Below are 144,179 nucleotides of genomic sequence, written 5' to 3'. Positions count from 1 at the left end.
AATTGCAAAAATGTGCATATGAGGTTAACACATGCATAAAAAATGAATATGTTAGGGAAAATGAAATGCAAAGTGGCACTATATTAGGAGAAATTGCTGGCAAAACTATGCACTTTAGTCAGAAATGCTTACCAAATAGGTGTACTTGGAGAAAATTTGCACTCATAAATGGAAGAATGTTCATGAGGAATCTTTTTTTTAAAGGCAAGTTGTTGCAGGATTGTGGAGAACTGAATTTAAGATTGGAAAAAAATGATAAAAGTGGCAGATTCTTCCATACCTACTAGTGAGTAATCCCTGGTTTGTTGAAGTCTGTGTGTGGACAAAGGACAGCTAGGAAGAAGGAAGAAGTCAGAGAGATCCATTGATTCATTAAAATGCCTCAGCTTAGAGAAATCACTATGTACAAACTACTTTAGCTAACTCCAGTGTAAGAGGTCTCATGTTCAGATTTCCCCTATGGCATGGCTTGGTTTAATTTTGACTTTGGCCTGTACTTGTTACACAGTAAGTCTAGGTTGTCTTATTGTAATATAGAAGTTAAAAGGTAAAGGGACCCCTGACCATTAGGTCCAGTCCTGACCGACTCTGAGGTTGCGGTGCTCATCTCGCTTTATTGGCCGAGGGAGCCGGCATACAGCTTGTGGCCAGCATGACTAAGTCGCTTCTAGCAAACCAGAGCAGCGCACGGAAACACCGTTTACCTTCCCGCCGGAGCAGTACCTATTTCTCTACCTGTACTTTGACGTGCTTTCGAACTGCTAGGTTGGCAGGAGCGGGGACTAAGCAACGGGAGCTCACCCCATCGCGGGGATTCAAACTGCCGACCTTCTGATCGGCAAGTCCTAGGCTCTGTGGTTTAATGCACGGCGCCACCCGCGTCCCTAATATAGAAGTTACAGTGTGCTTATTGAATCGTTTTCGCCTTGCTTGAATTTATTGGTATGATTTGTATCAAGGGTCACATTCACAGAGAGATACAATTTCCAGAGTTCCCTGGGATGAGGGATGGACTTTTAAACTATTTGTGGAATTGTAGCTCTGGGAGGGAAACAGGGGTCGCCTAACAACTCGCAGTACCCATAACAAACCACCGGTCCCAGAATTTTTAGCTAAAGCCATTAATGTTCAAAGTGTATCATAGTGCTTTGAATGCATGGCATGGATATTGACCCAACTCTCCTCCACCCCCAAAAAAGAGTTGTATCCATCTACATTCCACTCAGAACAGACCCACTGAAATTAATGAACCTAAGTGGGCGCTCATTAACATCAATAGGTCTACTCTGAGTAGGAACAGCATTGGATGCAACCCATTGTCAAGTATTTTGATAATCATGTGATATTTATTGTGAGCTATGTTCAGCACAGAAAAGCAGAATTTCACTAAACTAACTAGTATGTCATTTCTTATTGATGCTTTTATTTATGGGCCATACTTTCCTGTCAGCTCACGCAATGCAGGCAGCAGTAATAAGGACATATCCCAACGAAATCAGCATGGGCTGTGAGGATGTGTCAGAGGGTGAGGATTCTGCCCCTGAGGTGACAAGGAACACACATCGAAATGAAAACCATGTAAGAAAATATTGAGTTGAGAGTTCACTTCCAATATATTACATCTCCCTGTACAGCTTTTCCAGACACCTCTTTCCTGTCAGCAGAGAAAGTAACAGGAGCAGGCCTAGTGATGCACAAGGGCATATTCGCAACCCTAAACACTGTCATTGTTTCTAGGTCATACTGGAATGCACACGGAAAGTAATGTATTCAAAACAGGAGGAGATAAGTCAGATAAGCTCCTGAACAATTTTTTGCTACCTAGGCTAAAGATAACCATACCTTTTCTTACTCACTCATGTTGAAAATTAGCAGTAAGGCTGTCAGACAAAAGACCTCGAGCTTGCCAAGTCAAGTAGTATTACTTGTACTCTGAGGGATTATTCAATAGCTGGTGTCCCGGGGGTGGGGAGAGTATCTCCAAATTGCCCGTGATAGAAGGTACAGCTAAAAAGCTGGAAAAGATTGCCAAGAGATGTCATGCTGTTTCAGATCTAAATTTCTGGCGGTAAGTACAAGGTCATTCTGCAGGAATGTTGGACCCAAGTAAGCATCAGTCAAGGCATTTCAAGATGTCTCACTCAATTTTCGGAAGCCGCGATGCGTTGCACAGATAATTACTTTCCTTTTCCCATGACTAAACATGAATAACAGAAAGTTAAAGGTGCAGTTCCGTGTGGTGTCATGATTTCCAGTTATGGTGCACGTGTATCAGATGCTGCCCTTTAACATGACAGAGAAAGCTGATAAAATCAGGTGAGTAGGTACAAAAAGGAATCTACCTGAATATAGGGAGGGGGGGAATTTTGGTTCTGTTCACATTTTAATGGAAGCCTAATTCTTCCTTCCCAATGCAATGTGTGAACCAAAAGGCGGCTACCCTACTAAATTAAAACTAATGATGCAGTTATCCAAACAAATGGTGTCCAAAGTTGCATACATTGGGGGAAAGTAAGCATAGATTGTGGGACACGGGTGGCTCTGTGGTCTAAACCACAGAGCTTTGGGCTTGCCAATCAGAAGGTCGACGGTTCGAATCCCCGCGACGGGGTGAGCTCCTGTTGCTCGGTCTCTGCTCCTGTCACCTAGCAGTTCAAAAGCACGTCAAAGTGCAAGGAGATAAATAGATACTGCTCCAGCAGGAAGGATAAATGGTGTTTCCGTGCGCTGCTCTGGCTTGCCAGAAGTGGCTTAGACATGCTGGCCACATGACCCAGAAGCTGTCTGCAGACAAACGCCGGCTCCCTCTGCCTATAGAGTGAGATGAGCGTGCAACCCCAGAGTTGTCCGCAACTGGACCTAATGGTCAGGGCTACCTTTACATTTACCTTTAAGCATAGATTGCAGGAAGTTTAAATATAAAATGCATTGCATTGGGGGGGATAGCTACCAAAAATGTGTATGTATTTTCAGTAAAATTGCTCGGGGGGGAGGAGGTGTACATTGCTGAATTTATTTTGTCTTTTCCATTTGGAAAGCTTTACAGGCTCTGGCAGATTGCATGAACAAGACCAATAGTAGATCCAATGGTCGAGAAGGCAGTTTCTGCACATGCTGTAGAGGAAAATGAGGGGCCAATGGGGCTCGTCAACCTGGGAAGGTAGTTCATCTAGGGAAGCTTTTAATGTTTGATGGACTACTGTATTTTAATATTTTTTTAGAAGCCACCCAGAGTGGCTGGGGAAACCCAGCCAAATGGGTGGGGTATAAATAATAAATTATTGTTAGTATTAGTATTATTATTAGTATATCTAGGAGAATGAAAACTCTGATCCTAAACCTTTGCTGTGGGACATCTTCAGAGGAAGGAAAGGCTAAGGAGTAAATCCTACACAAATCTGGAGTGTAGTCCCTAAAAAGGTTGGAGGGTGCCTTGTACACTTCCTTCTGGAATTCCTGCAGCCAAGCTGGTGCCAAATGTATTGCTCTGCTTTCCTTTGGACCACATCAGTGAGGCTGAGAGGGGAGTCTTATCTTCTGAGAGACAGTGTCGTGTAGTGGTTAAGAGCGGTGGACTTGTAATCTGGTGAACCGGGTTCACTTCCCCGCTCCTCCACATGCAGCTGCTGGGTGACCTTGGGGTAGTCATAGTCTGAAGTCTCTCAGCCCCATTCACCTCACAGAGTGTTTGTTATGGGTGAGGAAGGGAAAGGAGATTGTTAGCCACTTTGAGACTCCTTAGGTCCAGGACCCTCATACACACTAGGTTTGCACCCCAGGGAGGTGCTGCTTAACACAGTGGTTTGACTTCATCCCCAGAGGTGCACTCGGTTGTCTCTCGAGAAAGAAAGATGCCAGCAATGCCAACATGGTTTTAACTGTTTTTATATTTCTTACATTATTTGTTTTAACCTGTTCTGGGTCCTTACAGTGAAGGGCAAGTAAGAAATCTTATAATTAAATAAAGATATGGGGAGAAATTCAGACTAAAATGCTAACAATTTTCCATGATGACTTTAAAAAAAAAAAAGATTACAAGTTGATTAAAAAATGGGTTGAAATCTACTCAAGTTTGGGTAAATGAGAAAATGGGAGAAACCAACTATGACTGATTCATCTATCCCTACCTGAAAATCTGTAAGGATGCCCCCTATGTTTCTTATAAGGGATCTGCAAGGGTTGGGTGAGCAAAACAGTCTCTGAAGCAACCTGAGATTCCAACCCTCCAAGAATTGCACAGGCAAGACTTTTGGGCCTCAACATTGTTTGACCATAGGAATATTTCTGCCCTTTAAGATTTGGAAGCAAGACACTGTTAGTGGTTAACTCTCTCTTCCTCAAACGATTCAGGTGTTTTGATTCCAGTTAGGATTATCATACAAGGTTATGGGGTGCTGAGGAGGCACTAACTTTTTATCATTCTCATCACCCATGGCTGGGTGAGGAACTGAATTTTCTGTACTTCTGGAAACTTCCTGCACACTTTCGAATTTTATTTCCAATGGTTCTTTAAATTTCAGTGTGTTTCCCCAGTTGAAATGGAGCTTTAACATCAAAATACGCTGGGCAAGAGACTTAAATGGGTGATATTCTCACAAAGCTAGAAAGGCAGAAACAATAGAATTTTTACAGACTTGTATACATTCCAGGTTTTTGCTTTTCCAGCTGTTTGACTTTCCCACCTTCAGTTTCAAAAGCTTCTGGATGTTTCCCATATATAAGTGTTTGTTTGGACCCCCTAAAAGCAAAGATATATTGTTTACTGCAGAAACATGCCAGCGCAGCAAAATATCCAGCTAAAGTTCAGTAACAAAACACACACCCCTTTCTCATTATACAATGTGTCATAAAGTTTTGTTTCAGCTGAAAAGAAAATGCCCTTTTAGTCTTACTGCTGTCATCTCTATCACCACACACTTGAGTAACAAGTCTCTAGAGCAGTACACCATGAATTGTGGCTAATAACCTCCTCCCCAGCCCAAAAAAAGTTTGGGAAATTTATTGTTTCTCACAGGTAAATAATCTTTCAAATGTATCCATTCCTCTATCATAGCTAAGTGAAATGAAAATTCACCTTATGATAATTTTGTGTGTTTGAAAAGTAACTTGACAATCTACCCTAGAATTATTGCTCATACATCTTGAAAATAATTTGGGGGTGGGACAAGGGATGCTTCTCCCATAGGGCAGAATGATCAAGGTTGCAGCATCTAGGATATTCATTTTAAAAAATAAAAAATAAATAAAAAATGGGAGGGGGGAAGAGGAGTAAGAGGTCACATCACAAGTTTACAAAATTATGCATGGCATGGATAAAGTAGATAGAAAATAGTTTTACTTCCTGTCTCCTTAACACTAGCACTTGTGGACATCAAATAATGTTGGAAGATTCAGGACAGATCAAATTTTTTTCTTCTTAATGTAACACATTGTTAAACTATGGAACTCACTTCTGCAGGAGGCAGTGATGGCCACCAATTTGGATGGCTCTAAAAGAATTATTATTATTATTTGTACCCCACTTATCTGACTGGGTTGCCCCAGCCACTCTGGGCAGCTTCCAGCATATACAAAAAAAATGCATACAGAACTGCCTTCAGACGTCTTCTAAAGGTTGTATAGTTACTTATCTCCTTGACATCTGATGGAAGGGCATTCCACAACGTGGGCACCACTACTGAGAAAGCCCTCTGCCTGGTTCTGTATAACTTCACTTCTCACAATGAGGGAACCACCAGAAGGCAATCGGAGCTAGATCTCAGAAACAGACAAATTCATGAAAGACCAGACTATCAGTGGCTTATTTAACAGAGAGAGAGAGAGAGAGAGAGAGAGAGAGAGAGAGAGAGAGAGAGAATGATACTTGACTAGATGGCCATTGGCCACATCCAACAGCCACTTCAGACAGCAAATTGTGGGTACTATGAAAGGGCAGCAAGATGTTAATTATTTAATTTATTTCTGTATTGTTCTTTTTTTACTGCCAGTAAGGGAGGAGAGGTGTTTGTGGCCTCCAAATGACAAATTAACCTGTCTTATCTTAGGTATTATGTATTTTAAAACAGGGGCAGGGGGTCCTATTTGCTGCTGTGCCTGAAATGGCAAAATGTATTGGGTCAACTCTGAGGAGGAGAGGTGGAGAGATGAATGAATGCACTTTATGTCATGGTATTGATCCATCAGTCAGCATCACAAAGGCCCAACACTACCATAGTAATAACTCTCTGTAGAATACACTTCATCACTGAGAGAACTTATAAAGTTGAATTAATGGTTTGGCAAAGTGTGGGATTTCCTAATTGCTAAAAAGATTATGCACCAAATTAAAGTTAGCACAGGGTGAGCTAAAAGAAACATCTTCCTGGCTACCTTTGGTCTGTCATTCACGAGTATGCCAAAGATCCTGATAATCAGCAGGAAATATATATAAACTGTATACTCAATTATATTCAAGTCTTATATTTTCAGTCCTTGATTTCGTTTTGCAAATGTTTATCATGCTGTGCCTTATTTATTGCTAATCCGCAGTTAGCCTTACTTCACATATATGACACTGATATATTTTCACTTATCACAACTATTGGAAGGTGTCACTGTGTTTATTTTGCATATGCATTCATTCTAATTAACAGGTCATTATACCCCTATTCAGGCATTCTTTAAATAACATGGGAGTGAAGAATGTCCAAAAATGGTTTATCTGTACTTCTTTCTGACTTCCAACACTCAGTTCTCTCGAACCATGTATCTGTTAGAGAGGTTGCTGCAAGATCTTTTATCTGTAGAAAGACAAAGCTTTCCACCCCAAGAATGAGTTTCAAAGCTTTACTGAAATATTTCTTAAAGCTTCTTAAATTCTTAAACATTTACAAAACCAAAATACAAAGTAACACATCGCTCTCAAGTAGCACGCAATGCGGCTCAGTGCTTTAAGTCCAAAAATTCTGATCCCACAGGGAGATCCTGAAAAGCAACCCTTTTCCCTGTTGCGCTTTGAGGCCCACAAGCCCTTCCCCAGTAAATAATTCCACACTGACACGTAATTTTGGTTTAAGTCAATGGGTAAAATTTAGGCCACAACTTTATCGATTACAGCAAAGTGAGTGGTATTGGCTTAGGCATTGGCAACAGACTATAACTGACTTCTACCTCTCAGGCAGGTAATCTGGAAGGGTAAACACCAGACAAGGGAGCAACATCGATGAAAATCAACCAAAGCTCACCCCGGGGTTCCTGTGGTCCTGGCATGGTCCTAGCCCCTCAAGCAGACTTCGGACGAGATCCAGGACCCCCAGATTCCTTTACCAGAATACCCTATTTCTGGAGGGGCAGGTGATGGCCACACCTGCCCTCCCACACACATCACTAAGCCAATGCATAACCGCCAAACCTTACAAAAGTTGTGACGATTGCTAAGGGGGTAGGTGAAAACCAAGTGGCCACTGCCAATTTGCCAAATGGAAAAAATTCCTACCTGGCCCCTGTTCCAAAACAGGCCACCAACCAACATCCGAAGCAAGGCCAAAGCAGCAGCCTACAAATAGGGAGGGAGGGCAGGTGTTCGGCAGTGTTAAGCAAGTGCCTCGGCCACATCACGCTGCCGCTTTTAAGGTCCCCCAGTCACGCAACCCACATGGGATTGGCTCAAACAGCCTGGCATGACTTTGGGACCTTGTTGGCAAGGTACCAACTATGCCCACCACCCAGCAACCAACAGGGGGGTGGCTCAGGGCCCCCGAGCACAACCAGGAACCTGGGTAAGGAGGATCCCATTTGTGCTTAGTTGGCAATCTTCCAGTTCTTCTTCCTACTTGGCTCCATCATGAACACAGAGAAGTTGACTTCTCAAGTTTCAACTTTCTGCTGATGAGAGTGGCTCAGGTTTACCATATTTGCTAAAGTTAAAGCTCCTGCCTAATGTGAACTTCTCTTTACAGTGTTTCCAAATACAGTACGTTCAAACGTGGCATTTTATGAACATTAAACTTATGGGTTGTTTTTTTACAATATCTGCATCTGATAGTTCTACTTTGTGCATATGATAAGCTACACTCTCGTCCACAAACATTTATGGGAGCAGAAGTCTTTAAGATGCCACAAGACTTTTTGTGTGTCCTTTACTGCAGTATAGTAACATGACCAGCCCTCCAGGAAACTATATAGTCTGGTAATAGGTTATCTGGCAACATTTTTATTGTCTGACAACATTGTTTTGCATATCCATATGTAGTTAATTACGTCATTCTAATGACGTAAGTGTTAATTACGTCATTCTAATTCCACTTATGTTAAGAGGATTACTTGGGAGGTAATCTTGGTGGTTGCCATTTTTGACATCATGAGGAATTTGTGACTAAAAAAGTTTCTTATAATGTAGCTCCAGCATGTTTCATTGCCACCAACATCCTGAAATTTGCCTCAGGCACCCATAATTAGCTGAAATTGCCTTCACCTTTGAGGCCTGCAAATGGAGCCATGAAAGAGGGACATTTTTAGCATTACCCATCCCTGTTTTCAAGTTAGGAACTGCCACATCACTATTGCAATTATCCTTTGTCCACATCTGTCTTATTACTAACTAAACTTCTTTTTCATGTTTCTGCTTTCATAACTTTTCAGAAAAGCAATGTAGCAATTGCCATATCAGAAGATTCTAATTGCTTGCTATTTACAGGAGTGATTACCTTTTGTATTATGGAAGGTATAATACAAGTGCTAAACATGATCAGCAAGACATCTCAGCGTGAGCTTTATTTCTGATTTTAGCTTTGTAGAATGAAATTAATTATTGTCAAAAGTGAAAGTCTTCTGTTGCAGTGATTGACTATGTGTGAATTCATTCCACTCTCCCCGGAGTACAGTATTAATTTCCTTTTAATCTCAACTACTTCTATAGCAATTTGACAATCTCCAGTCATAAAACTAGGTGGATACTTGGTGAAAGTGCAATTTCAATTTTCCTGTCTTTCTTGTTTTTGTTTTCTTTTGTTCACAGAATTGCTTCCTACTCAATAAGTAGCTCTTAAAAGATTGATTTGGAAAGAGGCGATGCAAAAGGAAAGACTGAGAATGCTTGACAGTATCACCTTTCTAAACATTGTTTTTAATTAAAGCATCTTTGCGACAGGGGCTTTGCAACAAAATTAGGAATGGGCCAAAATGGAGTATCTTCTCAGGAGCATTTTTGGCAGCATTCAAAAGTGCCTCATAGTAACCCAAGACAATAGTTATCATGTAGTGAACACAAGGTATCTCTATTCTTCCCAAGGTTTGAAGTCTTTGCAATAGGTGAGGTTCTCCAAAATGTTGCCCATGGATTAGCAAAAAGCTCTTGATTATTTTTGTTAAAGCATAACAACAGAAATTCTTAATTAATAATAAATAAATAAATAAAAGCTTCATTAATGTTTATTAAAAACAACAACCGTACATTACTTTGCTTTAACAAAAACAAACAAACAGAAATTATACCCATGCAAGCTCCTCTTAAGTTCTTTCTAGGCAGCCTTGCGTTGTAGGGCCAGTGTAAACTTGCAAAGGTTTTTTGTTTTTTGTTTTGTTTTTTAAGTACAGTGGTACCTCGGGTTACATACACTTCAGGTTACATATGCTTCATGTTACATACTCCATTAACCCAGAAATAGTGCTTCAGCTTAAGAACTTTGCTTCAGGATAAGAACAGAAATCCTGCTCCGGCAGCGCGGTGGCAGCAGGAGGCCCCATTAGCTAAAGTGGTGCTTCAGGTTAAGAACAGTTTCAGGTTAAGAACAGACCTCCGGAACAAATTAAGTACTTAAGCCGAGGTACCACTGTACAACCAAGGATACACAGCATTCAACAATCTATCAATTAGTTTAAGGTAGGAAACAGCAAGAGATAGTCCTTTTCTCCCCCTTCATAATGGATTATGGAGAAAGGCAAATTCCTTTTACTTCCCTCACAACAATCACCTAGACCTATTTGTCTGAAATTTGTGTATGTGATTAAGCCATTCTGGAGGGGTTCCTTTGCATGAAAATTTAATCTACTTGGGCAAAAAGTGGGGGGACTTTTTTATATTCACCATTATAGTGAATGGGGAACACAGAGCTTTGGGGTTTTTTTTTTAAGGAGTGGCTCAGAATCTAAACTGAAGATTGAAGCAGAGAATGAGTGAGAAACAAGGGAATTATTATTTAATGTAGTGATACAAATAGAAGCTGAATTTTGGGGCCTGTGCACATTCCTAGTGTGTATGTGGATTTTAGGGATAACAGCAGAGCAGATTAACTATCATACATTTTTGAGAGCTTCTGGAGCAGAATTGAGGATTTCGTTCTCCTCAAACTGTCAGATTAATTATAGTTTCTCAGAAGCTCAGAAATTATTGCAAACTAAGTCTGATTCAACAAAATGATTTGACTTTGGAATGGTGCTGCTTAAATCCCTACAGTAATATGTAGGACTAGTGGGTTAGAATTGCAATTTAGGTGAATCATTATTGGACGTAGAACGAAGTCATTGGAATTACTCAACAGGTAGTGAGTTAAATGCAGAACACTCTGTAAAATCAAAGTTTGCTATAGGGAAGGGATGGGGAAACAGGGTGGGCGGGCAAAAGTGGGTGGCACGACCAAAGTATAAGTTGCATTTGCATGGTAGACTTGTTTTTACACATGAGTATATATACTCATGTGTAAAAACAAGTCTATAAGGACTCAGGTGGCACTGTGGGTTAAACCACACAGCCTAGGACTTGCCGATCAGAAGGTTGGTGGTTCGAATCCCCGTGACGGGGTGAGCTCCCGTTGCTCGGTCCCTGCTCCTGCCAACCTAGCAGTTCGAAAGCATGTCAAAGTGCAAGTAGATAAATAGGTACCACTCCGGCGGGAAGGTAAAAGGCGTTTCTGTGCGCTGCTCTGGTTCGCCAGAAGCTGTTTAGTCATGCTGGCCACATGACCCAGAAGCTGTCTGCGGACAAACGCCAGCTCCCTTGGCCAATAAAGCGAGGTGAGTGCCGCAACCCCAGAGTCGGTCATGACTGAACCTAATGGTCAGGGGTCCCTTTACCTTTTATATGAATATATAACCCTCTGAATTCCTCATCAAGATAAGCAGCAGGTGTTAATCAGAGTTCAAGGAAACATTCCAGTCAGACAAAAACAGTGCAAAATAGGACCGGTGATGTGTTGCTTGAGGAGATGGGTGCATAACCTGAGGAGAGTTATGAGGGCCTTATAGAGAGTCATAGAGGGCAACCTTCAGCCCCAGGACCTAATGTTCCCCACCATTGATGTGGTGTTTAGTGACTCCCCCCAGCCACAAGTTGCCCAGACTGAGGAAATGTAGGAAGTCTTGGAGCTAACTAACAGGCTTTGGCATCACTATTTCCAAGGATCCTGGCCTGTCATTTCGGCATCCTTCTTCTCACTTATACAGGTAATTGGTCCCTGACTCATAAGGTTCCTATTTCAAGACCTGCAGCATTTGATACAACTGACCACCCTTCCCAGCTCAAACCCAGTCAGCATGGTTATTGCCTGGGAATAAAGGGAGCTGTAGCCCAAAACATCTAGAGGGCATCAAGTTGAGTAAAGCAGCTAATTTCTTGGTGCAATGGTTAGTGCAACTAAACCATTCTGCTTCAGTTGTGAGGAGATTGGTACCCTTAGCCTGTTTTAATATCTCTGTAATGGTAACCTGGGATGCAGGTGGCGCTGTGGGTTAAACCACAGAGCCTAGGACTTGCTGATCAGAAGGTCGGCGGTTTGAATCCCTGCGACGGGGTGAGCTCCCGTTGCTCGGTCCCTGCTCCTGCCAACCTAGCAGTTCGAAAGCACTTCAGAGTGCAAGTAGATAAATAGGTACCGCCCCAGCGGGAAGGTAAACGGTGTTTCCGTGCGTAGCTCTGGTTCGCCAGAAGCAGCTTAGTCATGCTAGCCACATGACCCGAAAGCTGTATGCCGGCTCCCTCGGCCAATAAAGCAAGATGAGCGCCGCAACCCCAGAGTCGGTTACGACTGGACCTAATGGTCAGGGGACACTTTACCTTTAATGATAACCTATTCACACATGCAAGTTATCTTTTTCTTCCGGCCACATTCACACCATGCATTTAAAGCACATGACTTCCCCCTAAGAAGCATGGGAACTGTAGTCCACTCCTCACAGAACTAGGAATTCCAGAAGCCTTAACAATCAACATTTCCCATGATTCTTGGGGGGAAGCTATGTGCTTTTGAAGGTGTAGATGTGACCTATGTTGACCTATGTTGCATTTATCAAGTGATGAGCGTATGTGTGTGGACAAACTTATTATTAAAATAAAATGTGAGCTATTTTACACATTATACCATGGGTAGGCAAACTAAGGCCCGGGGGCCGGATCTGTCCCATTCGCCTTCTAAATCTGGCCTGTGGACAGTCTGGGAATCAGCGTATTTTTATATAAGTAGAATGTGTCCTTTTACTTAAAATGCATCTCTGGGTTATTTGTGGGGCATAGGAATTCGTTCTTTTCCCCCCTTCAAAATATAGTCCAGCCCCCACAAGGTCTGAGGGACATTGGACCGGCCCCCTGCTGAAAAAGTTTGCTGACCCCTACATACTGAATGAAGTATTAGACTGAGGTGCCACTTCAGACTGCAGGTAGGGGAGACATATTTGTAAATGCTGCCCCCCCCCCAAAAAAAAGAAAAAGAAAAACCCAACATGTAGTGAACTATCACGTGGTCTAAGCCAAACCTTACCCTTTAATGCCATGTTGACAGCTTTATATAAGGGGTGTATGATACCTCCACTGGAAGGACAGATCCTGAAGCTGAGGCTCCAATACTTTGGCCACCTCACGAGAAGAGAAGACTCCTTGGAAAAGACCCTGATGTTGGGAAAGATTGAGGGCACAAGGAGAAGGGGACGACAGAGGACGAGATGGTTGGATAGGGTTCTCGAAGCTACCAACAAGAGTTTGAACAAACTGTGGAAGACAGGAGTGCCTGGCGTGCTCTGGTCCATGGGGTCACGAAGAGTCGGACATGACTAAACGATTAAACAACAAAATGATACCTCCTCTGCAGTCTGAAACAGTATAATCCAGAAATCTACGCCTTCATTTTGTTGCACTGTTTAGATCAGCTCTCACCACCTTATTTGCAATGATTATAATTTTCTAAGACAGAACTCCTGAAAACACTTGCTATGATTTAACTTCCATTGATCATGGTGAGACATATTTTTGAGCAAAGAATAGTGCAGCTCATAACTTAATTCCAAATGCGCATTCCAAAGAAACATTAACCTGCAGAGTGACATATATTTTATTTTTGAATACAAAAACTCATATGCTTTAGTTAAGACCTCAGTTAATTACACCTTAATCTCTTCATTTACTGTATGTTTAACTTAGTTTTGTGAAGCTAGTTGTTGAATCATTTATCATTTATGGAATAAAAATAAATCTGTCTAATCACAGTTATATCAAACAAGCAATTCATCAATTAATAAAGCCTATCATACCTTCACCATAGTAGGGCAATTATGAATATAAAATACATAATTCATAGCAGGATAACAATGCCTGTGACGATATCTGGAAGCCAAATTTTAATGCCTGTCTGCAGACTTTCACAAAGTGGCTGCATTTTACATCCCAACCAAACAGTTTCTACAATGCCATTAACATGCCCCTTTGTATTATTTGTAAGCATATTAAACCAGCGAGTTTTTGTTTCTCTTTCCTTGAATTGAACTTTATTATTCTGTTCAAGAACAAGACATCTATCTGCTTTGGCAGAAAAGTGACTGTTTCCCCATCAGTAAAGATTAACTGGGATTAACATTAGGCATGTATAGTTTAATAGTTTCTGTTCACATCAAGCACTTTAGAAGATTAAAAGAGCCACTAATGTATTTTCATGACACTTGTGTCTAGATGAAAATGTACTGGAAACTCAAAATGGTTGTGGATCTGGTGTGTAACCTTACAAGACATTGCAATACATGAAATGTGGAGAAAGCATATTATTTAGCACATGAAGTGGTAATTGCTAAGGGTTATGATAAATCTTTAAAAGACCTCAAACATTTTTTTAAAATATCACTCCTAATTATAACATGGAGTTTCTATTGACTTCTGTAACACAGGGTCTATGCTGGCAAAGACTTAGGGTTGGCCTAAGACATTTTTGCCCCTGATGCAGAAAATCCAAATATATTTCCCATGGAGGAAAAATGAAACGATAAAACAAATAGCTTACTGTTTGCTGCCTGCCATTAGCATCCCAAACCTGCCACCTGATTCTGATGCCCTCACAAAACTGCATACATATGCAGCAAGATAAATAGATATCACTCTTTTTCTCTAACTATTGAAGGTCTTTTTATTCTGGCAAGCTTTTATGAGGTAGGCTAAACTGCTGGCCCTGCCCTTTTGTAACTGTTTTATACTATTTTGATAAAACTGTAGTTTTCATAGGCTGTGTGTCAAGTGGTGTATTTAGAAGGGCATCCTATAAATGCTTTGCCAAATGAATAAATGAAATATCCATACCTCATGTTCATGGCATCTAGTCAGGTGAAAAAGAGCACCCAGCTTAGTCCTGTACAAAGAAAGAAAACCACTCAGCACTTTAATAGTCAGTACTATTCCTCTAATTGTTCCCATGTAGATAAGGAATCCAGTTGGGTGTAATATAGACTTCAGAAAGAGGCATGTTTCCAGCTCCCGTAAAATGATTGCTGGTTTTGACCTATAATGCCCTTAATGGCCCAGGACCACAGTGCCTCAAGGACCACCTTTCCCCATATGATGCAACCTGGACCCTGCCATCATCACCTGAGGTTCCTCTTCATCTGCCTCCTCCACAAGATGTCTGTGGATATTTTCTGCAGTGGCTCCCCATTTGTGGAATGTCCTCCCCAGAGAGGTTTGCCTGGTGTCTTCATTACATATCTTCAGGTGCTAGGTGAAAAACTTTCTCTTCAAGCAGGCATTCAGCTGATTAATATTCTATATCTTTTTTTACGTGTTTGTGGGAGGTGGGTTACTGGTTTGTTTTCGTTTTATAATGTAATTTATATTCTCATTTTGAATTTTTCTAATGTGAGCTGTCCTGGGACCTTTGGATGAAAGGCGGTACAGTGGTACCTCAGTTCTCTACCACCTCCATTGACAAACGTTTCAGAACCCAAACGCCGAAAACCCTAAATGCTTCCATTTTTGAACGTGCCTCGGAAGTCAAACAGCTTCCACTGCGTGTTTTTCAGTTTTCTCAATTGAATTTGCAGACAGCCCTTTGCGCCTCGGTTTTCAAAAAATTTGGAACTTGAACGGTCTTCTGGAACAGATTACATTCAAGAACCGAGGCACCACTGTATACAACTTTAATGAATAATAATAATAAATAATAATTTTTGATAGTTAATAGTGCACAGCTCATACTCTTAATGCATGGTTAAAACACATACATCTGCTATGTTGATGCCCTCAACCTTTTTAATAATAATTTTTATTCATTTTTAAACATATTATTTATCGTACATACCACAAAATTTCACATCTTATGCAATCTTTTTGGACTTCCATCAGCACCTCTGATGATCCCCCATTTTTATCATTTCTTCTGCATTTCTTAAATTCATATTTCCTTAAAGGGAGTGAAAGGCGGGATATCAAATCCAAACTCTTCTTCTTCTTCTTCTTTAATTATCTTAACTAACATCTTCCTTTTTATCCAATTATGCAATAATTCAAATTATTCACCTCACAAAACTTCTTGCAAACCTACAAATGTAATCTGGTCATCACAATTACTTTTCAAATAGTCCGTAAATTTACACCAATCTTCTGTGAATCTCTGGTCCTGCCGGTTTCGAATTCTCCCTGTTAATTTGTCTAATTCTGCATAGTCCATCAATTTCATCCTCCAATCGTCTTTCGTCGGTAATTCTTCTTGCTTCCAATTTTGTGCCAACAATATTCTTGCTGCCGTCATTGCATATAAAAACAGCTTACAATCTTTTCTATTTATATCATCTCCTACAATGCCCAGTAGAAATGCTTCTGGTTTCTTAATAAATGTATATTTCAACATTTTTTTCATCTCGTTATATATCATTTCCCAGAAGTTTTTCACCTTTTTACATTCCCACCACATATGATAAAATGTTCCCTCTTTTTCTTTACATTTCCAACATTTATTGCTTACCTTATACATTTTAGCCAGTTTAACAGGTGTAATATACCATCTATACATCATTTTCATCACATTTTATTTTAAAGCATTGCATGCAGTAAATTTTAAACCTTCCTTCCATAATTTTTCCCAATCGTTCAGCTGTATATTATACCCAATATCTTTAGTCCAGTGAATCATAACCGACTTTGTTGATGCCCTCATCCTAGACACTGTCACATAGATATGAAGTGCCCTTCCTATGGTGACTGAATGTTGACATCTGTCTATCTCGGGAGACAATGGAAGAGTGTTCCTTTGGGGGTGAAGTCAAACCTTTGGAGAGTTACAGCACCTTGATAGAATGTGGGGAGCTTATCAGTTGACAGAAAGCACTTATGCTTTATAGAATTAGGCTGCATTGATGGCAACCTATGCAGGCGAGGGGGTAATTTAATCAGCTTTACTGTTTTGTGCTTTCCAAAGAAGAATGGAAACTGATTTAGGATTTCTGTCTTCCTGTCAGCCATTCCTTGTCTTTCTTATTACTTCTTTTAAACAAATCCATGTGGATCCCTAGAGACAGATACACAGAACAGGCATGTGAGCTGAGAGTACAAGACATTTTCAGGCTTGCTTACATTACAGATTTCTTTTAAAAAACGAAAAATGAAATTCACAGATACCGAGTTTGGCAAATGTGCACAACATTCTGCTACATGAAATTCTGCAGAAGCTTATACCAAATAACTAACTAGATGTCACAATTCCCAAAGTATTGTGGAACAGAACTGCTTCTCATTACTCACCCTGATAAAAATCTTCTCCTGGAGAAGAAGGCCAAATGTGAACTTGGGAACCATTTAATGGCAACATAGTCTAGTTGTTCAGGGCATGGGAGAAAAAGTGAGAAACGAGGCTAAATAAAAGAAAAGGAATTGAGAATGATAGCTAATAACAGTAACAAGCTATTCATTTGCCCTGTTAAAATAAAACTCTTCATGTTCCACAGCTCCTCTAACAACAGGAGATGGGGGTGGGACAAATACCCCCTTGCCTCAACAATCATGTAAGTTCTGTAGATGTTCCTTGAGAGAAAAACAAGGCGGCAAATGTTCCTCTCCAATAAATCTTAGTTGCTCCCTTTTTGCAAACAAACAAAAACAAAGGGAAAATCACAACTCGGTGTCTCGCCTTCTTTGCCCCCCAGTTCCTTCTCACTCAATGTTTTATTGAAGGTGCTATTTTTAATGTTCAATTATTTCTGTGTGCTTTCACTTGGTTTTCTTGGGTTTTTTTATTGTGGAATGTCAGAGTAGAAATGGGGAAAAAATGCATACCTAGGAAGATCCTGCTGAATCAGGCGAACGGCAGATCCAATACAGCATCCTGTTGTCACAGTAGTCAGCCTGATGTGTATAGCAGGGATGTCCAACAGGTCGATTGAGATCTACTGTTAGATCCCTGTGAGGTTTTATTAGATCACGGTCGATCTCTGGCTCCCTTTCCTTAGCATTGCTAAAACTGCCACACCCCCTCTCCCTGCCCTACATTGTTGTATGATCTCTGTAAGGGAAGATGGAGCTTTCTCTGTGCTGCTGTTTTGACCTATAGCGATCTTTTTGTGAGTGACTTTACCCCTTTGTCCCTTGTTTTTAACCCCACCAAAAATGGAACTCCTTCTTTAAAAGCTTTTTTAAAAACCCCTAAAAAAACAGGGCTTTTCTCCTCCCTAAAAAAGCTCTTTGAGCTGAACTGCCCCCCCCCCCAAAAAAAACAGGGGTAGATCACTGCCAGTGTTTAATTCTGAAAGTAGATCGCAGTCTCTTGAGAGTTGGCCACCCCTGGTCTATAGGAAAACCCCCAAACAGAACCTGAGCAAAACAGCACCAACTGAAATGTAGTCAATCAACCCATTAGCTGCCAATGGGACAGAGGGGAGGTGCTTACCAGACCTCCCATGACTGGCGTAACTGTGGCTTAGCAGAAGAAGAAGAAGAAGAGTTTGGATTTGATATCCCGCCTTTTACTCCCCTTCAGGGGTCTCAAAGCGGCTAACAATCTCCTTTCCCTTCCTCCCCCACAACAAACACTCTGTGAGGTGAGTGGGGCTGAGAGACTTCAAAGAAGTGTGACTGGCCCAAGGTCACCCAGCAGCTGCATGTGGAGGAGCGGAGACGCGAACCCGGTTCCCTGGATTACGTGACTACCACTCTTAACCACTACACCACACTGGCTCTCAGAAGGGAGAAGAGTGAGGAATCCAGGAGTTTGGTGTGATGCAAACACACTGGTGGAGCCAATCTCGTGCTATCACAATTGCATCTGCAGTCTTAACCATTCTAGTTAGCTGCAGCGATGCTGATGACAGGAGGTCAATGCCAGCCCAGCAACTGCTACTGCAGTAAGAAATACAGCCTTCCCCTGAATTCTACCATGGGGATATCTGAGGAACATTTTGCCTGGAGGGAAATTGAAGGACCACTCGCCATCTATCTCTGGGTGTTCCAGGTGAACTGACAGATACCTCCTTTAACTTCCACCATGTGGTAATCTGAAGGCTATCTTGCCCTGAGAGAAGCAGAAAAGAGAAAATGAAATAATGGATTAGTGAGTTTCTCATTACCTAACTCTTGGTGTGCCATCTGAGATGACCCATCTCTTGCCAACTGCTACCACTGGCTACTCAAGAAAGCCTCTCCTCCTTCCGGAGGGGAGGTGTTGTGAGTGGGAGGCGATTCCCGCATCACGCAGGGGGCATCTGCCCCCTACCCCATTCACAAGGCTGGTGCGCCATACCCCGGTTGAGCACCCAATCAGGGGGCTTGGTGGGGCGTGGTTTGCTGCTCAAATGCAGCCGTGCCAGCCATTCTGCCCTTTGCATTCACCTTTTCGCATCGAGTCACCCACCCACCACTCCCTTAGGGCTTAGGGCTTAGCTTTTCTCTTGACCTTGCTATGGACCTATGGTTGGTCGCCCAGGTTGCCCAGGGGGCCTAGTAGGATTTTTTCCCAACTGGCAAATTGGCACCGGCCTTTTGGTTTTTTTCACGTACCTCGTAGCAATCGTCACAACTTTCTTGGTATTTGGCGGTTAGGCATTGGAATGTGTTGTTGGTGTGTGGAAGGGCAAGGTGTGGCCATCGCCTACCCCTTCAATTTTGGGAATTCCGTTAAAGGAATCCGGCGGTCATGGATCCTGTCCAATGCCTGTGTGGCAGGGGGCCATGGCCATGGCCATGACCCTCAGTGACATCAGGGGAGAGCTTATAGTTGTATTAGCATCAACAGGCTCCCCCGACTGGTGGTTAACCCTTGTTAGACTCACCCCTCCCTGAGGGGGTGGAGTCAAGCTCTGCTGTTTATCCAATCCCTAAGCCAATACCTCTCACATGCTGTAATCAATAAAGTTGTGGCCTTTTCTTGCCCATTAACCTTATACACTGTGTCCACATGTCTTTATTTCACCAAGCGGGGATCGGGCCCTCAAATCACAACTGTCTTGCCCTGTGGAAAGGAGAACCCTGGTTATTACTATTATTTTACTTCAGAGCTTACCTTTGCAGTTTTATTGCATAGTTCTACTATTGCTATCTGCCTAAAAAGTGATATATAAATATCTTAAACAAATAAATATTGTATGCTTGCATATATTAAAGTAAAAGTACATAGGTATTTGTTGATGTTGCAGTTTAAATATTGAGGCACTGGTGCACTTACAGTAAATGATACACAGACATATATATTGCAGAGTTCTTGTTTTTTAAAGTCCATACATAACTCCAGGCAGTAAGTGAAAGTGGTTTGGATTTACCATTTTGGAGTTTATGTATTTAGAAAGAATGGCTCAAAGTTCTAATGAGAGCAATCTGGAATTTTCCAGCCCAAACATTTCACACAGAGACAGACATTAAATTCATACCAAGTGTCATTGGTGACCAGGTGCAGTGATCAAATATTTAATCATCTCATCCTGGATGCTCTGTGGGAAATAATTTATGAGGTTCCATACATTTACAGAAATTACTTGTCAAATAACCACAGAGCAAACAAATAAATACACATTGAGTTCAGTTTATGGGTAATGAAAAGGACTACCCTGCGGAATGGTTCATTAGGTATGAGTTGTTTAATGGACTCCACAGAAAAATAAAGTGCAGTTCACCTTGTTGTTATTGTTGATGTTTAGTTTCCTATTGGCTACTCAGTCGACACATAGTTCAATGTCACAGATGTGTACATCAGGTCATTACTGGTGTTTTTCCTAATTTATAATTAACTGTTTGGAACTCTTCCAAGAAAAATTGTGATCCTTACCAGAACTCTTCTGCTTTCCATCCTAATCCCTCTAATGTTTCATCTAAGGAGGAACCTTCAGATTTGCTTCAGAATTCGCTTTAGGTTAGGCATGGGAATTGTGCTGACCTCCAGATGTTGCTAAATTCCAGCTCTTATCAGCCATGGCCAGAATGATCATAGATGATGGGAGATATAGTTCAACAATATCTGGAGATCACATGTTCCCAACCTCTGCTTTAAGTCAGCCCTACCTTTAAGCGCTGTGGCGCTTTGGGTTAAACCACAGAGTCTAGGGCTTGCTGATCAGAAGTTCGGCTGTTCGAATCCCTGCGAAAGGGTGAGCTCCCATTGCTTGGTCCCTGCTCCTGCCAACCTAGCAGTTCAAAAGCACGTCAAAGTGCAAATAGATAAATAGGTATCGCTCTGGTGGGAAGGTAAACGGCATTTCCGTGCGCTGCTCTGGTTCGCCAGAAGCGGCTTAATCATGCTGGCCACATGACCTGGAAGCTGTACGCCGGCTCCCTCGGCCAATAAAGTGAGATGAGCGCTGCAACCCCAGAATCATCCACAACTGGACCTAATGGTCAGGGGTCCCTTTACCTTTACCTTACCATTAAGCAAAATGAGGGAATCGCTTCAAGCAATGGATGCTGGGGGGCGGGGGGGTGCAGTGGCAGCAACTGTTTCTCCTGAACCTTCTGGCCATTCTCTTTGGTTGGAGGTCAGAGCTGTGTGTAGGGATTAGGATGCAATTAAATTTAGTTCACATTTAAAGGTGAATCCCCCTAATTCACACTTCCTGAAACAGTACACCAGTGATGGCCAAACCTGGCTCTCCAGCTGTTTTTGGACTACAATTCCCATCATCCCTGACCACTGGTCTTGTTAGCTAGGGATGATGGGAGTTGTAGTCCCAAAACAGCTGGATGGCCAAGTTTGGCCATCACTGCAGTACACGAACTGAAACACAGCTCTCCTTTTTTAAAAATGCACTTTTCTGAATTTTGCAACGAAGTTCTCAAGCCAAGCAATGTGTACAAAAATGCACATATTAGGCAAAAGTGCACTCTCTTAGGGGAAATTGCTTTGAAAAAATGTGAATATTTTCATTGCTGCCAACAAATACTATATTTTTTTTTTGCATGTGAATTTTTTTTTTTTGCATCTCATGTGAATCGGCAAGGGAAAGCAGTTGCTTTTCCAACCTTATTATGCATTTGTATATTGTATAAAATTAGAGAGGGAGAGAGAATACTGAAAATACCAAGTTCTATTTCTTCTCTAAGATATATAGATATAGATATATGGTTACTGTTTTTTCCCCATACCCTTGGAAGAATTTATATTTAGGCTTCTATGTAGTTGTACTAACTCGAAGGCCTCTGTGCAAAAGATGTGAGAAATCATAAATCTTACCTATGTCACTGCCTAGCCTTTTCCACCGAAAGGTCAGACATCCCCTGGAAGCTATTTCTTTTCTTTAAAAAAAGGAAAAAGGCAGGTCAAGGCTGCAGAGATTCTAAGAACAGCACCTTTTGCTGATATATCCTCCTTCAATTTCACTGCTGTCATTCTTTATTGGTCCTTTCCGCTGCATTCTGGGAGGCTGCTGGCTAGTGTTGATTCTAGCTGGTCCTATCATTAAAATGTAGCACCAGCAGGACAAAGTGAAACTGATAGCATAAAGGAATTGTTTCTGCTGTGCAGATGACATACCCAACTTAGATAAGCAAATAATGCCAGCAAAGGCTCCAGTCCAACAGAGCACAGGATGAGTAAATGGTTCCACAGCACACCTATCGTTCTGCATGAAAAGATGAAAACATACAGTTTGGCGATTTGCATAGGGATATCTTGGCTTGCTTTCTCAAAATAGCTTTAAAAGAAGAAAAAGGGGGTATTGTTTTACTAGCATTGTAACTTTTCAATATTTTGCGTGGAACAATACCAGCCCTGTCCACATGAAAATAAGCAGATGAGAATCCACTGCAGGATTTCCTCCCCCCTCAAGAAATGGATGTGTGCATGAACTGTGCTGCAATAGAATCTGAAATGCAGCTCCTGTGGTTCAGGTAATAAATAGAAGAATGTAGAAACAAGGCAAGAGGGATTAGATCACATAGATAGAGACATACCCACACATTCCTCCTGCTCCAGCCTTTGATGCTAACTTGTTTCTTACACTGTGATTCCACACCTGATGATAGCATTATTCTGGTTCTGGTGGCAAGAGTCAGGAAGCATGTGTTTGTGTAAAGTAAACATTAGGCCTGATAGGTGGGTAGATTTTGCTTGTAGGCTATGTAATCACTTAGCCAGATAATGGAAGATCTGTAGCTCTGTGGTACATCAGCAGCTTTGCATAATGCATTTTTTTATTTTTAACACAAGCCACCTTCAGGGTTGCAATACAGGATAGAGATCAATGACATTCAATTAATAAAAGTAACTGTCAGGGAGGAATGGTGGAGAGTGCCTCCCCAGCCTGACCCTTCCAGAGAAGACAAAGACAGTTAAGATTTACAACAGGGGTTTAGGGAGGTCACAGCTCAGAGGAAGATGAGGGGGAAAGTTGGGAAATAATGGGAGAGGAGGATGCGGAAGCACCGGGGTGGGGGGGGATAGCTGACGGACACAGTGTCTTTAGAAAGTATTCCAGAATCCCCTCTCCCAGAACCTGGCGAATCTTGAAAGTAGGAGAGCAAAGAGTTCAAAGACAGAGGGTACTTCTCAGCACCCGTAGGAGAGATGTTGAGCTTGACAAATGAGGAAGTAGAAGAGACAACAGGAGGGGGGGTTGGAGAGTCACTTGGGACAACAGCATTATCCAAGAGGCTGGGTTTTATAGCCTCTCTCTGTAAATATTGATTAAAAAGCGGACGGTAGGAACATTAATTGTATTTGTATGTTCCTGGACAACTGGCCGTGTGAGTCTCTGGCAGCAGGCTGAGAGTAACATTCAGAAATAAAAATCCAATCTGATATTTCTGCATTAGCCTTTTATATTGACCAGTATTTTCAGAGGAGTTAGTAGCTGAGTTCTTAGGAATTGTTTGGTGTCCCCCCCCCCCCTTCATGCCAACATAAAGAGAATGGGTCTGGGAAAGAATGTTTAATGTATTCATTGCACTCTCCAGCACTCAGATGTGGTTGCTTGGATACTATTCAGCTTTTGCAAAAGTTGCTTTTAACATATATTGAGGGTACTTAAACACTTGTACTATATCTTCCTGTCCAAAAATTAAAACTCAGGGATAAATTATGAAAATGTGCGAGGGCGGGGGAGAATATTACTGTTTCTCTTTTAGTTACCATTTAACATAATTTTTTTGTACATTTGGGGAATGATCCAGCCTCGTGTGGGAGGACCACTAAATGACCATTCACAATAGAACCTCTGATCTCTTCTTCAAATGTGTTGCGCATTGATAGCTGATAGATTGCATGACAAAATGGGAAGAGTGGGGCAAATGCTGAGCTTTATGCCAAAATCTGCATGTGTGAACATTCAGCCTGCACAAACATAAATCCTGGTGTGTGTTTGTGTGTGTGTTCATGTCTATTAGAGTTGTGCACCAGAACTGAATTGGCTAATTCAGGGAAATCTGAGTACCTGTCAAGTGAGGTTCCAATGTCCCCAGATCACTGTGAGTTGGGCTGAGCAGTCCAGAGTAATTTGAGGCTGTCAGGGGGCAGGGTGTGAGAAGCAGAGGCAAGTGTCGGTGAAAAGAAGGGAAAACTGTGAAAAGAAGGGGCATACCAGGCAGCTGCACCTTCACAGAATACGGCACCGTATTTTTCACTCTATAAGACGCACCAGACCATAAGATGCACCTAGTTTCTGGAGGAGGAAAACAAGAAAAAAAATATTCTGAATCCCAGAAGCCAGAACAGCAAGAGGGATCACTGCGCAGCGAAAGCAGCAATCCCTCTTGCTGTACCGGCTTCTGGGATAGCTGCGCAGCCTGCATTCGCTCCATAAGACGCACACACATTTCCCCTTACTTTTTAGGAGGGAAAAAGTGAGTCTTATAGAGCAAAAAATACAGTAGATGAACCAACACATAGAACTGAATCCTCCCATTTACCAGCTGGCCAGAGGGAGGATTTGATAATGTGTGGTGTCAGTGGTCCATCACTTATTTCCCAGCTGAAGAAGGCATGTAAAAACTATCAATGGGGCAGTGCAGCGGATGGTGTTGCCCCGATCACAACTGCAGCAGAGATAGCCGGGGCTCAACAAGGAGCAATCTGATGATTCCTGATGTATGATCACAGTAGCAGAGGAAGGTAGCAGGGCTTCAACTGAACAAGCTCACTTATGTTTAGCCATTCTAATGTTATTTACAGGTAAGCTGCTCTTATGAGCTTTTCCCTTCCTAGAAAGAGCCATTAAGGTATCAGTAGGGAGGAGGAGGGGGCATAGGGGGCAGGACTTGATTTCCTTCCGCCTGGTCTTCAATTCGAATTAGCCTGATCCTCTATTCCCTTTTCCCTTTCCTCTTCTATGAAGAAACCCTTTCTGGGACTGCACATTTAAATTCTTCCCTGGTCTCCTTGCTGGCCCTAGAAGGACCATCTTGGCCAGTTAGCCTTGGTGATCATTTGATGTCTACTGACTGGGTCACCCCCCAAATGAACCCTGAATTTTTGAATTTTATTGATATTGATGCTGCATTTTATGTTGTATTTAATGCTGTTTTTAAGTCACATTTTAATCAATGTCTTATATTTGCTGTTAGCCGTCCTGAGCCCGGTTTTTAAACCGGGAAGGGTGGGGTATAAATAAAAAAAATATATTATTATTATTTATTTATAGACAAATCCAAGAGTAAAGACAAGGCTGAAGCAACACAAGAAGCAAATTAAAAATAAACTTTTTCTAATAGATAAAAAATGAAGAGACACTAGAAGAAGCTGGGAGAGGGGGAAACAGAGAAGGAATAAAGAAATGGGGGGGGGGATACAGGCCTGGGCTGAGAAGACTGAAGAGAGACAAGTGGATTCTGTTTGGAGTGAAATCAGGAACCAACCTGTCTGAAGAGCAATAGGAGGGGCGATGACAAATTTGGGTACCTTCCATGCACCAAATGAACATCACTGTTGATTTTAGCAACACAAATTGCCTTCTACAGATGCAAGTCAAAACCATCTCTTTACAGGTGTACACTTCCCAGTCATCGAGCATACATGAGCTATATTTCAGCTTCTGTTTCTAATGCATTCCTCCTATTGCATTCCTTTCAGTGTCAAAGGTAAAGAAATAGGAAGGAAAGAAGAAAACCAGCCCTGTAACTGGGTATCTTTCTAATGCCGAACATATAGCTGGTTATAGATACATTGCCAAATCTGATAGCTGGCTGCACTCCAGATAAAATGAAACAGGACTACTTTATCAGGGGTGTCCTGATAGCAGTCACACACCAAAGATTGTGGAATTAATGGGAGGAGAGAAAAATAAAAGATTCCATCTTTGAGCTACACCACACAGCAGACCCTAGGGGGAGAAATGGTAGCTTATCTGTGTGAAAAGAAAACAGATCTGCTGCTTACTGAACAGAGTCAAAAATGCTCCCTGTGAAATATGAAATGGCTATAAATTTGTTGCTGAGAAGACCTCTCTCTCTCTCTTTCTTGCTAAGAGATATTTACCAACTTGGGTAAATGAGCTCAGACATGAAGTAGGGAATTAATAATACACGCTTGACACTTGTAGGGCTCACCCACTGCATCATAAAACACTTTGAAAAATTCTCAAGCAGAGTTTGAGCCACTGACAGAGGAGTGCTTTTCCATTTTGAAAATCCTTAACAAGCCCCGGGCAAAATCAGACTGATAAGGCTCAACCTGAGTCTGATGCCGAAACTACAAGAGAACGGAACAGCAATCTGCATGTTTTTTGTTTGATCTGTCGGGGAAGAATGACTTTGCAGTACAGCCTTAGAAGGTATTCTGTTGTCGCTGCTCACCTTGTGATAGTTACTGGGGTTTAGTGCTATGGATAGGGAGAGAAGAGCAATCATACTTGCTTTTTAAAGGAAACATGGTCTGGTGGCAGTCAAGCCCATTCACCTCCATGAAACATATGTCCTGTGGGTGGGCTGTGCAGATGGAAAACTAGCTCTGGCTGGCCAGGGCTATAAGGCCTGGAAGGGTTTGTGAGTTTACCTTGCTGTCTCCAAATGCGACCAATCCTACCTCTATCATTTCTGAACCTTGCTTTGAAACACTGCCAGTTGCCCATTAATGGAACTAGGAAAGAATGCTACTACCCACAGCCACAATTGGCCATGGTGTTGTGGGGTTTCTCTAGAGCCGTGGTTCCCAACATGGGGCACACGCCCCACAGGGGAGCAATTTGATCTTGGGGGGGGGGGAGGAATTGGAAGCTCGTTTAGACCAAGTTAATGGCCTTTAGGCTTCCTCCACATGAACAGGAGTTCACTTTTTGAATAATAAGAATTAGATGTCACGGGGGTGGGGTGGCATCAGGATTTTAGAGATGCTTAGGTGGGGCATGGCCAAAAAAGGTTGGGAACCACTGCTCTAGAGCAATGTTTACATGATGCATTTCTTTTTCCTACTGTCACTGCTTTGTGGCTGGATTCCTAAGCAGTTAAGGTGGCACCCAGATAATAATAACACAAAAAATAATTATTTGTATTCCGCCCATCTGACTGGAGTTCCCCAGCCACCCTGGGTGGCTTCCAACATCTCTAAAAACATAATAAAACATTAAACATTAAAAAGTTTCCCTATACAGGCTTGCCTTCAGATGTCTTCTAAATATTATATAGTTACTCATCTCTTTGACATCTGATGGGAGGGCGTTCCACAGGGTGGGCACCACTACCTGGTTCCCTGTAGCTGTAGATAAGAGGCCTTGGGAATGTTGCACTCTGACACTGTCAGTTTGCATTTCTTAGTGCAGAAAGTATTGATCTGATGTGTAGAGATCTTTCCTGTTCTGCTTATTTCAAGAGGGTTCTGGAAGGTACTCTGTGTGAAAGAAGCAAGCAGAAGGTTCATGATGTTTGGGCTATTCCTTCAGAGAAGCTGAGTACAGCTGGTTTGAACTGGTTCTAATATCTCTTCTGTCAAAGGTCAGAAGGAGCCTGGGTTTCACACTTTCTCGTTCTATCTCTTTTCCGTCTGGTGTGGTGTTCTGTATATAGTGTAAAGTTTTAGTCTTGTAAGTTTATGTTAAGTCTGCTGCAACTGGAATTCTTATGGACAGTGTCAATCCTGAATGTATTGGATTTGTGACTATTATGCTCATTTTCCTTCAGTAGCAGTAAAGCTTTGCTGGATGAAGTACAATTGCCTCTGGTCTATTTTGGGGAACTCTGCAACGTATTAACATGTTTAAGTTTTTCCTCCACACTTGCGACAGCCACCAGCCCCAGCTCACAGGGACTGGAGCCCCAAACACCCCAGGGATCCCTAGAATGGCCTCTGCTGAGGTGGTCAGGATTGTTGGAGGCAGAATTTGGCCCTCTAAACTCCTCTGCTGGGCCATAAGGATTATCCCCAGGCCATGCCCTCTACCCAGCCATGCCCTTTTCCACAAAAAAAGGTGCAGAAGGGAATGTGGCCTTTAGGCTAACAACAGTCTCCATTCCTGCTCTAGGATAAAGGGGCCCAACTTTCTTTGCCAGCCAAATCCATGGCTCACCAGCATCCTGAATGAATGTGCACTCCAAATGAATGTTACCATAAGTTCATTAATTCTGTTGTTGATTGTTAGGTGGTTTTGGGAAACTTTCATAGCATGCTATAACTTCTAATACCAGAAAGTGTAAAATTGCTGATTGCTTTATAGCGCAAAATCTTTTCAATTAATTTCCAAGGCATAGGGTTTTTAAAGTGCACATGAAAATAAATGAATTTACCTTGTAACATATTTTTATGTTCATTCCAGAGGACTTTGACTACATATTTAATTTTTAAAACACATAATAAAATGAATGATAGTCCTTAAGAGAGTGGATTTTGCAGCATAAATATTTTTATAGTTCATAAGAAATGAATGTGTATAAATATTTCATACATAAGACTTATAAAATCAATTTTGTTAAAGTCCCATTAAAGCATTAGAATTTATAATTCAGAAGATAGGATTGATCTAGTAAGCTTTCTCCAACCCAGCTGCCATCACATGCTTTAAAGGCTCAGTAATCCTACCTCGTTCCCTATTTGAAAATGCCCTTCTGCAACAAAACTTCTGTAACTGTTAGTGCATACTGCATTGACTTAAACATATTAGCCTTTAGTCAGCCTTTGCCACTCTGCCTGTTTCACCTAGAATGAGGAAAATGTCTATTAATGTTTGAGGTGCTGTGCAGAGTGTGAGCTTGTATACTCCATAGACCTCTGGGAGTTTAGGGCAACTTTCCATGGTCTGTGCACACACTCACATCTCCTTTGCAGGATCCCTGATAGTCTGAGGTTAGGCCACTACATCAGGGATAAATGACTGGCTTTGCCTTCACTGCGACAGTATCCTTAGCATCAGAGTTTTTAATTCTCCATTAGAATGGTACATCCTATGCATATTACTGTAACCCTTAAAGTGGTTTAAAAACTTTCTCAAGGCAAAACTTTAAAAATGTAGCATAAACACTGACAACTGGGAAACACTGGCCTGTGAACACTCCAACTGGAGAACAGCCCTTACCAAAGGTGTCATGGGCTTTGAAGATGCTCAAACTCAGGACAAAAGGGAGAAACATGCTCAGAGGAAGGCTGCTTGGCAAACCCTCACCATGATAAACTCCCATCTGGAAACCTATGTCCCCACTGTGGAAAGATGTGTGGATCCAGAATTGGACTCCACTGTCACTATTAAGACCGTGTTCATGGAAGACAATCTTACTCAGCTACGAGTGATCGCCGAAGAAGACGGTAATCCATGACAAGCACCCACACACAATCTTAATAGCCTACCAGAAGTCCCAGAACACTTGTGTGATGCCATCTCTCTTTATTTTATTAAATCCCTCCCTATTTTTTCTATGGAGTCTTTCGGCCAGCCCTCTAGTTCCCATGTCTTACTGATACTAAGCGCAACATATTACTTCCATGCTTACCCTTGCTTAAACTTCCCTCCCACCTCTCTTGTTCTTATGTGCTGATAGTAAGCTTCAAATGGCACAGACCTGTCCCCTTGCATTTTCTCAGTGGCACTGTATGCAACTCAGTCATATCAAAAGCCCTGTCAGACACCAATTGTAGGGTAACCCACAAGCTCTCTCGTTTTGCCCTAGCAGCAAGAGAAAACCCATGCAAGAGTTATTAAGGAGATTGCAGTCAACTGCTTTGGGTGTGCTCTTATTTAACCATTATATCTTTTAATAATAATAATAATAATAATAATAATAATAATAATAATAATAATAGTAATAATTTATTTATATCCCGCCCTCCCCAGCCGAAGCCAGGCTCAGAGCAGCTAACAACAGTAAAAATAACAGAGTTTACATAAAATCACAATCAATTAATTGAAACACATTCTAAAATCAATTCATCCTAAAATCAATTCAAAATCAATTTAATGGCAACCATTGGGCTAGAGTGCTATGAGGATTACAAAAGGAGGAGGTCAGACTGCGCCTTGGCCAAAGGCCTGGTGGAACAGCTCTGTCTTGCAGGCCTTGTGGAAAGATGTCAAGTCCCGCAGGGCCCTAGTGTCTTTTAAATTTTCCCCTTTCAATATGTAAATTCTATATCTGTTACATGTGATGTATGTTGTATTTTAAAGTTGTAGGTTTTATGTAAGATTCTAGGCTGCAACATAATTTTATGCAGTATTTTATACTGTTGGGTTTTGTACTGTACTTATTTATCTTATATGCAAATGGCCTCTGGTCTACTACTATTTCTACATATTCAAAGCAGACCCATTTAACTGAATGGAATTAGTGCATTGGTAAAGGTAAGGGACCCCTGGACGGCAAAGTTCAATCAAATTCAAATTTGGGGTGTGTAGCGTTGCCATATTTCAAAAAGTAAAAATCAGGACACCCCTGAGCTTTTTTTAGACAAACCCCAAAGTTGTTGGGCTTTTTTTCTACAAAATGCCAAAAAAACAAAAAAAACAACCCAGCATTTTTGATTGACTTGACTAAGATCCAGGACAAAGTGCCGCCTTTCAGAAATTACTCCTGGATGTCAATCCCACCTTTGAAATCCCAGTAATGTCTGGGAAAATCCTAAGGGTACGGCACTCATATCCACTTTTAGGTCAAGGGAGCTGGCTTTTGTCTGCAGACAGCTTTCCGGGTCATGGGGCCAGCATGACTAAACCACTTCTGTTGCATGGAGGACTGTGATGAATGCCAGAGCACACAGAAACACTGTTTACCTTCCCACCGCAATGGTGACTATTGGTATGCTTTTAAACAGCTGGTATGCTTTTAAACAGCTAGGTTGGCAGGAGCTGGGATAGAACAAACGGGGGCTCACCCCATCATGCGGATTTGAACTGCTGACCTTGCCATCAGCAAGCCCAAGAGGCTCAGTGGTTTAGACCACAACACCACGCTCGTCATGAATAACTTAAGTCAGGCATAGCCAGTTCAGTTCAGATATTATTGGACCATGACTCCCATTGGCATGGCCAATGGTCGACAATCCTTGAAGTTGCAGTCCAGCAATATCTGCAGGGCTCCACACTCCAAATCCATTGATTTCAGTGGGTCTACTCTAAGTATGACATAGTTGGATACTAGCCAAATAAATTACAATAACTTTCTTTCCTAGTGCAGGTCCTATACGGAGGGAGCATTTCCACAAAACAAGCCATGGGTTAACCAACCTATTACCTTCCCTTTCTTTGATACCTCCATGGCAGATCCCAGCAAAGCAGTGCAGAGGCAAGCAGTCAGAAAGAGTGACTTGCAATTGTGTAGGGGCACTTTAACATAAACTGATGGACACTTTACCTCTGTTGCATGACTGTGCTAGCTGGTGCTGTGTCCAATTACACCTGGAAACTGTGCTTTGGGTTTCAGAAGAGGAAGAACCAGAATGTGTCTATGAGATCCTCAAGCTGAATACCTGCAATTTAAATCTAAACACCTTTAGGTTGTCTCTTAATGAATGAAGCTTGTCGTCACACATTTAAAGGACAACAAAGATCAAAAGCTACCTGAAAAGCTGGGAAAGGTGTTACCTTTAGTGGTGATGTGTCACCTAGAGGAGGAACAGCAGACATGCCCTTCAGAATACTGGAGGTAATGAGCTCTCATTACCAAGAGGAGGGTAAGCAGGGGCCAAGGAGTTCAAATAGCCAGAGTGTCAATCAACATAAAGTCTATAATGAAAGTCTCTGAAGTGATGTTATATTTTGAAAGCATTATGCACAATCAATTGCAATTATCCCGTTGACTGCTGCTTTGCTTTATTTTTAAGAGCAGTGATGAATAGATAGATGCAACCTAACAAATAATCACATTTACATTTTAACCCTCCCAAGCATAACTAACCTCAACTCCAAAGGGAGGCGAAAGTGCATGAAATACCCTCCATTTTGTAAGCTTCATATTCAACAAATTCTCCTACAATATATATATATATATTTGGCCATGTCATGTTACAATACCCTGTCCTATTTTCTTTTCTGTATCATTAGAGGGTGTTAAGGTCAGTTATATCCCCATAAAGTGAATGAGGAAAATGAAACTGTGTCCATCCCAGCCATTAGAGCCTCAAGCTGTAATGCTAGGCACCCTTTCTGGTAAGAGACCCTATTAAACACTGTGGGGCTTACTCTGAAAGCACCCTTCATGTGAATACTGCATTGTGCAGCTAAAATGCACCATGTAACCTGCAGGAAGGAAGAAGAGAGCCAAGGAGGCAGGGAAATATGACATTAGGGCTTGTTCCAGGCAGACCATCTCCTCTCCATCACAATGCTAACAGACACACTCTGCCCTTTGAGAAGGAAGAAGGGAGTAGTAGTGGCAGGTGGAGACAACATCAGGGTCTGCTTCAGTTGGACTGTCTCGTCCACACCAACTTTACTTTTTATATAATTTATTGATTTTTTTAAATTTTATTTTAACATTGAAAGCTGCCTTGGGTGCCTTGACAGAAAGGGAGTATATGAATGCAATCAATCATCAATCAATCAATCAATCAATCAATCACAAGGTCACAACTAAAGAACACTTGGTCCACCTTAGACAGTAGAGAAAAGTCCTAAGTTAGAAGCCCTCTCGCTTTACAAACTAAACATCTCCCCTTCACTCCATGCTCCTTAGAGGTATGGAAGCCCCTGTATGTGTGCTCATCTTGAAGTGGAAAATTTAGGTCACAGAGTTGTAGCCTATGGGAGGACTGCATATCATTGCATTTTTGTCCCAGTTGCAAGAATGGCAGTTCTCAAGTGGCCTCCACCTTCTCATTATATTGGAGAGGTACTGGACAGGATCTATCTGCAATAGCTCCCATGCTCACACAGTAATGTTTGTAAAGGAAGGTATTTGTAGATCCAGTATTTGGAAGATTGAAGATACTTGTCCTGTGTTGAAGGAGATAAATGGAATTGGCAGGAGAAGAACCGGACCATAAAATAAGATTAATGTACTTACAGGTATTTCATAAAATAGCCTCGAAAAAAGGAAAACCCACCTTCAAGGAAGATTCAACAAACTGCTAGGACATTATTCCACTGAGCTGATCTGGTTATAAGTAGTTTACTGTATATCATGTCTTATCCAGGTCTAGTAAATGTATTTGGTGTCTAATGAGGTTGTGACAATTGGGAAAGTTAAGTGCATACTGCTAAAATAAAATGTGCTACTTCTTATTTTCTGTATTCAATTATCATGTGACAAAAACAATAATCTGTTGCAATTGCAGTGGTTGGTTGTCAACTGCATTCACTAGAAGTCAAAACATACTTGTAGAGACCAAATAAAATGCATCAAATGGCCATTTTGTTACAGGGCAGCAGCAATAGAAGGAAGAAGTCCTGGAAGAACAAAAAGAGGGGGCACAAAGAATTATGGGGGGAAATGGTCACCTAGTAATACTGGCCTGCATAATCTGTGACCCACCAGCCATACATGGCAGTCTACCAGGGGCTCAATTAATTGCTCTCGTTTTTCTGTGTGCCTCAGACTGCAAAAGGAGAAGGGATGCTTATCAGGCACCCGAGAATTTACAATACCCAGTGGCAGCCTGAAATTCATTTGGTGGGTCTATGAAGGCCTGCTATAATAGGAAGCAGAGGAAGCAGGAGAGTGGTTGTGGTAGGAACATAAAAAGACATCAGTTTTGGTTCTGCCCCATAATAATTGTATGCATTGCTGTTTCTGTTCCACTGCAATTCAGCTGCCAACAAAAAAAAAAGTTATTTGCACTATGACAAAATTTTACATAACTAATTATGTAATTAATTATGTTATCGTTACAATATTCCACACCATTTATTTCAATGCAAAAGTAATACAATGGAATTGATGCGGGGGTGATCAACTACATATCATTACATATTGTTTGAGGACTTAATGCTGCAAAAGCAAATACTGATTGTGTTAGCTGAATTTTTGTTCCTGACATTGGATGAAAAAGCAAACACTGGCAGGTTCCACTCCAGTGTCTACTCTTCCTGAATTCTCCAACAAATTCTTCAACTGCACTACACAATGGACTGGAAGTTCACCATCATGGCAACTTCTAGAATTCTCCACTGCTGGTGAGATCTGAGGCTGACCGCAACTTGGCCATGAGGGACAATGGTACAGTTCTTCCACTAGTGAATCCAATTTTTGCAAGCCCTTCTGGGGCACACCAAAGAACATAACACCTCCTGCTAGGATCCCTACAGTCACCAAAGCTGTCTCCAACTCCAGTCTTAGCAAAGCCTGATGTATTAGGCCACATGGTCTCCAAGGACATGAGAACTACACACTATTCCATGGAAGATCTACCACCTTCATTGAAGTATTAAAACAATGGGTTGTATACAGTTGGTGTCCCTCTGTCAACAGTAAGCTTTTAGATCTACTGGAGGCTTCTGTCAGTGGAATAGAGAGGAGGGCGATTCTGGACCACTTCCTTTCATCCCTGCAGTCCTCCAGGCCACACTAGTTGGATACAACCAATTATCACTTTGCTGCACAAAACCATTGTGATATTTTATTTTATTTATATACCAGCTATCATAAATTAACTGCTCCAGTGTTAAGGATTGTATCTATTATGGTGTGTATTTTTTCTCTCTCTCTCTATTAGAAATAGGTTGGGATTTTTATTTTAGAAAATGGTTTCTTCTTTTAGCTTAGGCATAATAATGAAGCTAGATAACAAGTTAGCCGAAAACATTTATTTAACCCCATTAGAAAGAACTGCTGCTGGCTGGCAGCCTGGAGACACTTCTCAGAACAGCTGTGGGATTTTTCTATAAACAATAAAATTAATTATATATAAGAAATGTGAATGATATTTTTCTCTTCTTTGGATTTTGTTTGTTCTGTAGTTTGCGGCTTCCTCTTCTGAAAATCTCCACTTTCTTGCTAATGTTGTTTAACTCCCTGCATGCCCTAGATTGCTGAGCAATTCAGTAACCTTTCATAGGAAGGATATAACAATAACAACAACAACATACAATGAGACAAAAATGGTGTATATGAATATGGCATTCTGAATCCTTAACCTTCTTTAAATCCCAATAACCAATTAGCCAATTATTGATATGACCCAGGTTGATCACCAGGGTTGAAACCACAACAGAAGAGCCCAGTGGATTGTCCATTGTCACCACTAACCCAACAGAGAGCAGTAAGATTCTTCAGTAAAGGCAAAGGGACCCCTGACCGTTAGGTCCAGTCACGGATGACTCTGGGGTTGCATGCTCATCTTGCTCTATAGGCCGAGGGAGCCGGCATTTGTCCGCATACAACTTCTGGGTCATGTGGTCAGCATGACTAAGCCACTTCTGACAAACCAGAGCAGCGCATGAAAACGCCGTTTACCTTCCCACCAGAGTGGTACCTATTTATCTACTTGTACTTTGAAGTGCTTTCAAACTCCTAGGTGGGCAGGAACTGGGACCAACGGGAGCTCACTCTGTCGCAGGGATTCAAACCGCCAACCTTCTGATCGGCAAGCCCTAGGCTCTGTGGTTTAGACCACAGCTCCACCAGCGTCCCTAAGATTCTGCAGTAGCTTGACTAAAAAAATGCAATGCAATGATGTGACATGAGCTACTATCTGCTATTCAGAATCCCCTTGGATCAAAGCACACTAACTGTGCTTTAAACAAGTGGTTTGAGTTCACTGAATTGCAGAGTTGCAAGGGACCATGAGTGTCAACTCGCAGTGAAATGCAAGAATCTTTTGCCCAACATGGCGCTTGAACCCACGACCCTGAGATTAAGAGCACATGACCCTTCTTCATGTGCTTCCTCCATGAGAGGTCTGGAGGGTGGCAGCACAAGAATGGGCCTTTTCTGGCTCTCCATCTGTGGAATGCTCTCTCCAGGGAGGTCCACCTGGTTCCTTCATAATACAGCTTTAGGCACCAGGCAAAAACGTTCCTCTTTAACCAGGTGTTTGGTTGATTTGATTGACATCATATACTCTTTTAAAATGGGGAGGGGGGTTCCTGGGTTGTTGTCATTGTTTTTATTTTGCTTATGTATTTTGTTGTTTTACATTCTGATTTTATCCTGTGAACCAGCCTAAGACCTGTGCGTATAGGGCGATATATCATTATTAAATAATAAGGATGCTCTACCAACTGAGCTATGCTATAGAAAACATGGTACCACAGTAAATTCGAATAAAAATTGCTTTAATTCTTAGCTTGCCATATTCATTTCCATAGTTTGGGGCTGCAGTGATAGTTAAGCCCAGAATCAACAGTTTCTCCTCTTTGGGCAGATGAAGAGCATGGATTTCACGGAGTCTCCACACAGGATTGCTTAAGGATTTCTAGATCCTGGTGAAACTGGCATAGTGGCCTAAACTGCATCATGATGTTGGCACTTGTGAAACAGAGGTTCACCCTGATTGTTCAGTGAGGAACAAGGGAGGTGAAGGATGCCATGAATGCAAAAAGGAACATTGGGACCTGGGATATAACAAAAGATCAAGCTCAAACATTTTAGGCATTTTCTATAATTTTCAGCCTGAACTTCTCATGTCCATGTGAATTTGATGTGTCATAATCCTGAAAAATGCATTCACAGTTGTAAGTGAAAAGCTAATCTGATTATTAATAAAAATAGATAATCTTGAACAGCAGTAATTATACTGTTTCAAGCATCCCTGTGTAGCTATCAGAAAATAATGAGCTTGTACTTGTAAATGTTCTCTCAACCCACAGAAGGATAATATTTCAGCTCCGTGTCCTGAAAGATAATGGCCTGACCTCCTCCATTGAAACTTGTGACCTCTATGGTACAAGGGACAATTCCCTTGTGTGATATATATATTGCATAGACTCACTCTTGTTGTAAGGCTGTCAGGAGATCTGATGCTGTTCACAGATGGTCACTGTGTGTGTCAGAGGAGGGTAGGCAACCAATGTCACATTCCCCTTCTTCTTTCCCTCATATTTTGCCTACAGATGCTGGGAAGAGGAAGGGAAATTCGACAGAGTGTTATCGTTTTGGGAACCAATAAAAAAACATAAGGGGGCCACCTACAAAGCTAGCTGAACTGTGTCTTTATATTTAATAGCCTGAATCAAGGAGAACACTAGTTGTGTGGAGGGATTTTACATACATATCTTGGTCTCCGCTCACATTACTGGCCAAACCCCACCCATCAGCAACCCCTCTCATGCTTCATCAAGCCCTCCTCACTCTCAAAACCACAACCACATTAGGCCAGGGATGAGGAACCTTTGAGGTTCACACCCCATGGACCAAATTTGGCAGGTGGGTGGGACAACCCACATGGCAGTCACATGATGTAATTATGAGGTGACATGATTGACAGATGAGTTGCCCCACTTACCTCTTCAGATATTGAAAGGGGGACTGCAGGAAGGATTGCAAAGCTTGCACTGTGCTGATTCTTTGAAACTTTGGCAATCCTCACCCTGTTTTTCCTTTGTGCTCTCCAATGTCAGATGCAAATAAGTGACAACCTGCACCAGCAGCCACTAGTACCCCTGAAAGTCGACAACCCTTTCTCCCGCCTCTATCTGGGCCCCACAAAAACCCTGTCTCCCCTTAGATATCATGGGAAGACACAAGATTTACCAACTATCAAAGAATGGCAAATGAAGATGATGGACTATATGGAACTTGCCGAAATGACTGGGAGACTCCGAGACCAGAGAGAAGAGATGGTGGAAGAAGACTGGAAGAAGTTTAAGGAATATTTGAAAAAAATATGTTAATATTTAAATCTTAGAACAGCATTGGAAGTGGATATAGGCTGTAGGGTTAGAAGTAGAAGACAGGGTATTTTAAAATAGTATTATTTGTAAGTGATAAAATGTGAAGTTATTTTAAGTATGATTAAAAAAAAAGATGGTTAGAAATTATGATATGTGTAAACTGCTAAAGATGAAGTAAAATGAAAATCACATAGGTGGGACTTGGGGAAGCCAATTTAACAATGTTTAGAAAAATAAGGATATGACAAGAATTTGTTTGTATTGTTTGTCTTTTCTGCCTGTGTTTTTTTATCTGTGTTATAAAATGAATTAAAAAAATAGAATAAAAGTTAGGTATCATGAAGTGTCCTACCTCCTCCCTTTAGAGCTTCTCACACAAGGAGGAGGGAGCAGTGGGAGGTGGCAGTGGAGAACAACCCAGGACAGACATAGAGGATCAGTCCCAACAGTCCCAACCAACTCCATCCTGTTGTCCCAACACCTTCTCTTTGCTTCTCTCCTCCTCACCCTCCACCTCTGAGGTGAAATGGCTTCATTGGTGAGGCAGGCAGGCAGGCAGCAGAAGAGCAAGACAGTTGCTGTGGAGCTGTCCTGGCCTATCATGACTGTTCCTCCACAGCTCACCTGGGCTGCCTCCTGACATCAAGTTGTGACACTGATGCAATGGCCAGGCAGCTCCCAGAAGGCTGCTGCCATGCTGTAGTGTACAGCACCATCTGTCAGTGGCCAAAAGAACTGCTGCATGATGACAACCTTAGATAGATATATTATGTATAGACAGGGACAAATCTCCTTCTGCCAAATACCACCTGCACAGGAGGCCTGGAGTGAGGTGGGGTGCATCAATGGCAAAGTTACACCATGTAGTTCTGTGGCTACCTCACACAGTTTTTGGGTGCCTGAGAAAAGCTCACCTACCCCACTTAATGATCAGTATACTTGCTTGTTTCAGCAGCAAAGTCACACTGAGAGCCAGTGTGGTGTAGTGGTTAAGAGCAGTAAACTCGTAATCTGGTGAACCGGGTTCACTTCCCTGCTCCTCCACATGCAGCTGCTGGGTGACCTTGGGCTAGTCACACTTCTTTTAAGTCTCTCAGCCCCACTCACCTCACAGAGTGTTTGCTGTGGGGGGAGGAAGGGAAGGAGAATGTTAGCCGCTTTGAGACTCCTTTGGGTAGTGATAAAGCGGGATATCCGATCCAAACTCCTCCTCCTCCTCCTCCTCTTCTTCTTCTTCTTCTACTTATTCTTCAAGAACCAGGTAGAATTACTTGTGGTTTTCTGTTTCTGATTTAAATAGTAATGCATAAGCAAAACAATCCTAAAAGGGATTGGGAGCCCAGGCACAGTTCTGTTCTCATTTTTGCTGGGCTGTGTGAGAATTGAACTGACCTGGAATCCAACGTCTCCATGGCCAGTCCTGACCTCCCATCTAAGCCCCTGTAACCTCCCCCCCATTCTAAGGACTTATGATAGCTACTGCTAACCAGAACACAAATAATGCTTGCTCTACTGTGCTTTCCAAGGAGCAGCAATGATCTCCCCACTCTTTACTGGCAGAGGTCAACAAACACAGATGCCCATTCAATGCTAACCCCTTCCAGCAGCAAAGATTACAGCCTTGGGTTCTTTTACTGGCCCAGCAGATATGAATACCAAATATGTTCTCTGCCCATATCTGTTGCCCCTCTTTTAGCATTTACCACTTCTGCACCCATCACTCCATGCTTGTGGTGGTCTATCAAAGGTAGAATCAGAATGCAACATAAGCATCACACATGACATTGCTGCAATTACCTCATGGGTGGGGGGAAAAGTGGTCATTATTGGTTGTCACAAAAATATTGCTGGAGGTGAATGATTGCAAAGTGATATTCTTTTGCTTCTTTGTAAGACGACTCTTTTTTCCCTCCAGTGAGCCACAGGCAGGAAATAATCTAAAAGAATAAATACGTTGTGCCAATATAAATTTCACCAAGCATTCTAAAATGTTGGAGTTCCCCTGTTCTGGTTCAGCTGCATTAAAAGAGGCATGAAATTAGTAATAACCTCTCCGTCTTTGCCAATAGTTGATTAGATTAAAATGATGTTTGGGGATGGATCAATGTTGTTCGTATGAAATGCGCGAGCTTTCACCCAAGAAACAGGCTTAATGTTACTCAAAAGTTTGTACGTTTAAAATTAACATTGGTTAATAGTACCATAAGAACAACTTCTGCTGCCAAGTTACAGAGATATTTCTCAGATTTCCCTTTCTGGTTCCCTCCTTTTGCTGATATCAAGCAACTGGTGACCCTATATAAAGCAGTCTGATTTTGGAACTTTCTCCCTGGGAATGTTTGCCTACAGCTTAATGTCTTTTTTGACACAGGTGAATTCCATTCAATTTGCCCAAGCTGGAGTGTGGCCACATTTTTGTTGTCCCGTGGTGAAAAGTATCATCCAATTTCTTGAAAGATTTTTATCCCTGTGTGAGAGAGGGAGTGCATGTGCAGGCATCCTCAAGGCACTTAAGGATTTCTTTAGAATTTTGTTGGATGTAATATTATGAGTTCACCTTATGAAAGTGAAGTGGTTAAGCTACTTAATGAGGTTGCCCATCCTCATCAAACTTTTCTCCAGCAGCTTCCAGGCCAACCACAATTCATGTTCTGAAAGGGGGGGGGGACCTTCCCAAAACTTACTTGGCATCTGGGAAGGGAGCAGAGTGTAGACTACAAGAGAGATTATTCATGGAAGGACAATCACAAATTCCCCTTGGAATTAGGTAAGCACTCGGAAATAAGGTAAGCACAACAAAAATCTCTTCTGCCCACCCATGAGAATTTCAGTGGATTTTTATTCTGTTGATGAGGCCAGGCTGGTCCAGTCAAGGACAGGGTTATTTCCTTTTGCTATGGGCTTTTTCCTGAGAGGCAGCCTTAGCCTTCAGCAGTAAGGAGACTGGGAATCCCCAGGTTACAGATGAAATTCAGCCAATGTCCACATTCAGACCTTAGTTCAGACGATACCCACCCCTGATATAGAATTATACATGAATTCAGAATGACCTTATGAATTCAGAATGTTCTTCTTATAATATTTTATTTTCAGTTTTATTTTCACTTGGGACTGAATGTGGCAGAGAGCAGCCCAGAATGGGCTGACATGAGAAAATCCACTTGATAATCCATTATCAACAGATTTCCCTTGAATTCCTAATGTAGCATCACTGCCAAAACATTCCAGACATTCAGTAGCTCTCCTTCTGCAAAGTGACTATGGCATCACACCTTTTATGGACACTGATTTATTTGACTGGCAAACAGAATATATAAAATACACAGTACACATTTTGTCCTATGAGGAAATCTGTCCACAGAATCACGTCTATATTTGCTCTAACTTCAAATTGTTCCTGGAAACATAAGATAGATTTAGATATTTCTCCTCAAGTTTTTAAAGCCGTGTTCTGTTATTTTATTAGACACTGCTTCCCCGTGGTTTTCTAGTAACATTAAATCACAGCATTTCCCGTAGCTTGTCATCTTGGGTATTTCTAACGAAAAATGAGCATTGCTAAATTCTGTTCCTGTAACAGCCATGCCCCCTCCTCATTTTCTCACACGGTGACCAAGGAATCGAGATAGCTGGCCATGTTCTATTGGGAACATCTGCAGAACTCTGTGCTGTGACTGAAAAAGCACTACGAGGTACAGGGAGCTTTCGTGCAAAAGGACTTTCCATTGGCAGCCCTTTGGAGAGGGAAGACAATTCTGCCCTTGAAATGTAGCTCTATGTACATGAGGGGTATAACTTTTGACTTAAAAAAATAAAAAGATCTCCTGTATCATAAGGGGATTTACTTTTGCTTAGAAACACTGAACAAGGACTAATTCTTCTCAGTTGAGAAAAAAGGTCACCCCGAAATAAAAAAGTTGGAATCACTATATATGTAACGTTGCTACAAATGAGTATTAGCTCTTTTAAAAGCTTTATGGAGCTGTTTAGAACTTTGGGACTTCCTAAAACTGTTTTGAACATTCCAGAAGAATCCAAATATTGGTCTATATAGATACCAAGAAATAATCAGTGCGCAGAATGTGCTATCAAAGTGATGCGGGAACGTTATGGTGCTTGCAGCAGAAACGAAGACAAATTGCAATCTCGATTTATTCTAAGCCATAAGAAGCGATGTACATTGTACATCGTACAAGCATTAGAAAATTTGCAAGCTCTATTTTTTCCCTGCATTACAACACATGCAATGCATATTACATAATATATTATACAGTTACATATACAAAAATTGATTTATTGATTCCAGGGTGACCTTTCCCCCCCAAAGATTTGGAAATGGCATGTCATTCCTTTACTTTTAGGCAAAAGTTCATCTTACTAAGCTACAGGAACATGAGGTTGTAAAAAAGTTATAACCCTAATGTACATTTTTCTCCCCTACATTGGTGGCAAGGGGAAGAAGAAGAAGAAGAAGAAGAAGAAGAAGAAGAAGAAGAGGAGGAGGAGGAGGAGGAGGAGGAGGAGGAGGAGGAGGAGGAGGAGGAGGAGATTGGATTTGATACCCCGCTTTATCAGTACCCGAAGGAGTCTCAAAGTGGCTAACATTCTCCTTTCCCTTCCTCCCCCACAGCAAACACTCTGTGAGGTGAGTGGGGCCGAGAGACTTCAAAGAAGTATGACTAGCCCAAGGTCACCCAGCAGCTGCATGTGGAGGAGCGGGGAAGCGAACCCGGTTCACCAGATTACCAGTTTACTGCTCTTAACCACTACACCACACTGGCTCTGGATATCTGCCAAATATCTCTTTTTTTATATATAATAATAAATTTTATTAAATTTCCACATATATTCCATCAAAATTTAACATCCACTTCTCATCAACTACATCTTTTAGACTTCCCTCAGCATGTCTGACAATTCTCCGTATTATCACTTTTACTCACATTCCTCAATTTTATATTGCGCAATAACAATCTTAATCTTATCATCTTTTTTCAGCAATATTTCTACCAATCATTTTCACAGAGCTTCTTGAAAACCAACAAACGTTAATTGTTCATCACATACATTTTTGATATATTCTGTAAATTTATTCCAGTCCTCGGTGAATCTCTGGTCTCGTCGGTTCCTAATCCTCCCTGTTAATTTGTCCATTTCTGCATATTTCATCAATTTCATTCGCCATTCTTCTCTCGTAGGCATTTCTTCCTGTTTCCACTTCTGGGCCATCAAAATTCTAGCTGCTGTTACTGCGTACAAAAATAATTTCTCATCCTTCTTTCTAATTTCCTTACCTAATATTCCCAATAAGAATGTTTCTGGTTTTTCAACAAATGTATATTTTAACATTTTCTTTAACTCATTATAAATCATTTCCCAAAATTTTTTCACCATTTTACTGTTAGGATATTTCCGTTCCACCTTAAAAGGGAGCAGGCTTTGTGAGTCACAGAGTCTGCGTATTTCCTGTTCACAGGAAGTTTATGTTTTGTATATGCTTTCGTTTTTCTCTCTGTGCCTGAGACATCAAAGCAGGCAGTCATGTTTTCTCTTTGTTCTGACCAACGCTGAATAAAGTTCTAAATGATGCTCTCCTGAGTGCATCTTCCGCTGTACGAACTCTGCTGATAGAGCGTGCACTAGTCCTTGGAATGTGGGAAGCTATTTCCGAGGCTTTTGTCGCTAATTGATTGATACTGCGTTTCTATCAGAGGTCGATGGATCGTCCGGAGACAGCGTGGGGCATGGAGATGGCCTTTGTCTCCCTGGCAGTATCCCAACATTTACATTCCCACCACATATGGTAAAATGTTCCTTCTTTTGCATGACACCTCCAACATTTATTACTAACCTTATACATCTTACCTAGTTTTACTGGCGTTACATACCATCTATATAACATCTTCATCATGGAACTTTGAAGTGTCAGGCATAGCTCTAATGGCTTTAGCCCAAACGTAGCAGAGTTTTCCTGCACAGCGAAGAAGCTAGTTGAGGTGGAAATGACTAGTCAGCTAGACTCAGAATAACTATTTACAGGATTTATTAAAAGGAAAAATAAAACCAGCAGAGTTTCTGCATACAAAACAAAACAAAACAAATCCTTTCTTTCTCTCTCTCTCTTAACCATACACAGCACTTCTACTCCTAACACACCTAACCCAAACTGTGCTAGCACTCCTAGATAACAGAGTTGAGTGCTGGTCGTTAACCAATCAGAGTAAGTAGTTTCTAGGTCAAGCAGACCTTGGCTTTCTGCCAAGAGTAAATTGACACTGCCTTGAGTTAATTGTGTGAAGCCAGAATCTGTAAGTTTTCATGAGAATCAATTAACAGAAACTGAACACTTCATAACATTTTCCTTTATTGTAGTACATGCAGTAAACTTCCTTCCTTCCTTCCAAAATTTTATCCAATCGTCAAATTGAATATTATATCCAAAATCTTTGGCCCATTTAATCATTACAGATTTAACCTCTTCATATTTTGTATACCATTCTAACAGTAATTTATACATTCTGGATAGAATCTTCACTTCATTATTCAAAATTTCCTGTTGAAACCTAGATTCCCTTCCAGAAAAACCTCCTTCTAATAACTCTTTTTTAAACGTTCCATTCAACTGAAAGTAATGTAGCCATCATTAACATATTCTTTGACTTCTTCATATGGTTTCAACTTCCATTTATTTATTTATTTATATATTAATTTTTCATATGTTATCCATTTCCCTGTCATATTGATCTTTTTAACACTCATTGCCTCCAATGGTGATAGCCAGTATGGTGTTTTAGGTTCCAGTAAGTTTTTATACCTATTCCATACTTCAATCAAAGATCCTCTAAAGATATGGTATCTGCCACATATCTCTTGGCTGGACTAGAAATGAACTAGCTCCTTTGTGTGTTTGAATCTCCCTCTCCTTGTTGGGAGCACTCATACTCGACTGCTATTTGACTCCTTGTGCCATGCTGAAGAGAAGGAGGAGGGGAAAAAACACTAGTTCCATTTTATTCAGTTCCTTTCATTATGCTGCCCATCAGCTATATGGCACCAAACATTTCCTTCTTTTTCTGTTTGTAATAGCGGAGGTTTTTTTTACTCTGGAAGCCACTGCTCTGCATGAGCAGGCAAGAGCAACAGATCCCAGAATACACATGCCTGGTGTGTGTGTGTGTGTGTGTTAGTTGTGGTGGTTTTGGGCCAGGGCAGGATGAAACACAGGAGTGGTTGGCAGAGAGGTACACTATACTAGTACTGTGGTGTTGCTGCCACTTACCGGGAGGGAGGGATGCAAATGGCACTGTGGTCTAAACCACTGAGCCTCTTGGGCTTGCCAATTAGGTGGTCAGCAGTTCGAATCCCCACAACAGAGTGAGCTCCCATTGCTCTGTCCCAGCTCCTGCCAACCTAGCAATTCTAAAGCAGGCCAGTTCAAGTAGATAAACTGGTACGGTTGCAGCAGGAAGGTAAACGGCATTTCTGTGTGCTCTGGTTTCCGTCATGGTGTTCTGTTGTGCCAGAAGCGGTTTAGTCATGCTGGCCACATGACCCGGATAGCTGTCTGTGGACAAATGCTGTGGAGGCAGCTGGGAGGTTAGAGCTGTTCAGGCAATCCAGTGCTTCCATCAATGTGCCTACACAGCCTTGATCTTTCTGCTGCCTGACCTCTCCTTTCTATCTCTCTCTCCTGGTAAGTAACACTGCTGCTGGGAGGTCAGGTTTCTGACGCCACCTCTCCCTGCTGGTTCCTCCTGGCGAGACAAGATGTATAGCTTCTCCCAGTGAAGAGAAATGTAATTGAGTAAATTGTTAGGATATTGTTCCGTTCCACCTTAAAAGGGACAGGCATGACTGTTGTGTGTCACATGCCTGTTTACATTTCCAGCACAATCTGCTGGGAACTTCCATTTTGTATATTGCTTTTGTATTGCTGTTTTGCTAGACACAAAGGGAAGCAGACATGTTTTTTCCTTTGTTCCTGCTCCTGAATAAAATGCTGTAAAAATGCTTACACATGGCTCTGTCCACCACTTCCGTTGTGGAGATTTATTCACTCTGCTAATTTAGTGTGCTCGGTAGCTTCAGAAGACTACTGAGGCTCAAGTCACTGACTGATTGATTCTGTTCCAAGGGAGACTGGAGATCGCCCGGCTGCCGGCCGGTGGCTGGAGCCAGCTGGGGGCCTGCCTGATGCCCCCATCTTCCCGGCAGTATCCCAGCATAAATAACCCAATGGAAAGCTCCCTTTTCTCTCTGCTGGTCCTGGACTGTCATGCAAGGAACTACAGTCATACCTCGGGTTACAGCCGCTTCAGGTTGCGTTTTTTCGGGTTACGGACCACCGAAACCCAGAAGTACCAGAACAGGTTACTTCCGGGTTTCAGTGGTTGCACATGCAGAGAAGCACTAAATCGTGCTTTGCGCCTGAGCAGAAGCACCAAATCGCAATGCGTGCGTGCGCAGACGCGTGTTGCGAATGCTGCGGGTTGGGAAGATGCATCCTGCACGGATCACGTTCGCAACCTGAGTGTCCACTGTATACTGTTTTCTGGAAGATTCCATGCTTATGGGACATCAGAAATGGATTGACTATAAGCTCCCTCCCACATTTTTTATAGCAACACTTCCCATCATGCCATTTGCTGTGATGTAAAGAACTCACTAAAGCTGATCCAGGTGCAATTTTAACTGAGAGAAGGCAAGCAAAACTTCCAGAGAGATTTATAAACTGCACCTAAACAGCAGCATTTCAGCTCTGAAAACTTTAGGAGCCACAGAGAAGCAGCTGAGCTTCTCATTATGTAAATACTCCTGTTTATATCTCGCAAGATAAATAATACACACTTTCTCAAGCATGAAGCAAAATGGCAGGAGAGATATTGGCTTGATTTCCTGGATATAAAAATATGGATAGGAAGGTGATGAACAGATGAGCTAGTACAGAGGATGAGTAATTGATTATGTTAATATCCATAATTGTGAATATGGGTGGTAGACAAATTGAACTGTGGGAAAACTAGAGAGAAAATTTAGGGACATTTTAAGTATTGCACAGAAGCTCTTTGAATAGTAGAAATAATGAGCAATGATAAATAGGGAAAATGATAAATGGTCATATATTAACTTTAAGAAGTTGTTAGAATGCGTGTGTATGTGTTTATCTCAGCAAAAACTATACGGAAACTAAAAACTCACTTTGGGTAAGCTATCATCAGTCTCTTCCAGATAACCTGTTTATTCAGCATCCATCCTGTTGTTGTTAGTTTTAACAAAGCTTGTGCGATTTCATAATTCCATAAAATGTATATACTTCTTGATTAATAGAAAGGACAAGGTGGGAGCCCATTGCCTCAGTACCCTTCCTGTGTGATGGAGGGTGCTGTCTTGCAAGCAGCTTCCATGAAGAGAAGCCTTTTGCAAAAGGAATAGCATCAGTGCCTCTGCTGAGCAGTTGTTCAGCAGAAACACTGCTACAGCCTCAGTGCCCTGCTTTGCAAGTGGCTTCTCTGCAGAGAAGCTGCTTGCAAAGAAGAACTATGCACCAGGCAGGATTGGTGTTTCTGCTGAACAGTCCTGGAGGTTGCCGTCAGGTTAGCTCATACTAGAATTCATAATGATAACATTCCTCAAGCACCTGTAAGCAGAAGTGGCAATCCCATAGTTGAATATTTGGACTATCCTTTGATTACTAGACATCAAAATTCACAGAAGAGAATTTGGGGGGAGAAATTGACTCCAGAAAATGCAATGCAATTACTGTATGTTTCCAAGATTTCTGAAACAATGAGAAGCAGGACTGCAATTGTTTTTACCATTATTGAGATTTTATTGCAGCTGAGATCTGCCACTATTCCTTTTGGTCATCGGGATATGCTTTAACACAAATAGGGAGCTGTTGCAAGGCTAAAACATGATGGCAGTCTACACAGAGTCCAGCACAGGAAATGCTATGGGAAAATGTAAAGCACAATGCCATTCCCTTTTATTGCGTAGTGTGGCTGTAAACTGTCAATTGCAACACATCTCAGGCTTTATGTAACTAGTGGCTGCAAACCTCAAGCACAGGTAAGTGCTTCATGGAAGAAGGGTTCTCATTTATTCTCGGCTGCTTCTTGAGGTCTCAAAGGTTTGCCAGAACTATAAAGAGCTCTACAGATGTCCAACACACAGTGTGCCTGCTTTGATATAATGTCTATAGCTCCTTGCCAGCTACCAGTGTGATAGTAGCCAAGTAAGCTATTTTCACATGCCAATTTCAGGTAAAATGGGAATGACTAGAATGCACAATATCGCTCCTGTCTGCCTGGTAGTAATTCTGATTGATTGCTTTCTGTACGGTGAAAGTATAGGTTCTTGCTGCTTCTCAAATGACTTATTTTATTATAACTGGTTATTTATTTATTGAACTCATATCCCACCCTTTCTCCCAAAGGCACCCAGGGTGAGAAACAACAAAATGATAAAGCAATACAATTAAAACTTAACTGTCATCGATCCACCTATCTTTCTATCATCTAAAAACATGTAAAACAATAACAGAATCCTCACAGCTGATCATTTGAAGGTCGCCAGAACAGTATATTTTAGCTACCCAGTGTCTGAGTAAAGAGGGATGTTTCAAAATTCCTTCTGAAATGGAATAATGAGGGAGACAGAAGGACCTAACCAAAGAGGGAAATTCACAAATTGGGTAGTGCCATGAAGAATGCCCTGTCATAAATCAATGCCAACTGGGCAGCATCCAATCAGTGGTCTTGAATGTCTTGCAGTGTTTCAACGCTGGTCAGACATGGTCCCGACAGACGGTCCCACTTACCAACCTAGCAGTCATCTTCAAGAGCAGCACCACATAGATTACATTACAGCAGAAGAGGCAGAAGGTCACCTCTTCTGGACAGCAAATGCTAGGCTATCCTGGCTCAGGAATGACTGTGGCTGGTAAAGCAGCCTAAAGGTGGGCATTAGCACTCCTAGCTACAGAAGCCACTTGAGACCGCTAGTAGCATTCCCAAATTGCAAATCTGTTCTTTCAGGGGGAGTGCAACCCCTCCCAGACCACAGGACATATTCCTTTGGTACTGATTTTAAATGGAGCATTAAAGATATACATGAGGGTGGCATGCATATTTGTGGTACGACAAGGTTAAAGCACATAAAGCATTTAAAAACCATATTGTCAGGAAAACATTGTTCAATGTCTGGATAAGATATAAAGACTTATTGGAAAATAAAACCCCAAGGTGGTTGTCACCAATGGAAGCGAAGGCTCAGAAAAAGCTCAATATGGAGGCCAAATGGCCGAAATATTGGGAAATTTTGGAACAAGAAGGAGATAAACTGAAATTGCAGAGTTTTGAGAAATTAAAAGATAAAGTGCGAGACTGGCTTCATTATTATCAAATAAGAGAGGCCTATAATTTGGACAAAAAAAATTGGCTTCCAGGTGGAAAAATCAAAAGTGGAAACAGAATTGTTAGATCCCAAAACTAAGATACTTTCAAGAATGTATAACTTGCTGTTGAAATGGAATACGCAGGATGAAACGGTTAAATCTTCTATGATTAAATGGGCACAAGATATTGGTCATAACATTATGTTTGCGGACTGGGAACAGTTGTGGACCACCGGTATGAAATTTACGGCATGTAATGCCTTAAGAGAGAATATTATGAAAATGATATACAGTTGGTACATGACACCAGTCAAGCTTGCAAAAATATATCATTTGCCCGATAACAAATGCTGGAAATGTAAAGAAAATGAAGGTACATTCTTTCACCTTTGGTGGACGTTCCCAAAGATTAAGGCTTTCTGGGAGATGATCTATAATGAAATGAAAAAGGTATTTAAATATACCTTCCTGAAGAAACCAGAGGCCTTTCTCCTGGGCATAGTCGGCCAATTGGTGCCAAAGAGGGATAGAAATTTCTTTATGTATGCAACAACAGCAGCAAGAATACTCATTGCAAAGTATTGGAAGACACAAGATTTACCCACCCTGGAAGAGTGGCAGATGAAGGTGATGGACTATATGGAATTAGCGGAAATGACTGGCAGAATCCGAGACCTGGGAGAAGAGTTGGTGGAAGAAGACTGGAAGAAATTTAAAGACTATCTTCAGAAACACTGTAAAATTAACGAATGTTAAAAATGATGTTGGATTGAAAATAAGTGGCATTAGCAACAAAGTTAACAAGAGTATGCAAAATTGAACTGAAAATGGATGAAAATATAGAGTTATAATATGTTAAGATAAAGTTAAGATAAACGAAAGAGGGTAAGGATTTGCTGATTTGATTATTTAAATGGGGATACAAAAAGGGGAGGTGTGAGGAGGCCAAGGAAATAAGATAATGAGTTAGGGTTACAAAAATGGATTTGTTTTTATTCTTCCTTTTCTTATTTTATGTATTTTTCTATGTTTCTTTTACTGTATTTCTTTCTTTTTTATATGATCTTTTAAATTTATGTTTTTGTAAAACTCCAATAAATATCTTTTAAAAAAATAATTAAAGATATACATGAATTAATATGAATATGCATGCACACAACAATACAATCACCAATCCACACACTTCATTTAATTTCTCTTTTGAATCATTCTGTGACTTATAAAGTGAATTCTAATAGTGACAATGACTTAGTTTAGATATACACCAGTAGTTTCAGTATATGGGAGATTTCTGTGTGTAACATAATTGGGGAGTTGTGTCTGTGTGTGTGTCTGAGAACTGCATCACATCGTGCAGTATTTAGTTCTTGTCTGTATGTTTCACACAATTATTTCCTTTAAGGAGCTGCAAATTTTATTGCTGTGAGTCCCACACTGGACAAAAGTTTCCTGAATCCCTACACATTGTTCTACTATAATAAATCTATGGTGAGTATCTTGAAGTCAAAATAATTTATCCTACTTTAGGTAGTCTAAAAAGAAGGAGCAAATAATAATACCAATGTGTTTCGGTTTTATTTTCATTTTGCCTGACAATTCAGTTGATGAGCAGTCGCCTAAGACGATGTAAGTGACTGGGACAAAAACTCTTGCAGAATACACACTTAAATAGTACTCAATGTTAATTGACAGAATATTACGGGAGAGAGGAGCAGTGTCATCAAAACAAAGCCTGAAGTTCTTAATTGGAGGGTAGATTCCAAAACAGTGAACCACTCAAGTGGGCTGCAGAAACTTCAAAGAGATTTCAGTCCACACAAGTAAAAGACATCGATTTACATGCTGTAAAAATGAAGGCTACACTGCATCCTCTCTAACATGAAGAAACCTATGCTATGCAAAGTCATTTAAGTCCGGTCACATATTTTACTGGCCTTGGGGAAATATGAAGGCAGAGGAAACAAGTGAGGAGGCTCACAGAGCAAGCAAGACAGCTGGCAGTCCAGGCAGGCAGGTGGAGTGAGTCTGTGATGGCCTGGGAATCTGATTCAGAAGCTGAATCTGAGGAGTCCCAGCCTACACAGGAGTCCTCGCCTCCAGGGCCAGCTGAGCTGGGGCAGGGGCTTGAATCTTAAGGGCCTGCACCTGTGCCGGATCCTCAGGATCAGACACCAGATGCATCCACTCTGGCTCCGGAGGTGATTGAGGACCCATTGCCTGCAGGTGCGCCTCTCCCAGCCCTGTCAGGGGAAGGTGATGCTGCTCCTGGGTCCAGTAACCCTCCAGCCTCTCCTAAGCTGCAGAGGCTCAGGGCAGAGAGGCGGAGGGAACTAAGTTCTCTCAGGAGGAGTGATCGCCTTAAGGCCAGGAGAGGCGAGTCACCTGTGGGCTGGGACCGCCCCTGGCCTCAAAGGAGATAAAGACCAGTCAGCCCAGTCCCAGGTTGCGGGAGCAACAATATTGGAAACCTGTTTCTGCCAGCACCCAGACCTGTTTTTCCAGAGTTCCCGACCACACCTGGCTTCTTGCTTTGGACCCCGCTTCCCCCTTGGTGGACAGTCTCCAGACCCTCGGCCCAGGACCGGAATCTGACCATGCCTCACGGTAACCCCCCTGGGACCAGCGCAGAGTCAGAGGCATGGGTGGCAAAAGAAAAAAGTCACTTCCCAATGCCCTAGGTTGCTACAGCTTTCCAAGACTGGAGGGGCGATCCACAGGAAGGATAACACATTGTATGGCAGCAGGGGCATCAGATCGCCTCTGCCACTGTATGCCACATTTGCCCGCCTCACTGTTGCACCTCTCGGTAAGTATCAGTGACCTAAGACAGTGGAAGAGCAACAGAGCCCCACTCAATCTGCCTTACCACTCGGTACTGTGGAGTTGAAGGACTTGAGCAGGAGAGTTGAGGGAGCTGAAGAATCTGTAAGAAGCGGAGTGTGGATGAGTGTGAGAATGAGAAAGGGGACAGGGATGGAAGAGAAAACTAAGCAAGGAAGCTGCCACAGTTGGGAGAGAAACACAGGGAGTGTCCGTCCAGAGTTTCAGATGGTGATGTCTCCCATCCCTACCTGGAGATGTGGGAGACAGAGCCTGGGACCTTCTTCATGCAGAGAAGATTAAACAGCAGCAACTCTCCAGGGTTTTTGATAGGGATATTTTCCAGCACAACCTAGAGACGCCAGAGATTGAACCTGAGTTCTCCACCACTGAGTTATACCCCTTACCCAGTACTAAGATTCATTTCATACATGCATGCACACACACACAAACATGCTTTGAAGACCCAGAAGGCATGCAGGGCAGACGGACACTTTACTGAAATTGCAAGTGCAATGGGTCTTGGAAGGAGATTCCCCTTCACTGCTAGAATCTATTCACTCACCTCAAGTTCCAACCTTGGCAGGAAGTGCCAGTTGCTTTGGGTTGATTGGCATTTAGTGTGCAATCACAACTGGGTCTAATTTGGCATTTGCAGTGATACATTAAAGTCCAATTTGGGTAGATGTCCATGTGCACTTGCAACCGTTACACAAATCTTTTAATATGCTTTGCTGCTACTAAAACTTTGTCGTCCAAGTATTGTCACACGATAGTTGGAGCAAGGGAAATCACTTCCTATCACTTTATTCTCCTGCCATCTCCCTCTCATAGTTTTAACTTCTCCATTTCGTAGAATCGCAGAATTGCAGAGTTAGAATGGACCCCAAGGGTCATCTAATGGAATTCCCTGCAATGCAGGAATCTCAACTGAAGCACCCAAAACAAATGACCATCCAACTACTGCATTTAAACCTCCAGTGAAGGAGGTTTTTCAGATGATGTAGTACAGTCTAGCTCTGTTTGACTTGCTTTCAAAACATGGGTATGAAACTTGTGGCTTTTCAGATTGCTGGATGCCAACTCCTATTATTCCTGACCACTGACCATGCTGGCTGGGGCTGTTGAGAGATGGAATCCATTTACATCTGGAGGATCACAGGTTACTAAGAATGGAGGAGATTTTTTTATTTTGTTTGCATTTTAATCAGAGACTATCTAATGCACACTTCTCACACAATACATAACATGAAACACAGCTATCCTTCAAAATTTACCCTTCTCTGGGTTTTTAGATGCAATTCTCTGTGCTGAAGAATGCACGCAAGCATATAATGTATCAGGGGAAAGTGCTTGAAATAGTCAAAATGTATTTCTTGGGAGAAGTTCACATTATAATGCTGCCAGATTTTCAAGAGCATTTTTTTTTATTAAAAAAAACCAAATTTCTGCAGATATGTGCAGAACTGAATTTAAGATTGGGGGGGGGAGAGAAACTGAAAGAAACTGATAGTGAGAGATTTGACCATCCCTACAGGTTGACCATCCTCATCCTTAAAGGTAAAGGTAAAGGGACCCCTGACCATTAGGTCCAGTCGTGACCGACTCTGGGGTTGCGGCGCTCATCTCACTTTATTGGCCGAGGGAGCCGCGTACAGCTTCCGGGTCATGTAGCCAGCATGACTAAGCCGCTTCTGGTGAACCAGAACAGTGCACGGAAACACCGTTTACCTTCCCACCGGAGTGGTACCTATTTATCTACTTGCACTTTGATGTGCTTTCAAACTGCTAGGTTGGCAGGAGCAGGGACCGAGCAACGGGAGCTCACCCCATTGCAGGGATTCAAACCGCCAAACTTCTGATCAGCAAGTCCTAGGCTCTGTGGTTTAACCCACAGCGCCACCCACGTCCCTTTCCTCATCCTTAATCATCTCAAAACACAAATAATTGCATATCCTCAAGGTGTGGTTCCATTAGCAACAACATTTGTACAAAAATTGTAACAACACTGGGAACATAGCACCATATCCTGTCCTCTCCAAACAGAGCACAGTTTCAGGCTATAAATGTACATGTTGTGTTGATAAAATCCTTTGATGAGATTAAAGTAATAATTGATGTGTTCCTGTTTAGGTAGCTTGCCATGATCCAGCAAGAGAGCTGCACAGCTAGATATACTTTCCATTTAAAAATTCTTTTGCTCAGAAGCAGCACACAGAGGTTGGATGTGAATGAGATTGTGTATCATGATGACACATCCTCAGGCAATGCACCTGATGCATGCTCCATTCACACTATGTGGTGTCAAAAGTTGTATATTTTCATCAGTATTGCAGTGCACTTAGACATGTACTATGCTGGGATGTCTTCTTATATAAATAAAAATATAAGGTTGTCATCACAGAGCCCCTATTGGAGGATTTGCAGTGCTGCAACACAATACAGGACTTGTGAGGGTGAGGGTGAGATAAGGAAACAAAAGAGAAGGCAGATTGAACAACACCAGTGGCCATGCATGGTATGGGAGTAGGAAGGGATATGAACCACATTCATCAACTGAACTTCAACTTCTCTTGAGAGATACTTGCTCTTAAGATTCTATTAATCTTAAGGCACAGTGGCATATATCAGCATAGAGTGTATATACAAAGGGGGTTGCAGAATAGGAGATAGGAGAAGGCGTAAAAATTAGGGTAGTCTTGTGCAAGGGAGAGGTGAAAGAAGAAGGAAGAGGTAAAAAATAAGGGAGCGATGGCGGACATGTGCAAGGGGGCTGCAGAATAGGAAAGAGGAGGAGACATGGAACTGGGGGTGATGTGTGTGGAAAGGAAAGGAGAAAAGGAAGGAGGGTGGAGGGAGAAAGGGAGTGAAGGTGGAAATGTGAGTGCCAAGGGATGAAAAAAGGAGGGAGTGGGAAGCACGAGAATGGGGTTGAAGATGAAAGAAAGAGCATGAATGGTTCTGAAGAATAAGAGGGGATGGTGTCTTCGTAGTTGAGCAGAATGTGAAAAGGAGGCTTAGTAGTTTCAATGCGGAGGAGGAGGAAGATGCATCAAGTTACTATGGGGGTAGTTTGTGCGCAAGGGGAAGCTGCACAAAAGGAAAGGGAGGTACGGACAATGGGGCGAAGGTGAAAACAGTGGTGTAAAGTGGGACTGCAGAATAGAAGAGAGAAGTTGCTTCAGAAACAAGGCTGGGAAGGTGAATAGCCATCTCAGTATTTTCAAGGGGTGGAGAAAATGTAGGGGGTTAATGTGGGAGAATAGCAAGGGGGGTTTGGTAAGTGAAGCAAACAGGGGCTGAGCCCCCAGTATTGCATGAGACCATACACATGGTTGCCACCAGTACACCTGGGTTAGTGCCATTTTGTTTGGAAAAGACCAAAGGCCCCCATTAAGATGATGTCATTGTAAAGAATATGATGAGTGCTTTGCAACCCCGTAATTCAATCAAATGTCCGCAATATTAAATCACAAGTTTTTGGTTTTTTGCAAGTTCTAACTTAAAATGTAACGATTTACGACCGACATAAGTTGCAGAGCAATATAAACAACCTGACGATCCTTTCTTTACAAACAGCTTGGTGATAAATCAATTTTCCCTAACTTTTACAGGAACACAGTGCTGCTTACACATGAAAAATATGACTGGTATCTAGGAGTAATTCATGTCTGTGCCAAATGTTTTCCTTGTGATTTGTACCAGCACGTACTAGAAAGTTTTAAACAGCAGGGGTTCAAAGACCTGTTCCTGGCACACAATTTACCTACTTTCCTAGTGCAAGGGAACAGATGTCCCTTATATTCCTTTTTCAAATTTTCTATCATTTTAGTGCAATCCTATAGGATGGGCATTGAGTTACACTGAACATGTGACGACTACTATATATCATGTTGTCAGACTATCCTTCCTGCAACAACTCATCTGTTGACAATCTCTTACACAACATTAGCCATGATATTCTCCACCCGCTTTCTCCCCCAAAGTCATCTTATGTTGGTGAGGGAGCATAGGGAGGACTGCATACCATAGAAAGACTCAGGACCAAAACTTTGACGATGCTATAACCGTGTGTCTCATTTTGCCTGTTGTCCATGCTTCCGGAGTCAACTGTGCCTCAGTCCTGGTGCTTACAGTAACTCTGAACCCTCTTTACCACCCATGTCATCTGAGTCAATTTGTAAAAGGGGCAAAATGGGCAATAGAGAGTACTTGAGGTTAGGCAAAACAAGCCTATCTGATGTTGGCCCTGTCTTTGGAGGCACGTGGTTCTGATTTGAAATAGACTTTGGGGTCCGGACCTATCAGTTGTGATACCCATTTCTCACTTCCTTTTTATTGGTAACTCATCACTGTTGGTTCTAGTGGGGTTAACATGATGATAAATATTGTGGCAACCCAAATACCTCTGTTTCCGCCTCTTTCCAGTGCATCAGATGTAAAGTGCCATGATTTCAGTTTCCATTGAGCTGCATACACTCCAATAGCATATTTGGGATCTTCTATGTCAGGGAATCAGTTATGGATGCTTATCATGTCCTGGTTTAGAAATAAGGGTGGTGCAATCTGAGGATTATGCTCAGATTTCTGTGTCCTCATCAGAGCCCCTGTTGGGTTCAGATGGTCTTCACTGTGGTATGAAACATTAATCCTTCCCTCCTGAAACCACTTTAAATCACGGTATCCTTTTCCCCATCTCTCCCAGCCTGAAAATATTTCTAGGAAGCAAAGCAAGTCTGGAGGGTGACTGGGTGAGAACAACATCTTGAGCAATAATAAATATTATACAAATCACTGTTCTGTCACACAGATGGCATCTTTGTGGTGCGATGTCCTATGTGGGATTAAGCATTAATCATTCTTCCTCATGTGCTGCAGAAATTCTGAGCATCATCCCGGTCAGGAAGTCAACTCAAAAGCAAATGCAAAGGAAGCATGGAGATGAATCACAACTACGTTTTTATTGCCATGTTTTTCATGACTGGTCTTAAACTGCATAGCACATATTTATATACATTTTTTAAAGAAAAGTGACTTTAGCAGATCTCTGTTTGCTCTTTCATTTTCAACCAACAGGCCAATGTGGAAGTTCATCTGAGGGTGGGGATGAGGCACTGAGGGTGCCTCCTTGCTGTCACTATTTTGGGACAGGATTCAATCAAATGTTAGCAAATTCGGGTTGCACAAATATAGTTGATTGAGAGGCCTTACGTAACTAACCTGCTTCCCCCAAAGATTGTGGTTTTTTGTGATTAGGAAAAGTGATGGGGAAATGCACTGAAAATAAATCAGATTGAATGCTTCTTTGTTACTTAATATTGACTGATCTCCTCACAAGCCAATCAAGATGAATTCTAAGTAGGCAGGACTTCTGGTAGTGCCCTGAGCTGCTGGCAGAGTTTCATCTATGCAGAAAGTGAGGGTCAGGGAGTGTTTCCGCAAAAATTGCAACATTTCTCCCTGAGCTTAAGACCAGGGTGATTAGGGAGAGATGAGTGGAATAGATTTGTGACTGACAGTTCAAACTTCCAACTAGGGAATGACTTTAGCTTGGCTCGTTTTTTTATTTCCAGTCACAGTGCTTGGGGGAGGGAGCTGTTTCTGTGTTTTCACTGTCTTTTCTGACTAGCCAAAGAAAGATTAAAACACATGCAAAGATTCTGCATGAATAGGCTTGTCTGAACTGGCTCGTCTAAACAAAAATGTTTTCAGCAGGCACTGAAAATAGTCCATTGAAGGTGTCTTATCTGATGTCAATAGGCAGGTAGTTCCAAAGTATGGGAGCTGCCACATTAAATGTAAAACAAGTATTATGTGGCTCTTGAAACAGCACCAGTTCCACATATCAAAGTGTTATAGTAGATACTTATAGGCTAAGGTGAACTCCCAGGTTTCACTTGTTATATCAAACAATATTATTTGGACACACATATGTTCAGATACATTTGGTCACTATTAAACAATATGGTGTTCCTTCTGCCATGGCCATATATATATATAAATCTGCCCAGTTATTTGAAGTTTTCTCCTTTGCCTGGGACTTGCAGTGTAAAAAAAAAAGTGTGTGAGAGAGTTTTGTTATTCTAGATAGCACAGCACTTGTAAGCACAGTAGTTCAAAAGCATCACAAATACAATTAAAGGATTGCAGCAGATATGTAGCAAATCTATTGTACACGGTGAAAGAGCCATCAATACATGGTTGTCAGAACATGTTCTTTTCCATGTGTATTGATTTAAAAAAAAAAATCCCGAACAAATGTTCTTAAGAAAGTATAAGGTGAAGAAAATAATAGAATGCTGCTTAGATACTAGGAACTGCTGGGAAGATAAAAACACAACAACAGGAGACATTGGTTGCACTGAATTCAGAATTGCAATAAGCTTGTTCCTTTGGTACAACTGGAACTGAAATTTAAATTGTCTCCCATCTAATATGCTTCACAAATGAATTAGCCAATTGGATACGGTGTTTCCCTTATTCTCCGACAAATGCAAGACAGCCCGTTCCTTTTTTACAAAAAACAAAAAGAACACATACAAATTGTGACATTTGTAGTTCTTTCCATCAAAACGGGGGTCTCCAACAAAAGATATTTCCAAATGATTAAGCTACTCCCACACTAGCTTGGAAGTTGAAAATTGAAAATAAGTACATGTTGCCAATGATAATGTGATTATTTGGAAAGTTTTAAAGGGGAACATGTTTATTTCTCACCAAGGGATACAGTATGAATTTCCAAAGGGTACTACCAGGATGAAATTTGGAATGCACATATCCCAAGGCATCATGGTTCCTAAGGTGCTAATGCTCTGGAACGAATGACTAGGATGAGCAATTTAGGATGCAGTGAATCACCAGCTCAGCTGAGCTCAGCCAAGCTCAGCCAGGTACAAAGATACAACAGTTTAATTTGCTTGTCCTGGCTTGGCTGGAGCTCAACTGAGTGAGCTGAGACAAGTGTATGGCCCCACAAACTGGGTTTTCTGGGAGCAGGGTCCCATGGACCCTTGTTGGGTGAATGTGCTGCAGGAACTCAGTCAAGCAATTAAGTTCACCACAGAAATTAGCCATTAAGCAAACCCTGTATCAGGAGATTTTTAAATGTTTGATATTTTACTATGGTTTATATATGCTGTAAGCCACCCAGAGTGGCTGGCGAAATCCAGACAGATAAGAGGGGTATAAATAATAAAATTGTTGTTGTTGTTGTTGTCTTCACTGGGCCAGCACCAACATACACTGCTATACATACACACACTATTTACAGATGTTACAAGTCTTCTCTCTGAGCCCAGAGAAGGTTCTTTGCTTCAAAGTCCTTGCAGTGTCAAAGTCCACAGCCAAGTCCCGAGTTTGGTTGCCTTCAAAGTCCTACAGCTCTTCACAAAGTCTTCAGTCTTGTCCACAGTCACAGCTCTTCTCTTCAAACAAACAAATTCTTCTACAGTCCCACACACCAAATGCTATAACTGGAGCCCCTTAGTGTTATGTGCCAATTTTGCCCGGTAAAACTGATATTCATAAGATTCCTACATCTGCATTGTGGGGAATGAGCCATTTCTGCTTACTCATGGAAAATTAATCCTCCTCCTCCTCCTCCTCCTCTTCCTCCTCCTCCTCCTCCTTCTTCACTTTCCTTAGCAAACTTTGGGCTGGATTCTAAGCCTGTCCAGCAGAAAAAACTGGGATAAATCAAGTCAGCGTAAATGAAGCCAGCATAAAGTTACAGCAGATCCAAACCCTGTCCTCCAGCAGGACAGCTGCTGCTGCTTCATATAAGCCTAGCAGAGGGAAAACATGTAATTCATTCATTCATTCATTCATTTTATTTTATTTTAACCATCCTTCATCTGAAGATCCCAGGGCAGTTCACAACAGAAAAATACAGAATAAGAATACAAAATAGTGTTCTATGCTAGGTTACCATATCACAAACTGAACAAGCTTAGGATCTGGCTAAAGGCCCCCACCCCAGGCCCACTCCTGACACACCACTGGAACACTTTATTTGGTGAGACTTACACCATCTTCATCTCAGTCTGTTTCAGATGAGCCCTGGCTGAGTCAGGAATAAGACAGATGAGCCAGAGATCCAGTGCATGCTAAGCTGCTTCTCCTGGCAGATCTTGTCTTATCATAAGAATACCCCCATATTGTATGCATGGAATGCATTGTCCCATGAAATATGGATGGCCCCCTCTGGCTATCTTTCACAAGTTAGTGAAGATGTCTATATTTTGCCAGGCTTTTCTCTCTAAGCATCTGCTGTAAAGGTCATGTTTTATCTGAGGTTTCTGCCTTTGTTGTATGTTCAATGTATTTTTAATGTTGCAGTTTAGTGCAGTCTTCCTGCACTATTTTGATATATTATTTTGATATATTTTATGAAAATTACATAAACAAGTAATGAAGCATTATCATTTCTTAGACGTTCCTAATTCTCTCCCTAGTAATTTAAGAAAGGCAGAAATGCACACCAGCAATTAAAATTAAGATCATCCTTAATTTGACATTAATTTGCATATAACACAAGCCGAAAATGGAAAAGACCAAAAAGATTGGCCTTGCATTCTCGTAGCCTATGGGACTTCTCACGGATAAGCAGTTGTCACGTGGAAGAGAGAACCTTGCAAGAACACTGCTGGTGTTAGACAAAATGTTTAACGAACAAATTCTAACCTGATCTTGTCAATCACTTATTTGCACAAAGATTTCTGCACATATATGCACAGTGAAGACACACAGAGAACAATGTAGTTTATGCATATACTGCTTTTTAGTGGAAGCAATCAAAGCAGCTTAAATGAAAAAGTAAAAATACAGCAGAACAGAAAGTCAACAATAAATCAATTTCCGAAACAGAACAGCACCACCAACAAAAAAAAGACTGTTGCATGGCCTTGTAAAAAACACAATTCCTTAACTCCTAATTCTTGAAAATAGTTGCTGTCAAGACTCTGTTGTGCTGCGAACCATGAATTTAAGGAAAATATTGATTCCACATGATTCTTCCTAGAGAATTTGAAGCCAATAACATGACTTGATGAAAATTAACTACACAAAATGCCATTGTGGTTTTCCAAGTTGGTATATGCCTCTATTCTTTCCCCCTTCAAAGATATCTTTCAGATAATTTGTTCAGAAAATGTATTGCTGATAGTGAACAGATGGGAGATATAAATTTGCAGTCTTGTGGCTATCCTATACACTTTCATTGCAAAAACACCTTTATTAATATAGTGTTTCAAGACAGCAGCTAATAGAGAGCAGCAGTTACAGCTGGACCTGGGAGATCCCAGCCATATCTATTTTCGGGAGTGATGACCCTGCGGTTTTCACCTCCAGATAATTTATCCTTTGCAGTATCTCACAATACACATTTATATTATATATGGAGTACAGTATTATCTAATTATTAAACAGGTGAAATGCCAGTTAAAATATTAGTTTGATCATCCCTATGATAGTTATAAACACTCAGTTCATTTTTACGAATGAAATAAGGCCTTTCAGTCCCAGCTTGATTACTGTATACAAAGTAGTTAGTTAGGGTTGCCATACATTCGGAATTTCCTGGACATAGCCAGGATTTGGCCATCTGAAACAGTGTCCAGGCAGAATTCACTGAAATGTGTGGGGAAATGCGGACATATGGCAACCCATAACTCAAAAACTTAAACTTTGGCCAAAAAAACCTCAACAACTTTCAATTTTCACTTTTTGAAATGTGGCAACCCGAAGTTAAAAGGTAAAGGGACCCCTGCCCATTAGGTCCAGTCGTGACCGACTCTGGAGTTGCAGTGCTCATCTTGGTTTATTGGCCGAGGGAGCCGGCGTACAGCTTCCGGGTCATGTGGCCAGCATGACTAAGCCACTTCTGGCGAACCAGAGCAGCGCACGGAAACGCCGTTTACCTTCCCGCCGGAGCAGTACCTATTTATCTACTTGCACTTTGACATGCTTTCGAACTGCTAGGTTGGCAGGAGCTGGGACTGAACAATGGGAGCTCACCCTGTCGCGGGGATTTGAACTGCCGATCTTCTGATTGGCAAGTCCTAGGCTCTGTGGCTTAACCCACAGCGCCACCCGCGTCCCTCAACCCTAAGTTAGTTTACCTTAAATCAAATTCAAAAGAGACAAAGGTGGTCTGAATATCAAAAGATAAATGCTGATGCATTTAACCCTACACCTAGTGATTGAGTAATTTTATAGCTTTTGAGTTACATATCTGATATAGCACCTTTCCAAACAATACAAATATAAATGGTGTTATGGCTTAGTGGGGGAAGACGGATCCCCATGATCTTCCCCCTCTAGATTTTTGCGCATTCGGGTTTAATCAAAACTAACGGGCTTTTCTTTTCTTTTTTCTGAGCTTGGTTTTCTGACAGAAAATTGCAGCTTTCTATAGTTTTCATAAATGTGTTTGTGGGATGGGGGTGGTTATTGTTTTGTTTTGTTTTTGTTTTATTATGTATTTTGTGCTCTCATTTTGTATTTTTATATTGTGAATGGCCCTTTGATCTTCGGATGAAGGTCAGTATGTCAATGGAAAGAAAGAAAGAAAGAAAGAAAGAAAGAAAGAAAGAAAGAAAGAAAGAAAGAAAGTGTAGGTGTGCTGTCACACAGGGGAAAAAGTTGTCCTTTTACACATAGGGTATTTTTGGCAAAGTGTTCTGGTGGCAGGGAGGGGGGAATGCAGAAGTAGCACTGGCTTGAGAATGCTGCACTGAGAGACCAGGGAACATGATAGTTCCTTTGAACCCAAGCTTGCTGAAGCTATGAGGGGCACTGGCGGAGGACGGGCGGGTGAGGGGGTGCGGTCAGCCCTTGGTGTGGGGTGAGGGGGGATGACGTTGCTGGCCTGCCCCCATGGGATACTTGCCAGGCTGCCCCTGTGGGTGACTTGCCCTGCCCCTGGGTCCACAGCATGTGCACCACTCTGGGTGCTGGAGCAGCTAGCTCCACCTCTGATGAGGGGAGCAATGAGAGACATTCTTCAGATATAATGTTCTGTACCCCCGTCCATTGAAGGCTTTAGGTGTGAATATGTGTGAATAAGCCATATTTCTAAGACATTGCAGACTCTGCTGTGCCTATTTTCATCAGAGAAAAGTTGGAGCGTATGGGTATGTGGCTCCTGAGGAGATAAGTAACTATACAATCATTAGAAGACATCTGAAGGCAGCCCTGTATAGAGAAGGTTTATTTTTAATAATGTTATTTTTACATATATGAAATATACTCAGAGTCGCAAAGTGATTTCATGCTCTTTATTCAGCTCATAGTGGTGAGGAGGAATGAATGAAAGTCCCCTCAAGGTATCTGCTTTATATACATTATTTACACAATGGGCTGCACATGATTGGCTAATTCCGGAATTCTACTGTAAGCCAATCAGGTTGTGGATTCACTTCTATCTGGAGCATGATTGGGTGGTTCCTGCCAACCAATCATATTGCTGCATTGTTCTAGGACCAATCTGACTGCTGCATTCTGAATCCTATTGTTCTAGGACCAATCAGACTGCTGCAGTTTGGATCCTATTCAACTCAGTACATAACACCCCTCCCCTCTAAGTTCCAGTCCTGCCCGGGAGGTCGCATTCATAGTCCTCGAGGTACGCCGGTGGCCTACGTGTGCGTTGCGGCCTGGGGTGTTCCCTGGTCCGGGGTTCAGGTTCTGGCTCATGTTCCAAGGATGCTGGCTGTGATGGGCCTGTCTGGTCTGGTGCAACCGGCTCGCTCAGTCGTGGTTCTGGTTCCGGTGTCCTTTCGGCCTCGCAGGTCCTCTCTGTATTTACTGATTCTGCCTCTCCTGCTGGCCCCTCGTGCTCTATGGGCCTCACTGCCCCTCTGTTCCCTTGGGACTCCTCTGAACTTTCCTCCTCCTGGTTTTCTCCCGGGAATCGTCGCCGTATCTGGTCGCAGTGGCGGCGCCAGCATTGCCCCCCATCCGTTAGCACCTCGTACGACACGGGACCAGTGACCCTGGTGACTGTGGCGGGTACCCATGCTGGGCCTGCCCCAAAATTCTTTGCGTACACTGGGTCCTGGGCCTCGAAGGTCCGGGGGTTCCTGCCTTCCCCCACCACTACCTCATCCTGAGCTCTATCGGGGTGAAGGCGGTCCAATCTGATTGCAAGGCGCCGACCCATTAGTAGTTCAGCGGGGCTCCGGCCAGTCGTTGAGCTGGGGGTGCTGTGTTGTGCTAGGAGGAATGTGGCAAGGCGGTACTCCCAATCCCCTTGCGTCATGCGGCGAAGGGTGTCCTTGGTGGTCCGCACCATGCGTTCTGCTTGGCCATTGGTGGCAGGGTGGAATGGCGCCGAACGGATGTGGCGGATGGCGTTCTGCGCTGTGAAGGTTTGGAATTCTCCTGACGTAAATGCAGTCCCGTTGTCTGAGACGAGAGTGTCAGGGAGCCCGTGGGTTGCAAACAGCCTGCGTAGTACCCGGATGGCTGCGGACGTAGAAGTGGACGGTACCAGTGCGACTTCCAGCCATTTGGTGTAGGAGTCCACCACTATGAAGAATGTTTTCCCCTGAAAGGGGCCAGCGAAGTCCACATGCAGGCGTGACCATGGTGCTCGGGCGGACTCCCAGGACTGGACTGGGGCCCTTGGGGGATCTGGGCGGGATTCTTGGCAGGCCTGGCAGTGTTTGACCCAGGCCTCTATCTCTCCGTCGATCCCCGGCCACCACACATAACTCCTGGCAAGGGCCTTCATTCTTACTACCCCTGGGTGTGTCTCGTGTAGGGCTGTGAGGACCCTTTTGCGGAGGGGCTGGGGAACAACGACCCTGCTTCCCCATAACAGGCACCCCTTGTGGGCCGACAGTTCATGTTTGCGGGTTGTGTAGCCGGCGAATTCTGGCCCGGGGCTGCTGCTGGGCCATCCCCTCCACACCCAGTCCAGGACGCGGGAGATGACCCTATCTTTCTTGGAATGGTGTGCAACTTCTTGTGCCTGAATGGGGCGGTCGGGAAGCAGCTCCAGGCTCATAACCTCTTGTGCAGGTGCTGGGTCGGGGCCTGTTTCCGGTAGTGGTAGCCTGCTGAGGGCGTCCGCATGGCCCATCGCCTTCCCAGGGCGGTGAATCAGTGCATACTGGTAGCTGGCAAGGAAAATTGACCACCTGAGGACACGAGGAGACAGCACTTGGGGGGTCTGCTTTTCGGAGGCAAACAAGCCAAGCAAGGGCTTGTGGTCAGTCACCACGGTGAAGGGCCGCCCGTACAAGAAATCATGGAATTTTTTTACTCCCTTCACGATTGCCAGACCCTCCTTGTCGATTTGCGAGTAGTTCCGCTCGGTTGCGTTGAGTGTCTGGGAAAAGTATGCCACCGGTACCTCTCTTCCATCCGGGAGTTGGTGTCCCAGGACAGCGCCAATGCCATAGGGTGAGGCGTCGCATGCTAGCACCACCGGCAGCCTCTCGTCGAAGTGTGCCAAGACCGAGTTTGAGACAAGCAAGTCCTTGACTGCCTGGAATGCGGCCTCCTGGCGCTGGCCCCACACCCAAGGGGCCCGCTTGTCCAGGAGTCTGTGTAGGGGCTCCGCTACCGCCGCCTTGTGGGGAAGGAAGGAATGGTAAAAGTTCAATAGTCCCAAGAAGGCCTGAAGTTCAGTCTTGTTCTTGGGCGCTGGGGCATCACAAATGGCCCGTACCTTGTCCCCAGTCGGGTGGACCCCTTCTGCGTCCACCATAAATCCCAGAAAGTCCACCTGAGGCACTCCTAGTAGACATTTTTCCCGCTTCACCTTGAGACCCGCCGTCTGGAAACGGTGCAGAACGGTGCGGAGGCGGTCCTCAAACTCCTCTGGTGTGGGCCCGGCAATCAACACATCATCGAAGAAGGGGGTGACGCCAGGAATCCCTTTAAGGAGAGAGTCCATTAGATTCTGGAATATGCCTGGTGCCACGCTGACACCGAATTGCAGCCGCTTTACCCTGAACGCTCCTCTGTGCGTCACAATCGTCTGTGCCTCTGCTGTGGCCTCATCTACTGGCAGTTGTTGATATGCTTGGGCCAAGTCCAGCTTGCCAAAAATTTTCGACCCAGCCAGGGTGGCAAGGACATGGCTGACCACTGGCACTGGGTATGCATGGGCCGTGAGGGCCTTGTTTATGGTACATTTGTAGTCTGCGCAGATGCGGACCGAACCATTCGGCTTGACGGGTGTGACGATTGGGGTTTCCCAGGGGGCATTAGGCACCGGCTCCAGCACGCCTTGCTCCACGAGTCGGTCCAATTCCTCGTCTATACGGGGTTTCAGGGCGAACGGGACCCGGCGGGCCTTGAGCCTGACTGGTCGTACTGCGGGGTCAAGCTGTAGAGCAATGGGGGGGCCCGTATACTGTCCCAATTTCCCATCAAAAACCCCCGGAAATTCCTTGCATATGGCGTCCACGTCCACTTGTAAGCTCGTGTGGTTCACCCCGGTGACGGCTAGCCCCAGTGGTCCAAACCATGCCAATCCCAGTAAGCTAATGTAGGGGCCCTTGACCACAAGCAAGTCCAGTTGCCGCGTCCGCCCTCGGTATTGCACCCTGAAGGTCCCCACCCCCATTGTGGGGACCTTACGTTTCTGGAAGTCCCGGAGGGTGAATGGGGCCGGCCTGAGTTTGGGACCCCCAGTAGGACACAGTTTCCTTAAGGTCCTTGCCGAGATTATGGATAGAGTTGAACCCGTGTCAAGCTCCATGCGGCATGGGGCCCCCTCTATCTGTACCTCTACATAAATTTTCTCTACGTTGGGGTGGGGCAACTGGTATACCTGGAAGTCCGTGAGCTCCGTCGAGTTGCCTTGGTGTGTTGGGCCCCGGGACCTGGGGCTCTTGGATTGGTCATCTGATGCCTGGCGTCGGGTGGGCCGAGCTCGACACACCCGGGCGATGTGTCCCAATTTTCTGCACTGCCTGCACTCTGCGTTGCGGAAACGGCAGGTCCTCCTCTCGTGACTGTCTCCACAGCTTGCGCAGTTCCCTGCTTCTCGTCGAGGCAGCTGTGGTATGTGGGCTGCTTGAGTGCGCTGCTGTACTCGGTGCACCTCCTCCCTGTTGGATCCTGAGTCGTCGGTGAGGTCTTCGTGGTGGACCCTCGGTTGGGACGGCTGGCTCGGCCGTGCCTCTTGCGTCGACCTCTCGGCAGCTTCCGTTGCCAGGGCCTCCTCCAGAGCGACCTGGAACGTTAGGTCCTTCTTAGCGTAGAGGCGTCGTTGCAGCTTCTCATCCTTCAGGCCACCGACGAGGCGGTCACGAAGCATGTTCTCCAGCTCTGAGAAGTTGCAGAACCGGGCAGCTTGGCGGAGAGAGGTCACAAACCCAGTTATGGTTTCCCCAGGGGCTTGCCGCTTTGCATAGAAGGCATTTCGACGAGCCACCACAGAGGGCTGTGGCGAAAAGTGCCCCTTCAGCTGTTCCATTATTGTTTTGTATGGAACAGTAGCGACGTCTTCGGGTGCAAGGAGAGCCCGGGCGATTTCAAACGTCTCCTCTCCGCAGACGCTGAAGAATATCGCCCTCTTCTTGGCGTCTTCTTCATCGGTGACCCCTTTGGCTTCTAGGAGGAAGGTGAAACGGGAGGCATACGCTTCCCAGTCTCCAGATGCTGGGTTGAACGGCGAGAAGCTGCTGTCGGTTGCCATTCTGAGTTCCTTGTGTCCCGGAGCTGAAGCCTGGATACACGGTGCGAGGCAGCGGTGCGGCAGGTGGCGGTGCTGCGGTGCTGTGTGTGGCAGTCAGCTCAGCGGGATCCCATCCTCGTCGCCAGTGAAATAAACTCAGAGTCGCAAAGTGATTTCATGCTCTTTATTCAGCTCATAGTGGTGAGGAGGAATGAATGAAAGTCCCCTCAAGGTATCTGCTTTATATACATTATTTACACAATGGGCTGCACATGATTGGCTAATTCCGGAATTCTACTGTAAGCCAATCAGGTTGTGGATTCACTTCTATCTGGAGCATGATTGGGTGGTTCCTGCCAACCAATCATATTGCTGCATTGTTCTAGGACCAATCTGACTGCTGCATTCTGAATCCTATTGTTCTAGGACCAATCAGACTGCTGCAGTTTGGATCCTATTCAACTCAGTACATAACAATATAAATAACAGAATGGCTGGGGGGATATCATCATCACCACCACCACCATCATCATAGTTATTGTTGTTGAATAGGATGTCCCTATTTTCACTGGATAAATGTTGGAGGGTATGGTAACAATATTATTAATGTGATGCTTCTTGTTGAAAGACATTAATATATTATTTTTATCCTGTGGTTAGTTACCTAAGCTACATAAGAGACTCATAGATTGTCATAGTACAGTGGTACCTCGGGTTACAGACACTTCAGGTTACAGATTCCGCTAACCCAGAAATAGTACCTCGGGTTAAGAACTTTGTTTCATGATGAGAACAGAAATCGTGCAGTGGCAGCGCAGAGGCAGCAGGAGGTGCTTCAGGTTAAGAACAGTTTCAGGTTAAGAACACACCTCCAGAACGAATTAAGTACGTAACCAGAGGTACCACTGTACCTGGTGATGACTTAGAACCCAGTTGTGTTTTGATTAGTTTCTTTAGTTGTGTTTTGAGTAGTGAACAATAATTCATAGCACCCTCTTACATGAGCCTGAGCGATTTGGAAGTGTTGCAGTACGTCTGCCAAAGCATTCACAAAAACCTTGTCAATAACAGACCAGAAATCCAAGCAACTATTACATAAGAAATCTCCCTATTAATTTCAAACTGAATAGATTTAAAGAAAATTGAATCCCAAAAACTGCATTAGTGCTAAGAGTGGTTTTCTCAATCAAATGAACTAGTTAGGAAACTGGCTTCTCTTGTTTCAGACAGAGGGACTTCTTGGTAGTGTCGCCCGTACTGTAGAATGCCCTCCCATCAGATGTCAAGGAAATAAACAACCATCCGACTTTTAGAAGATATCTGAAAGCAACCCTGTTTAGGGAAGTTTTTAATGTTTGAAGTTTTATTCTGTTTTTAATGTTCTGTTGAAAGCCGCCCAGAGTGGCTGGGGAAACCTAGCCAGATGGGTGGGGGTATAAATTATTATTATTATTATTATTATTATTATTATTATTATTATTATTATTTCATTTTGCCAATGAAATCACGGCACACTTTCTCTTGAAAGCACCATTCCCACAGTTTGCCTCCATGCAGCGGAACTGCCATTATATCAGCACAGACAATTGGTAAAAGAAGTACTAAACTGTTTTCTGTGCCTCTGAAGTTTGCAGTGGCTACCAACAGCTGCTCAAAGTAGCAACTCTGGCCTGTAGAGGATTCTGAAAGTCTTTGCAACTGGGTGGCCTCAAGGGAAGCCCATTTTTGCTGCATGAGGTGGACTAGCAATTAAAGCCTCATTCCCCAAATCTAGGTATAGGGACCCCTGTGGCTGACCAAGTTATTTTGGCACCTAGGAGAGAAAATCCCTCAAGCGTCTTTTCCTTGGAGAAAAAGAATTGACTGATAATAATAATAATCTTTATTGCGGTCCAACGACCCATAACATGGATTCAGAATAAAAAACAGATTCATACAGACAACTCCCCAGGGAAGGGAGACTGAAGTGTTATTTGTTTAGTCATGGGTATGTTGATCTTTGATTCGTATGACTACAGAAAGAAACTTTGCCACAGCCACTGTGATATCATTGGACTTGTCATCCAGAAGATATTTGGTATAGTAGACTTCAGAATGACCCGGCTGTTTTGCCAATAGTGGTTTAATCAATAGTTCCCTAGCTTGATCATATTGTCCACAGTGCAATAAAATAAGAAATTATACACCTAACAATTTTGACACACTCCAACATCAGCTGTTGAAGTTTGTAAAACTACAATTGCAAGGAATCAAGATCCTCAAACAGCCCAAACCTGCCTACACTGAAAGAAGACCTACTGAATTCAATGGGACTTACTTTCAAGTAAGTGTTTGCAGGACTGCAGACTTAAATATTTGTGTTGATCTTTTCCAGGAGTCATCAAGATCTAGTTCTCAGGATGCCAGTCCCTTTGAAATCATTACTGCATAAAACTGAAAAGTTCTTCAATAGCAGCTATGGCATAAAAGAAGGTTAATTAGGCACAGGAGGCTTTCATCTGAAGATGCATTTAGACAATACAATCATGAAGAAAATCAGTAATTAAAAATACCCACCCCTATGTCCCAAGGAGGGCGATCATTTATCAATTAGTTATTCTTTTAGCTTCCCCTTGGTAATGATCTGGGATTTAATATTTCTTCTTGACTGGCCACTAATGAGCACCATGACTGATGACTGGACACCTTTTCATTTCCCCCCTTTTGTTTTAATTAAAGCCAAATAACATAAATACTGATTACCATTTACTTAAACAATTTCCCATAAAGAGGGCAATTTCTTGAAGTCCAATCTGTTTGATGCATCAATTCATTCATGCCTTAAAATAGTGCTTCCAGTTGGAAACTGAAGGTTCTATGAGCTTATTCTTTGTTGTCAATAGTGACGCTGTTTCAAGAAGTATATATCTATTTCAAGGACTTGGCAATTAGTCTCAGCCTTACACTAATGCAAATATGGATTAAAATGTTGTATAATTGCTGGGAATGCTTCCGATATTCTCTTGCATTTACATAGATATGGTTTCAAATTGGATGCAATGAATTATTCATGGTTTCTTGTTTTATTTCCAAAATATGGACTGATCATTTGTACACATAGCTTCTCCTGGCTTGTCCCTCAACTTTTATGGGTTAGTTGAGGAGTTCTGCGGGGGGTGGGGTGGGGACCTACATGCTTAGACCTCTACAAACAATGAACATAATAATGTCACTGCCCATATAGACGACCAGACTGATTGTGGGATAGCTCACTCAAATGAGTATGAGACTCTTAATCTCAGGGTCCTGCGTTCAAGCTCTACATTGGGCAAAAGATTCTTGCATTGTATGGGATTGGACTAGATGACCATCATGGTCCCTTCCAGCCCTACAACTCTATGATTCTTTCTATGATTCTATGATTTTTGCAGGGAGCAAATACTTTTCATTGAGTTCACTCTGAAGTGGAGAGATTTGGGGGAAACATCACATTTCTTGTCTTGCACAACTGATAGACTTCATACTCTTATTACAGCACTGGAACTTAATCTCATATCACCACCACTCAAGGTAAAGAGGTGTAGAATGCTACTTAAAAAGTCTGCTTTAGAAATCTAATTAAATGCTTGGAAATGAATGAGATAATTGTTGTGGCTAACTGGCCGTAATAAGGGCAAAATGCTGCCAGTAGTTCAAAGTATGACCGGTGGGCATAAAATTAGAAAGCAGATGCTCCAGACCCTGGTGTAGGCGTTGCATTTTAAAAGGAATCCTGCAAATTGACATTTTACGGAATAGAAGCAGAGTGACCCAGAATTTTTCTTGCGATATTTGCAGTCACTGTGCAGCAGGCTCAACTGAAATATGGCAGCTTGTGATGCTTGTCTCTATGAGGCATGAATCATAACCCAAAGTATCTCGCCAAGGGAGGCAGATCTACTATGCGAGCTTCCTGGCAGATAGGTCACTGTTGCTTACTGGGAGAAGCAAGGTGGCAGGGTGGTTGACACAGCAGCAGCAACATTCAATTTGTGCTGCACCTCCTTCCCTGCTGCCTTGCCCCTCTCCTTTTTTCCTCTGGTAAGCAATAGTGGCTCACTTTCCAAAGAGCTAGCACAGTGGCTCCATTTCATCCAGTGATTTGCTTCTGAATATGATGCTCTCTCTGAATTTGCTCCCCACTCAGATATAACTGGACCTGGAAATCTCAGCTCCTCCCTCCATCTTTGCTATCAACTACCCCCTTGTTTCCAAACTTTCAACTACTACTTGCTTCCAAACTTTCTTCCTTGCAGTTGCCCCTTCCTTCACTAATTTTGCTTCTTCTTGTCTGGTGGAAGTGGGGGGAAGCAGGGTGATCTGTGGCAGGAGCTCTGAAAAAAAAAGCATATTCTAGTCTGGGCTGGATGAATCCCTAGCCAGAATTAAGATTGCCAGAAGAAATATCAACAACCTCAGATATGCAGATGACAGAACCTTGATGGCAGAAAGTGAGGAGGAATTAAAGAACCTTTTATTGAGGGTGAAAGAGGAAAGCGCAAAATATGGTCTGAAGCTCAACATCAAAAAAACAAAGATCATGGCCACTGGTCCCATCACCTCCTGGCAAATAGAAGGGGAAGGAAGAAATGGAGGCAGTGAGAGATTTTACTTACTTGGGCTCCATGATCACTGCAGATGGTGACAGTAGACACAAAATTAAAAGACGCCTGCTTCTTGGGAGAAAACCAATGACAAACCTAGACAGCATCTTAAAAAGCAGAGACATCACTTTGCCAACAAAGGTCCGTATAGTAAAAGCTATGGTTTTCCCAGTAGTGATGTATGGAAGTGAGAGCTGGACCATAAAGAAGGCTGATCGCCGAAGATTTGATGCTTTTGAATTATGGTGCTGGAGGAGACTCTTGAGAGTCCCATGGACTGCAAGAAGATCAAGCCTATCCATTCTGAAGGAAATCAGCCCTGAGTGCTCCCTGGAAGGACAGGTCATGAAGCTGAGACTCCAAGACTTTAGCCACCTCATGAGAAGAGAAGACTCCCTGGAAAAGACCCTGATGTTGGGAAAGATGGAGGGCACAAGGAGAAGGGGACGACAGAGTATGAGATGGTTGGACAGTGTTCTCGAAGCTACCAGCATGAGTCTGACTAAACTGTGGGAGGCAGTGGAAGACAGGAGTGCCTGGCGTGCTGTGGTCCGTGGGGTCACGAAGAGTTGGACACAACTAAATGACTAAACAACAACAACATCCTGTTAGAACCTGCCTCACTGCTGCAACACCAGGTATGGGGGAGAAGGATGAAAGAGATCTCCTTCCTTCCCTCTCACTGCCACAGTTGGATACAGTTGGTTCAGCTCCACCAAGCTGGTACATTGTTTAGGATCACAAGGCAGCGTACAAAAAACAGAGATCAACACTTGAAAATGAAAATAAAACCTTAATCAATGCTTAAACAATAATTTAACCAGTGCCCTAATGCAGAAATATTTGGGCTTTTTCTGAAGCAACTTGAGGTATAATGGAGACAGAATGCTAACATCATTATTGTGGTTCAAGGACCCGGACCCCACGCAGTGGAATGAAACACAAGGACACGTGATATCAGGTTAATGGGCAAGAAAAGGCCACAACTTTATTGATTACAGCAAGTGAAAAGGTATTGGCTTAGGCATTGGATTATGTCAGCTGACTCCACCTACTCGGAGAGGGGTGAGTCTAAAAAACAAAGGGGGTTTATTCACCAGTAGGTGGAGCCTGTTGATGCTAATCCAACTATAAGCTCTCCCCTGATGTCACCGAGGGTCGTGCCATGGCCTCCCGCCAAGCAGGCATCGGACAGAATACACGACCGCCGGATTCCTTTAACGGAATACCCAAAAACTGAAGGCGCAGGCGATGGCCACACCTAGCCCTTCGAAACCACAGCACATTATTCCAATGCCTAACCTACCCACCAATACCACGAAAGTTGTGACGATTGCTACGAGGTAGGCGAAAAAACCAAAAAGCGTAATGCCAAATGGAAAAATTCCTACCAGGCCCCCCGGACAACCAGGGCGACCAACCTAAGGTCCATAGCAAGGCCAAAAGAAAACTGGAAATCCTGCTCTAAGGGAGTGGAGGGTGGGTGACTCGTGACGGGACGACGAAAAGTGAGGGCTGGAGGCTGGCACCGCAGCAAATTTAGGCTGCTCTACACGCCCCCTTGAAGGCACCTGGTTGGGTGCCTGGCCGAGGGCGTGGGTGCCAGCCAGGTGAGTGGGAGGCAGGGGGCAAACGCCACCTGCTTGAGGCGGAGTCCGGCTCCCGGCCACAACCACTCCCCTCTCTTGCAGGGAGGAGAGTCTTTGCTGTACTGTACAATCAAGTATCAAGTAATGGATCATAGTTTTCTCTGAAAAGTGACTGCAATTGAATTGCTTTGGGATAACCTGAATTCACACTGTACATTGTGACCTTGTAGAAGAACCACAGCAGCTATCATTCTGAAAGCTGGAAGACCTCGTCCCCTGAGAAGCAGTGATTGCACAGGATGTATCTGCCTACAATTTGACTGACTTAATCCACTCTGGAAGGGCTTCTATGACTGCAAATTTTATCGACTTCTGTCCAAAGGTGGAAAAGGGCTATAGGGAAATATAAGCAGTATACAAATTAATAAACACCTAATAAATGTAGGGAATGGGAAGGAGGATTAGAGCATTGTTTTAAACATATGTATTTCAGTACTGAATAATGAGCTCAATTGAAAAGCTATAGAGCAGGCAGATCCAACAGGTAGATTGGGAACCACCGATAGATGTCTGTGGTAGATCACTGGTAGATCACTGGCTCCCCCCAAAGAACCCCCTCACTGCCAGTTTTTAACTCTGTGAGTAGATCACAGTCTCTTGGGAGTTGGCCACCCCTGCTATAGAGTAGCTTCTGAACAGATGAGACTACTTCTCAAATCTACATATACAAATGAAATTTTGTGAGCAGAGTGCACTTTACATAAGCTATTACTTAAGGAGTGATCTATTCAAAGTCCTTGAAGGCATTATTCAGTTGTTTAATTAAGTATCAAAACATTTTGTATCATTCCAAAAGCTCTTCAAAGTTTGCTTATTTGAAATGGTTCAGGAAACCTGGATATTGAAAGAGAATTGGAGTCATTCATTGCAAATGCACTGCCACAAAATACTAAGTAGCTAATGTCTCATTTGTTTCATTTGCCATAAACCCCTATAAGGATGACTGATGCTACTGATCTCAAGATGTAATTTAAACAATGTCACTGTAGGGTAAATCTGGTTCTCTGCTTCAATTTAATTATTAACTTCACAGTATTTTAATTTTATATTGAATAGTCTCAGTGAATGAGTAGGAAAAATCCACATAACATACTCATTGAAGGGTGAATGGTATTTTTGTAGTTAATTTTTTGCAACCAAGCTTTTCCTTGTAACTCAAATGAAAAGTATTCAGTCTTGAGATTTTTCAGTATAATGCTGAATTGTCAGTAAAAAGACACAAAATCACAGGTTGCATTCATGTTGTTCTGTAATGTACACATAAACATATTGTGATTACTTAAAGTTTGTCTTCCTTCACTGATTAGTCCATCGTTGTTCCCCTTGTTTGTCTTCAGTGGAGCCAGTTCACATAATATACAGTCCAACCTTGGTTGTTGAATGCCCTGGAACTTGGACGTTTTGGTTCCCGAACACCGTAAACCCGGAAGTGATTGTTCCGGTTTGCAAATGTACTTTTGGAAGCTGAACATCTGACGGGGCTTCCACAGCTTCTGATTGGCTGCAGGAGCTTCCTGCAGTCATCAGAAGCCGTAATTTAGATTTCAAATGTTTTGGAAGTTGAACAGACTTAGGGAACGGATTCCGTTCAACTTCCAAGGTACGACTGTATTCAGGTTTAACTTCTGAAGAAGAAATTCTCACCACTTCAAGAACATGGTTCAGGGAGAATGGGGATGAAATAATCTGCTGGCTCCAACCCTCCAACCTCCAGAAATACCCAAGGAAGAACTGGACCCTTAAAAGATATGCCTGCCTCACCCCAAATATCTAAAGAAATATCACCCAGAAGCTATTTTGGTTCCAAAGATAGCACATGACGATCAAGCAAGATCAACAACAGCCCTAAAACCTCACTGTCTCTCCAAAGAGGACTTTGAACCCTCCCAGGACCTTATAAAACAATTTCAAAAGTTTTAGCAAAACAATGGAACATAGTCTTCAAAGACTTTAGAGACAAAGATCAAAATGGAATTGAAAGATGTATCTACAAAATTTACAGAACTGTCTGCTTCAACTAGCAAAGCTCTGGAATTAGGAATATGCCATAAATCCGCCATTAAAAGGACTCACCCACTAAAAGAACATCAGATTTACAACTCCCTGTGGAGTGTTGGGAGGATCAGAGTAGATGAAATAATTAATGGCAGAAAGGAGCTCCAGAAGGCATTGAGAAAACAGATATGAAAGCCTTTTTTAAAACTGGCTAAATCAGCAATTTCCAACTTTGAATGTGAAAGCGGCATGCGAATCAACATAATTTAAAATAGAAGGGAAGAAAGTCCAAATTTATAATTATTTATGTGCAAAAACGTTTAAAAAAGGAAGAAACCTTAAAAATAAACCTACTCTGCTATGTGTTGCTGGAGTGATTAATTAAACTTATTATATTTTCAGATAACAACATCCTGATTGTCACCACTCCAAGACACAGAACATGAAGAAGGCAGTCAGGAAAAGAACCAGGATGTACAATGTAATCCATGCCTAGGTTTCTTAACCATCTTTAGAGATACTGAACTTAATTTAACAACAACAACAACAACAACAACAACAACAACAACAACAACAACAATTTATTTGTACCCCTCCCTCTCCGGCTGGAGCCAGGCTCCAGGCTCAGAGCAGCTAACATCATATAAATAATACAATATGCATAAAAACAAGCAATCAATCAATTAAAATGCATCCCAAAATCAATTCAAATAAATTAAAGTTAAAGTTAAAACTGGACAAATGACAATCCTCAGGTTAAAACTGAAAGCGGTTAATACTCGCCAGGACCGGCCGTTTCCACTGATATTATAAGGACCTGTGAGCGGGCTAGGAAACCTCCTTCGTGCTTGTTCTTATACAAGGAGAAAATGAGTCAGGCTGGACCCCGACCAAAGGCCTGGCAGAACAGCTTTATCTTGCAGGCCCTGGGGAAGGATGTCAAATCTTGCAGGGCCCTGGTCTCTTGTGAGAGAGCATTCCACCAAGGCCGAGGCCATGACCGAAAAGGCTCTGGCTCTGGTTGAGGCCAGTCTAATCTCCCTGGGGCGCGGAATCTTCAAGGTGTTGTTATTTGCAGACCGTAAGGTCCTCCGTGGGACATACCAGGAGAGGCAGTCCCATAGGTATGAGGGTCCTAGGCCAGAGAAGGCTTTAAAGGTTCAAACCAGCACCTTCAACCTGATCCTGTACTCCACCAGGAGCCAGTGCAGCCAATATAGCACGGGTGAATGTGATCCCATGGCTAAGACCCCATAAGGAGTCTTGCCACAGCATTCTGTTTTTTGTTTTTTTTTAAATAAAATATTTATTAGCATTTTCAAGAAACACACAACAAACAAAAAACCAAAAAATAAACAAAACAAAAAACACAAAAATACATAATATTCAAAACTAAACACAAAAAAATAGAAAAAACACATAAAGTTTCTGTTACTTATAATTCTTAACCTTATTTCTCAGACCTCCTCACACCTCCCCTTCTTGTATTCCAATTTAAATTGTCAATTCAGCAAGTCCTTGACTTATTTCTTTACCTTAGCTTAAACATTTATTCTAACATACTATTATTTTATTTTACTTCTTTTTTTCCATTTCCTCAATTTATTTTTAACAACCTTATTTTCAATTAATTTAAAAAGAAAAAACCAATTTTACCTTATTAATATTATACATCAATACTTATACCTCATTATTTATTCTTAAACCTTTTTCCTAAAGTCGACCAAAATTTCCCTTCCACGATTTACCCAATTTCCTTACCACTAACAAAATATAAAAAGCAAATTATCCTTATGTACCCTTTGGATTCCCAACCTCCACCCACCCTTTTCCCGGTTCCAGTCCCCAACCAATATCCGTCAGTCTTTATGTTATTTATTTAGCCTGGAGATCTCACGTCCGAGGCCCTTATATCTCTCTCAGTTCCTTTCTGCCGGTCTCTTTGATAGTCTTTGATATTAAGCCCCAAGTCTCGGAGGGGCTCCGGCCCAACAGAATCCATGTTGCTTCCAGCCGGTCCTCCATCCCCAAAAGCAAAGCCTATGGGGTGCTCCAACTCTTGTTTCAAACCTCTTTCAAATCCAGATGTCCCCAAAGCTCCAGCTTTCCCCTTCAACAAATTTGTAATCCTCAGGTCTTCAGATCTCCTCCAAAGAGGGTCTCTCCATTTTCCAGACTCCCATTCAGACCAGGCTTTCCACATCCAATTTCCATTGTCCTTCTTTGTCATCATGTCAGGCCTCATATTGTAACTCTCCTTTAACTCCTGCAAATCTCCTGCTCCTCCTTCATTTTCTTCAAAAGCCACATATTGCTCCATCGTATCTACACTTTCAGTTTCATTTATTTGTTCAGTAGAATAGGCTTCCTGTTTCAAGTCCTTATCAGACTCAAAAATGTTGTTTACTGTCCAGTGTAGTAGTGATGCCTCTGTAGACAAAGCATTGTATTCATCTTGCAAGTTTCCCAAGAGAACGAGTGCTCTGTCCAATTCTGCTTGAAATTTACGTACTCCAGCCATTTTTATGATGTAGTGTCCCTATTACCCCTCTAGGGGGGATTTTAGTTCCTTAGTATTCCTTTCAGCTCAAAACCAAAAGTCCAGTTATTTTGTAACAGTCCTCCTTGTTTTCAACAAATTATACCAAATAAACCAGCAAAAACAGCAGAAACAATGTTCTCTTTTTCCAGCTGACAACTAGCTGACTAGCAGCTCACTTGACAGCTGTCAAAATCTTCAATACAACAGGCTTTCTCATAGGACGTTCCCAGGTCTCGGGGGGGGGGGTGAAATTTCAACTCCCAAAATTCTTTTTATCCTCCAGTAAATCTTCTTATCGTGTCAAAACCGTGAAGTCAAGATCTTTCATTAAAAAACAAGAGACAAATTCTCTCGACCTTAGCTGCCCAGTCCTTTGCTTTAAATTGTTTACAAGGGGGGGGTGGACTTCCTTTTTAGCCCCTTCCCGCTCGTTCCAAATCCAAAATTAAAAATTTTTTTAAGGTTCCAATCTCCGTATTACTCACGGGTTTATGTTTTAGAGTCCAATCGGTCTTGGAAAAAGTTGGCGCTCTCTGTCGATGGCTTGCGGCTTCACTCCGTAGGCGAGGGAGTGCTCTCAGCACCACCTCCCTGCCTCCGTTCCGAAGCCTTTAAAAAGGCTCCGTCACGGATTGGGGGGGCGCAAATGGTGCCCGCCGAGTCTCTGTGTTCACAGGCATCCGCGCCTTTGATTTTAAGGGTCTCCGCTTCGCCGCAGCGGCCAGACCCAGACGCTACGGAGCCGATTCCCTCCAGAGCTCGGAGGGAATCCGCCATTAAACAATGGCGCCAACCCGGAAGTCCCTTGCCACAGCATTCTGCACCCGCTGGAGTTTCTGGGTCAGTTTCAAAGGCAGCCCCGTGTAGAGTGAGTTACAATAATCAAGCCTTGTTACACAAGGAACAATTTTGTTGAAATTTGGCACCTGTTTATCAAATATTCAAATGGATATACCAATGGTTAGCACCCACAAACCACACATGTAGATTTATGGGAAATTTTGACGCATTACTATTCTGTTTTAGGGGTGGAGTGGGAAGGGATAAAACCAATTGCATTGATAAGGTTTATGTTCATGTTTATATTTTTACTGAAAAATTAATTTTAAAATTATTTTAAAAAGAACATGATCCAGGCTCCCTGGTAATCTGTAGAAGGTGATGGGGACGCAATTTGAGCAAATAGGACTAGCATGCTTGCATCCAGTGGCGTAGCGTGGGGGGTGCAGGGGGAGCCGGCCGCATCGGACGCAACATCTGGGGGTTAGGTTTAGGGGGCACAAATCCACGGGTTAGGGGGCGCAAATCCACGGGTTAGGGGGCACAAATTACTTGCCTTGCCCCGGGTGCTGACAACCCACGCTACGCCACTGCTTGCATCCTCCTCCCCTTACCGTTTGAGGGGTTTAGAATACAGTGGTGCCCCACAAAACGAATGCCTCGCAAGACGGAAAACTCGCTAGACGAAAGGGTTTTCCGTTTTTTGAGCTGCTTCGCAAGACGAATTTCCCTATGGGCTTGCTTCGCAAGACGAAAACGTCTTGCAAGTTTGTTTCCTTTTTCTTAGCACCGTTAATACAGTTGCGACTTGACTTCGAGGAGCAACTCATAGAACGCAGTGTACATAGTAGCCTTTTTTGAGGTTTTTAAAGACTTTGGTGATTTTTGAAGCTTTTCCAAAACTTCTTTTGCAGCCATTTGGTAAGTTAAGCTTTTAAAACTTTTTTTGGGGGGTTTGGATTTTGGGTTGGGGTGCTTGGAATTCAAGGACTTGGTGTTGGGGAGGGGTTTGCAAGAATCTGGAAGCTTTTTTTTTCCCCTGCATTTTTATGATTTTCTGTGACCATTGGGCCACTCTGCTGTTTTTTTTTAAAAAAATCTGGATTTGAATTTCTGTGTGCTGGGTGGCTGGGGGAACAGTTGTGGAGGGGTTTGCAAGAATCTGGAAGCTTGTTTTTTTTCCTGCATTTTTATGATTTTCTGTGACCATTGGGCCACTCTGCTGTTTTTTTAAAAAAATTCTGGGTTTGAATTTTGAAATGCTCTTTACAGTATGTGTGACTTTAAAGAGCACTTAATAAACTCTTGTTGTACAAAATTTGGGTTTGTTTGGACTTTTTTTGACCATAGGAACGCATTAATTGATTTTCAATGCATTCCTATGGGATTTCGTGCTTCACAAGACGAAAAATTCGCTAGACGAAAAATTCACGGAACGAATTAATTTCGTCTTGCGAGGCACCACTGTACCTGACTAACACAGAATACACTTGGACCTTCCAATAGTTTAGCATGATGTCAAAAGCATCATGACCTAAGCACCTTTTAAGATTTATATTCAGATCAGTATGGTTTTTACAACTGCTGTCAAGTCACACACAAAAAGTAGAGATTTGGTGTTATAATAATCAACACTTCAAGCAGCCAAAGACATTTCATTATACTTTGGTTGCCTCTAATATGAAAGGTAACTTCTTGACTCTTTTACAGTGGTATGTCAAACTAAAATGATGAAGTATAATTTAAAATTTGATAATCAGATGTTGGAAATATGGAAACTTTAATGTGGATTCTTTAAAAAACAGACTAGAATGCAACATAATCTGGCTGCCAGACTGGTGACTGGGAGCAGCTTCCAGGACCATATGACACTGCTCCTGAAAGACCTATGCTGGCTCCCAGGAGCACAATTCAAAGTGCTGGTGTTGTCCTTTAAAGCCGTAAACAACCTCTGCCCTGTATACCTGAAGGAGTGCATCATCCCTGTCATTCAGCCCAGACACTGAGGTCCAGCTCTGAGGGCCTTCTGGTGGTTCCCTCACTGCAAGAAGTGAAGCGATGGGGAACCAGGCAGCGCTCCCCCCCGCCCCCGTGGAACACCCTCTCATCAGATATCAAGGAGATGAGGAACTATATAACCTTTAGAAGACATCTGAAAGCAGCCCTGTATTGTTGTTGTTTAGTCGTTTAGTTGTGACTGACTCTTCGTGACCCCATGGACCAGAGCACGCCAGGCACTCCTGTCTTCCACTGCCTCCCACAGTTTGGTCAAACTCATGCTAGTAGCTTCGAGAACACTATCAAACCATCTCGTCGTCTGTTGTCCCCTTCTCCTTGTGCCCTCCATCTTTCCCAACATCAGGGTCTTTTCCAGGGAGTCTTCTCTTCTCATGAGGTGGCCAAAGTATTGGAGTCTCAGCTTCAGGATCTGTCCTTCCAATGAGCACCCAGGGCTGATTTCCTTAAGAATGGATAGGTTTGATCTTCTTGCAGTCCATGGGACTCTCAAGTGTCTTCTCCAGCACCATACTTCAAAAGCATCAGTTCTTCGGTGATCAGCCTTCTTTATGGTCCAGCTCTCACTTCCATACATCACTACTGGGAAAATCATAGCTTTAACTATATGGACCTTTGTTGGCATCCCTGTATAGGGAAGCCTTTTAACATGTAATGTTTTATTATGTTTTTATATATGTTGGAAGCTGCCCAGAGTGGCTGGGGCAACCCAGTCAGATGAGTGGAACAACAACAACAACAACAACAACAACAACTGTTTAGGTAAATGTGATTGATTTAATAGGATTATAAATTATGTTTTGATAACAGGAACACACACATTTCAGAACTGGAAACCAGATGCAGTATGAGACATTAAAATCATGTGCACTGCATAAAGTCATAAATCACATCTACATTTAAGGATAAGATACATATTCATTCAGTGTATTTGCATTTTTGGTTTAGTAAAAAGGGATATGCAAAGCACGCCTGCATGTTACTGTTCTGAATTCATGTTGAATTATTTTCTGAAGTGTTAGGTTTAACTACAATATTTTAGAGTTCTTCAGACTTCCATGTGTCAAATGCACTTAAGAGAAAGAGTTAATTAAAAAGAATGGTATTGTGACATATTTAATTTTACTGGGCAGCACTATTATGAAGTGTTGGTAAAGCAGTTTCAGATTCATTTAATGGCTTTGCATTTCAACCTTCTCTCTCTGAAGTGTGATCATTGGTTTCTTGGGTTGTATGTAGAAGTTCTAATCATCTTATTGTTTGTCAGTCACATAGAACAAAGAAGCAAAGAGCAATTCAGACAAATGGCACAAATGGATCACACAGCATTCTTCCTCAGGCTCCCAGGGGTCGTGACACCTTAAAAGCAGGTATCATACCTTAGTGCAGGGTTTCCCAAACTTGGATCGCCAGCTGTTTTTGGATTACAATTCCCATGATTCCTGAGCACTGGTCCTGCTAGCTAGGGAGGATGGGAGTTGTCGTCCAAAAACAGCTGGAGACCCAAGTTTGGGGAACCCTGCCTTAGTGGTTCTATGCAGGCTTATACAATCCCAAATTCAGTCCCTGAAAATTCTATTAAAGACTAGGGATGAAAACCTTTTCATGTGTTCATTCAAGATCTGCTGGGATGAGTTTGAATTAGGCCAGTCCAAGTTACACTAGCTTCCTGTAGCTGTCAGTTGTGAGCTGCATACTAGTCCAGGAGATATGGACCATGTCAGTTTCTATTGGAATTCACAAAGATCAAATCCCTCAAGCATTCCTAGGAAAGATCTCTATGAAAGAATCGGTATAAGGCAGTTTTAAATGACTGAGCGGGGATCTGAGTGTTGGGCTTGGACCAGGAAAGCCTGGATTTAATTTATGCAAGCTCCGGTATGCACAGTAGCTCGCAGCGTTCTTATGAACATCAAAAGTGATAATCTCTGAAATTCCAGCTTGATCTCTTTGTCTTATGTTTAGTATATTTCATCCCAGTGCCAAAGAGAGGCAACCTCCAAATAAATAAAGTTAAATCTGAAGACAAAGTTTGGCAGCTTCTTGTAGCCAAGAATTTCACCCCAAGCTATCTCCCCAACCAAGCAAAACATGAATGCCTGTGTGAAAACCAAAATAAGGAAGATCGAATGTAAATGCTGGTTCATTTAATTATGATGGTATCTACCAGCTACTTCAAAGCATCCATCACTATGGCAACGAGGCAGTAACTATAATACCGTATGTGTAGAAGCTTTAATTTAAATCAATAAGGATTGGTGAGATGAGCATTTACTCTCTGTACATGACTTTGCGAGCAATGCATTTTTTGTTAATACACTTGGCTTTGGTCCTTTGGAATGCATAAGTACATTAAATGTATTTCAAACAGGTATTGATTTATTTATTTCCTCTTCTAGTTTCCCCTTTCATCTTCTTTTTCTTCTTCCACCTGCAATTCATCCTTTTACTTTTCATAGCAGCTAGAAAAGAAATGGAATGAGTTATAGATAACAATGCAAAAGTGTTTCAACTTTGCTCACCTCTTTAAGAGAAGCATAAATTAGGGACACTAGCAAATATTGATGCTTGTTTGTTGGTTGGTTTATCATTAAACCCCACTTTTCCTCCATGGAGTTCAAGGTGCCATACATAAGTCTTCCCATCTCTATATTATCCTCCACAATAATTCTGTGAGCTGGGTTAGGCTGAGAGATGGTTTTGGGCCCAAGGTAACTCAGTGAGCTTCATGGTTGAGTGGGGATTTGAACCCAGGTCTCCAATGTCTTAGTCCGGCACTCTAAACCACTACACCACACTGGTTTTATATGTGTATTCAATTATATTTCAAGGTTTTAGGGGTCCCTGAGCATTTTGCAGCTAGTGCACTTCCCTTTTCTATGACACTGGCTGGATCTACACTGATCTGTAATACACTATTCAAAAAAACTCTATAAAAATAGCTCCCAATGCAATTTCTCATTGACAACAGATCGCTGCTCTACACCACGCTCTGGTGTTACATTTTTAATAATGCTTTTTTAACGTTATAACTCACTAATGTAGATGAGTCCTCTGTCACCGCTTGTCTTCTTTCTCTGAGCCTAATACACAAGGCTGTTGAAAGTGAGGCCAACTGCTTTTACTTCTCCTTATTCCTACAATCATCAATTCACTAACAGATGAAGTGGTGCAGGCAGCAACAGCAAGGAGGAGCCCAATGATACTGACTTCCAATAGTGACCTTGCATGCATCTTAATTGGTTGGTGACTGAACATTGGAGCATGAGATATGCGGGCCCAGGGGAATACAGGACGAGCTTTTATTTGCCCTAAGAGACCGGTGGAATTATGCTCCACAAAGTTGGTAATAGAGTTCAGATCAGGGAATGGAGTCAGTAGGGGTGGGCATTGTCAATGAACAGTCAATGTGCAGTCAATGAACTAGGGGGAATAGGCTAGTCCCCTAAATTGTCCCCTGGTGCCTCTTCCCCAAACACCTAGGACACTTCTCCCCAGCTTAGGGAGAGAGGCACAATGCTCATGAACACAACATCAGGACATCAAGCTGGCATCTCTGGCCCTAATAGTTCCCCTATGAATAACTTCATCACAAGCCACTGATGACCCCAGATAATGAGGTGAACAGGGAAGGTTGAGGGTAGTCTTTTACATTACTAAGTTGCACCATGTCATTAACAAGATTAAGTCTGACTACCATTTCATTGGCTGAATGAATGCTGTGTCCAAGGAATTATTGATTCTCATAATACTGAATCCATCATCGCAACACCTTATTGAAGTACAGTGGTACCTTGGTTCTTGAACAGCCTAGTTCAAGAACAACTTAGAACCTGAATGTCGCAAACCCGGAAGTAAGTGTTGCGGTTCTCAAATTTTTTTTGGAAGATGAACATGTTCTGAGTCCTGAGCTTCTGTTTTTAGTATTGTGCTTCCATTTTTAGAGAGATTGTGCTGATTGGGGAAGTGGGGAGAAGCGTTTTAGGGGTAGTTTTTCAACAGCCTGGAATGAATTAAATCGTTTTGCATTACTTTCTATGGGAAAGCGCGCCTTGGTTTGGGAATGTTTTGGTTTTGGAACGGATTCCAGAACAGATTAAGTTCGAGAGCCAAGGTACCACTATATATAAAGAGGGGTGGGGCAGGGAATTACTTTTTAAAGGTTCCTCAAGGAGGCAAATTTCTCTTTTGAAGTGAGAAGGCAGTCCTTTTCTTGGAAGAATTGTCTGAAAAACACAGCAGTAACTTCAGTATATTACAAACAGCGACTGAGCACCTTGCCATTTGAGAAGCCATAGCTGCTGCCATATGCATGCCAGAATAAAACACCACTGAGACTGATAAGAACAGAGTCTAGTAAGTATCCTGATAGCAATAGCTAAGGGTACCACCTATGCCATGATTTTAAAAAGGTAAAGGGACCCCTGACCATTAGGTCCAGTCATGGATGACTCTGGGGTTGCAGCGCTCATCTCGCCTTATTGGCCGAGGGAGCCGGCATACAGCTTCTGGGTCATGTGTCCAGCAGTGACAAAGCCACTTCTGGCAAACCAGAGGAGTGCACGAAAACACCATTTACCTTCCCGCCAGAGTGGTACCTATTTATCTACTTGCACTTTTACGTTCTTTCGAACTGCTAGGTTGGCAGGAGCAGGAACCGAGCAACGGGAGCTCACCCCATCGTGGGGATTCGAACCACTGACCTTCTGATCGGCAAGCCCTAGGCTTTGTGATTTAACCCACAGCGCCACCAAATGAAGGATATACATCCCCCCAAATGAAGGATATACATTTGCTTGTGTTGCCAGTTAAGTGTCCTGAATGGCTGGAAATGTATTAGCTTAATGGTGTGAGTTGTTGTGTATGCGATGAACAACAATTATAGCTGTCTGATTTGAGCTATACTTGCTGCTCCTGATCCAGGGGGAGGGACGGTGGCTACATACCCACATTTCTGGAGACTCTTTGAAGCCATGACTTCACCATCTGCAGGGAACTTCTTGTTTCTGTAGCTGTGTGTCAGGAGCTACAGGAAACTGAAATAGGAATCTTTAGGTTTATGCACAGCAACCCAGTGTGGTGAGCCACTCAAAGTGCCTGTTTGGATGGGAAGGACTATAGGAAAGCTTCTCATTCTAGTCACACTTTCCTTAAGATGGTGCATTCCTGGAGCCTTTGATTGCTGTGCAGTCCTAACTTTTGGGATGTCTTTTGGTCCTAATTTAACCCTAAGAGTGTGCATGTACATCTAGCTCCAAATATTTGATTGGCCATTTGAAAAATGAAAACATTGTTTTTCTTTTGCATTATACCGAAAACAATAGTTTGAGAGCTTCCCAGTTCTTCTTCTCTTCTGGTAAAGCTCTATCAGATAACCACAGGAATGTATATATTTTAACCAAAATCACAGCCAGTGGCAGATGCGTGACAAATTTTGAGGCAAAGGTTGTGCACACAACATACCATTAAAGCACATTCAACCCAAATTTCCCCCCTAGAAGAATTCTGGGCACTGTAGTTTGTAATAGATTGCTGGGAGTTGTAATTCTGTGATGGGTAAACTACAGTACCCAGAATCCTTTGGGGGAAGAAATATGCTTTTAGTGTGCTTTAAAGGCATAGTGTGTATGCAACCGTAGTAGTTGATTTATGTAGCAAAAGTAATTTCTTTTTGGGTGAAGGCAAAAGGCAAAAAAGGAAATAAAAATCATTTTCTTGCAGGATTAACAACCTCTTAAATAAAAATAGTCTTGAATGTGGTATTGACTTATTTGGGATTAGGATTAGCTCATACAGTTAATTTATATAAACCTTGAATGATAAATAATAATTCTTATCTCGGGAGTTTGGGGGATTTTCTTATCACTGTTTAAAAACCACCAGTTCATTGTACAATGTGCATCATTTTTCTTAAAAAAATATTATTAGTGTACATTATGCTTCAGTGCACTTAATTAAGTGGAATGATTATATGTGATGGGTAAAAGAACAAGAGGTGAATAGGGCATCTTAAGTTTATCATTTTGATGACAGGAGCTATTTTCTCATTCAGTGGGAGACAATCAGCATTAGACCCTGATGTAAATCACTTGTCAGTAGTCCTGGTGTTATGTGAATGTACAAATACTTTGGAGGGGAGATTCCAGTTCAGCTCTAAGCTGTCTCTTGAACCAAAGTATTTATCGGAGTGTCTGGTGAGTGAGAAAACAGCAGGAAAACATGCCATATTCTGCAAAAGAAAACAAAGGGATGGGGGTAAGAAATGAGGAGAAACCGTGATTTCTGTGCTCTAGTTCAGAGATGGCCAATATTTTCAGGTTGCGGGAGAAGGTGGGCAGATCCTCTTTGGTCAAACTATTCCAGAACTGGAAGACATCTAGGGATGAAATCATTGTCTGCTTTCTGCAGGTTGATTGGACTGTGATCAGTGCACAGTTAAATAAACAAATAAATCCCGAAGCCCTGTCAAGCATGCCACCTCTCCTTAGCTGATTATGTAATTACAGAATTGTAGAGTTGGAAGAGACACAAATGGTAACCTAGTCCAACTGCCTGCAATGCAGGAATCTCAGCTAAAGCATCCATGGCAGATGACAATCCAACCTATACTTAAAAACCTCCAAGGTAGGAAAGTCCACTACCTCTCATGGGAATCTATTCCACTGTCAAACAGCTCTTCTTGCCATCAGAAAGTTCTTCCTGATGTTTAGTCATAATCTCCTTTCTTGTAACTTCAATCCATTGGTTCAGGTCCTAGCCTCCAGAGCAGGAGAAAACAAGCATGCTCCATTCTCCATGTGACAGGCCTTTAGATCTTTGAAGATGGCTGCCATATCTTCTCTCAGTCTACTCTTTACCATGCTAAGCATGCCCAAATCCTTTAACCCTTCCTCATAACGTTTGGTTTACAGGCCCTTTATCAAAACACCAGGAGGGCACCAGGTTCGTGAACTTATTGAACTTAACTGAACTAGTTTAAGGCGGTTTCCTTTTTACCATACCCACAATCTCTGGTCTTCTCTACAGTCTAGTGATGTATATATTTCTCGTGAAAAACAAAACAAAATACCATTCAATCTGACAAAATCAAAAGGAGGGGGGGGGGAGAAAAAAGTTCTTCACAACCTTGAGGTTGTGATCATGATCAGCTTTTGGGGAAATTCGTCTTATACTACTTTGTTAGCTGTAATTCAAAAGCATGTAGGCACCTTCCTAAAATAGACCATTTCCCTTTATTCCTTTTGACTAAAACATCTGTGATCTGAAAATTTGCTAACTTTTTTGACCTTCATAGTTCACCCCTTGGAACAAAATTCTTGATTTATGAAATCTACTTTTACTTTTAAGAAGTCGCTATCCAGAAGATAATGTTGGGAAAGGATATTGAATTTTGCTTCTTCTGTAGATAATAATGCTAACTGGAAGTATGCCAAGATGAAAGGAGAGAAAATCAAATGCTAATCATTTAAACCTAATGAGACGGCTAGCGTTAACTTATCTGTAATAATTTTTTCCCCCTTGCAGGTGAATTAGTTATACCGTGGTGCCAAAGACATACAGTATCCTGAGTTCTACATTTTTGGTACAGAACGATATCGCAAAATTTCCATTCTTCTACCATTTAGAGAGAAGGTTATTAATTAAGTAGCATGCCAAACTTTCAGCTGAATGTATCACATTCTTCATTTGATGAAAGCACATAGAACTTTAGCACTCAGATCAATCATTTTCATCCAAGCATGCACATCTGAAGCAGCCTTTTCCTGTACTGCAAAATGAACAATTCATATACCATGTGTAATTAAAGCAAACCATATGTTGCATTACTAGAATTATCTACAGCTGTAGCTTTGCTCTCAAGATTGTGGAATTCATCAGATGCAGAAAAAGATTAATCATTAACTGCCATGCTGGATTTCTGAACCAAAAGGACCAAGATCTTGGACCTATAAAATGGTCACTAATAAACTTCCTTACCCACGGAGTGATACTGCAGAGAAGTATTATTCTCTTTTAAAGCAAACTCAGGTGATATGTGTGTGTATTTCTCTCTCTCTCTCTCTCTCTGAGAGAGAAATACACACACACACACACACACACACACACACACACACACACACATGGCCCACCAACTACCTGTGAGGTTTCAGGATATATTAAGCTTGCCATATGTCTGGAAAATTCTGGACATGTATGGAAATCGGATGCCTAATATGGCAACTGGGGAGAATGTTTGAATTTTAAGAGATGTCCAGAATTTCCTGCATGTATGGCAACCCAGGTTTTTTTTCTGTTTTCTGTTTTTTCTTTGGGTGTGTGTGTGTATGCCACCAAGGCTTTCTGTCCCACTTTGGCCACCACCAGCTTCCCTTTCAGCCCCGTCCTCCACCTCCTGGAGCATCCACTTGGCCCACTGCTCTGGCTCCACCCGCCATTGCTGCCTTTGGAGGGAAGAAAGTGCAACACAGGCATGGTTGAGGCGAAGCGCTCTGTGGAGAGGGCCTACTCCGGCCATGGAGCACCTCCCTTCCTCAGACACCTCTCTCTCTGGGTTCCCGGGGTGGGTGGTGAGGGAATTGTCTCTCTTCCTTGAGGGACTCTTCGGCCCTTCTCCCACGGAGGTCTCTGGATGTCCTTTCCACCTTTGTACCCCCATCTGGCCTCTGGCATTGCTGTTCCAGTGAAGCCTTCATGCTCAGTCTCTTGAATGTGGGGGCTGCCATCTTGGGCTGGGTGCGGGGCTCCACTGAGGCCAGGGCTGTATTCTGCTGCCCTTCTGGGCTCCCTTGCAGCAGCAGTAGGAGGAGGGAGTCACCACCATCTTCCCCCATGTCAGTTTTTGAGGCAGGATATAAGTGTCAGCCCTATACGTCTGTATAACCAACAGGATGGTGGGTGGGTCATCAGGCTATTCTTCCTCCTTGACTTCTTCCTCCCTGCCCAAGTAGCTCTCAGTGCTGCTCCCCTGTGCACAAGTATTCTGAACATGCTGGTGTGGCTTCAGCCCCACTTCAAGCCCTTCTCTTGGGGCAGGTGGGTTAAGTGTCCCCAGTTCTCCTTCATACAACTTTGGGTAAAAAAAAAAAACAACTTTGGGGGTGTCAAGAACTTTTGAAATATGGCAGGCGGACTGTGAGTGGCAATATGAGTGGCCACAGAGCCTATACAGTTAAGAAAAGGAAGAGCAACAGCAGATGTTACTGGATATGAAACTTCCAGGTTCACACTGAATGTCAAAGACAGAAACTCCATGCTGCATGGGAAAGGGATAATATACTGCTACTCAACCACAGCCACACTGAAACCATAATGTCTCCTATGGGCAGCTCTCGCTCCCACTTGGAGAAGGGAAATAAAGAGGGGGATCTAAAGGAACTAGAATTGGAGTAGACAGTGTGAGTCTAACAATTGAGCGAGGGTTGAGAGCAATTGCAAACATTGAAAGTTAGGGTGTTGATTGAAAACAAAGAAAAAGGGTAAATGGAATATGGGAAAGAAGGGATTCGCCTGCTCAAGCAACTCACGTATTAAAATAATTTAAGAAGTTTCCAGGAAGAGGGAAGAAACGTTAAGGGATTTTTACCATAAATAAAAGAAGAGGGAGGAATGCAGGTAGCACTGTGGGTTAAACCACAGAGCCTAGGACTTGCCGATCAGAAGGTCGGCGGTTTGAATCCCCGTGACGGGGTGAGCTCCTGTTCTTCGGTCCCAGCTCCTGCCCACCTAGCAGTTCGAAAGCACGTCAAAGTGCAAGTAGATAAATAGGTACTGCTCTAGCGGGAAGGTAAATGGTGTTTCCGTGTGCTGCTCTGGTTCACCAGAAGCAGCTTAGTCATGCTGGCAACATGCCCCAGAAGCTGTACGCCGGGTCCCTCAGCCAATAAAGCGAGATGAGCGCCGCAACCCCAGAGTCGGCCACGGCTGGACCTAATGGTCAGGGATCCCTTTACCTTTACTTTAAAAGAAGGGGGAGACCCTTTCCCCTCTTTTTCCTCCATATAGCAGGAGTGGGGAACCTTCTGAGGACAACATGTCAGTGGTAGATGGGACCAGAGGAAAATGTAGCATGAACAACAATGAAACACTTTACCTTTGTATGGTAGGCTAGTTTCTATGCAACCATCCCTCTCTATTCTCCATCCAGACAAGGAAAAGGCATTAACAGAAAAGTTCCAGGCGGGCAAAAGAACCCACTAGTGGTGTGAAGCAAGACTACCAAATTTTGCTCATTGCTTCCTTTGTCATGTGAAGGGTCCCCTTCATTTAATCACTGACACTGAGGCCACAATCCTAAGAACATATACAGAAACTATGCTCCCATTGAGCATAGCAGGGTATAGTGCCAAGTATACATGTGTAGGATTGTGTGGCAAGTGAAATACCTTATTTACGTGAATCTAATGTGCCATTGAGTCTAATGTGCACCTCAACTTTCAAAACCTTGAAACCAAAAAAGTATTTGCTATGTCAGTGATGTTTTTCAAGTTTGCAATTGAATCTAATGCACCATCAAATCTAATGTGCACCCTAATTTCCACAACATAATTTGGCCCAAAATGGTGTGCATTACATTCAAGTAAATACGGTAGTCTGACACAGGCAGAATAGTTAAATTTAGCAGCTGATCCATTTGTTCATTTCTGTCACTGATTTACAGGAGGTAGTTTGGTGCTTGGATACTGTGTGGGATGTCTAGATGTCTAGACATCTAGACATTTTCATGTGCACAATAATGTCAACGAGCACCTTTGGATATAAGATATAGATAGTGTTCAACGATGGTGTGCTTTTTGTTGGAATGAAGCATTGAGGGATAACTTTAAAAGAGGACTGGGGAAATTAATGGAAGATAAGGCTATTAATGGGATGCGGGTAGCGCTGTTGAATGGTTTCTTTAAATGTAAAGGTTCATCATTGTTCCACCCGATGTGTATGTCTTTAAGGGGCCAGAGCAAGGGCCAGAGCAAAATAACGAGACCCAGCTTTACAGCTGTGAAACATAGCAGGTGCTGCTGAGTTGTATTGATTAAGCTGTGTCAGCAACTGGGTGTAGTATATAAGGAGCAGCACCTAGCTCTCCCATTACCCTGGGGGATGGGTTGGTGGTTGGGTCTGGTTTGTTGATGTATTTAGTGTAAATGGAGTTTTTGTTTTTCTTATTAAAACCTTGTTTAAGTTATTTTTGAGTCCCTTTTTAATGCATGGTCTCCCCAGCAAGCTCTCTGCAGCGCTACCATACTGCAAATAGCCAACAGGCGCTGTGGGTTAAACCACAGAGCCTAGGACTTGCCAATCAGAAGGTCAGTGGTTTGAATCCCCATGATGGGGTGAGCTCCCATTGCTCAGTCCCTGCTCCTGCCAACCTAGCAGTTCGAAAGCATGTCAAAGTGCAAGTAGATAAATAGGTACCGCTCCTGCGGGAAGGTAAACAGCATTTCTGTGTGCTGTTCTGGTTCGCACGACTGGACCTAATGGTCAGGGGTCCCTTTACCTTTTAAGGCTATTAATGGCTACTAGAAATGATGGCTATGTTTTGTTTCCATGGTCAGAGGCAGCAATGCTTCTGAATATGCTGGAAGCAATGCTGGAAGCCACAGGAGGGGACATTACCCTTGTAATTGAAACCTGCTTGTGGGTTTCTGGTTGGCCACTGTGAAAGCAGGATGTTGGACTATTGGGTCATCGACTTGATCCTGCAGGCTCTTCTTAAGTTCTGATGATCCACTTTGAAGTCCCAATTTAGAGATAGCTATATTTGAGGAACTGCTTCCACTAATTCCAATGGAACTTAAATGCAACTTTCTCTTTTTAAGGCAACTTCCTGTAGCAGAGGTAGCTAATCTGGTGCCCTCCATATGTTGCTTCACTCCAGTATCCATCATTCTTTAGCATTGGCCATGCTTGCTGAGGCTGGTGATATTTGGAGCCCCAAAACAACTGGAAAGCACCACATTGACTATCCTTGCCCAGTACTAATGGAGATCTGAGATGCACACACACCAATAAATTGATAAAGGTAGAATGGATTATTTGGATAAAAAATAATCTGTGCTCTTTTTCTAAGGCAGGATATTTTGGATCCGAAGCATCATTTTATACAGTAACAAGGATTACTCTGGGATTTATTGAGTAACTGGGATTCCATGTGAATGCTCATTTAAAGCAGCTTGAAAACTGAACTACCTCCAAAAACACATTCCTCTTTTTTTCCCTTGTGATGCCCTGTGGAGCAGAATAAAAATCCATCCTGATGTAAAATCTGGATTTAAGAAATACATGGAATTTTTATCTAACCGTATCAAAAAGGTAAGTCTCTCTGCTGTTCATCCACCTGGGCTTTCAATTGAGCACTTTCATGTCTTCTAAGAAAATACAACAGCTCCAAATAGAAGTTAATTTCTTCCATGACATGCAGATATTTCAAAGAGGGAAAGTGTACCTAATGAAACCAAATCATCTGTTACAAATGACTTCCTTAAGAACTTAGCAACCAAGGACACTTTAAAGCAACTTCAGAAAATGATCTGTGCCAGGAATATCATTATGCATACAAAAATGCTTAAGTGCAGATAGATTAAGATGAAAATGTAATATCTATAAGGACACATCCATATCCACAGCCTGGAGACTTCGTAGAAATCCAGAGGTCAAGGATAAAACTAGAGAAGAAGCATATGCATGTTACAAGATCTTAGCACTGAAGCCTCTTGGCTCTTGGGAACAGATAGATGCTTATGCAGGAGCTAATATTCAATAAAAAACAACCCACAATCATCTGACATATTATGCAATCCTTTGATAGAATGATAATGCACAATGCTGAATTGTGGGGTATTTTCTCTCTCTTCATATTGACATTTGCACTTTTGATGTGATGGTGTTGTTTTTTCTTCATCATTAGAGCTTCCTCTCCTGCTAGGGTTGCCATATTCTCCAAAGTGAAAATCCAGACAAAGTTGTTGACTTTTTTTGGGAGGGGGAGTTGTTGAACATTCTTGGAGGAACATCTCCCCTCCCCCAAAAAACAAATCACCCTAGTTTCCTGGACATTTTGCCGATTTGGCAAAAATCCACCTGGACGCTATTATGATTCTGATTCCCATACGTGTCTAGGAAAACTTGAACATATGGCAGCCCGATCTCCTGCAATGCTTTACGCAAATAGGATTCAAGTAATAGTTCATCACATTAAAAGAACCACAGCCCTGTCATCATCACCACCATCAAAAGTAGTTTTAACATGAAATTGTACTTAATTATTAGTGTTATAAACTGGTTGTGCAAAACTACAAATCAATGTGATGTGCTATGTGAAGTGATGTCCGTTGTCCAAGCTTCAGAAAATTAAATCAACGTGGGTTAACACAGAAAACCAGATTTATGTACTGATGCTGGATCATAGCTGCAGTCATCTAGGAAGTTCATTTACCATTAATGGTTGTGCAGTATATTATAGAGAAGTTCAGCAGCTGCAGCATTGCATTTCCATGACTGAGAACTGCTACCTGCCCCAATGCTCTTTTATATACAGCTTTGAAGGTCCCTGATTTCCCATTTCACAATATCACGACATGTTGCGTTTTCCAACCATTGTGTTGCAAGCAAAGCTCAGTAAGCCAAACAGAGCTAGCCAGTAATGCCAGGTAGACAGTTATGATTCATTTGACTTGGTGACTCGCAAATTCTGTAGGCCTGCTTTTAATTGCAAATCTTTGAAGAAGGGATCAGTGTGTTTTCGTTTTTTTGTTCTGTAAATAGCATAACGTATGAATTAATATTGGCCCTATCTTGAAAGCAGCAGCAGCAGCAACAACAACATGGATTGCTTCCCAATGAAACAAATGGTTCCAAGCACATTATAAGAATGACATTCCCCTCTGGGGAAGCCTTGGCAGTATTTCCAACTAGTCACTGGCAGCAGAACAGTAAGGTTGGCTTCAGAACTGGGAGTAGCACTACTGCATCCACAAATCCTTAAAACTACCACCTCTAGTGATTTTCAGAAAGAGAACTTGGTTCTTGTGAATCCCAGTAACATGTATAATTTAAAGTGCAAAACTGTAAATGGAGAAGATTGTATACACGTTCTTGATATGGCATACCCTCCAACATCCAGGTGATCCAAATTGGCACTTTTGTTTTTTGGTTTTGAACTCTCGTGGGAGGCAGCTGACTCACACCAGGGCACCAAACTAAAAAAATGGGATATCCCAGGATGCAATTACAAATAAATGAATTATTGCTAATTCTGAGATGTTTCGCTTAAATCAGGACAGTTGATCAGTATGATACAGCCTAGTGGATGTGCTGAACGGCTGGTTGCTATTTTCAATGTAAATTAACTGCTCAATGTACATTTCCCATAGTACCTATATCTGTATCTGTATCTGTATCTGTATCTGCATCTGTAGCTGTAGCTGTATCTGTAGCTGTAGCTGTAGCTGTAGCATCTATATGTATATCTATATCTATATATCTATATATCTATATATCTATATCATCTATATCTATATCTATATCTATATCATCATCTATATCTATATCTATATCATCTATATCTATATCATCTATATCTATATCTATATCTATATCTATATCATCTATATCTATATCTATATCTATATCTATATCTATATCTATATCTATATCTATATCTATATCTAGATAAATGGCTAGCTATCTCTCTGGCAAAAATGCACACATACACACACAAAGGTCAGTTGACAAAGAGAAGTCTTCATGCCCTTCCCAAAAGCCAGCAACAAAGAAATTTGATTTAATGAGAAAGAATTCCACAGCTGCAAGGTCACTCCAGAAAAGGACCTCTCGCTCTCTTGCGGTCACCCACCTTATGACCTGGGGAGTGGCCATATGAGAACAGCCTCCAAAGCAGATCTTAAAATGCAAGCAGTATGTTCCTGAAGCAGGAACTCCAGCAAATAGTTTGGGCCACTAACATCAACTTAGTGCTTCACATTGTGCATAACCTTGTGTTGGATATTTATGGCCCCTTCATTTAAAATATCCACTCTGCTCACTGAACATTGATACAGAACCAACAAAAGAAACGAGAGCTTCACAAAGAAAGCAAACTCAGGGCTTCACTTTGTGAAAAGTGAATGACTGGTTTAATTGCCAGGATTATGATGTGCCTGTCTCTGTATATGTTTAGTGTCTGGAAGAGACAGCCAACTGTGTCCCTGTTCTACTGTCTTCCAGGCGAATGCTTCGAGTAAGAACTTAATGGGCCATCTGCAAGGCGGGGGGAACACACACCTCATGCCCTCTTTTCATCTTTGGAAAAAAAATATAAAAAGGAAATCACTGAGAACATGGATAGTGAAGCATTGACAGCAAAGCTGCTTTGCTTTATTGAGGACTTCAAATAGGGCAACTGTTGAGTGCTCAATTTCAGCATAAAGATTTTACCATTTTGCTATACCATAATTACGAATAAATGCAAAATATAATATACAAGTTTTTGAGGGCAGAAATAGCAATAATATGAGTAAATGGCAGTAAATGAGTAAACTAACAATAAGGAAATCTCTTATACTAGTCTATTTTCTCTCTCTCTCTCTTTTTGGAGACCTATCATCTCAAGCAGTCACTGTAATAATGACTAATCTTAAAATACAAAAAACGTGTGCTCTAACCAGGAACAAAGTGTCTGCTCAGTGTTGCTCACCCCTTGTATGCATGATGTTCAAGCAACATTTAGGAAGGCTTGACAATTTTTGCAGCCAAACAACTTTTGCAGCAGGACGAAGTAAATCTTTGCAATGTGGCACACTTGCATATGTTGCTCATATCATCTCAGTCTGAAGTCATCTCTTACATGCATAAGATATCCCCTTGATGGGTAAGTACCAAATGGTCTTAACATACAGTGGTACCTCGGGTTAAGTACTTAATTCGTTCCGGAGGTCCGTTCTTAACCTGAAACTGTTCTTAACCTGAAGCACCACTTTAGCTAATGGGGCCTCCTGCTGCTGCCGTGCCGCTGGAGGACAATTTCTGTTCTCATCCTGAAGCAAAGTTCTTAACCTGAAGCAATATTTCTGGGTTAGCGAAGTCTGTAACCTGAAGCGTATGTAACCTGAAGCATATGTAACCCGAGGTACCACCGTATGTGTGAACCCTCCAAATGTAAGTAACAAAAATCTCGTTCTATTCCTTAAGAATCATAGCTGTTATTGGATTTGTTCTTTTACAAAACCACCAGGTTTTGTTGTAGCAGAAGTAGAGGACTCAGCCCATCAGGATGAATAGGATGGCCCTAAAAGGCACTATGAGTGAAGTAAGTGAAGTAATACATACTACTTTCTAAAGCAGCAGCAGAAAACTTGTAGCCTTCCAGGTGTTGTCAGACTCTAGTTCCCATCAGTAGTAGATAGCATGGCCAGTGCTCAGGGATGATGGGAGCTGCAGTAGAACAATATTTGGAGGGTGAAAGGTTCCTCTTCTCTGCTCTAAAGTGGCCTTATTAACCTACATGTTTAGAATTATCTAACCACACCAGTGTTTTTTGAAAGAAAATGATGTACATGCTGTACATACAATTTGTGAAATATGAATAGAATAATTTTCCCCAATGAATCCGGGGACACTTTTCAACTTTAGTGGATTTTGTATGGGGACTGATTTGTAAATCCGGGGACTGTCCCAGGGAAATGGGGACGTCTGGTAACCTTAGAATAGAATAGAATAGAATAGAATAGAATAGAGTAATAGATTAGACATGTTTTCTGCTTTCTGGTTTGAAAAGACCAAAAAGACCAGCATTCTGAGCACAGTCATACGTCGTCTTGTGTTAGGTTCATGTTGTGTCTTTTCGGCTTGTGAACGCGGCAAACCCAGAAGTGTATACTTCTGGGTTTCGCCGCACATGCACACACAGAAATGTTCTGTGTGCTTTACACATGCGCAGAAGTGCTCTATCATGCTCCACGCTTGTGCAGAAGCACCGCTCTAGTTGCAGACTTTTGGGGGTACAAATGGCACCCCGGAATGGATTGTGTCCGCAACTAGAGGTATCACTGTACAGAGAATGAAGTGCCATATTAATATTTTAATCAGTTCTAGAAAACAAAATTGAACCTTATACTATACTGGCAGGGATTTTTTTCCAGAAAAAAAGTTGTTGAGCTTTTTCTTTTTTTGTTGAAAACAGGGTTAGAGTCTACAAAACATCACCAAGGTTCATGCCCTCTCCCTGATGGCTAAGCAACATCTCCACCACAGCCTTATGGTTAGCTGACTTTAAAACTAGAGTGGTATCTCGGGTTACATATGCTTCAGGTTACATACGCTTCAGGTTACACACTCTGCTAACCCAGAAATAGTGCTTCAGGTTAAGAACTTTACTTCAGAATAAGAACAGAAGTTGGCCTCCAGCGGCGCGGCGGCAGCAGGAGGCCCCATTAGCTAAAGTGGTGCTTCAGGTTAAGAACAGTTTCAGGTTAAGAACGGACCTCCAGAACGAATTAAGTACTTAACCTGAGGTACCACTGTAATAGAGTTAACTCACAAATTACATACTGAATGATCCCTCCTATTGCACCTCCAACAATATGTTGGAGCAAAATTCTAGGCTGCACTTTTTTCATCCCGCACAAATCATGCTGGGGCACATTCTATTATTACACTTCGTAAGAACCAAGAACACCTACCGATTAGCAGTATATTCCCAAGGAAAATCAACCTGCAACAACATAGCCTTTTAATATGGGAAACATTGGTATTTCTATGCTCTTCTATTGCTCTAACAATTTTCACATCGGTTGGTCGAGCTGAACTGAAGTTTTCTATTGTGCAGCGAGGCAGCAACATTGCTTCCCTTGCTCCATTTCCGTGTTAACGGTAGAAGTTTTCTTGGTCTCAAATGACTGAAGAATTCTAAGATGTATCATGGAATTACTTGCAAGACTGAACATAGGATTTGCCATACAAGATTAAACCACTGATCCATCAAGTCTGATATCTTCCCTCCAACAGTGGTCACTTCCTAATGCTTCAGAGGAAGCTTAAAATATATGAAATGCCACGGCAATTTTCCGTGCTGGTTTTTGGTTCGGAAGGGATGAAGGAAGAGACAGAGAGTGCATCACGAGATAGGAAGTAAATCTTTCAACTATAAAATAAATAACTACAGATTGTGGACAAATATGCTGTAGTCATATGTCCTGTTTGTGCCACTTTTAGGATAGTTTCTTACCTCCTGGTATTTAGATACCAGTTAAGAGTGTTATCAGCTAAGTAGGGAATATAGCACTGCATAACCTTTGGCTCTCCAGATATTGCTGAACAAAAAATCCTTTCATTCCCGATTACTGGCCAACATTGCTAGGACTCATGGGAGTTGTTTTTTCAACAAAATCTGGAGGTCCAAAGGTCCTGCAATATATGATCACTCAAGGATTTGTATCTGGAAGGTTTTACATGGACAGTAAAATATTTCAGGAACAAGACTTGAGAAAAGGCATTTCTAAAAAAACAAATGTGCTTTGCAATATCCAACAATATATACATAATAACAAGATACTGTATGAGAACATAGAACACACACACAGGCAGAGAAAACCACAATAGTGCCCCCCCACACTGATTTTTATTGGTATTTGTAATAAGTACAATGAGTGGCAGGATGCGGGTGGTGCTGTGGTCTAAACCACAGAGCCTACGGCTTGCCGATCGGAAGGTTGGCGGTTCGAATCCCCACAATGGGGTGAGCTCTCGTTGCTCGGTCCCAGCTCCTGCCAACCTAGCAGTTCAAAAGCACATCAAGTGCAAGTAGAGAAATAGGTACTGCTGCACCGGGAAGGTAAATGGCATTTCCGTACGCTGCTCTGGTTTTGCCAGCAGCGGCTTTGTCATGCTGGCCACATGACCCGGAAGCTGTCTGCGGACAAACGCCGGCTCCCTCAGCCTATAGAGTGAGATGAGCACACAACCCCAGAGTCATCCACGACTGGACCTAAAGGTCAGGGGTACCTTTACCTTTTTACAATGAGTGGCACTGGTGTAATAAGCAAAAGCATATTTTAAAAGGTTTCTACGGAACAATGCTATTCAGTGGTATGGCGTACTAGCACATTCCCATCTCTTTATAGGAGAACTTAACTGAGCTTACAGTTGGATTGTAAACAGCGTTTACAATGTGTGTGCTCTGGGACTCATCACAGTGTCCCATTGCATCAGAAGTGGTTTAATCATGCTGGCCACATGATCTGGAAAGCTGTCTGTAGACAAGTGCCAGCTCCCTTGGCCTGAAGTGAGATGAGCACTGGACCCCATAGTTGCCTTTGACTGGACTTAACCGTCCAGTGGTCCTTTACCTTTTACTGTTAATGTATATAGGTGCAACTGGAATGTCAGTATGAGTTACAAATAAGACGTGCTCCTTACCTGGGCTGCAGAACTGCCTAAGTCAGTCCTCTCCACTTCAATGTATGTCAGGTTGCACAATTAGTACACTATGAAGTATACTGCCCTACAGTAATCATAAAATTAGCTTTTCTCATATTGACCACGTGCAATAAAATAGCCAAGTTATCACTAATCTAGTCCTGCAACAGATGGGTTGAGGGAACAAGATGCTTTGTGTAACTCAGCTGCATATTGGAATAAAATATTAGCCATCCTTTGACTCAAATTTCTCTTCTATCAAATATAAAGGGTACTTTTCTAAATTGAGCAATTATTCTTCCACTTGTCTTTATAGTAATCACTTCCACTGTCTTTGATGTGTTAACCACCCAACTGCCAATAAAGTTCTATTATTCTTCCTGTTAGACTAGTGATCCTTTTGTATGTGTGGCATTGCTGTATGAAACTGACTTACTAGCCTGGCACTGTTCATATTTATGTGGAAGTTCTACTGAGTTAAGTTCAACTGAGTTATGTCCAGAAGCTGTGCACAGAACTGAAGAACGTATCTTGCATCTTCAAAAAAAGTACACATTTCCCACCTGATATATGGGAATTGGCTAGAGGTTATGTCTTTCCTATTCAGAATCTGTGTTCCTGCCAGAGTTTTGGTCGTGCCAGAGATACCATCCCTCTGACCATTGCTTCTAGACACGCAATTTGTATTTCAGCAAAAGAAGAGGGATTAAGCACTGTTTTGTATCTTTCTTGAAAGGGCAACAAGGTGAAAATATACATTTTCAACAGTGTAGATTCTGAGAGTGTTAGTTTGATTACATTTTCAGAAAAGGAAGTTAAAGCATTGCGTTGGGGCAACATTGTGTCCCTTGTGAGCTTCTCTGACAGAGGTTGTTTGTCATTGGATCATGTGTTCTTTGGCTCTTTGGAGCTAAATCTTTATGTGCCTTGGAGTTATTTTATAGAGATAGCTAGGGAATATGCCTCACAGAACTAGACCATGAGTCAACACTGTTTCTTCAGGATAACTGCTGTTTGTTTGCTTTAGGAAACAGGACAGCCTCAGGACACCTTTGCGGAAACCTGGAGTCTGAAGTGCAGTTTTATACACAAAGCACCAAAGAAGAACAAAAGCTACAGCCATCTGAGGCATAAGAGACGGACTTCTGCCAAAACACTTTTTGAAACTAAAAAACCTCTTTCCGTCATGTGCATGATTCTCCACACTTGCTATGGGAAAAACCAGATTAGTATTAAAGACTTCAGTGTGCGCATTTATTCACCCAGATGGCTTTTTGTGTGATTGATGCGCACTACTGACAATGACCCAGTCTACTGTTTGCTTAAGGCTGCAATCCTATACAAACTATCTGAGAGTAAGCCTTATTAAACTCAGTGCGGCTTAACTCCTAGTATGCATGCTAACGCTTGCACTGTTGTTTTCATGCATACTCTCTGGGCTTGTGGGAAATCATGGAACAGCCTTCCCTAGCTTGTCATGTTGACTGATGGAAATTGTAGTCTGTGTTAAGTTGTGGGTGAGCATATCAGACAACACAGCGATTCTTCAAACAGCTCTTGTTTATTCACAGGCCAGGACAGAATTGAGCTGAAGGGTTCAGTCAGCCTGCTTATATAGAGCTCCAGTACAACGTTACTGTAACAACTTTCTAAAACTATCCAATCACTGAACGTCACTTTCGATCCCTTATTTGCATAACTATCTACAGTACCCCCCTGCTGGCCCAGGGTGAGAACTTCAGTACATAACAGTCTGAAACATCTGGAGGGCACCATGCTGGGGAAAGTTGTCCTAAAGCATTTCACACTAGTGTGCAGTGTGTGTATTTTTTCATGGCAGTGCCCCATTTCTCCTAATAGATCAGACACCACTGTAAAAAGGGCTCTGCCTGAGCAGCTGAGAGGTCCTTCAAACCACACATATGAGCTTTGCCTCAACCTGCCTTCTTTTTGACATGGGGTAGAGCAAACTTGCCCCCTGGTTAAAGTCAAGGAAGTGTTCATCTGAATACACACACACACACACACACACACACACACAGTCGTACCTCTGAAGTCAAACGCAATCCGTTCCAGAAATCCGTTTGACTTCCAAAACATTCAGAAACCAAGGTGTGGCTTCCGATTGGCTGCAGGAAGCTCTTGCAGCCAATCAGGAGCCACAGAAGCCATGTCAGACGTTCGGGTTCCAAAGAACATTCGCAAACCGGAACACTCACTTCCGGGTTTTCGGCGTTTGAGAGGCAAAACCTTCAACTCGCAAGCTGTTCAGGATCCAAGGTACAGAGAGAGAGAGAGAGAGAGAGAGAGAGAGAGAGAGAGGTGCTAAAAATAAATTCATTAATAAAGAGAAGAATTAGCTGTTGATTTTTTTTTTAAGGCAGAACAGGTTGTGTTATCTAAAGGTAAATGCAGCTATAAGTGAGGGTTTTTTCTTCCCTCAGAAATTTCAGAGTTATTGTTCCCATGGTAACTATAACTCTCCCACATTGTTAAGCAATGCAAGTCATTACTGAATGGTAGTGGCATTGCCATAATTAAGGCAGAAGTTAGGGTTTAGTTTGAAAAGAGAGCTTTTTAAAAATAATATGAAACAAAATAATTCTACCAGAAGTCACTTTCTGTAAATAACATTTGAGGTGATTCCTTATCTCAAATAACAAATTAGTCCTAGATAAAGTTTGAAAAAAATCATGATTTTCTTCTTCTTCCAAAAATGAATATTGGCCAATCAAAGGTTTAAAATGATGTATTTACAAATACATCTGCCAAACAAAGTTGAGGGAAAATAAGCTCTTTTAGGTTCTCCTGCTATTTCATCCTCATATTCCAAAAATTACCAGTGGCTGCAGAATCAAACCGGTCATCAGTTCATGATGAATGAAAGCACCATCATTATACTGGCAGCTGACCAAGCTGGTCTGAAAGGAACAAGCGATTGAACACTATCTATTTGCAAAACCCCAGGGTGACAATTGTAATGAAAGTGGTAAGGCTTCCATGCATTCATGTTCATCACATACATAGCAGTCCAGCTGCCCCATCCTTCACCCATGGGGCTTTACAGAATGATAGAGTCACCACCACATCAACAGCATGGCCACTCATGATGGCACCAGCAGCTGAGGGAAATCAGATCGAGCCTGATACTGGCGGCACTGCCTGTGAAGTAAATATAGGGTGGGAGCTTAAAAAGCAGATTCTTTAAAATGAGATATACCAATGCAATAACTCTACACTTAACAACAATAAATGGCCAGGTTTAAGGGTGTTTGCATTTCAAATTCTTGTAGCCTACAGTTTTATTTATGGGACGCGGATGGTGCTGTGGGTTAAACCACTGAGCCTAGGGCTTGCGGATCAGAAGGTTGGCAGTTCAAATCCCCACGACGGGGTGAACTCCTGTTGCTCGGTCCCTGCTCCTGCCAACCTAGCAGTTCGAAAGCATGTCAAAGTGCAAGTAGATAAATAGTTACAGCTCCGGCGGGAAGGTAATCGGCGTTTCCGTGCGCTGCTCTGGTTCGCCAGAAGCGGCTTAGTCATGCTGGCCACATGACCCGGAAGCTGTACGCCGGCTCCCTTGGCCAATAAAGCGAGATGAGCGCCGCAACCCCAGAGTTGGCCACGACTGGACCTAATGGTCCCTTTACCTTACAGTTTTATTTATTTATTCAGTTTTGTTGGGTATTTTTTTGATGTTATAACTATTTTTGTTATGTTGCAATTATATATTTTATATATTGTGATCTTTTCTGTGAACCGCCTGAGACCTCCAGGTATAGGGTGGTATATAAATTCAATAAATAAATAAATTAAATGAAATATTTTTTCATGTGAGCCACCTTGGGCATGGTTTGAATTGTGGAAAGGTGGCATGCAAATGAAGCAATGTACATATGCATGTATTAATTCAGTTTAGTTCAAAAAGCAGATAGTATAGTACAGGATCCCCTTCATGGATCACTGCCTTGCCGTGGCGAAGGGGCTTGAAGAACTGCAGATGGTGATAGCAGCCACGAAATTAAAAGACGCCTGCTTCTGGGGAGAAAAGCAATGACAAACCTAGACAGCATCCTAAAAAGTAGAGACATCACCTTGCAACAAAGGTCCGTATAGTAAAAGCTATGGTTTTCCCAGTAGTGATATATGGAAGTGGGAGCTGGACCATAAAGAAGGCTGATCGCCGAAGAATTGATGCTTTTGAATTATGGTGCTAGAGGAGACTCTTGAGAGTCCCATGGACTGCAAGAAGATCAAACCAATCCATTCTTAAGGAAATCAGCCCTGAGTGCTCACTGGAAGGACAGATCCTGAAGCTGAGACTCCAATACTTTGGCCACCTCATGAGAAGAGAAGATTCCCTGGAAAAGACCCTGATGTTGGGAAAGATTGGGGGCACAAGGAGAAGGGGACGACAGAAGACAAGATGGTTGGATAGTGTTCTCGAAGCTACCAGCATGAGTTTTACCAAACTGCGGGAGGCAGTGGAAGACAGAAGTGCCTGGCGTGCTCTGGTCCATGGGGTCACGAAGAGTCAGACACGACTAAATGAGTAAACAACAAAGTGTAGAGGCTACCGGATATATTGTGCAAGCAAAGGGTCCAATTCTGACCTGCATGCTCAGATTTGTGGTATAAGGCAGCTTCCTACTTTCATATGAAAAGAAGTCCAGAGTCCTTTGCTTCTGGTGCTGCAGGATATGTCCATTTATTAGGTCCCATGGAGCTATTGAAATGACAATTTCAGTGAGTATAGGGTTCAAAAACCGTATGATAAAAAATGTTGTTGTGAACAGAACTCTCAAATATCCCAATATCTGCTATGCTTTTCAAAAATAAAATTCATCTTTGTGAGGATGCAGAACATAGACCATCCAAGTGACCCTATTTTCCAGGGATGTCCCTGATTTAGAGCAGCTGTCCCAGTTTCTGATTTGATCCCAGAATGTCCTGGTTTTCCTTAGGATGTCCCTATTTTTGTTGGAGAACTGTTGGAGGGTATGGAGTTATCCAACCCCCAAGCCATCTGAAGGCAATCCTTTATAGGGAAGTTTTTTTAAAAAAAAGTTTATGGTTTTATTATGTTTTTATATATCTTGGAAATGGGCAACCGAGTAAGATGTGTGGGGTATAAATAGTAAAATTATTGTTATAGAAAGGGGCATCCCTATTTTCATAGGAGAAATGCTACAGGGTATGAAAATAAAGCAACAATAAACTAGGAACATAGTCCTATATAGAGGGCAATTCTGAAGACAAATGTGCTTCGTTTGAATATTTGCGATAGCAGTGCCTGCTAATTACTTTCTGAGTCATGCTTTAATAAAACACAGTAATATTGTTACTCTGTGTGCTCAGCAAACTAGTTCTATACTGTTGAAATTTGCTAACTCATAGCAGTGTCTGAGAAGACTTGGAAAACTATGAGATTTGCAAATGACTGGAGAGGTAAGTGGACATTATTGGGCATCAGCATTGAACTACAAAATGTATTTATGGTAAAATTATGTTGTCCTTTCAGTTTTAATAATTCACGGTGTTACCACAAATTATGCTACAGTTGAATACAAGCCTATGACATCTGTCTCTTTGTTGCTTTGGGCTCATATCCAACCTTTGTTTTGATTATCCCTAAGTTCAGGATCCCTGCTTGCCATTTATTTGGTGGCTCTGTGAAGCAGTCCTGCATGTACACCACTATAGATATGTAAGGTTCCTATACAAAACAGACAATCTAAGATTCTTGATGTACACGTGTACTTGATATCCAATGCATGGATACTTATTATGAGTTCCTGAAAACATCCATCTTTCTTTCTTTCTTTCTTTCTTTCTTTCTTTCTTTCTTTCTTTCTTTCTTTCCTTCCTTCCTTCCTTCCTTCCTTCCTTCCTTCCTTCCTTCCTGCCTGCCTGCCTGCCTGCCTGCTTTTCATACACACACCCTTCCATTCTCATTCCTCAATTTGCCTTTCCTATCCCATCTTTCACCTTTTGCCCAATATCTCATCTTGATCTGTCTCTCTCTTAAAACTTCATCCTAGTCATCTAATGGTACTATAAAACCACAATAATGGATATTGTAACAGAAATGGAATTTTATTTATATAAACCCTCAGTACAGCTTTATATGGCTATTAAACTTTTACTGGGGAATGAGCAGAGCTTACTTTCAGAGGACATTACTGTTTGATAGTTAAATGAAAATTAGGAAAGTGCTACTAACAATGAAAGTCGTCCGCTAAACTGGCTATTTTGGAGCAACCAAAATATAGAACCCAGCAGAACAGTCCTATACCTGAGGTGCACATACCACTGAATTCAATGGGACTTACTCCAAAGTAAGTGTGTTTAAGAGTGCATACTAAGAGTGTGCATTGGCTCTGTGTAAGAGCAAAATAACAAGGCAACTCTGGTTGATTAAAAGATTTCACCCCCTCCTGAAAGTGGGATGTCAATACTACCTCCCAGCTGGATGAGAGCCTTCACAAATTTTCATGTTACTCAGTTGTTTATGTACTCTTCTGTATTATAGTTCTTTTTTCTATCTCTATATTTCTCTAGGACGTGGGTGGAGCTGTGAGTTGAACCACAGAGCCTAGGACTTGCCGATCAGAAGGTTGGCGGTTCAAATCCCGCGATGGGGTGAGCTCCCGTTGCTTGGTCCCTGCTCCTGCCAACCTAGCAGTTCGAAAGCACGTCAAAGTGCAAGTAGATAAATAGGTACCGCTCTGGCGGAAAGGTAAACGATGTTTCCATGCGCTGCTCTGGTTCGCCAGAAGTGGCTTGGTCATGCTGGCCACATGACCCGGAAGCTGTATGCCAGCTCCCTCGGCCAATAAAGCGAGATGAGCGCCGCAACCCCAGAGTTGGCCACGACTGGACCTAATGGTCAGGGGTCCCCTTTACTCTTTACCTATATTTCTCTAGGTCCAAAAAGTTGCCCTCAGAGCACTGAAGAGGTCTGGATTTTCTTGTTGTTAAAAGTAGAGTAACAGAGAACATTAAAAAAGAAAAAGAAAACTACACACACACACACACACACACACACACTCAATGTTGTTCTGCTCTAACAACAATAAAGAACAGCTCTTCAGAACTCTACAGCCAACATTTCAGACTGTCTTCTGCCATAAGGCCTATTAGGCTTGTTGGGGACCTTAACTGTGATGCAGAAGGGAGTTTTATGTGTGTATCTGGTGTTGATGTGCATCACAATAAGCACCCACCCAGTTTATGCAATTGACATTCTTCAAAAAAGAAGAAAGGGTCATGAAAATTGGATATCCAGGTCACACGTGATATTTTCTGCATGTTTGATTGTCTGACGTGGCCCACAATAATAATGTCTGATGCAACTAAATGTCTGATCCCCAAGATCATTGGTTACTGATTAGTACTGATTAAATCAATTCCCAGCGTTCCAGTGTTGTTTTACTGTCAGCATGCTATGAACCTCAGACCATTTGTTGACCCTTGAGCTAAAGCTTGGTGGACCACTTCCGGAAACTGAGTAGTTCCTTACTAATTGGTACTACAAAAATTTGGTCTCTTCCGTTAACGCTTGCACAAATATTGTGTAAATGTAGCTATGGGAGTGGGTGCCAGGAGAAGGTCAGCAATCACTCATATAGCTTTTGTGAAGTTAGCTCATTATTCAAAGAAAGAAGGCAGCTCAGAAGGCCAAAGCTGGAAAGCACAGCAAGTTGGGTTGCTCTCTGCCACAAACTCTTTCTGCACACTAAACCCTGTTACCTCTTCAGCTTCCAATACCTCCTCCCAGTGTGCTGTCTCTTCTCCCTATGACCAGTCGTCATTGTCCCACCACCAGGGGTGCCAACTTGATTAAAATATTGGGGGGGGGGCAGGTAAGCCCCGCCCCACATAATCAATCAAAGACATGGCATACACAAACCATTTGAATTTCAATGTCCATCAACTTGAGGGGCGGCCTCCTTAAATATTTTATTGGCAGGGGCAAAGGGACCTCAGCCACTATGCCCACCACCAACCCCTCAGGCTCTGAGCCTTCTTCCCTGGGGGTTCCTCAGCTGGTGCCTCCAACGTCTCCTCTTCAACCAGCCAGTCCATAACACCACCTCCCTTCCCTCTATGATATTCTCTCCTCTATGCTTAAGATTTACATACAGTAATATCAGTTATTAGATTATTTCTTCTCTTGCCAATATATTTCTTGAAATGAAAGAGTGCCATTTGATGTATCTTTTATTGAAAGCCTTGTGTTAAACAGCCGTCTATTTTTTATCCATTTGAAGACAGTTTCAGTGCCAGTTCTTCCCTTTGACAGGGGTCAAAGGAAAAGCATCTTCATCAAAGAAATTTTATTAGCCATAAAGAGAACTTCTATAAAGCTGGGGATGTGCCGAGGTAATACAAGTTGGAATATTTTCACTATCCATTGGCTTTAATTGTTCAAATAAGACAACTAAGCCCTCTTGCCCAGATGTGTTTGCCGAGATAAGCCACCAGAATCAGAAGCAGGATTGATGCAGCTTCACCGTGATGAAAAATAATGATTCTTTTCTACCTCTGTCAATCCAGCTTGCATACCTTAGTCATAGGAAATGTATAAAAATATAAATGCATGCAGTGATATTGTAACTTGCTAATAAGAACTTGTTTAATATTATGATAAATGGTTCAGTACTGCACATGCAGAGGGCAAGGTGAAAAGTACCGTATTTTTTGCTCTATAAGACTCATTTTTCCCTCCTAAAAAGTAAGGGGAAATGTGTGTGCATCTTATGGAGCGAATACAGGCTGCGCAGCTATCCCAGAAGCCAGAACAGCAAGAGGGATCGCTGCTTTCACTGTGCAGCGATCCCTCTTGTTGTTCTGGCTTCTGAGATTCAGAATATATTTTTTCTTGTTTTCCTCCTCCAAAAACTAAGTGTGCCTTATGGTCTGGTGCGTCGAGCAAAAAATACGGTAACTTCTAATTTGGCTCCAATATAACCCTTCCTACCCCACCAGATGTCTTCACATTTCTACACTACAACTCAATGGTCCATTCACTTCAAGCAGATGTTCTTGCACCACACTTAGAGCAAGGTCAACCACTGGGTCATCTTCAGCATCTGATTTATATATGATGTAATTACAGTATAAAATAAATATGGCTTCAATTATTATTATTATTATTGTTGTTGTTGTTGTTTTGGAGTGGCAGTTTTGTCAACAAATGTTCTAAGGCTCGGGCAGGTAAGCAATGCTTTTTCTGAACATACAATACATCTATGTGCTTAAACATATCCATAAACTTAATTCATCTGTAAAATGAGATCATCCGTCTTTCTGTATAAACAAGCCACTCTGTGTTTGGCTCCTCTGGCTTGCTTACTCTTTGACAATAAAGAGCCCATGATTGAATGGTAAAACACTGCTTAATGCTCAGGGCCCCACATTCCAATAAGAGAAATGAAAGTAATAAATATCATTTTTATGCTATTAATTTTTACTGATCTTTAACTTCAGCAGAACGAAGCCTGGAGCAGAGACAATCATATAAGCAGGTAAAATAAACAGGATTTGCATAAAAGATGATGTCCTTTCCACTACAGGCTTACAGTCTACAAAAAGAACACAGGGGATAAAATTCGGTAAGACGTTGTTATGTAACTGGAGCAGTGATTCTCATAGTGCAAGAATGGGTAAACTGTGGCTCTTCACATGCTGTTAGACATCCTTCATTGGCCATTCTGGCAGGGAGCTGGAATTCAGCAACATTTGAAGGACCACAATTCACTATTCCTTGCCATAGTGTATGCTTAAGATAATATGTCTTAAGTAAGGCCCTTTTGATGGGACGTGGGTGGCGCTGTGGGTTAAACCACAGAGCCTAGGGCTTGCTGATCAGAAGGTCGGTGGTTCGAATCCCCACAACATGATGTGCTCCTGTTGCTCAGTCCCTGCTCCTGCCCACCTAGCAGCTCAAAAGCACGTCAAAGTGCAAGTAGATGAATAGATACTGCTCCGGCAGGAAGGTAAATGGTGTTTCCATGTGCTGCTCTGGTTCGCCAGAAGCGGCTTAGTCATGCTGGCCACATGACCTGGTAGCTGTCTGCGGACAAACGCCAGTTCCCTCAGCCAGTAAAGCAGGATGAGCGTGCAACCCCAGAGTCGTCCACAACTGGACCTAACCATCAGGTGTACCTTTACCTTTACCTTTAAGGCCCCTTTGAACCCTGACTGGATGCTTCACTGTTCTGGGCTTACCTCCTTCCATTTAGACAGTATTATTGGAGGATAATTATGTTACATATCTATATCAGGGGTGGTGGCGTCTCCCTGTGCAGAGATATTGTAGAATTAATTGGCTTCACTAGCTGGACTAGTGGGCTGTGGGCTGTGGTCCAAGATAAGCCAGGCACTAACATCAGGATCCATGGGTCAAGCCACAAGTTGTGACTGAATAGCAAGTCAGACCCAAAGCACAACAAATAAGGAGTTAGGTTTGAGGAGCAAGCCAGATATCATCAATGGAGATTATAGGAACACACCAGAGCCCAGAGAAACATTGTTGCTTGAGGAAAACTTCTTGAAGTTGTTTTATACACCTTCCGGCACAGAAGGATCCAACAGCCCATCTGAGTAAGTAGAATTGGTTTAGGGACTGAGTTTATATCAATGAGAAGGCTGCCAACTGCAATTTGGTGGCTCATCACAAAGGGCAGCTGTCCGTAGAACCCCATTGTTTCCTGACAGTAGACTATAACATCTCCAAAAATAAATCAATTGACATACAACACTTCTACTTAAATTCTTGTGCAATGTTACGTAGTTTTTATACTGACTAATAGAATAGCTACTGCAGGTGCAAGCAGATCAGAAGAATCTTTATTTGCATCAGCCACTAGCCATAGCAATAAAATAGATAAAATAAAACAGATAAAATAAAATAAAATAGGGAAAAATATAGAGGCCAAAACTTAACTATACAAAATACATTTTGGAGATTTACATCAATAATAAAATAGTCAACTCCTAGGGGCCAAGGCCTCTTCGCTCCCCCTAATAAAAATTTGAGGGGGTTGCTCCCCCCCAAGTTGATGGGCATTGCCATTCAAATGTGTGTGTAAGGGATCTTGTGATCAATTATGCAGGGTGGGGCTTACCTGCACCCCAAATATTTTATTCAAGCTGGCACTCCTGGCGGAAGACAGGTCTGAGAAAGGAAAACCAAAAGGGCTATGGTTCCAGCTGAACTAAGAGATAATTAGCTGAACTAATTTATTAACTCTCCTTCTGAGGCAGCCAGGTGAAATTTGAATGTGTGAATTTCAATCCTAACCTGGCTTCTGTTTCAGTGTATCTGAAGAAGTGTGCATGCACATGAAAGCTCATACCAATAACAAATTTAGTTGGACTTTAAGGTGCTACTGGAAGGAGTTTTTTATTTTGTTTCGACTACAGTAGACCAACACAGCTACCTACCTGTAACTAGAACTATGGAAGGCACCACACTGAGCTGCATGAAATGGAAGTCCATCAGCCTCACCAAGAAACTTGCACAGGTACAGACTGGTATCTTTCTGACTAAATGCAAGAACCTGGACATTATATAGAAGGGTCTGGTGACTTCTGTTTCAGTGTATCTGAAGAATGCACACGAAAACTCATACCAATAACAAATTTAGTTGGTCTCTAAGGTGCTACTGGAAGGATTTTTTTAAGTTTGTTTAAACCTAACCAAGTTTTACTGGGATAAGCCCCACTGATTTCACCAAGACAAGAATAGAAGGAAACAGACCATTGGAGTATCTAGTTCAGTATTGTCAAAACCAGGTAGTCTTTAAGAAGAGATATTGGGCCCCACCCTACAACTGTAGTAAACTATTGTCCGGGGGATACTTCAATCCCATTCTATTAAAACAAACAAACAAACAAACAAACAAACAAACAAACACATGGGGTATCATTCAGAAGTAGGATCTCCTCAACATAACACAGTGTCCCTTCTTATGTGACCATCATATGGTACAAGGTGCTGAAACCCAGCTACTTACAGCACTGCAAAAGTAAGCCTATCCTTTGGATTCTTATCATGACACTGTTACTCCTTCTGGAGTGTTGAACAATTTTGGCATGGTTTGGAGGCCTATCATGGGTTCTTCCCATGTTGCACAAGACCTCTGAAATTATTAAGGAGTTGGGGCCAGGGGGCTGCAGTGCATCCATTCAACACGGACACCATGAAGGTAAGTTTAGAAGGGACCTTTGTGGAATGAATGAGAGTCCCTTTGCAGGACTGAAAAGAACCCCCCAAAAATGATACTTTCAATTTACTCAATTTGAGCACCATATCAAATGAAGCAAATTTTAAAGCATTGGGAAATTACCATCCATAGCCCACATTTTATTGAAAGAAAGATCAGTTGTCCGTTCCTCGCAACCTGGGTTGGTGTTAGCTTAATATGCCTACCCGTAGTTTTCCAAAGTAAGATGCATTTCAATAATAATAATAATAATAAAACTGATGGAATTGCTCATGTGAGACTCTATATTTCTTTCTTTCTCCACTGGAAATGTTTTTGCCAAAGTGAAACTCGAATGCCTACTTCCATGGGACATCACAGCTAGAAAAAGTTCTTGTATGATTAAAAGAGTTATTTCTGACATTTCCCCCTCCCTCCTGAGCTTGTCAGAGATGGAGATGCCGACCTTTTTTGTTCCAGGAGAAATGAAAAGCAAAGGCACCACTTTAACAAGACGTAACGGTTTTGACAAACCATAGTACAAGAAATGCAAAAATCCAGCAAAGGCATTTAGTCATTCATCTCCCAGTCAAGATAATTACAGCTGTCAAGCATGGTTGTGCTGTGGGATTCTTTGTCCAGAGGGTTCCTTATTTTCCTCTTCCATCTCTTGCTGTCAATGGGTAGCAGCCATCAATGTCAACGTCAAATTCTACGCATCAGTATTTGTGGCAGTGCAAGAACCTTTCCTTTCAAATGTCTATGTTTCAGCTTGCCAGTCTCCTTGCAGTCACGCAAGCAGTGGATGGTGCATAACTTTTGTAGCACTGAAAATACAGTTCAGATGTGTTTCAGATACGGAGAGTATTTGCAGGGGAAACAATTTGCCCTACAACTGCGTACAGAGGCAGGGGGTGGTAGGGGCAGTTCCAGTTTTCTATAATATGCTGTGGCTCTTCGCCACCTACTGCCTTTTCCTACTAGGGCAAAAGGAGGAAACGGCTTAGATTTTTGGCACTGAAAGAGAAGGGGCATGTCTTTAATGCATCATTGTTAAAAACAGGCAAACAGTCAATTTTAGGATTATACCTACAAATAGAGAAGTTGGATGAAGCTCAGGAGATGGTATCATAGTTAACCAACAGACCTGTTGATGAGCACATCCAAACCCCATTCAGCAGTAGGAGAGCTGTTTCTGCTGCTCTGCCTAAGCCTGGCAGTCTTCCAAATAGGGTCATCAGGTCATGTGACCAATCAGTTCATGTGACCAAGTCTCCCCTTTTGGAGACACCTGTCTCAGCTCAGCCAGCTGAACCCTGATTCAATTGGGATGGCCCAGTTACACCAGCATATCTTTGGCTGACCTGAGATTTGGGGCTACATGACTTCTGAACCTGGCTGGGCTAGGAATCAGCCAGTGGAACTGGAAACCCAGTACATCATATGCTGCTCATCAAAACATAGCTTGCCATAGGATTGCCCCCAGATACAATTTAAATCAGCCTTCACCAACCTTCTCCCTTCCAGATATTTCTGGCTACAATTCCCTTCAGCTCCACACAGCACAGCTGATGGGTGATTTAACACGCCATGTATATTTAAGCCAAGTAGTGGACACCACACAGAGAAATAAAAACCTTACTGGGAATTTTAGGTCCCAGTGATCTCCCAGGCTTTGGAAGAAACAAGCTTTGCTGCCCCAATGCTTTTCTAACCCAGTCCCCCCCCCCAATAATAATAATAATAATAATAATAATAATAATAATAATAATAATATGAAATTATTTATACAGCTTCCATATATTTTCAAAATCCAATATTTTCAAAAGAAATAAAATATCATTATAAACCATTGAAAATTACCATAAAATTGACTGGTTTGCCTTAAAAGTTTTAACCACTAAATAGGCCTGGTGACACAAAAGGTTCTCAAGAGATGTATGAAGGTTAGACGTGAGGAAACTTGCATAATCTCTACCAGAAGATGATTCCACAGCATGGGACTGGTGGCATTAAATACCCAACTGCAAATCAAAGCAATTTCTTGGGAAGCTGCTTAAGCCAATACAGACAAAAACAAAGATAATTATAGGTTATGCTCACTGTACTCCTTCACTTACCTACTGAATTTTAATATGGAGTCTCCATTTAGGTATCATGGCTAAGAGCCCCTGAAAGACAAGAGAGTTTCTCTAAAGCATTTAAAAAGCTTTTTTAGGTCAGTGAGCATACCACATATTGTGATGGTGAGTTAAATATGCTAAGGGAGCTAAATATGTTAAATAGAATCATAGATTTGTAAAGTTGGAAGGTACCCCAAAGGTGATCTAGTCCAATCCCTTGCAATGTAGGAATCTCAGCAAAAGCATCCATGACAGATGGCCACCCAACTCCTACTTACAAACCTTCAAAGAAAGAGAGTCCACAACCTCCTGAGGGAAACCATTCTACTGTCGCACAGCTCTTACTGTTAGAAAGTTTTACCTGATGTTTAGTCAGAATCTCCTTTCTTGTAACTTGAAGGGATTGGTTTGAGTCCTACCCTCCAGAGAAGGAGAAAACAAGCTTGCTCCATCTTCCATGTGACAGCCCTTGAGATATTTGAAGATGGCTATCATATCTCCTCTAAACATACCCAGCTCCTTCAACCATTCCTCATAAGGCTTGGTTTCCAGACCCTTGATCATCTTGGTTGCCCTCCTCTGCACACGTTCCAGCTTGTCAACATCCTTCTTAAATTGCGATGCCCAGAACAGGATGCAGGATTCCAGGTGTGGTCTGACCAAGGCAGAAGAGAGCGCTACTATTACTTCCCTTGATCTAGACAATATACTTCTGCTGATGCAGCCTAGAATAGCATTAGCTTCTTTTGTTGCTGCATCACACTGTTGACTCCCTGTTGAAATATGAGTCAAATATGTCAAGGGAACAATCCTGTTGCACATAAAACCAGCATAAAGCAAGTCAGTGTGAGTTAGTTAGGTATACAGTTATAGCAGATCCAAACGACAGCCAGCAGCTGGATTGCCTCTTTAAAAATAGTGTTCATTCTGATACAAATTCTGAACAATTGCTCCATAGTTATTTCTTAATATTAAATATGATATAAACACCTCTTTACTTTCCTCAGTCACAGTTATGGCTACCATTATGATTATTTTTTTAAAAAAAATATCTTTAGATTAATTTGCACGTCTTACTGAATTTTTACAGCTTTATTTTCAAAAATCAATAAACACATATGTCAGGGCTGCCCAAGGTCCCAGCTCACAAAGGACCAACGCTGCTTCTTTGTTAAGTACAAAAGTCTTTATTGAAGTTCAGTTTCACTTCCAGAGCCGCAGCGCGCAGCTCTACGTCTCAACTGTTAGACCGCTGATGCTCCGTCTGAGTCTCCTCCCCCCTGACACCAATTTAAGATTCTAGCCTTACTCCACCTCTTCCTTAGTTCCTTCCGCCTCTGGTTCCGCCTGGCCGTTGGGGTCTCGCCCTTTCTAGCCTCTTCTGACGCTGAGTCCCCTGAGCCTTCCCCCTCCCTCCAGCGGGCTTTAGGAGCTGGTTCCCCATCCGGGTCTCCTGCTGTTCCCCGCGCCTGTACATTTGAACTTGGCGCGTGCGCCCAGCAGGTAACTTTCCTCCTGACCGTTTCACTGCTGCTGCTGTCACTGCCTCCCCCTCTGGGGGGGCTGGCTGCAACTGACCTCCCCTCCGTTGGAGGCGTGGTCAGCCCTGACTCACTCTCTCTCCCCGCTGGAGGAGACGCTGGCCCTGACACATGTGACTCTTCCCCCCCACTACGCTCTGGTGGGGAAACTGGTCCCAATCCCCCACTGCTGCTTTGGGGTTCCCCTCTGTCTCCTTGTTTCTGGTGCGTCCCCCCTGGGACCCCCCTTGCCCTGACCATAGGCGCCCCCTTCTGGGAATCTTCTGATTCGCTGGAGAAGCTCATGGAATCTCTCGGGCCACTGTCATACTCCCCTACGCTGCCCTCGGATTCTTCCCCTTCGCTCTCCATTTCCTCTCTCCCCAGAGCTCCTGCTCCTGAGCCCCTGACAACATATTAACTTTTTTGTTTTGTTTTTTTTTAAAAAGTGTTCTATGCTGGGTTGTCAGATCACAAGACTGAGCTGAAAGGGCTTAGAATTCAACTTTAGTCTCACTTCTCTGGTCCTAACCTGCCGCACCCCCAGAACACCTCATTTTGGGAACTTACACCAACGTAGGCTCAGTCAGCTTTGGGATAAGCGAGTTACACCAGTATATATTCAGCCGAGCAAGCATGGGAGACTTAACGCTGGCTGAGCTTGGTTGAGCCAGGAATCAACCAGCTGAGCTGGAGATATGCTCAGTGTGGGTGGCACTGTGATCTAAATCACTGAGCCTCTTGGGCTTGCCTATCGGAAGGTTGGTGGTTCGAATCCCCATGATAGAGCAAGCTCCTGTTGCTCTGTTCTAGCTCCTGCCAACCTAGCAGTTTGAAAGCATGCCAGTGCAAGTAGATAAATAGGTACCACTGTGGTGGGAAGGTAAACGGCGTTTCAGTGCCCTCTGGCTTCCCTCACGATGTCCCATTGCATCAGAAAAGCTGTATACATGACCTGGAAAGCTGTGAACAAACTCCGGCTCCCTTGGCCTGAAAGCGAGATGAGCGCCACAGCCCCATAGTTGCCTTTGACAGGACTTAACCGTCCAGGGGTCCTTTACCTTTTTACTTTTCATGCTGCTTGCTGAACTGCTCGTATCAGCAGATCTTGCCATAGGATTGCCCCCCTATTTCTGAAGAAATGCTATCAACTTGTTCCCCCCCTTCCATTGGAATGAGTAGAAATTCTTCAGTTTGTTATGGATATTAAAGAAAAACAAATTAATTTTAGCCTCAAAAGCTTTTACAGTTTTCTTCAGGAAGTTTAATTGTGACATCCTACAACATCCAGAATGTTGTAGGACCTTTGATAAATAGCCTGTCTTATTATTGTTTGTCTAGCTCTCATAATACTGTATTTTTTTAAAAAAAAATATGAGATAGATATAACCATTTCACAATGGTTCCACTATATTCCACTACAGTTCTGGAAATGGTGTTTACATCAATTGAAAGCTCAAATATAATGTGGAAATCAACAGTTGGGGAAATGTGAAAATGGAATAAAGTGCCATATGAATGCAGCCTTTGTTACTACATATCTGAATCCACAATAAGCTCAGGCATGTATACTTCCTTCATGAGAGACCTTTTATTTCCTAGCTAGCTGATATCTCAATTCCTGAGGTATGATACTTGCCTGAGGGGAATGAAAATGTGACAAGCTTTGACTGAATTATCCCCATTGCATTACGTCTGTTTGAAATCCTGAAAAAGAACATAACAATCAAAGCAGGTACAAGTGTACAAAGCTACAGAGGGGAAACAAATTCTGATCAATCAGGCTGAAGCCCTTGCATTATAGTTTCATAATGCTGGAAACAAGGAATGCAGACAGTGCCTGTCAAGGTTACCTTTGCTATTTATTTTTTATTGCTTGTGTAAGCTTTTATATGATCTTAAAACAAAACAAAAAACCCCAAAACCTGGAAATTTAACATTTTGTTTTACAACATAATGCTATTCTTAAACCTCACAACAACCAAGGTGAGAAATACAGAAAGGGATATGTTTCCTTTTCGAACAAGTTCCTACATCACTGTCAAATCTGCCATGCCAAATCATCAATCATTTTCAGTGTTATATTAGAGCAAACCTCTTTCTTCCTCCCCACCCCCTGTCCTGAACTACAGGATATATTTGTTATGCTTCTCAGAAAACTGATTTGACTGATATTCACAAGGTTCACATTGAAACACCAACAGCTCTCTGAAAAGATATCACAACCTAAAATGTTCCATCATTTTTCACTAGACAGGGTTTAATAATAATAATAATAATAATACTCATTTGACTCTAAAATTAGCCACTTAATATTCACATTTAATTTTTACCCCTTGAAATAGACACAGACTTAAACATAACCCCCTCTGAAATCTTCTCACCACATTGAATATATTTGGGGTGGCAAGCAACTTTCAGAGCAATACTTTTTATTCAGTATGAACAGTGCTTCTTTTCCAGAAAAGGTGCCAGAACTGTCCCTTGCTACTCCCTTCCCCCATGCACCTCCTTCCCTTCCTCCCTTGCCCCTGCCCCTTGCAATTTTTCAAAATTTGGACTTTCCACAAACACACGTGGGTGTGTGGGTGTGTGTGTGTGTGTGTGAGAGAGAGAGAGAGAGAGAGAGAGAGAGAGAGAGATACCCTCCCCCCACAAATGTGTGAGCCAGCCCTGAGCCTGTGTAGCAGTGGATGTGGTTTCCGGGGCTCTAAGGCAGAGCAGTAAGCAAGAACGAAGTGGAAGACATCTCAAACGGGTTCCTGTGGGATGCCATGAAAGTGGTAGTTTGCGCTTCTTCTATCTAAGAAATAGCATTAAGTAAGTGGATGGTTGGGGAAGCAGGCAGAGTGCAAAAAGAGCTCCCAGCACTGCATGCAAGAGTGTGCTATTGATGTGCTTAGGCAGCACTAAGCATTTCCAGAAGTAAGGGGCAATTGTTAGGGAAGGGAACCCAAAGGACACCCTTAGCAGCCACACAAATCTAAATGACTGTGGGGTGGTGGAGGAGGTGGAATGGAGTAAGCTGAACAGGAGCATTCCACAGCATCATATTTTGTAGCAGGCGCTACAAGTTTATAACCATATACTGTAGATTCCATATAGATTCTGCCTTCCATAGCTCTGAGGCTTCGTGAATTTATGGTCACTGAAACATTGCTTCATACATATGAATGAAACAAGCTATGTTGAAGCATACCTATTAACTAATTCATTCTGGAAGTAGCCTTCCATCTTTCATGAAGTGCACACATGCCAAGAACCAAGAACAGACAGCTGTTTTTCACAATATAGCTATGTTTCACACCAGTTGCAAACCAGGCCTGGGGCAATTTAAATTACTCCCGGTCCTGCAGGTGAGCATTCAAATTCTTATTACAAATCTTTGGCATATCTATCTGCGCTACCACCCACACAATTTAAAAAGCCTGACTAGCTGACCCCTGTCTGTAATTTATATCATTCATATGCATATGTAATAAAAACTGAAGCCTCTCTTCTCTTTGTCCTTTGACTGATCAGAGTTCACACAGTGTGTATTAAAGAGGTAAATTTTAGAACAGGATCAGCAGGTCACAGTCTTTGAAGATGGTGCCTTTCAGAAGGTACGCTTGTCTTTTATTTTTCCTTATGAAATGCTACTTCTCAGGCCTCGTTCTTCTTGACCCTGGTAGAGGTTAACAGTTTTAACAGATGGAAGAACTAACTTTAATTCAGTTAAAGTTAAGTCCTGGGAGTATTCTTGAGGAGAAGCTGGAGGACCATGTCAACTTGGGACAGTCCTATAACTAGGATGGCATTTACTAGTTCCATTGAAATTAGTGGGATCTGAATTTCGTAAAGATATTTAGGATTACTGTGCCACATATAATTTCAGTCCCTGTACACAGCTATTTTTACTTAAATCCCACAAAGACATTTGAGCTGCCTAATTGTGCACGTGAGTGTGGTCCAGATACAAAACGTTTTCCCAAGAAGATCTAATTTCTTCAGGAAACATGTTTTAGGGGTCATGTGAGTGGTGGATTCTGATGTACGCATAAAAACGTCAGTCAAACTAGGGATGAGGTAGATTATCCCAATGGCAACTGGTCACCAAATGTTTTGCATAGAGAACAAACAAAAAGCTTGAGCAGTAAAGGCTGCTTGAGCCACTTTAGGGGCTATAGAAAGAAAAAAGACTGAGATTTTCTCTATTTAGAAGTAAGCCACACCAAGTTTAATGGGACTTGTCCCTAGTAAGTGTTTTTTTTGGACTATGCTGTGAAATACTGACCTACTGGAACAGAGAAGAAATCAGTAGGTCAATTTCAATGACACGAAAGGTATAACCGATTGCCTCCCCGTCTCTATCATCTACCAGTATTTCACGGATATTTCTCTCTCTACTAAACTAGAGGATGTAATTCAGTTGAGTGCTTTTAACTTCCAGTGCGAGCATCTAAGTCATAGTGGGGAAGATTGTGAGTAAGTGACCTATGTGCCTGGTTGGTTTGGTGTTCATGTGCTGAACTTTTAGCAAATACAGAGAGAGCGTTTAAACCATAGTGGGGAAGATAGTGACCAAGTGACCCGAGTGCTTAGTTCAGTGTCCACATGCTAGCTCTTCATGGGCAACTTCAAGGTCTCTTTTTTGTGTTTCTTTATCTTTAAACTGGAGTTGAACTGGACAGCCTTTCAAATAGACAACACATGACCCTCCCATAGGACAGAGCAAAAGCATGCTGTGGTTTCCGTTGTCAATCTGACTAGCTGCTTTCATTGTCGAAAACTGAAAACCAGTTGTTCTGTCAGAACTATTCCTTATATCCATTCTGCTAACTCCATTGTGGCAGGTATGGTTTTGACCAACATCTTTTCTGATGATATATTAATATTTGTCCATATAGCAATATTTATGCCAATGAATGTTTGACAAAAGCCTCAAAATGATTGCAACTATTAGATTGTATTATTGCAAGATAGTGCACCATGGCATAACCTCCAACATTTCTGAGATGAAAATAGGGACATCCTATTCCATAATAATAGTTTTATTATTTATACCCCATCCATCTGATTGGGTTGCCCCAGCCACTATGGGTGGCTTCCAACACATATAAAAACATAATAAAACTTTAAACAACTTCCCTATACAGGGCTGCCTTCTTATGTCTTCTACTTACCGTATTTTTCGCTCTATAACATGCACCCGACCATAACACGCACATAGTTTTTGGAGGAGGAAAATCCGTAGGCATGCCACCCATAGGCATTCCCTCCATAACACACACAGACATTTCCCATTACTTTCTAGGAGGAAAAAAGTGAGTGTTATGGTGCAAAAAATACGGTATCTCCTTGGCTTGGGGGTCACATAACTCCATACCCTCCAACATTTCTCCACTGAAAATAGGGAGAAAAAAGGACATTTGGTGATCAAATCAGAAACTGAGATGGCTTCTGTAAATCTGGACTGCCATGGCCTGAAATTTGATGTGCACCTCTGTTATTCTTATAAGTTTGTGGTGTGCCTGAATTCCCCTTCTAATTCTAGGGTGCCAGACATTGAATTTAGCATTTTAAAACACAAGCCAGGAGCCAGCCTGGTGATGACCCACTAAGATGAGTCACTGGCTGGGACAAAGGTTGGTGGTTCGAATCCCCATGATAGGGGAAGGTTGGTGGTTCAAATCCCCATGATAGAGTGAGCTCCTGTTGCTCTGTCCCAGCTCCTGCCAACCCAGCTGTTCAAAGGCAAAGCAGTGCAAGTAGATAAATAGGTACCACTGTGGCGGGAAGGTAAATGGTGTTTCCATGAACTCTGGCACTCGTCATGGTATCCTGTGTGCCAGAAGTGGTTTTGTCATGCTGACCACATGACCTGGAAAAGCGTTCTGTGGTCTGTTCGCCTGGTGCCTTCAATATACACCTTTAGGCACCAGGCAAAAACGTTCCTTTTTAACAAGGCCTTTGGTTGATTTGATTGACATCCTATGCCCTTTTAAAATGTGGTTCTTTTGGGAGGCAGTGTATTTGGCTGTCATTTTTATTTTGATTATACACTTTGTTTTCCCCCTGTGAACCACCCTGGGACCTCTGGGTATTCAATAAATAAATAAAAATAAATAAACACCAGCTCCCTAGGCCTGAAAGCAGAGATGAGTGCTGCACTCCATAGCCAAATTTGACTGGACTTAACCACCACAGCAGTACTTATTTATCTACTTGCACTGGTATGCTTTTGAACTGCAAGGTTGGCAGAAGCTGGGACAGAACAATGGGATCTCACCTTTTTGCATGGATTCAAACTGCCAACCTTCCAATCGTCAAGCCCAAGAGGCTCAGTGGTTTAGACCACAGTCACCCATGTCCCCATGATGTATGAATAACCAGATGTGGAATTGATAAGGACCAGAAATAAAGTAGTCTGTCATTGCCCCGCCCCATCCCCAACAAAGGATGGAATTTTATTTGGAATAGAAAGACATGTTTTGCTCAATCAGAATCATATACTTTCATATGCCCTTACCAAGTTCCCAGGGTTCCTGGAAATTGATAATTGCTATTAAAAGAAATCATTTTAAGTCAACATATCCAATGAATCACATGTTTGTAGACCTGAATGTCACATGTATAGCTAACCTTATTTACATACAGTGAGGTTCAAAACTATTTTGCTTTTGCATTTTGCTTGAGACAGGAGGATTCTCTGTGACTACCATTTCGAAAGTGCAGCAAATATGAAATAAGGGCACAGACATCAAGCATTACATTCTTAATATTTTATTACTAATAGCTGTATTAATGTTGTAGCCTGTATGAAGAATCTTCTGTGGGTCCTGTTCTGTCTCCTGATTAACTAAATGCAAGGAGTAAAATTCTGGATTATTGCTGTGCATTAAATCTATTAGTCATGCTCGTTCATCACAAGTAAAAGACGTTGAGGAGGGGAAATAGTTTTGGGAAAACATGGAGAGAAATGTTAAACAGTCCCTTATGTAAACATTGCAGTGGGCTGCTTTTTTAAAGGCAAGACAGAACAGTTAAATTCAGTCATCTCCTCTTAAACTAAAATCTAAAAAGTAGGAATCGTGCTACGGTAATTTTACGCAGCTTTTTAATATTCTTTTGTAATATGAATGATGATCAGGTAAGAATGTATGTCTTCAAAGAAGGGTTTATTTTATTGCCCATGAAAATATACCTAGATTATACTTATGAAATAATAGGGTGTCCCTTTGATTGCTATTTCCACTTTTTCTCCTGCAGTCTCACCTGCACCTCAAAATCTTCTCCCAGGTGTTGGAGAAAGGAAGAGGGAGTCCTGTTAGGGGAGTCTTGTTAGCAAAATTCACACAGTGTTGAATACAACCAGGGACTCAGCTACATTAGTAAAGAAACAGCATTTTGAATGCACTATAAACTTGCAACACCAGCTGGTGCCAGAGAGCAGGAAATTTTAAAACAAGATTTTCCATAGAGTTTTCTCCCCTTTTGTTAAAAGGATCTGATTTCTGACTTATTTATAGCATTTTTTCCTGTGTTTAGATCCACCCCAGGTGTTACATGGTGTGTGTCTCAAAAAACAAAACAAAACAACTATTGCTACCATAGTAGGGTGGCATGGACCTACATATGCTTTTAAAAAACACACTCAACTTACCGGTAATTCATTGAGTAGTTTCTACTGATAATTCCAGTCACATCACAAAAATCTGCCACCCCTCCCCCTAATATAAGGGGACTGTCTGTGGATTTTTATTGGTGATCACAACATGCTTTACTGAGGTTGGCATTTGTAGAATAAGAGATCACTGCCACAGAAACATAGTACTCTCTCTAAAGGCAAAAATATTGCCGCCCACATTTACATGTGACAAACAGAAGAAAAATGCTCTCTGGCAATCACTAAAAAAAAATTTAATAGTGGTTATTATACTCCCACAGTCGTTCAGCAAAATACTTCAGCTCGCAAGCAGATTCTGAATTCACATTAACTACTTCTATTCAGCGTGCTTCCTCAGTCTCACTTTCAGTGGCTGCAGAAACCATTAAAATATTAGTTTTATAAATCCAAAATCACTTTATTCAGCTGTTAACAGTATCGGTTCAATGTGGGACCATGATTTACTGCATAAAAATGCAACACACTCATTCTTGTTTAGCTGTGTTACCTTTCTCTTGTATGGGCAGGAGATACATATGTTTTTCCTGGAACAGAAATCTTTCATCTAGGGTGCCTGCTCATGTATAATTCCCATTAATTCCCATTAGATATCTTTCACATCAAGCATGTATTGGTTGACCTTTGGGACCTTTCTGACTGTGTAACTCTACCAAACATGCAAGCATATTCCTCTGCTTCTCCCAGAGTTCATAGGACAGAAAACGACACCCATAGTGTTAGGGGATGCAACAAGTTCAAGACTGTTGACTTACATAGTTTCTCCTTCAGGAGCATCATCAATATGGAGTAGATACACATTTTGACTGAGCTATTCTAAGTAGGGATGGCATTTTCTGAAATATTCAATGCCATCCCCCCCCCCCCAAATACTGACTCGATCTGCATGAGATGCAAGGTTTCTTTTAATGGTTCCATTAAAAATACAAATACTTTTTGCATCATTATGTGCATAGTATTATATAAATATATGCTCCAAGTTTCTTAACGTAACCATCACTTAAGCAGAGAGATACAACTTTGAACTCAATTTGTAAAAGCACATGGGGCTAGACTCTATTGTAGTTATATGCATAAAATATGCATTATTATTATTTGCATATAAAGACTTTTTTAAAAAAAAATATAGAGCAGCAGCAATGCACGAGCAGCTCAGACATAAGTGGGCACTCCACACAAGAGGTAAAGCTCAGTCAGGTCAGGACAGACAAACTCCACAAATAAATCCATTTAAAACAGATTCCTCCTCCATCCCTAATCCTAATCCTGTTTATTCAGAAGTAAATGCCACTGAGTTCAACAGGGCTTAATCCCAGATAAGTGGAGTTAGAATTGCAGGCTAAGAGGAGTTGGCTAAATTCGTTCCAGAGCTTGAGTTATAGAGGACTCTGGCTCGTGCGTGTGTGTGTGTGTGTGTGTGTGTGTGAGTGAGAGAGAGAGAGAGAGAGAGAGAGAACTGTTGTTGTTATGTTATGTTGTGCCATGTGAAGTCTTCGTGATGAAGAAGTTGAGTACTTCCCACAATTCCACTCTTCCACTCATTGACTTGCCACATAGGGTGTGGTTTGCCTCTATGCTTTTGTCACATGGAACCATTTGGTTGTATGTACCTTCCTACTAGACAGCATCTTAAAAAGTAGAGACATCACCTTGCCAACAAAGGTCCGTATAGTAAAAGCTATGGTTTTCCCAGAAGTGATGTATGGAAGTGAAAGGTGGACCATAAAGAAGGCTGGTCACCAAAGAATTGATGCTTTTGAATTATGGCGCTGGAGGAGACTCTTGAGAGCCCCATGGACTGCAAGAAGATCAAACCTCTCCATTCTTAAGGAAATCATCCCTGAGTGCTCACTGTAAGGACAGATCGTGAAGCTGAGGCTCCAATACTTTGGCCACCTCCTGAGAAGAGAAGACTCCCTGGAAAAGACCCTGATGTTGGGAAAGACGGAAGGCACAAGGAGAAGGGGACGACAAAGGACGAGATGGTTGGACAGTGTTCTTGAAGCTACCAGCATGAGTTTGACCAAACTGCGGGAGGCAGTGGAAGACAGAAGTGCCTGGCGTGCTCTGGTCCATGGGGTCACGAAGAGTCGGACACGACTAAATGACTAAACAACAACAACACCTTCCTATTTGTGGCACATGAGGATTGTGACGGCCAACCGCTCTCCACCACGACATGGCCTTGGGCATCAAGCTTCCATCTCTAGCCCCACCCACTCCAGCACTAGAGTGTTCGTCTTTAAATATGTGAAATTTTGGACAGTGTCATATTAGACTGAGATGCAATCTGCACTTCTTGCACCCTCCTCTGCCCAACTCCACCTCTTAGGATCAAGAGGGTGCTTGAATTCAACTCTCCAACCCAGTCTCTGATTTGCCTTTTAGGCTTGCCATCTCTGGGCTTCCAATACCTCAAGCAGTGTTCTTACTACTGCCACCACAGAAACACTAATATGTCTGATTGGCTGAACCTGTTATTTATGTATGCCACTACTGCGGCCCATGTTTGGTTAGCCCCAAAATGGAAAACAAGTGAGGTCCCAACTAAAGAAGAATGGCAACTTAAACTGATGGAATATACGCAGCTTGCGGATCTAACATACAGAATAAGAGAACAAGGAGAACATATGTTTAAAGAAGATTGGAAAACATTTATTGAATATATGGGGGGGGGTTGTGTACACTTGAAAACGTTGGCAGCAATAAGATAAATTCAACAGTGTGAATAAGTTTTGATGGATGTAATAATGGAATACTGAATGATTTACTTTATAGAAAATATGCAGGGATTTATGTTATGCAAAATGAACCATGGAAAGAGAAGGGAAGTTTTTGATATTTTGAGGTTGTTTAAATGAATATTCTAAATTGTAAAACAGAAAATTTAAGAAAAAATATTTTATTTTGTTTTTTTTAGAGAAGAACGTGTTTGTCAGCAGAAGGTTATCAGGACATGGGCAGAGGAATATATAGAGCAAATTGTGCCATCAGCCACCATAAGATATGATATTATGATATTTGTGCCACTAATTTCCCCCTTTTTCTTCTGAAGTCAAACACAAAGAGCAAGTATGTGCTGGTGCATTTAAAGGAGCCAGAGACATAAGTAACACATACTTAATATTGGGTTTTTTGGAATAAAGCACATATTGAAAACAATAGGTCTCAGAAACCTTTTGCAATGCCTTCATCTTGTGTTGTGTGTTTGTGTATTAGACACACTCCTCAAGCTGCTCTCCATTTTCCTTGCTGAGGACTATATTTTCTGGGCTTTGGAGAAAAAAACCTCATTGTTAAATTATGCATTAAGATGTGATTAATGAATGTTTTGCATCCTACGAGTAAATCACGGATGACTTTATTCAGCTTCAGTGCACCGGGATCATTCACTAATATTTTGACAGCTGTTTGTGAAAGCAAAAGTCTTCAAAATATCCAGTTGTGAAAATTTAGGAAAAGGGCTAGTGTCTTTTTTTGTTTTAAGCAATGGTCATGGTCATTTTTTAAAGTGACCATATCGGCTGTGAGACCTGGAAGAGTTGCTCCCTGCCTTGCAGGTCTTTTCCTACCTGGCCTGCGACAGTGATTGAATCCAGCTACAAAAACGGAGGCTGTTGAACAGGCCAGAAACCATCTTGGTTGTCTCTTAGTGCAGACCCAGGTCATCAAGCCGGATGCCCACCATGAATCACCATTGGCAGGATCGGCAGCAGACATGTTCCATGATTATGATGTTATTTTATTCTCTTGCTGCTTAAAGGCTGGGTTCACTAATGGAAGCTAGTATGGGGACTCCACTAGCGGAACTGTCCCCCCTTCCTTGATTTGTGTGCCCTCACACTTCCTCTAAAGCAGGCATGGCCAAACCTGGCCCTCCAGCTGTTTGGGGAATACAATTCCCATTATCCCTGACCACTGGTCCTGTTAGCTAGGGATGATGGGAGTTGTAGTCCCAAAACAGCTGGAGGGCCAAGTTTGACCATGCCTGCTCTAAAGGGTCAGGACAACCCACTGGACATCGTGAAAAGGAAGAGAGGGGTGCTACTTCTATAAACTCAAGCACTACCTGCTGGATGGAATAATCTCCTTATCTCCTTAGTGTTATGGTAAGCTCTCCCCAAAGCTTTTAATGGTGCAATCCTAGGCATATTTGCTTGGAAGTAAATCCCATCATGTCAATGGTGCTTCTTGCTCCCTAGCAAGCCCCGAGGGATAGCTCAGTTTGTCAGCATGTGACTCTTAATCTCAGGGCTGTGGGTTCAAGTCCCATGTTGGGTGAAAGATTCCTGCATTGCAAAGGGTTGGACTAGATGACCCCCATGGTTCCTTCCAACTCTACAAATCTGTGTTTTTTTGGATTGCAGCCTAAAGCACTCTAAAGAACTAGACTGTGAAAAGATAGAGTAGTAAATAATGAAAACACTGAACACTATACTCTCAAACTTTCTCCTTTCTTCTTCTCCCCCCCCCCCCCCCCCCCCGTCAGAGAGGTTGTCCTAAGTAATTGAGATTATGATGATGAATCTGTTGCGGCACTCTGCTTGGGAATTTATACAAACTAATGCAGAGAACTGCAAGCCGGGGTTCACGTTTTCAGTCTGAACTAAACAGCTTTACGCCCTCCATATAAGGATGGCTGGAGAGGTTAATTTAAATGTTCCATCCTCACTGCCCAGGACCCTCGCCAATCAATCAGAAGCATGTTGTGGAGCAAGCAGTTTTGAAGTCAGATGCAGGAAGGTTAAGGATGAGCAGCCGCATAACTCCAACTGCTAGAAACTAAGTGACACATCTTATTGCTGTGGAAAAACAAACCTGTACTGAAAGCAGGCAGATAAATTTCCTTACTTCCAAACCCAGCTTATTTCCTACTCCCCTGTTTCTTGACATTTTTTACATACATATCATCAACCCTTGTTGTCCTCCTATGTATTAACTGTGTGTGAAACCCTTCCCCTTCCTTAGAAATCTGATTAAACATATCAAAATGCATTTGTTTTCCTTAAAATTGCTGCGGTGTTTTGCCAAGCAGGAATCTTCTAATTTCTTCTCCAGTTTTAGAGAGGACAGATGCAGGCAGCTGTGTGATGTCTCACCACCTGGCTTTGAAAATGTACCAATTCTATCTAAGGAGGGAAAAGATATTGAGCTCGGTATGCATTTTCATGCAGACCTACCTAATCCGCACTTCCAAAAACAATATGTGAATGGAGATACAGCTGCCGCTTTAATTCTGCAGTTCCCTGAATTCTGCAATCCAGTTCTCCAAAAATGTGTATTACAATGCACACATTCCTGAAAATAGCACCCAAGAGCGCATTATATGAAGAGAAACTTGACAAAAAAGAAAATGTACATTAGACAAAATAGCATTCAGAAATGTGTACACTTTTCTCCAAAAGTGTACAAATACACTGTTGAAAATTTGTGGGGACTGAAAAAATGCAAAGGGCTGCAAAATTGAAGTCTGAATCAAGAGGAACCAAAATGGAGTGATTTGCCCATTCCTAGCTCTGTCAGAACTTCTCTTCAAATTGTTCAGATGTTTTGCAAAAGCAGGAACCTGCATATTTGAAATTTAGTGGGCTGCACGAATCTGAATCTACTAAAGTTGAAGTGGCAGTGCTAGCTATATATCAAACTTGGGCTTTGAACTAATTGCCTGTGTGGCACTATCCATAGCTCATTTCCCCTGCAGAGTATAAAATTTGACTGTGAGTGACAGGAAATGTGTTGTGGCTTCCATGTGGTTCCCCAAAAGTTGTCTCCATTTCTCTATGGGTTTTGGTCATTTACCTTGATTCAGTGTTGGAGACATGTGGAGCATCTAAGAGATTGCCTCAGCAATGAGTGTGCTGTTATTACGCAAATTAATCCTAATAGTCCTGAGCCTATTATAATTTCATATTATTTAGACAAGTTAATCCGAAGACAAACTGCCCAATTATCCTCTTTACCTGTAGGGAATTTAATTCCAAACCTCCATCACAGCATGTTTTGGTGTCTTAGAACTTAGTGGCCCGCTTAAAACACAATAAATATTGTAAGATTCAGGTTTTTAAAAATGTGTATTGCTTACCAAGCAGGCACAAAAGAATTAGCCCATCCTCAACCCCATAAAATATAAATAAAATCAATGGGTGACATATAGAGTTACCCTTCCTCTTCTACCTTCTGTAGTCCCCACCCCACCTCGAAGTTACTGAAATCTGCTCCAGTCCAGAGGACCGGGGAACCAGAGGGGAGGGAAGTCTTGTCATGTTCACAACATAACTTTCAGTGTGTTTCCCACTTATGACACACTAGCCAACCAGAGGTCTATAGGAAGCTTGCAAGTAGGACCCGAGGCCAGGAGCACTCTCGCCTCTTTCGTTTGTAGCTACAGACACAGCTTGGGTGAAGTCATTATCACTGTTCAGACATACTGAATAAAGCTTGACTAAATGTGCAAGGAGGGATTCCAAAATACACGAAAGTATCCATGGTACAAAAGGCTTCCAGGGGACTGGCCTGGAATACACAGAAAGTAACAGGGATTAGGGAGGACAGATGGTGAGTTCGTGCATGTTCTCCCCTTCTCACATGTTTGGTTAAACCCTATTGATAGCACACAAATAGGGCTATGGAGCCAGTGTGGTGTAGTGGCTAAGAGCGGTAGTCTCATAATCTGGGGAACCGGGTTCGCGTCTCCGCTCCTCCACATGCAGCTGCTGGGTGACCTTGGGCCAGTCACACTTCTTTGAAGTCTCTCAGCCCCACTCACCTCACAGATTGTTTGTTGTGGGGGAGGAAGGGAAAGGAGAATGTTAGCCACTTTGAGACTCCTGAAGGGGAGTAAAAGGCGGGATATCAAATCCAAACTCTTCTTCTTCTTCAATAATGGGGAAAGAGGTGGGGTGTCATAGGAAGAAAGCAAGATAAGGGGGGGCGGAGAAGACAGTGGTGTGAGTCAAAATGGTCAACAACCTCACATGTAATGACCTCGTCTCTCTCTCTCTCTCTCTCTCTCTCTCTCTCTCTCTCTCTCTCTCTCTCTTATCTATCTATATCATCTATCTATCGTCTATCTATCTATCTATCTATCTATATCTATCTATCTATCATCTATCTATCTATCTATCTATCTATCTATCTATCTATCATCTATCTATCCCACCCATGTGACTCTGGGAAGCTCCCAACAAAAAAAGAAGTAAAAATAAATAAATATAATACCACACACTGAAAACTTCCCTTAACAGGGCTGCCTTCAGAGATCTTTGAGAAACCACAGAACTGTTTATCTGTTTTTTCATCTGATGGGAGGGCATTCCACAGGGCAGGCACAACTACTGAAAAAGCCCTCTGCTTTTTTCCCTGTAACCTCACATCTCACAGTGAGGGAACCACCAGAAGGTTCTTGGAGCTGGGTCTCAGTGTCCGGGCTGGACTATGGGGGTGGAGACGCTCCTTCAGTTATGCAGGGCCAAAGCTGTTTAGGGCTTTAAAGGTCAGCACCCACACTTAGAATTGTGCTCGGAAACATACTGGGAGCCAGTACTCACTTCCCCATTGTTAAATCAACATGTAAACACTTGTGATGTTATATATTCTTTTATGATGCAACTACAATTCTAGGAAGGCTTATTCAGATAGAAGTGTCCTTTGAACTTAGTATGACAATGTTAGGACTGGGTGTTGAGAATGTCTAGGGTTGCCATACTTTGAAGAGCAAAAAAGAGGACGCATTTGCCAACTTCTGCTTTTAACTATGGATCGCTATGGACAGCTCTACCTATGAAAAAGAGGACATGTCCTGGAAAAAGAGGATGTGTCCTGGAAAAAGAGGACAATTCTTACAGTGACAAGCCATATACCGATAGGAAGCCCAGTTGCAGGACCTGCATGCAACAGCACTCTGCGGAAATGGGCTCTACACTTAGCTGACTTAACAAGAGAATCAGAATTCTGCAGCAGAAATGCTACCATTCCTGCTTCTCCGAGTGTTGCTGCATGATACATGTGTTTTCAAACACCTGTCTGTTGTATTGACATTGGTATAACTCAAATGAACATTCTGGAGAGCGAAATGAAGAAAATGTGCTAAAGCCTTGAAGAACATAAATTATGTTTTCAGTCCCTAAATGCTTCCCCACTTTAAAAACGTGATCTTTTTTTCTTCATCTCAATGTTTTGTAAAATGTGGTTTATCGTTGACTTTGCTGCAGAAATTTCTTTGTAAATGACAAAACAGATTGCTGTGTAAAAGGAGTCTTAACTACAAATTAATTACAGCAGGGGTTCTGTTCTATAACTCGTTAAAATCTGCTGAACTTCAGTTCCTGGAGTTTTGCCTAAGCTGTTTCTCAGGAACTGCACACTTGGAAATTTCTTGTTTGCTATAATAGATAAACAAAAGAGTTATAAACCAACAGTGCTGAAAATTATTACGGTGCATTTATCTTCTATTTCCTGTCATCTACCTTTAAACCGATGCCTATCATTTGTTTAATTGTCATATTTCAAAATGTACTGGGATCTTCTCTCCTTACCTTGCTCCCCCCCAGCCTCAACAATAATATTTATCTGCCTTATAGTTTCTTGATGTTTGTGTAAAATATTGAAAGATGATAGAATGTACATCAGTACTGCTATTATCTGGAGTTAATAAAACCTTCAGTGGGCCTATTAATTTATCATTAAGAGCAGCTTTAAGTGGCTATAATAACATCGTTTCAGTTGATTCATCATAATCACTCTATAATGGACAATGAAAAAGAAGATCAAACCCCTTTCTATCAAAATATGAAAAGGGCAATGGATAAGACCAGAAATAAATTCGTTTTTAAAACAAACAAAAAAAACCCTTGCTATGTCAAAACCTGTCCATATTTCTCAAAGGTTTTCTCCGCCCATGAAAAAAGGTTGTGTATGCCTCGTTCAAAGGATGCATTAGAATTTGAGTGAGGTGTTGACCTTATCTTATAATGGCAAGGTAGAGATGAATGGGGGTCGTATGTAGTTATTTCTCTTTCCACTAAACATTTTTCCAGTGCTATGTAAGTTCCCTGTCAACCTGAACTCTGAGGTCCTGCTCCAAGACCTCCCAGCGGTTCCTTCACTGAGAGAAGTGAACAACAAGGAAGCAGATAGAAGGCCTTTTCGGTAGTCGCACCTGCCCTGAGGAATGCCCTTCCAGAAGATGTCAAAACGACTATATAATTTTTTTGTAGACATCTGAAGGCAGCCCTGTTTTGGGAAGCTATTAATTGTTGCTGTTGTTACTGTATTTTTGTTGGAAGCCGCCCAGAGTGGCTGGGGTATAAGAGATGGGTGGGGCATATGAGATAGATTCTTATTACAGGATGATGATGATGATGATGATGATGATGATGATGATGATGATTCCTAATCTGACAAAGAGCCATGGGATGAGTTACCCCATAACATTCCTCCTCAACTTTCACCAAAGCACAGGGAAGTTGGGAGGCTATCTCCCAGGGGTGCCAAATTGAATATAATATTACAGGTGGCAGGTAAGCCCCGCTGGGCATAATCAATCACGTTGCAGTGTATACACACCATTTGAATGACAATGTCCAGTGCCTGCCTCCATCAAATATTTTATTGGGGGTGGGCTAAGGGACTTTGGTTCTTGGAGTTGGCTCCTGTGCTATCTACCAAGCACCTGAGAGCAGTGTTCTCAGTTTGTTTTCACAGTAAGTTCTCACTTCTACCTTTCAAAAAGGAAAGGGGGGGGGACTTTACACCAGGCTTCCTCAACCTCGGCCCTCCATGTGTTTTTGGCCTACAACTACCATGATCCCTAGCTAGCAGGACTAGTGGTCGGGGATGATGGGAATTGTAGTCTCAAAACATCTGGAGGGCCACAGTTGAGGAAACCTGCTCTACACTCTGCTTTCTTTTGACTTTAACAAAAAGTTAAACAAAGCAACCTTCCCCAAAAAACTTACTTAAAAACAACCACAACCACTCATGAATGGCTACTGGGAAATGTGCAGAATGCTGATGACCAGTGACATGATTTGTAGAATGAAAGGAAAGTCTCTGACAAAGAGGAATTTGCAGGGTCTGGTTTCTCCTAGTTTCTAATGATTCCAGGCTTCAGTTTTCACATTTCTGCAAGTTTACATTTTTTAAAAATCATGTAAATTAATCAGCATTTTAGTGTGATTCCTTGCATATGTTTTCTGCACAATTTTACCTGATATACATTTTTGCAAATTTCCTGTGATGACAAATTTTGCATGTCATTTCCATTAACACGTGCATTTCTGTGCACTCTTTATTCTAGTACAGTGGTACCTCAAGTTACGAACTTAATTCATTCTGGAGTTCAGTTCTTAACCCGAAACCATTCTTAACTAGAGGCGTGCTTTCACTAATGGGGCCTCCTGCTGCTGCCGTGCCACTGGCACGCAATTTCCGTTCCCATATTGGGGCAAAGTTCTCAACCCGAGGTACTACTTCCGAGTTAGCGGAGTTTGTAACCCGAAGTGTTTGTAACCCAAAGCGTTTGTAACCCGAGGTACCACTGTATACCATTTTGTACACTTTTTATTTGGCAGGAAAACTGCACTGAAAAATTCAAAGACGTGTGAATTTTGTACAATTACTGTGTTTTGATCTGCATGTCATTTCAGAAAGTGTGAATTATGTCAGTATCCTTTTAACTGCAAGCAGAAAGACATTTCTCCCCTTCCCTACTCACAAACCCCCCTGGGCACTTCAAAATAAGGTAAGCAAAGAAAAAGCCCATACCCCATCCATGAGAAATTCAACATTTTCTCCAACCTTTGACAGTTTTCTTTTCCCGTTAAGTGATGGATAATGGTAAAAGGGGGAAAGAATCAAGAGGAAAATACAGCACAGCACTAGTTTGTAAGAAGCCGAGGTGGAAGGGTGTTCACAGAACTATGCATGAGCAGAACAACTGAGTAGATTGTTGTTCCAGTGCGGCACAGGCTTCTGATATAGAGAGGGGTTATTATCCACTCAGCGTAACCCACTCAAAATGTGGCACTCTACTCTGCTTCTAGATCCCAGTGCTAGAAGCCAAGAGTCAGATTCCCCCACTCCTTTCTATTGCAATGTAGTGGTTTGTGGTGGTTTCATGATCACATTGGATCCTAAAACTCCCTCCATGTCCTATTCAGATGAGCATTTGAAAATTCCTGATGGAACAGCATATAATGCACCCTCTTGCGATAGTCAGAGGGTTAATTTAAAAGAAGCGACTTGGAGCAGCGAGGTGATGGTTGTTGGTGCTACTCTCTGCCTACGCCTCCCACTTTCCCCCCCTTTTCAGCTACTTACCGTATTTTTTGCTCTATAAGACTCACTTTTTCCCTCCTAAAAAGTAAGGGGAAATGTGTGTGCGTCTTATGGAGCGAATGCAGGCTGCACAGCTATCACAGAAGCCAGAACAGCAAGAGGGATTGCTGCTTTCACTGCGCAGCGATCACTCTTGCTGTTCTGGCTTCTGAGATTCAGAATATTTTTTTTTTCTTGTTTTCCTCCTCCAAAAACTAGGTGCATCTTGTGGTCTGGTGCGTCTTATAGAGCGAAAAATACGGTGCTTTTATCCCTATGGGTTCCAAAGCGTAGGAACCATAGAATAATAGAAATGTAGAGTGGGAAGAGGCGACAAGGGTCATCTAGTCCAAAGCCCCAGCTATGCAGGAATCTTTTGCCCAATGCGTGGCTCAAACCCATGACCCTGAGATGAAGAGTCACATGCTCTACTGACTGAGCTATCTGAGAATGGTCTCAACAACATGTGGGTTATAGCCAATGCTGCATGAGCAACCTGCTGCTTGCATGACAGGTATTCATTGGCCTTCTCCCTCACCTCCCTCTGGAGATTTTAAAGGTGGAGTAGAGAGGAGAAGAGGGAGAAGTTCCATTGCACTGTTTTGCAAGCAGAACAGCAGTAATGGTGTTTGAGGACCGGGACATTCTCAGGGAAACCAAAATGCTTGTTTACAAAGCTATTGTACTACCAACCTTACTGTATGCTTGTGAAACATGGACCACTTATAAATACCATCTCCAACTCCTTGAAAGATTCCATCAACGATGTCTCCAGAAAATTTTAAACATCACTTGGGAAGACAGGCGAACTAATACCAGTGTACTGGAAGAAGCAAAGATCAGCAGTGTTGAAGCAATGATTCTTCAACATCAACTTTGTTGAACTGGTCATGTTGTACGGATGCCTGATGATCGTCTTCCAAAGCAACTACTCTATTCCGAACTTAAAAATGGAAAGTGTAATGCTGGTGGTCAACAAAAGAGGTTTAAAGACTGGCTCAAGGCAAATCTAAAAAAAAATGTAGTACAGTGGTACCTCGGATTAAGTACTTAATTCGTTCTGGAGGTCCGTACTTAATCTGAAACTGTTCTTAACCTGAAGCACCACTTTAGCTAATAGGGCCTCCCACTGCTGTTGCGCTGCCGGATTTCTGTTCTTAACCCGACATACTATTTCTGGGTTAGCGGAGTCTGTAACCTGAAGAGTATGTAACCTGAAGCGTATGTAACCCGACGTACCATTGTATAAACATTGACAACTGGGAAACACTGGCCTGCGAGCGCTCCAGTTGGAGAACAGCCTTTGGCCTTTATGCTTATGCCTATTATATTTTTTACCTTCACTAAAGGCTCAGTTCCTTGCAGAATGCACTGAACGATGAATATCTCTCCGCCTCCAGGTTAAAAGGCATTTCCTATCCACCCCCTCCCAATGCCAACTACATCCTTCTTTCACTGGCGCAAGACTTTGGCGAATCTTCCTGTTTCCTCCCAGGCCACAACCTCACTTTGTCAAGCAGCCATTCAACCATTTTCAGTCTAGCTTTTAAACAAAGCTCCGCGAGAAACTATGAAGCCTGTTGGTTAAAATAAAGATACATATATGGTATAAAGGTAAAGGTACCCCTGCCCGTACGGGCCAGTCTTGCCAGACTCTAGGGTTGTGCGCTCATCTCACTCTATAGGCCGGGAGCCAGCGCTGTCCGCAGACACTTCCGGGTCACGTGGCCAGGGTGACAAGCTGCATCTGGCGAGCCAGCGCAGCACATGGAACGCCGTTTACCTTCCCGCTGGTAAGCGGTCCCTATTTATCTACTTGCACCCGGGGGTGCTTTCGAACTGCTAGGTTGGCAGGCGCTGGGACCGAACGACAGGAGCGCACCCCGCCGCGGGGATTCGAACCGCTGACCATGCGATCGGCAAGTCCTAGGCGCTGAGGTTCTACCCACAGCGCCACCCGCGTCCCACATATATGGTATACTTTGAACTTTATTTTAAAAATGAGAATCAGTTCATGGAATATGATTCATTTCAGGTGGAGATCTGCAAGAGACACAGATTCTTAATCTGCCCAGAATCCATACAAAGGCTCTGTTCATCCTTGCACTGGAAGGAAGGCCACATCTCACATCAGCCTGCCCAAGTGTAAAGACTTCCAAGAGAAAGATACCTGCTGATGTTAATGATCAAGTTGCACCTCTTTCCCATGGCTTCGAATCACTATACACTGTTTTTTTGTGTTCCTGCTTTATTTTATAATTTTAATGTAAATTGTACTTGCTCAACTGTATTATTATTATTATTATTATTATTATTATTATTATTATTATTATTATTATTTCAATTGAACAAAATAATAAAAAGTGAATAAAAAGTAAAAAGGGAAATAAGGTATATTATATCACTATATATTCAGCTATGATTCCATATATGCTTTTCTAGTATATAGCTATATAAATGTAATAAATTATTATTATTATTATTATTATTATTATTATTATTATTATTATTATTATTATTTATACCCTGAGCATCCAGCTGGGTTTCCCCAGCCACTCTGGGCAGCTCCCAACAGAAAATTAAAAACACAATAAAACATCAAACAATAAAAACTTCCCAATACAGGGCTGCCTTCAGATGTCTTCTAAAAGTCAGATAGTTGTTTAGTTCCTTGACATCTGAAGGGAGGGTGTTCCACAGGATGGGCGCCACTACCGAGATGGCCCTCTTCCTGGTTCATTATTAATGATGATGATGATGATGATTTATTTCTATGCTGCACATCTGACTGAACCCCCAATGTTAAGAATGATCAGCGGAAGGAGGAGGCCAATTGCAGAGCTGAGTATGGCACAGCCTCAGTGGCTGCTGGCTCCTGCTCCTCTTTCTTCTACATAAGAAGAGAAAGCAGCCCCTGGTCAGGGGCAGTACCAGGAGGGGAGGAGGAAGTCGAGAGAGAGAGAGAGAGAGAGAGAGAGAGAGAAGGAGGAGGAGGAGGAGGAGGAGGAGGAGGAGGAGGAGGAGGCCAAACTGTTAACACATTCTTCTCTGCCCCTGGCTCCTCCTGGAATCCTGACACTGCAACAGCCCGATGTCACAATTTCTGCCCAACCCCTCCCAATGGATGGGTTGGGTTTGCGACACTGCACAACACTCACCTGGCCAGGGCCACCCACCAGCTATAGGGCAGCTGTCATCCCGCCCCCGGCTTGGCAGGACAATGGGCTACTGGCTATGCGTGGGGTGAGAGCCAGGGGGAAAGGGGCCGATGCTTCGGCCAAGACTCACTTTGCTTTTCCCGCTCCAGGTTCACCCACCCAACCCTCCTTAAATAATAACACCTTCTTTGCAGGCTAACCTCTTGCTTCCTAGGTCAGCTGGTGCTGCTATGGTTGTAAGATGGTTGCTGTATTCAGAACCGGGAAGGAATTTCACCTGCATTGGCAGGTTTTCCCTTCCCTGTACCAATTCGTCACAACTTTGGCAGTTTTTGGGCCTTGGTAGATATCCGATAGTCTATCTTCAAGTTGGGGGGAGCATCTCATGCACTCCCACGTGGCAGCCTTTTGCAGGCCCCGTTAAAGCATTGATTATGGGAGTCACTGGCCCTAGAGTGATGGCAAGTAGGTCAAACTCCCGCCTGAGGTGAGGTGGGAGGGCACGCTGTGTAAGTTCACACTTTACAGTTCCCTCCCACTGTTCCTTATTTTGCCCTGCACATCCTCAGTCCCTGTTGGGTTGAGAGGGATGCCTTCCAAGGCCTATGCCAAGTTTCCTACATCTGAAATTCAATAAAGTTGTGGCCTAATTTGAACCCATACTTTGGTGTCATGTGTCCTTCTTGGGGGCGGGGGTTAGGCCCCAGGGACAGGGTTCAGCACGTGAACTCACAAACATGACATCCCGATGTCCTTCGTGGGCAACTCCCCCAATAATCTTTGCAAGATGGCAGCTCTTTGCCAACCCACAAATTCTCAAAGAAGGGGCCACCCCCCAAAAGTTCTACACGTGGTGTGCGCACACCATGGGGCATGCTCAAGTCATGCATGCACACCACGGGGCACCCACACACCACATCCGCATGCCCCCGCTTGAGCAGAACACACACAAACTGCTGCCTCCGCCTTGGCTAGATAGCTGAAATTCAGGCAGCTGGTTATGTGTATCTTAGTCTTAATGAAAAACACCACAGACCTAGGAGTCTGTTGCACCCAGCATTACTATTTGGAAAAAGGAGGCAGGCACGTTAGAAAAGTGATTTGGGCTGCCATGAAATTGCTACTTTTTAACATTTCCAATGCTATTACTATTCCCCTATTCCCAGTCTTGGGTGCCAACTTGGCCAACTTTGACTACTATTATCCCCTTGACTTGCTGGAGGAGGGTATGATTTGCTGTTGTATCTCAGACAGCAAAACACGTTAATCCAGCCCTCGCCAACAGGAATTGCTTTAGAGCTAACTTGGGACTTTTCCATATTGCTTTGTTCATGATGATGAAATGGCTTTAGATTTTTGATTATGACTTCTGAGCTGTGATGCACTTTCTGGCAGACTCGAGATGTTTGTTTTCTTTGATTGAATGAAGTGTTCGGGAAAGCAAAAGACCAGGAGCTCTGGAGACGGCTCTGCAGGCAGGCAGAATGAAAGCTGCCCGCTTCTTCCAGTTCCATGCCCTGGAGTCCTGACCTGCTGCACCTGTGATATTTCAACCCTGGGTCTGATGCGAACAGCAGTTGACAACCCCATTAAATTGTTTCAGGTTGTGCAACATGTTGGACAAGGGAAGAAAAGGTAATAATGGCAAGACTCGATTGCAAGATATTATTTTATCAGTTTAACGCAGTACCTATTCACAACCATTTTTGGAATTTTAATTGAATCTTGTGGACACTACTCCATCTTCTTGGAGAGTTGTCACCTTCTTATGGACAGAGCACCAGAGCTTTCTAACAAGTAGAAATACAAAAGTCAAGCTGTTGACCTGGTGCAGTGGAAGACTCATTTGATGAGGCCTATTCACATATTATACTGAACACAGGTATATTATCATCATCATCATCATCATCATCATCATCATCATCATTATTACTTCTATCCCACTCATCTGGCTGGGTTTCCCCAGCCACTCTGGGCGGCTCTCAACAGAAGATTAAAAACACGATAAAACATCAAACCTTAAAATTTTTCCTAAACAGGGTTGCCTTCAGATGTCTTCTAAAAGTCAGATAGTTGTTTATTTCTTTGACATCTGATGGGAGGGCATTCCACAGGGCAGGCGCCAGTACTGAGAAGGCACTCTGCCTGGTTCCCTGCAACCTCACTTCTCGCAGTGAGGGAACAGCTTGAAGGCCCTCGGAGCTGGACCTCAGTGTCCAGGCTGAATGATGGGGGTGGAGATGGTTCTTCATGTATACTGGGCAGAGGCCATTTAGGGCTTTAAAGGTCAGCATCAACATTTTGAATTGTGCTCGGAAACATACTGGGAGCCAATGTAGGTCTTTCAGGACCAGTGTTATATGGTTCTCGGCCACTCCCAGTCAACAGTCTAGCTGACACATTCTGGATCAATTGTAGTTTCTGGGTCACCTTCAAAGGTAGCGCCATGTAGAGTGCATTTCAGTAGTCCAAGCTGTCACTACATGTGTACAAGTGCTTGTGTCAAAGAGGGAACTCTTGTTGATTTGTAAAACTCCACTATTGTGTACACTGATTGCACAAACGTTGAATGTGACAACCCTATAGTTCCATAGAGGAGGGAACATTGGCAGGTGGAGGGATGAAGGCCAACAAATCAAGTCTGAATCCTGGCAAGATGGAGGCACCATGGATCAAAGATTCCTGAGCATGGATAATTAATATATTGCCTGCTTTGTTCTGGCTCATGTTCCCCTTTAAGGAGCAGGTCTGTAGTTTGCTCCTTGATCCTTCTCTGTCACAAGTGACCAGGTGACCTCATACAATCATAGAATTGTAGCATTGGAAGTGACCATGTGGGTCATCAAGTTCAACTCTCTGCAATGCAAGAATCTTACGCCCAATGTGAGGCTCAAATCCATAACAATGAGATGAAGAGTTTCATGCTGTACCAGCTGAACTATCCAGAGTTCCTCAATGAGGAATTATCAACATAGTGAAGAATGATTAACTTTGACTGGTAAGACAACTATGGTTATTTCTGGACTGGGATAACCTGACCACTGTGGTCTGTGCACTGGCAAGCTCCAGTTTGGATTATTGGAATGTGCTATATGTGGAATTGTGCTTGTGGTTGCACTAGATGCTGCAGCCACTGCAAAATGTGATTGATCAACTGCTCACCTGATTACACTGCTGCTGAAAGATATTACACTGGCTGCCAGTTAGTGTGTGAAGCTTTAATTGCTGTACTGGTGTACAATGGACCAAGATACCTAAAAGTTAATCTCCCCCCTTATATATTCTTCTGATGCCTGCAGGAGAGGGCCTTCTGCAGGTGCCATCATATCAGGTGGTCATAGTGCATGATGTTGGAGTGATGCCTTTGGTATTGAAGCATCTACCTTTTGGAACTCTCTCCCAAAGGAAGACACTGTCTCTATTGCCTTTTTGGCACTTGTCAAGGGCTTTTCTTGTCTTCTAAATAGATATTGTTTATCCCAGCTGGTGATTGTATTTGAATTTGTTTTATACATGCAATTGATATAACTTTTATTATTGTATTTTTTGTTTTATTTTTTGATAGGTGAAATCATTTTGGGATTCTGCATAAGAAGTGATTAACAAATGAAATGTCTCAGTTGGTGCTTCTGAGTGCAAATTTCTCCCTTTTTCTTCATCTCTGGATTCTTTGGCCGTCTGCTATTTGCTGTGGATTGTCAGGGGCTTGTTAAGCCTCCTGTTTTGCTGCCTGCCTTGCCTTGCACAAATAAGGGTTTCAAAGGACCTTGGCACTGCATGCCACAATACACAGGGCAAGATTTGGCTCATTTAAGGTGACCATAGGTCACTTCATGAGAGCATGGTGCTGATAACACCAAGGTTGCAGGTTCGAACCCCATAAGGGATAGCTGCATATTCCTACATTGCAGGGGGTTGGACTAGATGATCCTGAGGGTCCCTCCCAATTCTATGATTCTAAGATATATGGGAGGGCCTATTGTTTTTGTTTGTTGCTCATTTTTGTGTTTTTACATTGTAAACTGCTCTGTGATCATTTGGATGAATGGCAGTCTGGAAATTTAATAAATAATAAAAAAATAGAGGACTGTCCTCTATAAAGTAGAACATGTGGCCACCCTTGGCTCAGTAGATCATAAATAATGCCTAGATGTTTTTTTTAATTGTACATTTGGCTCCAGGTTCATTTTTTTAAAAATTAATAACAAACTGGAATCCATTGCTCTAGCTTTTCTTAACATATTGCAAATGGTTTTGGTGTAGGGATTCTCAATAATATGATAGAACCTTAAAAAGAAAAAAGAAAAAAGCAGCCCTTGCAAATTTGCCTCCACCTAATCTCTCTCTCTCTCCTCTCAAAATGCTGACTGAGTGATTTTCTAACTGGTGGTGGGCAGAGAAACCAATGAAGATAACCAGGCTTGGCTGATAACTGGTTTTTGAAACTGATAAATTGCAGATGCATTTAGTCTTGCCAGCTGCCAGAGTTGTTTGGGAGTCTCCTGCTAATCCATATAGTAAACTGTGATTATCTGAAAAGTGTGGGCTGCAGATCTACTGACTCCAGTTGTTAGAATTACACAACCACTCCTACATTATATGATGCATTCTCTTATCTATTTCGAACCACTCTCTTTTCATCATCTTCTCGGGATAATGAATCATCAAGCTCACAATTGTTCTTTCTCGACCCCAACCGTTTTTGTTGTTTTGTTTGGGGTGGATTTCTAAAATTACTCTTTTCTCTTTCTTTACTTCAATCCCATGCATTATTTTTTTTCTTACTCAGAAATATGTCACACAATTCAGTGAAATGGCGTTGGGTGTGCGTAGGCTGGCACTGTCGAAGTGCTACATTTAGGGTGGCATCCAGTAAAGCAGTTTTGCTAGGGCAAGGACTTTGGGCTGCAAAATAGAACTTCCCTCAAGAGCAGATTTGAGGAGGGCGTAGGACACACAGGAAGATGAGAGGGAGGGTAAGTTCTGTTGCACAAGTAGTAATCCTTACCCTAATGGAACGACTTATTTAGATGTTGCTCTCAGCAATGCAGCAGTGGTTATCGGCACCCTGGGCACACACTGGGAGGCGGGACATGGAGGGTGAAGAGAGCCCATTGGGCCAGGCCAGCCATTGCCACCGGAGTGACCCCACCCCCACCAGAGCAAAGCGGAGCCATGCTGAGCCACTTTCCCACCTGCACAGGGGGGAGCCTGGCTGTCAGGGACTAGGCAGAGGAGGAATGGCAGAGGCCTCGTCCCCAGCCTGAACCTTCCGGAGAAGAGGAAGACAGTATATATTTACAACAGTGGTTTGCAGGAGGACATAGCTCAGAGGTAGATGAGGGGCAAAGTTGGGAAATAATGGGAGAGGAGGAAGGGGAGGCCGAGCTGGAGTAGCTGGCTGACATGTTATCACTAGAAAGCATTCCAGACCCTCCTTCTCCCAGAACCCTGTGAGCAATGAAAATGGGAGAGCAAATGACTCGGAGACAAATGGCCCTAAGCGGCCACCGTA

The sequence above is a fragment of the Podarcis filfolensis genome (assembly GCF_964270895.1).
Source record: "Podarcis filfolensis genome assembly, chromosome: 4".
Lineage (NCBI taxonomy): Eukaryota > Metazoa > Chordata > Lepidosauria > Squamata > Lacertidae > Podarcis > Podarcis filfolensis.
This window is presented reverse-complemented; position numbering follows the sequence as displayed.